The sequence below is a fragment of the Osmerus mordax genome, chromosome 15, assembly GCF_038355195.1.
Source record: "Osmerus mordax isolate fOsmMor3 chromosome 15, fOsmMor3.pri, whole genome shotgun sequence".
Classification (NCBI taxonomy): Eukaryota; Metazoa; Chordata; class Actinopteri; order Osmeriformes; family Osmeridae; genus Osmerus; species Osmerus mordax.
In genome coordinates this window covers 5132828-5277006 of record NC_090064.1, presented here as the reverse complement: position 1 = coordinate 5277006, position 144179 = coordinate 5132828, and the positions used below count along the sequence as shown (strand labels likewise).

Sequence of the window (144179 nt, the reverse complement as noted above, 5' to 3'; positions counted from 1 at the left end):
ATGATGCTGAGATGCCAGGGGTCTTATTTATACTGAAAAACATCAATTTGGTCAGAAATCATTCCCACACAGTTTTCATCTGAAAGCAAACACGTGTTGAAACGCCAGGGGGTACGTGAACGAACGTAGCCTCCAAACTTAATACACACAGCAACAGGGGCGTGGTCCGAGATGACTATCGACTCATATAAACACAAGCTCACTGAGGGGAGAATTCTGTTATCCATCAAAAAATAGTCTATATGAGTAAATGTGTGGTGTACGGGAGAGAAAAAGGAGTACACTTTGCCAGTAGGATTAAAAAAGCGCCAGGGATCCGAGATTGCGAACTCATTCATAAAAGTTCTGACTGTCTTTGCAGACCTGGAAGGAGGAGCAACCTTCGCGGAGGAACGGTCTAATTCTGGGCTAAGCCAACCATTAAGATCACCACCCAGTATGAGAAAGTGGGAGAACATATCAGGAAGGCTAGAAAAAAGCTGCCTAAAGAAATCAGCATTATCCCAATTAGGGGCATAGACACTCACTAATAAGACTGGGGAATCATACATTTTGCCAATAACAATAAGATACCTTCCATTCGGGTCAGAGATTATTAATCGATTATTTTAATAATCGATTAATCTGTCGATTATTTTTCGATTAATCGATGAATCGGATGAAATAAAAAAGCATTACTGTCCAACCCTTTATTCAGAAACAGAACTGACAGTGCAATTCACAGTGCAAAAAAGAAAAGTGCACAAACGGGTTGCTCCTTCAACATACCTGAGCTGTTAAAGTAATTATTAAAAATCAAAAAAACAAATGTAGGCTTTTTTGTGTTTAAAGGAACCTGAGCTGTCAGAACAATAAATAATTTATTAAAAAATAAAGAAAAATACAAATCAGACAGGATTTGTTTGAACGTCAGAACTTCAGAACGTCTCTACACTACACTCCCAGACGCACACACACTCAAACTCTCACTCCCAGATGCACACACTCAAACTCTCACACTCACAGACGCACACACTCAAACTCTCACACTCACAAACTCTTACACTCAGTCACAGACACACACACACTCACTCTTTCTCACTCCCTTTGTTCAGACACTTTGCATTGCAATGCAAAAATGTGAGCATGTCCACATGCTCCTGGCTCAGGCTCGCTCGTTTCTTGGAGGCTATGTTTCCTGCTGCAGAAAACAGCCGCTCAGATGGTGTTGAGGTGGCAGGGATACATAGGTAAGACTTGGCTACATTTACATTTACATTTAGTCATTTAGCAGACGCTCTTATCCAGAGCGACTTACATTAAGTACAGGGACATTCCCCCGAGGCAAGTAGGGTGAAGTGCCTTGCCCAAGGACACAACGTCATTTGGCTTGACCGGGAATCGAACTGGCAACCTTCAGATTACTAGCCCGACTCCCTCACCGCTCAGCCACCTGACTCCCCGGGTTAACATCCCACGTTGGCCAGGCTAGCCTGGCCAACGTGGGATATCTGTCATTGTTAGCCTTCCACCACAGTAATGGGGTTTCTTCCTTGGCAAGGCTCTTTTCTCCAAAGTATGTGAAGACTTCGTTCCTCTCTTGGGTGTGGACATCCTCAGCTTCACCTGCTCTATCCTCTTCATCAGAACCAAGGAGCGAGTCAAGTAGAGTGGCTTGAGGTGTTGATTCAGTAGCTGTAGTATCAGTGGAGGTAACACTGCAACTGCCATGCTGCCGCACATCCATCTTCCTTCTCTCTTCAAGTGCCATTGTTTGCACTTTAGTTTGAACATGTAGGACTTCGTCAGGTGAAAGAAACTTCAGCTTCCGAAACCTTGGGTCAAGGACCATTGCAAGAATCACTGTGTTTGGTGCTCCATCTGAGAAAGCAGTGTCCCTTCTCTCCTGCAACTGCTGCACAGCAGTGAGTTGGAAAGCCCGCAGCGGGGCTGACTCAAAGGCAGCTCTCGGTGGACTTCAACAGCCCCTTCACAAGTGGAGGTATTGCAGATATTGTTGCATATTTCTGTCCACTCATGAACACAGTGACACATTCAAAAGGCTTGAGGACTGTTGAAAGCTCTTCCAGCAGGCTCCACTGGTCTGGTTTCAGGTCCAGGTACCTTAAGCCTCTCTGTGTGACAGAGCTGTCGGACAGTGTTGCTGTTACAGGCCACCTTTGCTCAAGCAGTCGGCTTATCATATAGAATGTGCTATTCCACCTTGTGCTTATGTCTTGAACAAGGCTGTGCTCAGGTGTGGCCATTTGTTGTTGTTTCTCTCTGAGCTTACTGCTGGGGCCCGTTCTCCGTATGTCGCTTATTACATCCGAGATCAAATGACACATCCAAGATGACATCATCTTGCTTATCATGATCTGGCTAATTCGGTTCTTCGAACACACTTGTTGTTTATGATTAGTATAGCTGGATTGAGTTATACGTTGGTCTAAAAGGGGGTATGTATTGATAGTAGAAACCTTGATCAGCAACGCTGCTATTGGCTGCTCACATAAGTCTATGGCTGCTCACCGTGGCCAAAATGAGCGCCCTGTTTTTTCCGCAACAGAGCTAACAGAGCAACAGCTTGCTCGAAGGTTACTCCGAATTTGAAGATTTTATCAGAATGCCAGGGAACACCTCAAAGTCTGCAAAATCCAAGAAAGAGGGCTGGCAAAAAGTAGCAGACCAAATTAAATGTAGAGGAGTGACGCATTTTATCGCTTATTACAGTAAGCTATAGGCCTATGTTTTTTTTTTTTTCATACTTTCATATTTTCATTTATCATCTTTAATGTCATATGATGTGGTTTCAAAAAATGTATTATGTAAATGAAACCCTCACAAAAAAACGATAGGCTATCCTCTCAAAAAGTATAGGCTAGCATATCGCGCTGTGCTTACGGAGCCTCACGCAATGAGCAATTAATTCGGTTTCATGTTAAATTCTGCTAATTATTCTTGCACCTTCTGCAACAGGTTCCTGTAGTAAAAACGGACAAGACATGTCTGTGACAGACTTCCTGTATCACCTCTGCTTGTAAAGCCTCAATCTAATCGTGTTTACATAAAATAAACCTGCTCCCGAGCAGGTTTAAGCTTACGGACCTGTTGCTATGACAGCAAGTCCAGGATGAGCTTCGAAGAACCGAACAATCCAAGATAATGACAAATCGTCAACAATCAAATCCAGCTAACTGAGTTGGCGACGTACGGAGAACGGGCCCCCTGGAGTTGAGTCAGGAGATTTACAGACATGCTTGAAATATCTGCGCAATTACTGTATAATGTTGATTGGTAAAATGTATACATTTATAGTTGGCTATTTTTGCAAAAACTCCTGATACCAAAGTAGGGCTGTCAACTTTTATTGAAAAGCATTAAGAAAGATTTATTGTTCGCGGCTTTAACAGGCCATTTGATTCAAAATAGCTAGGTTGTAGTCTTGCACTGCCAAGCTGTAGTTAGCCCACGTGCTGAATTTAAAACTTATGTACTAAGCAAACAATTGGACTGTTTGCTAACAATTAACACGTTTCCTCGCCTCACTAAATAAACATTGAATATTTTTGATGGAGGCCCGACATGCTTTAAGTTTCTGACTTTTTTTTTCTTGACTTCCAGGTTGCTGGCTCCATTATGATCTGGCAGTGTAAGTTGTGCTCAGCTTCTTTTAATTACAGAATACAATTATTTAAACATTATAGACTACAGCACAGCCACTTTTCAAGCGTTAGCCCCCTTCCATGTCTACATAATGATTGCATGTGTAGATTTAAAACGCTTAATGCACTGAGAACTCATTTGTCACGGTATCATACTGCACAACTTAGCAGTATTGCAGAGCAGAGTCAGGACCCTGTGTTATTTAAATGTCCTATATGCACATTTCAGCAACCTTTTTCGGAATCTGTTGTTTTGTGTCATCTCAGAAAGCATTTAAAAAGTCATGAAAAAGTGGTGTGCCCATATAAGGATTGTGACTATAGCACAAATGTGTACTCTTCATTCAATTCCCATAAAAGTAGAGCACACCAATTAAGTCTTGCATCAAACCTTCTAAGTGAAATCATCATTGGTGATCCACAGAATCTCCAGGCCACTATTTCTGAGGTCTCTAATGATTTGCATGAAGAATGTCAAGGCCAGAGTACAGAGGTGGGGGATGATGATCAGTGTGACACTGACAATCTAAAAAATCAACTCAAAATGAATATATCTTCCTTATTCCTAAAGATGCAGGCTATCGTCCATGTCTCAAACACAGCTACACAGGAAATAGTAGACCACTTGAGTCAGATATTCTCCTTATCTCAGCCACTGATCAAGGAGGCAATTAGTGAGATATTGCAGAGAAATGGACACAATATAGAAGAACCTACACTGGATGAAATTGTTAGTGCTGTCATAGACTCCAATGTTCTGTTTACTGCTACCTCTAAAGGTGCAGAGTTGTCTTCATCCAAGCCCAGAAAAACCTTTATTGAGCGCAACTATCCATGTGTAATGCCAGTAGAGTATCTGTTGTAGCAACCTGGACATACCATCATGTATGTTCCTATTCTTCAAATGATTCAGGAGTTGTTTAAGAACACAGACATTCTCAACAAGATAACTGAACAGAATACTGAGCCTGGCCAATATGTGTCATGCTCTAATGGCTCTCATTTTCTAGAAAATTAGTTACTGTCAGCTGGGGATCTCATTCTACCACTCCAAATATACATTGATGACCTTGAAATTGCCAATTGGCACATCACGTAAAATCCACAAACTCTGTGCTGTTTACTGGGTCCTTGCCAATGTGCCACCAAAATACAGATCAGCATTACACACTATACAGCTAGCAATGCTAGTAAAAGTGACAGACCTCCATAAGTATGGATATGCAGCTGTATTCGCGCCATTGTTGCGTGATGTTCGTACTCTTGAACAGGATGGTGTGTTCATTGAAAAGGTTGGTCAGAATGTCAAAGGCACCATCTTTTGTGTTTCTGCGGATACTCTAGCTACCACAACAGAGCCTATGCAGGTCACGTGAAAAATGATTCAAAGACTCGTAGAAAGACCGAGTCGGGAAATGAACGAATCATTTCTGTTTACTTGGATGAGCCTATGCAACAGTCCCGATGCGCGGCCACGAGAAAATGAATGAATCATTCTTTGAGAGGACTCGTTACTCCCGAGTCCCAAAATGAACGAATCGTTCACGAACGACACATCACTATCATTTAGAGCTGGCTATGTTTGCAGATTCTGTATGGCCACAAGAGAACAGTTTCAAGCAACTGAAGTCAGAGAGAAAATGTTTTCTCAGAGAACCAAAGCCAACCATGACCTTCATGTACATCATGTTCAAGAAAGTGAAACTTTGAGCAGTCACTTTGGTGTTAAGCGTGGATGTGTCTTGCAAGAGTCCCTGAATTACTTCCATCCAATCACAGGATTTCCTCCAGATATCTTGCATGATCATCTGGAAGGCATCGTTCCTGTGGAGCTTTCTCTTTGCATTAAGGAGCTGATCCGGCTCAAGTACTTCACTCTGGAGTCTTTGAACCAAAAGATTGTATCATTCCCATATCAGCACACTGATAAGGTGGATAAACCTCACCCAATTCCAAAGACATTTACGTCTCGAGGAACAATAGGTGGCAATGGGCATGAAAATGCCACACTGCTCCGTGTGCTTCCATTTCTTGTAGGTGGTGTAGTACCAGAGGGTGAAGGTGCATGGGCAGTTTTGATGGAATTGAAAGAGTTGGTGGAGTTAGCTCTGCGTCCATCGTATACGAATGCAACCTTAGACTATTTTAAGTGCAAAATCAGTGATCATAGGCGGGTACTACTAGAGGTCTTCCCTGAGGTTAAGCTTCGTCCTAAACATCATTATGTTGATCATTATCCCACCCTAGTCAAGTGCTTTGGGCCCCTGCTGCATGTTTGGACCATGCGGTTTGAGGCCAAACACCGCTCAGGGCTCAACATTTAAAAAAATTGGCACTGGGCCAGACTGCTTAGTTGTGTTATTCTGTTAACATGTTTAACCATTTATTAAACACATCCTGGATATAAAAAGAACAAAAATGAAATCACATTTTTTGTGATAAAAAATAAAAAGGTAATAGTCAGCAAAATAATTGACTTTTAACCTCAAACATGACGTGCTCTCTTCCCCGCTGACAGCCATCTCTGCACAACTCTGTCAGGCTGAAACTGAAACCTCTGGTCTCTCAATGCTAATATATAAAAGCTTCCATAGCATTTCATCAGTATGATACTAAATACCCAAGTCGACACCATTCTTCTGCTGCGGTTCAATAGCCTGGGGGAACGAGGTGAACGGCTGGCCCGTCTTAATTACGTGATATGCCGTTGTTATAAGTCGTGCAATAACACGATGGGCATCTACATTTTAATTCCTGACCAGCATGGTCAACGGCCTGGAAGATGGATTGTCAACCATCCGCTTAGCTGTCACGCAAACCAGGTGCTGTCTGCTAGCATGGCTGGTCAGGGATTGTTTTCGAAAATTGTCGGTGCCTGTGTAAAAAGATCCACTTTTGTCTGCTTTAGACGGGAACATTCGACAGACGACACAGTGCATCTTCCATAAATAAAAATGCTTCCGTTTGAGCTCGTAGCTCTACTTTGCTGCAATCGTCACTTTATTGTCTCGCGCCAGTTGTAAAAAATGTATGGAGATTAGAGAATTACAATTTGACAACCACTCGTCACTCACTACTCAACTCTTGATTTGCCAACTGTGCGCCCCACAAGCTGAAGTTATTTATGCATTTAGCAAAACATATATGAAGGATGTTAACTTTTACAATGCAAATTTTTTTTTTCAATCAATAATTTGTAGTGGCCCGATCGGGCCAGTGAGTTGCTAGTTTAACTGTCCCGACGTTACTTTTTACTGGCCCCGGGCCATCGTTATTGTCGAGCCCTGCCGCTTTTTCAAAAGAGTAGTGCATGACACTCAAAACTTCAAAAATATTTTAAAGACAATGGCAGTTAGACACCAACACATGATGGCATATCATCTTGCTGCACCATCATTTTTCAAGCCAAGAACACAAGCATCCAGAGTTGACTCTGTTCTGGTTTCAGCTCTACCAGAAGTAGCTATGGCACACATTAAAACACAAACAACTAGTGACACAATCTACCAAACATCAAAGGTGACCGTTGATGGCACAGACTATGTCTGTGGAATGTTTCTGTCTGTTGGAGTCAGTAGTGGACTATCCAAAATTAGCAAAATAGAACAGATCTACCTTGTGAATCACAATGTTTCTTTTCTTTGTTCTGGTCTGTAGAACCTGGTATGTAGAACATCTTAGGTCCTATGAGCTGTCAGCCAAGACTGTCAATCCATCTTCAATCTGATCTCAATGATACTTTTCCACTCTCAGGATGTAAGATAGATGGCTTGCTGCTGTTGACTCCCAAGCGCTTCATACAAGTGAAAGAAAACTCAGACTAGCCAATGGTGAGTAGTTATTTATTAATAAATCATTGTATCTTTATTTATTACTCTAATCGAGCAGTTCATTATCATAACATCTTAATTGTCTTGTTTTGATAGCACAATGGCAGATGCGCCCCCACAATCCATGGTCCTTCGGGTTGTCCAGCCAGATCAAGCAAGAAAGATTAAACTGAGTACACGACCAGCCTCTGTTGATGCATTGATAAGGATTATAAAAGAACAGTTGCAAATAGACTTAGATTTTAGTTTACAATATGAAGATCCAGACTTTGATGGAAAACTTACATTCCTCCGATATCGAAGAGTTGCCACTAAAGGCTGTTGTGCATATCTCTGTTGATGAAGATACCAGCTCTCTTGCATCCACTGAAATACTTTCAAGTCTGTCATCTCCAGAACGTCTTAGCAGATGGCCTTCAGGTCCTTTTCCAATTCCCCTATTTTCATTTGACGTTGAGCTTAAAGTTAGAGAAGGAAATAACGAATTTGAGAAAAACAACAAACACCTGAAGTTGACTAGAGACTTAAAGCATGATATATTAGAAAAGCTTTCTACTTCCATGTATGGCTTCAAGGCTTATCCAAGTGATAGAGACATCACAATGGCAGCTGAGGCTCTTGTGGCCAAGCATCCTTGCCTTCAGGAAGTTGAATCAGAAACTGGATGCAATGGATGGAAGAACAGCATCAAGTTTAAAATGGGCAACTACAGGACCAACTACAGGACCAAGATGAAGAAGTAAAGAAGACTTGAGTTTTTGAGGTGATTTACATTTAGTCATTTAGCAGACGCTCTTATCCAGAGCGACTTAAAGTAAGTACAGGGACATTCCCCCCGAGGCAAGTAGGGTGAAGTGCCTTGCCCAAGGACACAACGTCAGTTGGCATGACCGGGAATCGGACTGGCAACCTTCGGATTACTAGCCCGACTCCCTCACCGCTCAGCCAACTGACTCTATGATGATGCTAGTTACGGATGTCCAAAATTAATGCGAGCGCTTTTTTTGTGCCTTTATTTGAGCGCAAAATAGTTTTTTGAGCTTTATGTAAAATAAACATTTTACAAGCCGTTTTTCAATTGGAAAAATCTTGGCAGACAGTAGTTAAGAAAGTAACAGCTAGCTGGCGCAGTTACTTGTAAAATGCATAGATAATGTTTAACAGTAAAATCTCAATCTAGCTTGCACCTAACTAAGTTAACATATTTGAGTGTGCTAACATTAGCAACTAGAGAGGGTACAATTTCTGGGGAAATTGTAGGGTGTGCTTGCTTGCGTCGGTTGCACAGGGGTCCGTTTTTTAATTACATTTTTACAACTGATATTTCTGTATATTTTATATAAAAATGCATACTTATTATTTATAAAGATTACATTTTTTTTGCTGCTCATTTACAACTGAAAATACGAGTGAAGTGTAGAATGAAATAGATGTCTTCTCATTTCCCCTGCAAGAGGCAGCCTCATCGTTGAATCAAAACGAATAAATTTGGCAGACCGGTGTACAAATTGACCTAATCTCTATGACTTAAACGTCATTTTAAGTTTTTCCCGTCTCATGATATTTTCAGGCATTTAGCCTACTCTTTGCATTCATTCATTAATAAAGAACCCCCTTTGAAGATTATTCTACGACGTTACCCGGCAATAGAAGATGGAATCGCGATTCAAACAGTACCATCTGCTAACTGAAAATATGCCCCCAAAAACGTAAATAAGCTTGACATTTATTCAGTGGAAAATCGCTCATTCATAAAAAGCTCACTGGTAGTGATCATTGTCAGTAACAACGCAAAATGCGATATAGCCCTGTGTGGAGAAGCTGCCCCGGTAAATTGTACTACTACGGTACAGTACTAGACTACTGCTGTGTTCGTCTTGGTAGCGATTGCGTTGGTTGAATTGGATTTAACGTTCCGTTGTAAGGTTTAAGCTGAAATTAATTATTTTCATGAACAGATTGACAACGTTTAGGCTGTGGCAATGAAGTTCAGGTTAGTAGTTAGATAGACTTTTTATTTAAGTAAGGGGAGTGCCGAACATGTTCTGTCGCCGTTTGACTTCTTAAACAGCTGTGTAGTGTAGATGTTTTTGTAGTGTCTCGCGTAAGCTACAGCGTTGCAGTGAGCTACACTGGTTTGAAACCACAGGTAATGGTAATTTCACCAACAAATCGTTTACCAATGTCAGAATAAATCCCACAACGAAAATGTATATGTGAGGAATGTTTATTTTAACGATTGAAAACAGATAACGCTACATCATAGACCACTGTAGTATGTGTTGCCCGGGCAACACAGGCTAATGTCATGATGCTAATACTTCAGTGAAATAGTAGACTACTGTTTCCGAAAGTAGATGTACTTCCTTAATAATATCAGCTTATATTGTACATTACACATCACAATTGTGTGTCATATCACAAAGTAAAATGAGTAAATAGTTATCACCCTGGCCTCTTTTCTTGTGGCGTTTCTGCAGCTGCCTTGCAGTAAAGCTATAGTTAGCCTAGCTATCCCCCAAGTTAACAGATGCGAAACGAATGTTCTGCCAAAGGTAGTCACGCGTGTTTTCGTGACGTTAGTGACGCAGTGACGTTAGTAACGTCAGTGACTGTGGCTAGCAAATTAGCCAGCGTTAGCTTCACTTTTCGCCACAAAAACTTAACTTAAGCCTAAACCATGCAACGGAACATAAATTCCAATAGAAGCAACTCAATCGCTACCAAGACGAAACTTTTGACACCTACGTTGTCTATGTAGGGCAAATATTGACTGAGTTTTAGGGGGGCAAAAAGAATAAAAATAATAATAATAATAACTAGAGAGGATACAATTTCTGGGGAAATTGTAGGGTGTGCTTGCTTGCGTCGGTTGCACAGGGGTCTGTATATTTTATATAAAAATGCATCGGGCCTACTTATTATTTATAAAGATTACATAGATTTAAAAGCATCTTTTTTTTGCTGCTCATTTACAACTCAAAATACGAGTGAAGTGTCGAATGAAATATGATGTCTTCTCATTTCCCCTGCAAGAGGCAGCTGACAGGCTGAATCAAAACGAATACATTTGGCAGACCGGTGTAAAAATTGACCTAATCTCTATGACTTAAACGTCCTTTTAAGTTGTCCCTTCTCGTGATATTTTCAGGCATTTAGCCTACTCATATTGCATTCATTCATTAATAAAGAACCCCCTTTGAAGATTATTCTACGACTTTACCGGCAGAAGATAGAATTGCGATTCAAACAGTACCATCTGCTAACTGAAAATATGCCCCCAAAAACGTAAATAAGCTTGACATTTATTTAGTCGAAAATCGCTCATTCATAAAAAGCTCACTGGTAGCGATCATTGTCAGTAACAACGCAAAATGCGATATAGCCCTGTGTGGAGAAGCTGCCCCGGTAAATTCTACTACTACAGTACAGTACTAGACTGCTGTGTTCGTCTTGGTAGCGATTGCGTTGGTTGAATTGGATTTAACGTTCCGTTGTACGGTTTAGGCTGAAATTAATTATTTTCATGAACAGATTGACAAAGTTTAGGCTGTGGCAATGAAGTTCAGGTTAGTAGTCAGATTGTTTCAACTATTGAAAGACTTTTGAGTAACGGGAGTGCCGAACATGTTCTGTCGCCGTTTGACTTGAACAGCTGAGGAGTTTTTGTTAGCTACTCACACTAGTGTCTCGGGTAGGCTACAGCGTTGCAGTGAGCTACACTGGTTTGAAACCACAGGTAATGGTAATTTCACCAACAAATCGTTTACTAATGTCAGAATAAATCCTACAACGAAAATGTATATGTGAGGAATGTTTATTTTAACGATTGAAAACAGATACATCATAGACCACTGTAGTATGTGTTGCCCGGGCAACACAGGCTAATGTCATGATGCTAATATTTCAGTGAAATAGTAGACTACTGTTTCCGAAAGTAGATGTACTTCCTTAATAATATCAGCTTATATTGTACATTACACATCACAATTGTGTGTCATATCACAAAGTAAAATGAGTAAATAGTTATCACCCTGGCCTCTTTGCTTGTGGCGTTTCTGCAGCTGCCTTGCAGTAAAGCTATAGTTAGCCTAGCTATCCCCCAAGTTAACAGATGCGAAACGAATGTTCTGCCAAAGGTAGTCACGCGTGTTTTCGTGACGTTAGTGACGCAGTGACGTTAGTAACGTCAGTGACTGTGGCTAGCAAATTAGCCACCGTTAGCTTCACTTTTCGCCACAAAAACTTACCTTAAGCCCAAACCATGCAACGGAACGTAAATTCCAATAGAAGCAACTCAATCGCTACCAAGACTAAACTTTTGACACCTACGTTGTCTATGTAGGCCAAAAATTGACTACGTTTTAGGGGGGCAAAAAGAATAAAAATAATAATAATAATAACTAGAGAGGATACAATTTCTGGGGAAATTGTAGGGTGTGCTTGCTTGCGTCGGTTGCACAGGGGTCTGTATATTTTATATAAAAATGCATCGGGCCTACTTATTATTTATAAAGATTACATAGATTTAAAAGCATCTTTTTTTTGCTGCTCATTTACAACTCAAAATACGAGTGAAGTGTCGAATGAAATATGATGTCTTCTCATTTCCCCTGCAAGAGGCAGCTGACAGGCTGAATCAAAACGAATACATTTGGCAGACCGGTGTAAAAATTGACCTAATCTCTATGACTTAAACGTCCTTTTAAGTTGTCCCTTCTCGTGATATTTTCAGGCATTTAGCCTACTCATATTGCATTCATTCATTAATAAAGAACCCCCTTTGAAGATTATTCTACGACTTTACCGGCAGAAGATAGAATTGCAATTCAAACAGTACCATCTGCTAACTGAAAATATGCCCCCAAAAATAAATAAGCTTGACATTTATTTAGTGGAAAATAGCTCATTCATAAAAAGCTCACTGGTAGCGATCATTGTCAGTAACAACTCAAAATGCGATATAGCCCTGTGTGGAGAAGCTGCCCCAGTAAATTCTACTACTACAGTACAGTACTAGACTACTGCTGTGTTTGTCTTGATAGCGATTGCGTTGGTTGAATTCGATTAAACGTTCCGTTGTACGGTTTAGGCTGAAATTAATTATTTTCATGAACAGATTGACAAAGTTTAGGCTGTGGCAATGAAGTTCAGGTTAGTAGTCAGATAGTTTCCCTACTGAAAGACTTTTGAGTAAGGGGAGTGCCGAACATGTTCTGTTGCCGTTTGACTTAAACAGCTGAGGAGTTGTTGTTAGCTACTCACACTAGTGTCTCGGGTACAGTAGGCTACAGCGTTGCAGTGAGCTACACTGGTTTGAAACCACAGGTAATGGTAATTTCACCAACAAATCGTTTACTAATGTCAGAATAAATCCTACAACGAAAATGTATATGTGAGGAATGTTTATTTTAACGATTGAAAACAGATACATCATAGACCACTGTAGTATGTGTTGCCCGGGCAACACAGGCTAATGTCATGATGCTAATATGTCAGTGAAATAGTAGACTACTGTTTCCGAAAGTAGATGTACTTCCTTAATAATATCAGCTTATATTGTACATTACACATCACAATTGTGTGTCATATCACAAAGTAAAATGAGTAAATATTTATCACCCTGGCCTCTTTGTTTGTGGCGTTTCTGCAGCTGCCTTGCAGTAAAGCTATAGTTAGCCTAGCTATCCCCAAAGTTAACAGATGCCAAACGAATGTTCTGCCAAAGGTAGTCACGCGTGTTTTCGTGACATTATTGCAGACCGGTGTAAAAATTGACCTAATCTCTATGATTTAAACGTCATTTTAAGTTTTTCTCTTCTCATGATATTTTCAGGCATTTAGCCTACTCATATTGCATTCATTCATGAATAAACAACCCCTTTGAAGATTATTCTACGACGTTACCCGGCAGTAGAAGATGGAATCGCAATTCAAACGGTACCATCTGCTAACTGAAAATATGCCCCCCAAAACGTAAATAAGCTTGACATTTATTTAGTGAAAAATTGCTCATTCATAAAAAGCTCACTGGTAGCGATCATTGTCAGTAACAACGCAAAATGCGATATAGCCCTGTGTTGAGAAGCTGCCCCGGTAAATTGTACTACTACGGTACAGTACTAGACTACTGCTGTGTTCGTCTTGGTAGCGATTGCGTTGGTTGAATTGGATTTAACGTTCCGTTGTACGGTTTAGGCTGAAATTAATTATTTTCATGAACAGATTGACAACGTTTAGGCTGTGGCAATGAAGTTCAGGTTAGTAGTTAGATAGACTTTTGATTTAAGTAAGGGGAGTGCCGAACATTTTCTGTCGCCGTTTGACTTCCTAAACAGCTGTGTACTGTAGCTAGATGTTTTTGTAGTGTGTCTCGCGTAAGCTACAGCGTTGCAGTGAGCTACACTGGTTTGAAACCACAGGTAATGGTAATTTCACCAACAAATCGTTTTCTAATGTCAGAATAAATCCTACAACGAAAATGTATATATGTGAGGAATGTTTATTTTAACGATTGAAAACAGATAACGCTACATCATAGACCACTGTAGTATGTGTTGCCCGGGAAACACAGGCTAATGTCATGATGCTAATACTTCAGTGAAATAGTAGACTACTGTTTCCGAAAGTAGATGTACTTCCTTAATAATATCAGCTTATATTGTACATTACACATCACAATTGTGTGTCATATCACAAAGTAAAATGAGTAAATAGTTATCACCCTGGCCCCTTTTCTTGTGGCGTTTCTGCAGCTGTCTTGCAGTAAAGCTATAGTTAGCCTAGCTATCCCCCAAGTTAACAGATGCTAAACGAATGTTCTGGCAAAGGTAGTCACGCGTGTTTTCGTGACGCAGTGACGTTAGTAACGTCAGTGACTGTGGCTAGCAAATTAGCCACCGTTAGCTTCACTTTTCGCCACAAAAACTTAATTTAAGCTTAAACCATGCAACGGAACGTAAATTCCAATAGAAGCAACTCAATCGCTACCAAGACGAAACTTTTGACACCTACGTTGTCTATGTAGGCCAAGTATTTACTGAGTTTTAGGGGGGCAAAAAAAAAAAAAAATCATAATAATAATAATAATAATATATATGTGAGAGAACAAAGGTTGTGCTCTCGCCGAAGGCTTGAGCACACCCAATAATATATATGTGAGAGAACAAAGGTTGTGCTCTCGCCGAAGGCTTGAGCACACCCAACTAGAGAGGGTACAATTTCTGGGGAAATTGTAGGGTGTGCTTGCTTGCGTCGGTTGCATAGGGGTCCGTTTTTGAATGACATTTTTACAACTGATTTATGTATATTTTATATGAAAATGCATACTTATTATTTATAAAGATTAAATAGATTTAACGGCATTTTTTTTTTGCTGCTCATTTACAACTGAAAATACGAGTGAAGTGTAGAATGAAATAGATGTCTTCTCATTTCCCCTGCAAGAGGCAGCCTCATCGTTGAATCAAAACGAATAAATTTGGCAGACCGGTGTAAAAATTGACCTAATCTCTATGACTTAAACGTCATTTTAAGTTTTTCCCTTCTCGTGATATTTTCAGGCATGTAGCCTACTCATTGCATTCATTCATTAATAAAGAACCCCCTTTGAAGATTATTCTACGACGTTACCCGGCAGTAGAAGATGGAATCGCGATTCAGACAGTCCCATCTGCTAACTGAAAATATGTCCCCCAAAACGTAAATAAGCTTGACATTTATTTAGAGGAAAATCGCTCATTCATAAAAAGCTCACTGGTAGCGATCATTGTCAGTAACAACGCAAAATGCGATATAGCCCTGTGTGGAGAAGCTGCCCCGGTAAATTGTACTACTACGGTACAGTACTAGTAGACTACTGCTGTGTTCGTCTTGGTAGCGATTGCGTTGGTTGAATTGGATTTAACGTTCCGTTGTACGGTTTAGGCTGAAATTAATTATTTTCATGAACAGATTGGCAACGTTTAGGCTGTGGCAATGAAGTTCAGGTTAGTAGTTAGATAGACTTTTGATTAAGTAAGGGGAGTGCCGAACATGTTCTGTCGCCGTTTGACTTCCTACAGCTGTGTAGATGTTTTTGTAGTGTCTCGCGTAGGCTACAGCATTGCAGTGAGCAACACTGATTTGAAACCACAGGTAATGATAATTTCACCCACAAATCGTTTACTTGTAATGTAATGTCATAATAAATCCTACAACGAAAATGTATTTGTGAGGAATGTTTATTTTAAAGATTGAAAACAGATGCATCATAGACCACTGTAGTATGTGTTGCCCGGGCAACAGAGGCTAATGTCATGATGCTAATGCTTCAGTGAAATAGTAGACTACCGTTTCCAAAAGTAGATGTGGGCCTACTTCCTTAATAATATCAGCTAATATTGTACATTACATTTCATAATTGTGTTTCACATCACAAAGTAAAATGAGTAAATAGTTATCACCCTGGCCTCTTTGCTTGTGGCGTTCCTGCAGCTGCCTTGCAGTAAAGCTATAGTTAGCCTAGCTATCCCCCAAGTTAACAGATGTGAAACGAATGTTCTGCTACAGGTAGTCACGCGTGTTTTCGTGACGTTAGTGACGTAGTGACGTTAGTAACGTCAGTGACTGTGGCTAGCAAATTAGCCACCGTTAGCTTCACTTTTCACCACAAAAACGCAATTTCTACTTAAACCATGCAACGGAACGTAAATAAAAATACAACCAACACAATCGCTACCAAGACGAACCTTTTGACACCGCCGTTGTGTATGTAGTCCAAATATTGACTGATCCTTAGAGGGGCGAAAATAAATAATAAATAAATAAATATATATGTGAGAGAACAAAGGTTGTGCTCTCGCCGAAGGCTTGAGCACACCCAATAATATATATGTGAGAGAACAAAGGTTGTGCTCTCGCCGAAGGCTTGAGCACACCCAATAACGTCAGCAAGTTTGAGGTGTATGCATAGGCTAACCATTAAATTAGCAGCACATTTCCCGTATTTAACAATGATTAAACATGGACTTACCTGAAAGTGATGCACGGGCACCATCTCGCAGTCTCTTTCTTTCTTTTTTCCTTCTCCTGACTCCTGTTATCGTTTTAAGCCCATTTTAGAAAAGTTGACCTAGTCTACTGTCAAAGTTCGTCAGCCCACTGAGGGAAGGGCACCCACAGCGTTTTGTTTTGGGGGGGGGGGGGGGGGCACCATCGTAACTTTTTGTGAGCATTTAAATAGGCTACATCTCTTGTTATGCCTGTTTTGTAATATACGTGTGTAATATTGCTATACTAAAATAATATCGGTATTATAAGTATTATAACTATGATGATTTTTCAGTTGGCAATTGTTTGGTGCCCCCTCAGGAGTTGGTGCCTTACGCACAGCGCGTAGTGGGCGTTATGGGAGCGGCGGCACTGGCTACTACTAGACTACACAAACACTGTTTTTGACGTGATTTTAACATAACATTTTGATCGAACGAGTTGTAATAAAGTACTCACATTAAGGAAAGTTAGGACTGCCTTCATAACGTGATGTAACATTTTAGTTGACATTGTCCAGGGCCCCTAAAGCTTAATTTACACTTCGGTCGTGGACACTTTTGAAATGGTCGCCGACGAAAAAAAAGTGTCGCTCAGGCTGCTGCATTTATACTTCGTAAAACAGTCGCCTGTGCTCAACGTTCGCGTGACGTAAACAGAATAATGTTACCGTTACATTCATAGCTATGGTTACATTGTTAAGGCTTTGTAGCGTAGGTGATCAATCGGAGAAACTGACAATTTTAATTTTTCACTATGTGACGACATCCGCGCCAGTAGAAATTTCTCCTGGTAGGCGACACTTCTAAGCGACGGTTAAAAGTGTCGACCGAGACGTCATTTCTGTCGGCGACCTTTTCAAAAGTGTCTGCGACCTAAGTATAAATTGGGCTTTAGATGTCATGTGCCCCTGGGCAAGTGCCCAGTTGCCCTAATGGTTAATCCGGCCCTGAGTCTGAGGTAATATGGATTACTCCTCTTTTTCCGGTTTTTCATTTGATGATAAAGTATGGCATATTCTGTGTAGTCTAAAGTGATAGTTGTGGTTCTTTCATATTGTGGCTATTAATGGACTCATCAGCTCCTTATGGAATGTATGGAGGAGCAAATAACAATTTGTGGGGAAGAAATTCACTTTCGTGAACTATAGCTAGGTCGAGGTCCTTTTTTAGACCTTTACTTCGTTGATTAAAAAACAGACATCCTTTTTTGACATTGTTTAATATAAATAGCCTACTATTAATCAATACATTATCCAGTAGCCTAACTTTTTAACATGGTTTTTGTGTTGGGAAAATGGAGGATAGATGTCCTATGGATTTTAGGTTTGTTTTGTAACAGGTTACTGTTAACAATTATATAGCTATGATAATTATACTAATTTAGATTGAGATATAGGCCTATGCCTGATGCCTAAACATTTGAAATCACAAACTACCATAGCCATACATTTAACGGCTATGGTGTGTATCAAATCATTGTTCATCATTGTTTAATGCATTAGGCTAAATGTTGTAGGCTATTTATTATTTAAGTTGAATTTCTATAAATGTAGCCTACATATTGAACTGATGAGAATAAGAAAATGAGAATGTCCGTGGTAAATAATCGTTTTCCCGTTGGGTCAGTGTTACAGGAACGTCTGGTTAAGCAAGAACACGGTCTAAGCCTGACAATTAGCCTGACCCGGACCAGACTAGTTTCGAAGCATAAGTTACCATAGTAACTGAGTTCGAACTACGTTGAGCTAGCTTTATGGAACCGAATGAACTCGAAATTAGTCAGACTAACTGACATAAGTCTGGCTTATTCGGTAAACTCGCTTTATGGAACAGGCCTCTGTGGTCTTTTCATAGTGCTTACTTCCTGATTGAAGAAGTAACAATTGACCATTGAGGTGTTTGGCCAGGTGGCACATGTATTGGCCAATTAGCTCATGTAGTGTCATTTTGAATGGCAGTGTTTTGAAATGGCAAACATGTGACTTTATGTCAGATTGTTGTGTCTTATGCAGAGAACCGTGTTCAATGCATTTACTGTAAGAAGTGCAATTTTGAATTGCAAAATGTGTGTAAAGCAGAAAATGTGTTTAGACTTAGAGAATTGATCTCTGTGTGTCAGTTTAAATAATTGTGCTGTGCATGTCATTTTAGTGCGTTAGCAATTGGAAAAAACTGTAAGCACAATTTTGAAAACAGGGCTCACTTTGTCACAACACACGATTCACACAACTAGACACAAAAGTAGCAGAACACCTCCAATCTTTTGCAAAATGAAACAATCATGTATAAAAACCCAGTCCAATAAAATTGGACTGTGTTTGAACCAGTTACACACTGTGTGTAAAACACTTTTACAGTAATTCTTTTCAAATGCTTACACACATTTTTTTATACTTGTCCTCTTTTTTTCAAAACTTAACACACAAATCCAACAACTGCACACACAAAATGCTAAATTATGCACTATTATGTGTAGAACAGGGGGTTTCAAAGTGTGAGGCCCGCCTCCCCTAGCCTGGCTCTGCCCTCCTACGTACTTCCGCTCAATTTGGATTTTGCTTCTGTACTAGGTCTGGGATTTCAGTGCATCAGTCGTTTTCAGAAACAAGTTTTTTGTAGGTCCAATCAGCGAACAGAGGGAGTGGCTGAGAACGATGACGTTGATGTTGTGCTCTAGTTTGAGTTGTAGTTCAGTAATGGCGGCGGAGAAAGATGCGAGCGAAGCTATTCTGCGGTTGTGGCAACGCTGCCGAATATCCATAAATTAAAGCCGTGATAATCACTCTCAGTCATGACAGCGGATGTGGGAAATTATTTTGAAAGGAAACATCTAGCGTTAGTTAGCTAGCAGTGAGAGCAACTTGACCCAGCACGAGAGAAAATAGGTGTGTGGCTGCGGCTGCATGAAACGAACGGCGAGAGTTGCCGCTTGCAGTCGGGAGGAGTTAAAAACAGCTCCGTAAAATCGGACATTCCTGCTTCTCGTGGTTTGCTGCGTTGACGTCAGTCCTGGGGGGTGTTCCATCAACGTCGCTAACGCAAGTCGCGCTAACACGAATAAGTCTCACTTGGGTAAACGTCAACTTAGATTTAAGCCTCAAGCCGTTCCACTAACGTTCCGTTCCACTAACGTTCCGTTCCACTAACGTTCCGTTCCACTAACAGGCAACGCTAATTCAAGCTAGACCTCAATAAGCTTAGACTGTGCAGCCCAGATCAGGCGATCGTCGAAAAGAGGAGTTATGTCGCAAAAAGTATAGTGTAAAGCAGCAGAGGTGTGTCGTTCCAGCAGCGTAAATTGATTGTTTGAGTTTTTTTGTTCCCAAAAAGGGCAATGTTGCCGCAATTAACATGGCAAGGGAGACAACTTGTCAAACCATTACGACCGTTAAAATGCGTAAATTGTAGACCTACCAAATCTACTTAACATATATATATATGCATTTAGGCCTACTGATAATTAGCGTAATTTGATGAGCTGTCTGAAACCGTTCTGACAGGCTAGCCTATGGTCGATATTCTCAACAGGAGATTGAGAATAATAGCCCAAAAAAGAACGTGGCAGCAATTGAAAATTGTAGGATAAAATTCAAAGCACTGAAGAAGGCCATGGTTAATTGCACTTGATTTGGGCTAATAATGTTTTTGTCTTCACATCTTGAACAAAATAAAAAATTACTTCAAAATAACTTTGCCACACACATTTATTAACTGATAGGCTATATGCTGAGCTTTAAGATAAAAGGGAAAGATAACCATGACTTAAATGGGGATTCACTGAAATGACTAGTATTGCACAGATCCAGCACTGACTTTTTAGATCAGAAGGTGACCCAAACTGCACACTTTGTTTGGCAGAACAGTCATTTAAAATTGCTCAGCATGACTATCATTATTATATTACGAGTATTTCCAATTAACATAGTCTGCCTCCACAGATCCAGAGGGGGCTTGGACAGTGACAGACTGGCTGTACCAAGTGTTGTCACAGCCTCACTTTGGGAAAGCATGCCCTACTGGGAACATTAGGGGAGACTGTTGGGCACAGAATCTAATTGTCTTCTTTGGAAAGGGCAACATTTGGGACACTGTCATGTAGGGGCAGCATAAAGGGCACTTCATAACAGCACCTTTTTCCATTGGAAGTAAGGGCATGGGAACAGTCCAATTTAGGCCATTGTAAGGGCACCTTATAGGGTACTGCATCACATTTTCTATACTATAAAGGAACTCTTTTTACATTTATAGAGGGCACACTGTTTATTGCATGGGGCATCCTGTGCACTCAAGCATATTTCACAATGTGATTGGCAGACAGTAGGGCACTTGGTCTAATTTTTGCCACTCTGGGCATTTTAGAAACACTTTCAACCATGGGGGCACCAGGCAGTCACCCCCTGAGTTTTCCAATGGGCCTGGATACACCCATGGGGACAGTATATTGCACCTATAATATTGGGGAAGCCAGAGGAGAGGTAATATACAGGCTTGTCAACATATGGGCTACTTTAAACAATGAAAATACTTTATACAATTGAATAAAAAGTCCTCCTTGATTCTTTGTGTTTCAAGATTACCTGAAAAACTGATGATAATATTCAGGTACTGCTTTGGAGCAAGGTATACCCTTCATATTTCCTGGCATAGTTGCCCGTTCAAGAATGTCCCACATGCAAAGACATAGACAGATGCAGACAGACTGAACAGTGTCAAGGCTTGGCTACAGTGGGTTTGCTTCCTTGTGTGTGATTCCAGCAGACTACATAGTCTAGGCCTACCTATATAGACTGCAGTCTACTACCCTCCTTTTTACTATTATAGTCTACTCTCCTTTCTATTACTTTTTACAAAGGATGGTAGGCTGCTCTTATGTGTTCATTGCCATCCTTAAGAGTTGCTAAAGTGTTATTTCATATATATATAGATATATTTATGTTTTTTTTTTTTTTTAAGAATGACAATTACATTTATCTAGATAAACTATGCTGGGCCTGCTGAACCTATACTTCTTCCACAGATACTGGTCAGGGAACCATTACTTCTGTCTCTGAAGACCCTTGGGGCGGGTGGGATAAACGCTCTTTGTATAATCTGAGCACCTTCATCCACCACAGGGTTGTCAAAGAACGGATACGCCATAATTGATTGTAACTTGTCTAGACGCTCTGCTTAGTTTCTAAGTCCTTATTTTATGTCAATTAACCAATGGCTTTTGAAAACAAAAGTGACATTATTTCTTAACTTGTTTATTTAAATTAATATATTTTTTGGAGATGAATCTAAATCTAAATGTAGCTAAATCATTAATGTCTGCACTTCAAAAAGTCTGAATTTACGTTTCCGAACACGGACTAAAGTGGTTTGCGCGCAGGAATTTACTCGACGGAACTGTCTTTTGAGATTCTGTTTCCGCCTGTTTGAAATAATTTGCAACACATTTTAGTTTAGCTTGACTTTTAGCCTGACACGGATCAGGCTAGTTCCGAAGTATAAGTTACCTTGGTTACGTAGCTAGAACTAAAATAAGCCACCTTAATGGAACGGAACTCTCGCTAAAGTAAGTGAGACTTGGCGAGATAAGTCTAGCTTTTCCTTAATCGACGTTGATGGAACACCCCCCTGGCCGATCAAGTCCTGTTTGCTTACTTTATCGTTGACAAACTGCATGGTAGCGAATTTCATTGTTTTCGCATTAGAACTTGCACAAACCAGTGTTTTGAAATGTGTCATTTTATGTATTGGGCTATGTTAAACTCTTTTTACAATCTGCATATTGATAGGCCTAATACAACCAGAACTCAATTAAACTTCCGTTACTGAAGAGTCGGACTAAAACCCTTTCTTTAACAATAGTAAGCTATTGCAGTCTGTCAATAAAGGCAACCGTGGCGGCTGCTGGTTTTTCAAAGAGGGGAAGCTCATTTTCGGCCTTCATCATAAAAATTGTCCATTTATTTATGTGGGAATTAGGTTAAACTGAAACAAGAAATGTGGTGTATAATTTTATGAAATGTATGATGAAAATTGGCTAGCAATTTCGCCAAGCAAATACCAAGAAATGGGTTGCACCAGTTTGTCTTTCGACTACACTTGCAAAATCCGCGATGGGTCTGAGCTCGAATAGCTTCGGCGACTTTTTATAGTACAAAAACGCTGTCAATCAAAAGGACATGCAGTCTTTCGACAGACGCCCCATCATCACGCAGAATCCCGACGTCCAGGCCAGCCCACTCCTCCATTCACCCTCTTTAACACCTCCCTTGAGACATGCCATGTGCCAGCCTGTCTCAAGTCCTCCACCATCATCCCTGTGCCCAAAAAGCCAAGGCCAACAGGACATAATGACTACAGACCCGTCGCCCTGACCTCTGTGGTAATGAAGTCTTTCGAGCGCCTAGTGCTGGCACACCTTAAATCCATCACTGACCCTCTACTGGACCCCCTGCAGTTTGCCTACAGAGCCAACAGGTCTGTGGACGATGCAGTTAACATGGCCCTCCACTTCACCCTACAGCACCTGGACTCCCCAGCATCCTATGCCAGGATCCTGTTTGTGGACTTCAGCTCTGCCTTCAACACCATCATCCCCGCCCTGCTTCAGGACAAGCTCTCCCAGCTGAACGTGCCTGATTCCACCTGCAGGTGGATCACAGACTTCCTGTCTGACAGGAAGCAGTGCGTTAAGCTGGGAACACAAGTCTCTGACTCCCGGTCCATCAGCACCGGATCACCTCAGGGCTGCGTCCTTTCTCCTCTGCTCTTCTCCCTGTACACCAACAGTTGCACCTCCAGTCATCCGTCCGTCAAACTCCTGAAGTTTGCGGACGACACCACCCTTATTGGGCTCATCTCTGGTGGAGACGAGTCTGATTATAGGTGGGAAGCGGCCAACCTGGTGACCTGGTGCAGCCAGAACAACTTAGAGCTCAATGCTCTTAAGACAGTGGAGATGGTTGTGGACTTCAGGAGGAACACAGCCCCACTCACCCCCATCACCCTGTGTGACTCCCCAGTCAACACTGTGGAGTCCTTCCGCTTCCTGGGCACTATCCTCTCCCAGGACCTCAAGTGGGAACTGAACATCAGCTCCCTCATCAAGAAAGCACAACAGAGGATGTACTTCCTTCGGCAGCTGAAGAAGTTCAACCTGCCAAAGACAATGATGGTGCACTTCTACTCAGCCATCATTGAGTCCATCCTCACCTCCTCCATCACCGTCTGGTACGCTGCTGCCACTGCCAAGGACAAGAGCAGACTGCAGCGTATCATCCGTACTGCTGAGAAGGTGATTGGCTGCAATCTGCCTACCCTCGAGGACCTGCACACCTCGAGGACCCTGAGGCGAGCGAGGAAGATTGTGGCCGACTCCTCCCACCCTGGACACTCCCTGTTTCAGTCACTCCCCTCCGGCAGAAGGCTGCGGTCTATCAGGACCAATACCTCACGCCACAAAAACAGTTTCTTCCCTTCCGCTGTTGGCCTCTTCAACAAGGCCAAGTGACCACACTGACTCAAATGACTTATTGCTTAAAACACACTGCTTTTGCACTGCACCACAACATGGTATCTTGTACATTTGTATTTTTTGTAATATTTGTATTTTTGTATTTTTATATTGTAATTTACGGCAACTTATATTTATCCCACTTAGTACTGCTAGTTTATGTACCCTTAGTATAGTTAGTCCACATATTTAAATTTTAGGTATATGTTTATTGTATGCACCTTCCTGCCAAAGCAAATTCCTTGTCTGTGCAAACTTTCATGGCGAATAAATCCCTTTCTGATTCTGATTCTGATTCTGATTCTGAAACACCAAGCGTCCGTGGACGGGACATAATCGCAGCATTTATAGTTTATTAGCATTTATAGCAGACCGTATAGTTTCGAAGCACTGAAAAAACTGTTCAAAGCAGACCCATTGAAGTCCATGGACGCTGGGCTTCAACAGGGAAGTGCACTGTGACGCTACAGGAAAGTATGAGAAGGAAATCGAGTGAGTCGACCTGCTAGCTGATTCTGAACGAACTCGTCTTTGAGATGAACCTGTTCTAACGCATTTAAAATGTTAACACAACAGTAAATATTTGACCATAATTTTTTTGACATTTAGGGGAAGCCGAGCTTCCCTTGCAGTCTTAAAAGAACTCGCCACTGATGACGATGTATATTTAAAGGTGACATGAAAACTTCACTTTAGGAGGTTATTTAACATTAATATGAGTTCCCCTAGCCTGCCTTTGGTCCCCCAGTGGCTAGAATTTTCGATAGGTGTAAACCAAGCCCTGGGTGTTCTTCTCCGCCTTTGAGAAAATGAAGGCTCTATTGCTCTGTTTGAAAATCTCCTCTTTGTGACGTCACAAGGAGGAGATTTTCAAACTGCTTTGCCCGCACAGAGAATCTGGCCCGCCCATAAGAAAATGAGCTACGACCGTGCAAGTGTTTTTATCCTCGAGAGACATCATGGCTTGCAAAGGAACGAAGCATTACATTTGCTCAGTTTGGATGTTCAAAGGAAAACAAAAATATTTTTAAAGTTCCTTCATCCGAGCCTCTGAAGACCCAGTGTCTTAATTTTATTTTCTCTGGAAATGCGCCTACACAACTTCTGTTGTAGGCGTATTTGTTTTGTATGTCTGCACCAAACACTTCAGCCACGACTGTTTCCTCAACTTGAGCTAATACAAAACTGGCCTTGCTGAAATTAAATTCTGGATCAGTACTAACTCTCCTTCGTCCAGCTACTAACCTCGGACAAGTAAGTTAACTAACGCTATATTTTGTAGCTTTACTGTATATGGTTACCTAGCCTGCTACCCTTAGAATGTGGCTGTAACATTAGCTCTACAGCTAACAGCTGAGTTACCGTCGCTAATGTAAAGGTTGATAGCATCAAGTATGTGTGTGAATACACATCCTGTAACGTGAGTGTTGTACACTTCTTTGTTATTTGGATAACGGTTCTGCTGTTGGTGTTATGGCGCCCGCGATATCCGCCTTTCCCCTCATTGAAATGACTGAGTGTGTACCTCTGCAAACCAGGGTTATCAGATGAGAATGGGCAAATTAGAGGCATCTTACAGCAACGGGGCTACAGCCATTGTAAACATTAGCGCATGGTGCTGCCCCTCCGCTCCTCATTAGCATTTAAAGCTACAAACACCAAAACAGTGCGTTCTGAGGAAAGCTCCTTGTGGGACAGCTAGTAGTGGCTGTAATTCTGCACCAAGGCTGAATTTCGGGAAAGAGACTTCTGATACAGTATTAGGGGACCACTAAGGTCTATATAAAAGCATCCAAAAACAGCATGCATGTCACCTTTAAAATGAGAGATCGTATTAGGACTTGTGTTCAAAATAAACTTTTTCAAACCCTTTATTGTTGCAACTATTTATTTTTAACACAGTGTTGTTGTTGTTATTATTATTACAGTTTTTCACAATTGTTAACACACATTTCTCAAAACAATAACGTCTTTCTCAAAACTGCACACACAAAACTGAAAACTTACCACACAAAATGCTAAACCTGACACTCCCTTTGCAAGATGACTCTTTGCCATCAAATCTCTTATCTCAAAAAATGCAACTTGTGATCTAATTTGGTACACACAGCCATATTTTCAAATGACACACACATACCATTCATAACAGTACACACAATAAGCATTTGCTGCACACTACCAAGCATTCACAGCACACAGTCGTGCAAAATGAAAACACAATTCTAGAAATGGAACACACCATATGAATGACAATGACTCTGGAGAATGAGCCATTTCAACTTTTGTAAAATGTCTCAGTGTAGGCCTAATTTTTTCATAGTCAAACATAAAACAGCACACATATGCGGCAAAAAAAGTTTTATTTCTGAACAGAACAGTACTGTCAACGGCCTGGTCAACCCATTGCAGCACACAAAGTGATGTTCCCATCACGCTGGCTGGGGACCTCAACAGTGGCGCGCTGGCCAATGACATTTCTGCCTCGGCGCCTCCTCTTCACCAGGTTGAATCCAACCTCATCAATGAATATGTATTCATATAGCTTGTTGAGGAGAGCTAAGGGGACTGTAAACCTTAAGGGTGTTGTCGGAGTGTGTTCGCCCTTGGGTGTCGGTTAGAACACAAATGGATCCAGAAACGATCAGACTTATGGAGTTTTAATGAGTAGTGAAAGTAAGGTGTGGTCTACAAGAAATAAGAGAAATACAATTACTAATGTATATCATACACAAAGGAATAATACACAAATCATCTTGTTAAAGAGACCAATTAAACATCAGAGCCTACTGCCTTCAGAGCTCCGCGTCTAAACTGTCGACTCGCGCACCTCAGTAAACAACGTAGCATCAATAGCTTCTGAACCAGCGCGTACGTTATAACATTTAACACTGGCGCTCTTCACGATTTATAACGAAACTCTGTAATAACAATCCTACTAACAATAGCACACACATACAGATACTTACAATTCGTTCATTGACGCACACCGCTTGGCTCATGCACAACATTAAACTCTAACTAGCAACGTAGCTCTCCTCTCGATGCTAGTCACGCTACTAACGAGTCGCACTGCACTCGCGTCACTAACGGGCGGAGCTACTGTTTAACAGGTAACCTACAACACACAAACACAGTAGCTCTATAGCCTTTTGTACAGCCGCTCCCAAACTGTCAGTTTGCTCCTGAAAAGGGCTACTGAAGGGTAACAGCAGCTGTATCCTCAGGATCATCTCCATCTGGGATGGCTGGGAGGACAACCAGTCGTGCCACTGGCCGTGTATACGTCTTGTCCTTAATCTTGATCTCTGCTGACCTCACGTGACCATCTGCACTTGTATGCACTTTAACTACCCGTCCAATCGACCATAAAGCTCTAGGAAGTTGTGGGTCGACTAACATAACTACTGTGTCTTCAGTGAGGTCGGCTGGTGTAGTATACCACTTCTGACGGGCCTGTAGGCTAGGCAAGTAGTTCCTAATGAAGCTAGACCAGAAGTGCTCTGTAAGGACCTGGCAGTGTCTCCATCTGCGTCGGCTGAGAAGTTCGGTCTCGGGGTAAATCACTTGAGGCAAGGAACTATCTAGCCGCCCCATCAACAGGAGATTCGGAGTGACTGGGTCTGGGTCCGAAATACTGGAGGATACATATCCCAAAGGCTTCGAGTTTAAGATGTTTTCCACTTCTATAAGGACAGTCTTCAGCACTTCCTCCGTCACAGGCTGACTCCCCACAGTGGTGTAGAGTGCGACCTTGACAGAGCGGACCTCTCTTTCCCAGGCTCCCCCAAAGTGAGGTGCACCAGGAGGGTTGAAACGGAAGGCGATCTTCTGTTTAGCCAGCTGCTGCTGCAGACCTGGCGACATAGCAGCGAAGGCTTCGCGCAGCTCCCTCTCTCCTCCTCTAAAGTTTGTTCCCTGGTCAGAAAACAACTCAGCAGGTATCCCACGACGGGCAGTAAATCTCCGAAGAGCCATTAGAAAGGAATCAGCATCCATATTGGTCAACAGATCCAAGTGAACACATCTAGTAGTGAGACACTTGAATATGATCCCCCATCTCTTCTCTGTCCGCCTCCCCAATTTAACGGGAAAGGGTCCAAAGCAGTCCATGCCTGTCGAATGGAAGGCTGGCTTGTTGAGTCGTAGGCGTGCGGTTGGACAGCCGGTCTGGCCTTCCACCTCCGGCAGTCTGTGCAGGTGAGCTGGAAGCGACGGATGGCTTCCCTTCCTCGCAGGATCCAAAATGTGCGTCGAATTTCAGCAAACACCCTCTCAGGGCCGGGATGGCACAGACGGTTGTCGTAGTCTTGAATCAGGAGTTTTGTAAACAGATGACTAGGGTCGAGAACAATGGGATGCACTGTGCACGGTTCCATACCTTCTGCTCGATGGAGTCGACCTCCAACTCTAATAAGCTCCCTGTTCTCGTCTAACTCGGGTGCCAGAGTAACTAGGCGGCTGCTGACAGGAACGGGTTTACCTGTCTTCAGGAGTCGTAGCTCGTCTGGGAAGCTGTCTTGCTGAACCTTCCGATAGATACAGTTCTCAGCTTCCAGATAATCCTCTGCGGTGTAGTCACCGACTTGGTTTGCCGCCCTGTGTTGCTCCTGCATTGTCACCTCCACTAGTTCTTTCCATGTCTTGCACTGAACCACCTTTGCTGTTTGGGAACTAGACAATGCAGAGGCGACACCGCAGAAGGTGGGCTTCCGGAGCTCGGATGCATCTTCCTCGGATTTGGTAGTAGGATTCCCTGGCCATTCAGCGGGACCGCGCAGGAGGAATGATGGTCCCTGGCTCCATCTGTTGGCTTTGGCAAGCTCCCTCAAGGTCTTGCCTCTGGTAATATTGTCTGCTGGATTCCTCGCCGAATCCACGTAGCGCCATACTTGAGCATCCGTGAGCTCTTGAATTTCTGCAACTCTTGTGCCAACAAAGATTTAAACCTGCATGACTCTGACTGGAGCCACGTCAGAACAGTGGTGGAGTCAGTCCAACAGATGGTTTTGTCTATCTTCAGGGTAAGCTCCTTCTCTAGTACCTTCGCCAGCTGAGCTCCAGTAAAAGCTGCACAGAGCTCTAACCTGGGCATAGAGTGTGTGCGCTTCGGGGCTACTCTAGACCTGCCCATAAGAAAGGATAGATGTATCACCCCTCTACTTCCTTCTGTCCTCAATATATGCAACCGACCCGTAGGCCTTCTCAGATGCATCACAGAACACGTGGATCTCTCTTCTGATGTCTGACTGATCCACCTCTTCTGGCTCGTAGCATCTGGGTAAACATATTTGTGGCAAGACCTGCAGCTCTTCTTCCCAGTCTTTCCAGGCTTGTAACAGGTCTTGCGGGAGCAGGGGGTCATCCCAATCTCTTTTCTTGTCCCAGAGACGTTGAACCAGTACCTTGGCCCTGGTCGTATAGGGTAAGATGAACCCGAGGGAGTCATATTGACTTGCAAGAACCTTGTATACATTCCTCATGGTTGGTAAGCCATAGTTCACAGGTCGATGCTTATACCCCAAGGTATCCGTTTGGAAGTGCCAACTGAGCCCAAGAGTGCATTCAGGGGCATCTGCCTTATCTTCAGCTAGCCAGAGCTCTGTACTTTCCGACTTTGCCTCCTTTGGTAGGTGGTTAACAACACTCTGCACATTGCTAGCCCACTGCCGTAACTCGAACCCTCCAGACGACAGGAGTTCCTTCAGCCTATCCACCAGCTGTCTCGCTACACCAGGGTTCGGCAAACTCTGTAAGCAGTTGTCGACGTAGAAACACCGTTCTATGGAGAATCGCACATCTTCTCCAGGCATGCTGTGCTCTGTTACGTGCTTCTGGACCGCGAAGGTTGCGCAGCATGGGCTACAGGTAGTACCGAAGGTAAGTACCTGCCATTCGAAGACATCAGGGGGGTCCTCTCTCCTCATGTCACGCCACACAAACCTCAGGAGGGCTCTGTCTTCAGGAAGAAGGCGGACCTGGTGAAACATTGCCTTGATGTTTCCACTGACTGCAACAGCATACTCCCTGAACCTCAGTAATACTCCCAAAAGAGATGCACCCAAGGTGGGCCCCGGCAGGAGTGACTCGTTCAGACTGAGGCCCTGGTTCTGGTGGGAACAGTTAAACACCAGGCGGTTCTTGCCATTATGACTCACCATATGATGGGGTATATACCACGACTCGTGATCTTGTGCAGGGATGTCAGGGCTGAGTTTAGCGACTGCCCCGGTCTGAACCAGCTTCTGGATCTCTGAACTGTAGATGGTGGCCCGCACCGGGTCTTTGGCTAGACGCTTCTCTTTGCTTCTCAAGCTGGGAAGGACTGCCTCTTTCTGGGCCTGGAAGTGAGGCATGTTCTTCTTACGAAGTAGCGGGGTAGCATATCTCAACACTCCATCCACCTCCACTCGTGTCGTCTTCGCTTCTAGCAGATCAACAGCTTCTTGGTCCTGCCTCAAACGAGTTACTAATTTTTCATTTCGGAATGGTAGGGTATCTACCTGCCAGAGTTTCTCGACGTGTCAGAGGAGCTCTGCCTCTGGTGGGGCTATGGACGTCAGCAGACATTGCTGTGGGCAAAGATGCTGCTCGGCCAACCTCGCTGGCCCCTGGAGAGTCCATCCTAGCCTGGTCAGGATGGCTGCTGGCCCACCAGGTGGACCAAACAGTACTGGTTCGATGGGAGTGATCAAGTGAGGATTATTGGCTCCAATAAGGATCAAGGGCTGGGCATTCTCGAACGACCGTAGCGGCAGACCAGCCAGGTGGTTGTACTTCTTCTGAAGGCTAGTTACAGGATAGGAGTGTTCGGCTAACCCCAGGCGTGTGGCTGTAAAGACGTCTTTAATGAGAAAACTAGTCTTGGGCTGTAAGACTGGGGAAATGCGGAATGTCACCGCTGCACCCCGGAGAGTCTGAATATCTTGCCTTATTGTTCTCAAGGCGAGATCCTCAGGAGTACCTTGTAGTCAGAGACTCCTCTGGGAGGAGCATTGTACGTTCCGACCCATCGTCCAGTATAGCGTACGTGTCAAGGGTACAGCTTCCGTGTTGAAGGTGCACTCTAATGACTTTGCGCAGGACACGGCTGGGGTCTGTTGGCCTCTCCAGATAGAGCACCTCAGCTGTTGTACTGACCAGATGACTCTCTTCTTGGTGTGCCTCCTTCGGGGCTCTGAAGTTTACCTCATGAAGAACTCATAGGTGTTTTCCTTTACAGATGGTACAGGGCTTCTTCAGTGTGCATTGGGCTGCCTGATGGGATCTCCCACAACGCCAGCACCCTTTGTTAGTCTTAATCCACTCAGTTATTTTGTCCTTAGACAACTGTTGAAAGGTTGTACACTGACTGAGGTAGTGGTCTACGGTGCCACAGTACGGGCAATAAGGCTTGGCTTTACCCTTTTTCTTTCCCGCATCTAGGGTAGCCTTGGAGGCAGCAGTGTGACTTTCAGGCTGATCTCTGGCTCCATGCAGAACTGTGGCGGATCTTTTCCATTGACGACCATCTGGTTTTCGGCATAGGCTGGTCCTTGTTCCTTTTGTGTAGTGACTGGCCATCAAAGTCTTGGCACCAGGATTCGTAACGAAGCCACTCTGAGAAGTCCAAGAGGGTATATATGGCGCCAGGCTGGTGAAACATGCGACGTCTGAAGTCTGACCTCATCTCTGGTGGGAGCTTGCTGAGCAGACGTGCAACGTGTGACCCACACCTCAGCTCCACGTCACCCTCGGGTCCCAGGGTCCTAAGCATACCAACCAAGGATCGTACCTGTAGGGCAAACTTTTCAAAGGCTGTTGTATCTCCCCGTCGTATATCCGCAGAGTCCATAACACTAGCAATCTTCTGTAAGGCCATCTGATGTGGCTGTCCAAACTTCTCCTTTAGAGCCAACATAGTGTCAGTGTATGGAGTGGGGGAGTAGAGGTACGAATCTGCCACTAAGCGGGCCTCTTCCAGCTTCAGGTGGTCGACCAAGATCTGATACATGAAGAGCTCGGTCCCATCCTCTGGCAAGAGGTTTTCCAGTGCTATTTTCAGACGGGCGAACTCACTTGGATCTCGATGGCTGAAATACGGGATGGTTGGGCGGGGCCCTCTGTACATGCGTTCTGCTACTGCAGCCGTGGTAGGATTAGCCTTTCGCGGCTCTGGCGGTTGACTATAGTCTGGCTTTGGTGTCCATGAAGAAACGTATTGTGGGGCAGTTGGTGGGTACCTCATCCTTCGGGACTCATCCACTGCAAGGGGGGATGTAGCTCTCTGTGGTAGAAGTTGCCTACTTGGCGCGCCTTCGTAGGTTGAAACTGTATGACAAACCTGGTGGGGGGTCTGACTATACCCTCCATGGTCGTAGTAGCTTGACCCTCTCACGCGCGTCGATGGTGGGGGCCCAGGAACCCTGGCAGTTTGTGACAATGGAACGGCTGTGGGCAGGGCTTGGCCCTTTATCACTTGGAGTTCACCCATCATTTTATTTAGACTCTTAACTAGCTGCTCTCTCCCGCTCTGTGACTCACCTACCTCCTCCTCCTGAGGCCATGGTGGGGGGTCTGGCCAACCCTCATCATCATCTTTCTCCTCACGAGGAAGGGGCGTGCTGTAGTCAGGTGGTGAGATAAGCACAGGCCATGGTGGGATGTGGAGAGGCTTTAAGGAGGATGAGATCACAGCGTTGGATTGCTGGAGGCTGGAAACGCTCACCAATACCCTCCTCAAATCGTCCTTCATGTCCTTCAATCTTTCTATGTCTTCAAGACATGATCTCTGGGATTGACGCAGTCTACTGTTTTCTTGATGTATCTCTTCCAACTCTTGATAGGTGGATGTCTGCTCCCGGTGATTGCTGTGGTAGTATGAGGAGGCTCCTTGGTTATACTCCTCATCACATCCATCTGTCGTCGGGTTGCGGGCTAGCTGGGTTTCTGACCTGTATCCGCTCAGATGATGGCTATGACTTCTTTCATCCCATCAGGCGCAGCATCCCGTCTAACCTGAGGAGCAGATGTGGCGCATGCTGAGGTGGGGGGTGTCATCCTGGCAAATCCCTCCATATTATACACTTCCTCCTCTTCCTGTTGATCATAACTGTGTTATGTGTAGCCCAAGTAGTCCACTTCATAGTCCTCTAGATGTTGTGGTGGGCGGACCTCGCGTCTCAGGCGGCCTGTATTGCTCCAATCGTCACTGGTACGCTGACACATCTCTTATCCAAAGGTAAACACCTTATCCGGCTCGAAGGACCACAATGTTGGGGAGAGCTAAGGGGACTGTAAACCTTAGGGGTGTTGTCGGAGTGTGTTCGCCCTTGGGTGTCGGTTAGAACACAAATGGATCCAGAAACAATCAGACTTATAGAGTTTTAATGAGTAGTGAAAGTAAGGTGTGGTCTACAAGAAATAAGAGAAATACAATTACTAATGTATATCATACACAAAGGAATAATACACAAATCATCTTGTTAAAGAGACCAATTAAACATCAGAGCCTACTGCCTTCAGAGCTCCGCGTCTAAACTGTCGACTCGCGCACCTCAGTAAACAACGTAGCATCAATAGCTTCTGAACCATTGACGCACACCGCTTGGCTCATGCACAACATTAAACTCTAACTAGCAACGTAACTCTCCTCTCGATGCTAGTCACGCTACTAACGAGTCGCACTGCACTCGTGTCACTAACGGGCGGAGCTACTGTTTAACAGGTAACCTACAACACACAAACACAGTAGCTCTATAGCCTTTTGTACATAGCTCTTTAGCTGTGTCATGCTCCTGGATCCGCTAGAACAGAGAGGTTGACGGTCTGGATGTTTATGAATGTGGCATGGTCAGACAGAATCCTGGTTTGTATCTGTCGGAGTGTGATAGCGTTCTCACGAACCATATTTATAATTTCAGTCTCCTGTTCGGCTGTGAAAGTGTGTGTTCTTCCTCCACGGTGTGGTTCCCTTCCAGTCCTGCAAAATACAAATACTGTGAGCACACTGTATTATATTGATATGCAGTATTACAGTACACAATGAAAATTGATTTTGTACCTGTTCTCCATCCTGAAGATTCTAATGATGGCAGCAACTGTGAAGCGGCTGAGATTTGGTTGGACCCTATGGCCAGCCTCCCTCATGCTCAAACCATGGTTGAGCACACGGTCTACCACAGTGGCCCAATTTCATTAGAGATGACCGTTCTCCTTATTCTCTCTGTCCTTCTACTCCTCTACCTATTACTCCTCCTCCCCCTTGTACCCCTCCTTCTTGTCCACCTCTTCCTCCTCTCTCTCTTACCCCTCTCCTTCTCTGGTTGTCAATATGTTCTAAGTTCTCCATTGTTCACCAAACAAAACAGAGGCCCAAGGCCCTTTTTACGCTGCAGTCCTGATTGCAAATTGCTCACCAGACCTGAATGTTTAGAGATTTGAATAGTTGTGTGTTGTAGGTTGATGCTTTCAGATTTTACTTGAGAAGTGTGAGTCTAATGCAGATAAGGGAGTGTGAAGTAGTGCCAAATTGGGTCGAGCAATTGGTACATAAGTGAAGGTTGTTAAAATAAAAAAATAAAAAAAACAACTGTAATGAATACTTTCATTTGTCTCATCAAATGTATTTGCTGTGTTTACAGTATGTGTCAGGGTTGGGGACAGGACTCAGGCGCAGAACCTGGAACTTTTGCAGAATTAGGTTTTTTAATAAACAAAAAAACAGACCGGGCTGGCATATGAGAAAAACAACAATCCGGCAGAGAGAGGAAGGTCGGGCTGGGTTTTGTAGGTGGTTGATGAGCTGATTGTTGACAGGTGCGCTGATGAGTGACTGGTGACTGGTGATTGGTGCGGGGAGAGAACAGGAGGGTGTGTCCACAACTGAGGAAAGTGAGGGTGACAAACAGAAAAACAAAACCAGATCACACCCACACCGGACTAACGCTGGGTGGGCGTGACAGTATGTAGCCTACTATACAGTATTCAATTTGAAATATGTTCAAATTTTCTACACAAAATGCACATTACATAGACACAGATGTGGAGAAATACAGTAAATATTTTCAGCAGTGTGCAGCACTGGTGTTGTGTGTTGTGTTTGGTCAACATGATTTTTGCCAAATTTTTGCTTTTTGTGTATTAACAATTGTGAAAAACTGTAATTGTATAGCCAACACAGATGGATGTTGTGCTAACGGACGTGTGTTGTGTTAGGTCAACATGTACTTTTACGTACTCTACTGTAACAATATCTCTGACAACATCAACCAGGTTATATCATTAAAAAAATTATAGTTAGTGTTAAAGTGTTTAAAATTTTGCACAACAGTGTGTAACTGGTTCAAACAGAGTCCAATTTTATGAACCATGTGTGTGGCATACCGTGACAGAAATGTTTTTTTATACATGATTGTATAGTTTTGAATGAAGTGTTTCATTTTGCAAAAGATTGGAGGTGTTCTGCTACTTGTGTGTCTAGTTGTGTGAATCGTGTGTTGTGTTTTGACAAAGTGAGCCCTGTTTTCAAAATTGTGCTTAAGCAATTGGAAAAAACTGTAAGCACTTTAGTGCTTGTACACCTGACGCCCGTGTTTGATCCATTCGTTCACATTTGGCATTTTACAAGGCAGTGTCTAAAAAAGGCAGTTAAGTTACATAATCTTAAAATTTGTGTCTAATATAGAAAGGTGTGTTTAGTGATTTGCAAAACACTGTGTGTAGTATTTTGCAAATAGTGTGAGGCTGAGAATGTTCTTATAGTTGTGCAGATCTGGGCTGCTGTTTTGCTCCCTGGGTGTCAGGTTTCACTAACTGTGTTATTTGACATTTTTGTGTCTAAGCAATTGGAAAAAAATTGGAAAAGGGACAAAAAGCAAAGGATGATCTATATGCTTCTTATTGTCTTTGGACTGGGTCAGGTCAGAGAACTTCGTCGACATCACAAGCAATATTTTCCCACTTACAACAACCAGTTTGTTCTCTCAACTGGCTAATATTGGTTTTGTCACATCATTTGAAACAAGTTAAATCAATTTTGAGTGGTTGTGTTTAATCAATGACATGTTTTCTCTATTTGTATTTGATGTTGCCACTTGTGTTTCGGGAGTCAGATGGCTGAGTGGTGAGGGAGTGGGGCTAGTAATCTGAAGGTTGCCAGTTCGATTCCCAGCCGTGCAAAATGATGTTGTGTCCTTGGGCAAGGCACTTCACCCCACTTGCTTCGGGGGGAATGTCCCTGTACTTACTGTAAGTCGCTCTGGATAAGAGCGTCTGCTAAAATGACTAAATGTAAAATGTAAATGTGTTTACCAGTATGGATGACATTTGCATTAGAGTGCAGAATGAGAATGTGTTTAGAGTTTTGCTGAAAAGTCTAAGTGAGATCTGCAAATTGTGTTTTACCATGTGAAATGGTTTAAGGTATTGACAACAGACTGCACAAGTAACTAAATGAGTTCAGGCAACTGAGAACTTTGTTCAGACAATGGGTTTGAGTGTTTTAGCTATTGAGAAAAAACTGTAATTGGTTCCCAAAAACTAGTGCTTACAGAAGTGCTTACAATACATTTCAATTTTTGTCAACATTTATGTCATCTGTGCACAGTAGCACCATGTTTGTGTAATTTTGACAGTGATTTGTTTATCTGGACAGTAACATTCCGACCTCCAGCACCATTTTCTCATGATTCACAGCCAAAACCAAAACAGTATGGGTGGTCAGCCCAGCTTGTGACCACACACACACGGAGACTACCAGAGAATGATCCAGATCAGTACCAATCAACACAAACGTCCGCAGATCAAAGTCACGTTGGACAGGCAGGGTACATAAACATGAGGACGTGCAGTTTCCCCCCTGTTGTTGACAGTTAACTTTGGAATTATCTGGAAGTGATATCAAAAACAGACATATCAGGTCCATCTGTTTGCTAATAGACAGCATCTCTCTCTCGTCTGTATCTGCAGCGTTGTTAGAGGCAGACCCATCTGACCCATCTTCAGTCTCTCTGTGTGGAGGACTCGATTAGCAAGCTCATTAGCCAACATTTGGCATAGATTCAAATGAGAACAGATGGGATCATGGGTAATTTGAATATGGGCCAAGGAGTGCTGTCCAGTTTTTTTCCCCTTCCTGTCACGTTGTAATTTTTGGCAAATGGTCTTAGAACCAAATCCAGTAACATTGTCTTACTAAACTAGCATTGATGCAGGCTATATCAATAGATATGTCAAACTGTGTCACAGTCAGACACACTGTTCCATGGTTGCAGAAATTCCACAGCTTAACAGAACTATTTAAAATACAGTCTTTAGAAATGTAATGTTTATATTAGTTGCATGAAACCACATAGAGGTTATGTGTAATTGAGCCAGTTATGTGTGATTGAGCCAGTGAGAATTCCCCCTCTAATGGCAGTGGGCCCAGTGCCGGTCTCTATACATCAATTGGGAGGACTGTTTGACATACAAACATGGTATGTCTGGACCAACAAGGCCATACACCTATCAGTGCCCCCCCCCCCCCCACACACACACACACACACAAACTACACACACAACTCTCTGTGTCTCATGTTGTACTCATACCTCATCACCCCCTGCTGAACCCATCAGTAACATTGTAAAAACCGCAATGCTTTTTCTTCTTTTCTTCCTCCCTTGGTCTGACAAGGTTGGACTGAATGAGGCACCAGACAGCATAACCTCACTAAAGTTTAAACAGCACCAGAAATAGCCCTCAGACATATTTCCATATTTCCTACTTTCTTCTTTCACTGGGGCTGTAAACTAGGCCATTGTGGGTTCAAAGAGAATGCCCCCCCCTCCCCAGTCATCCTCCTAACCCCCTCCCTCTTTCTCTCCATTTCTCTCCACTTCCACTTTTGTCTTTTCCATGAATCAATAAATGTCTGTCTGGCGTGTAGGGGCCACTGATTGTTTTCACAATGTTGCTGTGTAATTTGGCTAAATGGTGATTGCACATAGTTTACAGTGAGATGGTTAAACAGAATGCTTCACTGGCTGTCTGGTGGAAAAAGGAACATGCTGATTGGCCCTCAAAGCATACAATCAATTTTAATTGGTGTTTGGTGATGTGGAGACAAACCCATACCTGAGAAATAGTCTTCATGGCTGAGAGCTGGTGATTATACTCATTATTTTGTCTAAAAGATAAGGGCCATGTCTTCAGTATTCTGTGGTTTACTTTATATACTGTCCTAAATATTGTTTTCGCAACCTTTGATTCCCCCATATAATATTTACATTACAAGTCCCTAAATGGCAAAGCTAAATAAACAAGTGTGAACGGTGAAACACCATTTCAGGGAGTCAGGGAGTCAGGTGGCTGAGTGGTGAGGGAGTCGGGCTAGTAATCTGAAGGTTGCCAGTTTGATTCCCGGCTGTGTCAATTGACGTTGTGTCCTTGGGCAAGGCACTTCACCCTACTTGCCTCGGGGAGAATGTCCCTGTACTTACTGTAAGTCGCTCTGGATAAGAGCGTCTGCTAAATGTAAATGTAATTTCAATGTCACAAAGAAATGTGTCTGTACTCAACACATTCAGCAGTCTTCTCTAGGGCACACCGTAAAATGAAAATCTTTTATGAGGTGTTAGCTTGGCTACTGAAACCCAGGTGTCACAAGCTATTAAAACTCTTAACAAGAGTAAAACTTGTACCCAGCAGCATACATTGTTAGCTTTAACTTACACAAGCTTGTGCCTAGTCACCAGGAACAACTTGGATCATAGCATCCTACTCATTTAGAGAATGTGGGCACTTGGGAGCAAAGACAAAAGGCTCATAGAGCTCCCTGGAGAATACACATATAAATCACACTGGGAACTGTTTACTTTACACACACACGCACACACCACACACACACACCCTCCAAGGTATGCATCAGACACTAACATGCACACACCCATACACACACACACACACACACACACCAACCTAAACCACCCAGACGATTGAAAGTTTCCCTTTAGTACGTGTCTTCTTTCAGTCACCCACTCCAGTACTTTTCCGCAGACAGACGAATATTAAGTCCCTCTGCCTAGACAAAAATCTCTTCTGAAGAACTTTCTAAACATCAGAGCATTATTAACATTTACGCTTTTCAGCTCACTATAACCCCCATTTCCGCAGAAATATTTCATATTTCAGCATTCCATCATCTTGTAACAGTCATTACCCCATATATCAACAGCTGCACTGTGTTTCACCAGTGGAGGAGGACAGAGAGAGAGCAGGCCACCCTTTGCTCTGCCGGAAGCAATTCCGTGTTCCAAGATGGATTACCTTCGCTTCCAGCGATTCAAGACAAACTGGAGGCGAAATATGCAGTACAGTACGTCTTAAATAGTTGAGAAGATGAATGAACAAGGTAACAGAAACAGACAAGAACATTTTGTGAATGACACATGATGGGTGGATGCTGGTTTTACAAACTAGGCCTATCCACATCTATTTCAAGCTTTGGCTGGCAACAGCAGATACATACTGTGCGCTTCCTTTCATCCTCCCCCTCAGGGCTAGCAGACAGCCTGGCATCATTGGCACCATAAACAGGGTAGACACCGCCCAATAGTGGGTGCCCTGTGGTATGTACAGTCTCTTCCTACACTCCACCTCTAGACCTCACGCGTGCCCACACGCAGCCCGCGGCATCAGGCCTAAGGGCCTATGCGTCGTTGTAAACACTTGCACAGCCTGAATCCATTGTGCGGTCACGGACCAGAGTGTATGCCACACTCGGTGTAATCACTATCTGTCATGGGGCACCCTGCATTTAGAGGTACTCTTAGGTTTACTTAACCATGGGATTGCATTTCACCTCTCTTCATCGACAGCAAAGCTTCTCGGTCATTTGACAGAGAATGACGGTTCTTTTCGCTTTAAAATCCTACGAGTATGGAGTTTTGTGTGGGCTCCTGCTGAGAGAGGCTTAAGGTTTGCTTGTGGTATTTGAACACAACCATCTTCGTTTAATTCACATGGGGGGGTATAAAAGAGATATTAAACATCCCGTCCACTTGAACTTCCCTCAGCCAGCAGCAGACTTGGAAATATTTTCCTTTCGCTCCGGTCTTTGATAAGTCGTCCTGTGTGAGAACCAGGCAAGCTTATTAAGCATGCAGGTTTCCTGCGCCGCCTGGCCCTGATCAATGTCACCTTTCAGCAGCTGACTCTTGGGGGGGAACAGACACCCCACAAAGGCCTCTTTCACCAGAGATGGGAGGGCTTGAGCCCAGGTTCTGACTTAAATACCACCCCCTCTTTCCCTCCTCCTTCCCTCCACTGAGGACTTCACAAGGCCTCCTCAAATCATCCAGACTTTATACAGGAAGTAGGGCCTGGATGAGGTTAGAGTCCAGTCAGGAAGTCCATGTAATTCTTCTTGAGGGAAAATGCAGGCCTCCAGAGAGGAGCTCAGCTGAAATATCCCGAGGCTAAGGAGGCAAGGCAACTAGAGAAAATAGTTAATAGAGTAAGATTGGTGAAACATCTGATCATAAATTGTACAACGGCACTTAGGAATGATTGGCTGGACCTGATGTTAGTTTCCTCCAGGATCACAATGTCTCTTAATGAGAGACTTGTTGCTTTTGTTGGTTTGTTGTAACTGTCTTAAAATTATTGTACTCGCCGTGAAATATATTATTGTTGCTTGCTTTTTTCCACAGGTACACTCTTGCACTTTTGAGGATCTTGCTGTTTAATTGTAACTTGTCTAACTACATGCTCTTATTGTTCTTCCCTTGGGGACTTATTTGGTTTTCACAATGTATGCTTCATGTTTGGCTACCCGCAATGTTTGGGGCTATCTCGTTGTTATGATCAGTGACCTATGCACTTTTGTAAAACTCTCTCTTGGAAGTCGCTTTGGATAAAAGCGTCTGCTAAATGCATAAATGTAAATGTATAAATCATGATTGTTATTGACTTTTGACTGGTTTTAGTTTCAATGGGAATAGGATAAACTGATTGTACATCTGTTAAAGTGTTCCTTAGATTAAGGAGTGGAGTGCTAATTTGAAATGATATGGCTTGTAGTGCTTCATTCTTTTGGGAGGTCAATTAGAGGGCAGTTTGATTCATGAGGATGATCTCATCCTCCCTCACCATAAAATGGCGGCTTGGGGAGTTAAGATAAACATGGACGCCCACCTCCCAAACTGTGACCCATTCTAACCCTCTCCTAGTTCCATGCAAACTTTCTCTGCTCTCTCTTTCAAGTGTCATTCCAGAATGCTCGTTGGCTTGTAGCTACTCGTTGAGCTTGTAGCTGTAGCTACTCTGCTTGTATGCACACTAATACATCAACTCCAGTCACACGACTGTACATTCACATGACACCACACATCCTCCACACACACGTTCTCTGAAGCTAAGCACCATTTCTCAGCACACATAAGGTAATTTCTTCATTGGTGATCGGTCTGCTAAATGGCTAAATGTAAGTGTCTAACTGACAATTTCAAACGCATGTATATTAATGTCATTTTTTCAGTATTCTTTTTAATGTCCATACATTTCACAATAAATTAAGCATTTGAACAGGCAGAGAGGTTCAACGTTCAATCACAAATCACAACTTTCAGAGAAAGTAAACATCTCAGAAATGTTTTCAGCTCCCAAAATGTGTACTAAAAGTAGCACCTTGTTATGAATTTCAAGTAAAGCATTGACATTATCAAACTTCTTTTAAGCAGAACTCATTACAGATTCTGTTGTCATTTTCCTTTCTGGTGCTACAAAATGTGTTTATTGTTATTAAGTTACAAAAATAGACCTCTTTTTGGACACATAGTGACTCTAGTTGTATAAAGTAATTCATTGCAATTCAATGTTTTTTCTCTGATGGAAAATATATATATTTAAATATAAAATCCCCAATACCATCAACAAAAATCATTGATACCATTAGTTTAATGTAGGCAAATGTCATGTGAATAAAGTAACATGGGGGGTTTGAGAGTGTCCGAGAGCCATAGTTGAGTACAGTAATGATTTCTGATGAGTTTCTGTGGGGAAAAATAACATGTTTTCAGGTTTTCCCTGATAAGCTCTTTCAGTGAATGGTAGAAAAAAGCTTTCCCTAAAGGCACCACACTCTGTTTGACAGAGATGATCTGTGACATTCCTTTGTGGATGAATAAAGTAAAATAAAGCACAAAAAACGGGGGGGACGGGAAAAAGCACAGCATTACAACATAACTGACTGCAATCAGATAAAATAATACAACAAATTAAAAACAGACAAAAACCCTGATAAACGCCTAATCTATTCCAGGTTTTAAGGGTCGATGAAGGAGATTGCAATGTAGCGAGTGCCGTTGGTTGTTGGCAGGCCTTCGTGGAGATGCGTCAGTCTGCCTGGATGCATGAAGCTCCACCCCTTTCTGGGAGAATCTATAGAGCAGTTATACCTGTGGAAACGACAACCTCCACCCTGACAGTGATAAATAAAGGGAGGAGGAGGTAAAGAGATGGAAAAAGGATAAACAGTAAGACAAAGTTTGGCAAATGAAAAGACCTGTGTTACACAATTCTGCATATCATGAACAACTTACTGTTACTTCAGTTACATGTTGAATACAAATTGCAATTTACCTGGAAGTCTGTGCCTTTGTTATTGAGTGCAATGTTGATAGTGAAGGTGGAGGAGTCGTGATGCGGTCTCAGGTAGGCCTGTCTCCCAGGCGTGTATTTCACCACAAAGTTCATGATAGCATAGCCCTATGTTAAAACCAAGACCACATGTCAACTGACAGGATAGAGTAACTTCTCAATGTACCTTCAGTCAACCGTTACAAAAACACTCATGGAATGCCGGTTACAAGTAACTGCAAGTACCATGCTGTTTGGTGTAAGGATTATGAGACAAGATTGTGAGTTTTTGAGCTAAAAAGGTAGATTTGTTTTCTTGTTTAAGCTGTTGGTTAGTTGTTTGTAGAGGAAATCCCACACTCTGTACCTTCTTTTTAGCAGGAGAAATGAAATACCAGCAGGAGAGAGGAATTACAAGCAGGAGAGGAGAAATACCAGCATAGATACTGTGTCTATCTGGATTTGAACATCTGCTTCAACATGAGCGTTTGAGCCAGTTGTCTTACTACCAACGCTACTATCTTTTACTTTGTCATCTTTTTAGGATGCTAACCTTGGTGTAGTAGCCAGAGAAGACTTTCAAAGTTACGGGCGATATGAACTCGCGTATGAAGTGTAGCCACTCCTTATCGTAGCCTATCTGTTTCATGTGGATGTCGTCTGTGGGCACAGTCTCATAGCCACCGGTGATGCGCTTATCCTGAGGGGATGAGAAAACAGGGATGAGCAATGGTAGAAATGTCATAATATCCTACAGTACGTGTTTGTCTGAGAGTTCTGTTTCTTCAAGGGGGTGGTGGATGACGTGTGGTGTGTTGTCTCTGCCAAAACCACAGTATTTTAATGTTTGAATTAATGACCCTTTTGGCAAAGCCAACATTGTTACACAGCGTCTGTGTATGAAACAATGGTCTTTAGGTTACACACTTTTATAAGAATGAGTTGCTCTTTTGCTCTACCAGGTGCCTACTTCTAGTCACATGAATTATAGGCAATGATGTAACATTTTCGAAAGGCCTTTAATTTGTAAGAAATATGAGATTGGAGTCATGATGTAAACATTTTAGTGTTGGTGTGTTTGTGTGCGTGTGTTTTTGTGTGTGTGTGTGTGTGGCATCAGGAAGTCTACCTCGTGCTTCCCTCCAGACCAAGACCCATAGTGCTCCATCTCCTCCACAATCTCATCACATGCCCGTTCCGTCATTACAGGGAACCAGAATACATCTGGACAAGGCTGCAACACACCCAATGGAACAAATACACACATGCACACACACACACACACACATGCACACACGCATACACACAGTCAATCAATCAATCTCAGTGAAAGACTGATTATTCCATTAATATACAGCAATATGAACTGAATGTTATAAATCTCCAATTACACAATTACACACTAGGGATTTCTAGAACAGTCTTGGAATGATTCTGATGTCATCTCCAGACATTGAGACTCTCAAACCAATGTCCATACAGACTATGTAATATCATCTCAGCTACATACGTAAACACCCACACACACCTGTTCGAGGAAGTTCTCTGTAAAGATGCGTGTATAATTAGGGTGGATGTACTTTTCTTTCCAGTCCTGGGAAGAAAAAGAGAGAACATTGGAATCCAGAGATTAACCAGACGGACCATTCCCTGACCTGCATACCTAACCAGCTTATATTCTGTATTGCCTTTCACAGGCCCTAACACAATCCTCAGCAAACTGTGCTTTCGAGTCTAACAAACCTCTCAGAAAAATCATTCCACAACAACCTTCTCCAGAGTACTAACACAAACAGATATATACTGTCTCGAACTTCTGCAAAAAGATTAATTTACTTTTTTTTGCACTAGGAATGGAAAGGTAAACTGATGACTTACCACAGGGTTTTCAAATATTTGCCACAAATCACTGTTATAATGTGACGTGTTATAGTTAGCGGTGGAAATTAGTCTCCCAAACTCCTGACGATTTGTGATGTACATGAAGATTCCCTGAAACGGACAAGGAAAGTTAAATGAGGTCCCAAACAACACACATTACAGTTTACATTATAAACCATATCTTTCACTGTTTGACAAACGTATTATTTTACAACTCTTTTGAAGACATGCATATAACATAGCACAGATACTACACTTCATATCTGACATCAAGGGATTTACATTTGAACGTTCAACCATTCAAATGTTTCTGTCTGGAACTGGTACATTAAAAAAGAGGCACCAGTGGATCATTTTAAATAGGTTAATAATAAATAAATAATCTGAGATTATTTATGGCAAGGGGAGAGACTGAGGAATGTTGAGGATAGGGTGGTGAGTGCTGGGGGGGGGGGGGGGTTGTAGTTAAGACAGAGGCACAGGAGAACAGGGGAGGTAGGTTTGGAATATAGAGCAACTCCAGGAATTACACTCCCTCTATGATGAAGCAAAGGACGGGGCAACTGGCATTTAGGGGTGGTGTGGGGGAAGTCGGACTCACTTTCAGACTAGGCTTTTCCAGATATAGGATTTTTGTTGTTCTTTGGCCCTACTGTTTTCTTGTGTCCAATTAGTGAAATATCTCCACATTTTGATGTACAATAATGACTTCAGTTGTGTTGTTTTGGGAAGAATCTGGGACCAGATAGTGGTGGATGTGTTATCTGAGCCTAGTCTGAGATCAGTCAAGGTGTTTTTTGAGGAAGAAGCTTGTGCTGTTGTGCTGGGAGGGGGGCTCTAGGGGGTGAAAGCATCAGAACAGGGAACTTGCAGGTGGACATATCCGTTATCCTCCCTTCTTGTATGTTTCCTTCAGGGGGGCATTCCCAAAAGGGCTTTTCAGATTGATGATGAACGTGGAATCAAAACCGGTGTTTCCTCGAGATATTTTCAGAAATCTATACCTCAAACTTTTAATCATCAGACAGAGGGTCAACATCAATTTCCAATGGGTTTAGCAGGCTCTCTGGTTGCCTCAAAAAAGACCACTGTTTGTTCCTACTGATTCTATAAACGTTTATTACGTACATCCTTTTACAATGACATTCATGTCCATGTTTATCAACTAATATCTGCTAATTTAAGGATGGGCTTTTTGGAGAATTGTTCACACTAGAGCTCCTGAAAAGTGTATGTTTGTCCATTTTAAGACAGCATGTCAGAAAACAAAAAAAGATACACGACTATGGCACGATACAAATAAATATGGAATAGTTCTCTTAATCTCAACATTGTCATAAACCAAACAAAGGTAAATAATGTTAATTTCTACATAGCCAACCCACTGGAAATAAATACTTATACAGGTTAGAGTAATAAAACCAAAAAAACCTTTGGGGGTCTGAGCATATGGAATGATTCCGGAGAAGGGGAGTCTTTTTCTCTCTGATTTGTCTAAAATAAAGAAAAGCACCATGTAAATAGTGTTGCATTACTGCCTTTTTACCCAGAAGAAAGAGAGAGAACGCAACAGATGTGTGTAATGTCACATACAGTCCGAGCAACTCGGGAGGAGTGGAAAATGTGCCTGCACAAGAGTAAAGAGTAAGATTCCCTCTAAAGCTGATGTTTTGGGTGGTTATCCTGGAAGAAGGGCATGCTGAGATGAGGGGAAATGCATGTTAATTCAAACATTCACAGAGCCGTTGTTAGTATGAGGTAACATGGGAGAGTGACACATGAATGGCCATTGAGCACAAGCTGAATATACAGAAGTCACAGGTTTTAATGGTGTAACAACAACAGAACAACAAAATGGCAGCCAGTCTAACATTGCTTTAGTTGATGGACAGCACACAAATCCTATGAGTAAAAATAGAGTAAGTATAGAAAAGGAAGGGTGGGGATGATGGGGACAGGTGGAGCAGGAAGACCGTAACACACTATAGAGGCTGTCGTAAACAAAAGGGGAGATTTCATGCCTTGAGGACAGACAGCAGATATACGACAGACTGCTATTATACTTGCCAGTCCATCCTGTTTTGGACTCTGTGGGGCTGTAAGCTTTTTTTACACAATCAAATACAAAATGGCACTGACATACCAACAGTCTGAGTTATCTTTCTTTAGTCTACACAAGAAGAGAGAAAGGTAGAAAGCTCCTAAAATGTCTTTAATTGTTCTCATGATGACTGTATTACAATACAAGCTTTACTATACAGTGGACTACTCTACTACAGAAGGATAAGTCTGGTTAATACACATAAATAAGTTTTTGTACATTGTGTTCTAGTTTATGTACTTACCAGTTCTCTGGCATTTCTACACAGGGCCATATCAGGGTCCAGTTTCTCCAAAACAAAATAGTTCCTCTCCTTCATTTCATTCCTCAAGACCTCGCCCTTTACAAGGTATACATGGGCCATGTAAGGAATGTTCCATACACCACTGGGAGAGATGAGAAAAAGGGAAAGAGAAAACAGTCCTTCCTTATAATGCTCACCATAATTCATATTGTTGGACTGCTCATCGATTATTCATTATATGCAAAATGTCATTTGTGACCACTACAGGACTAGATTGACAAGGTATTGGTGGGAATCTTTGGCAGAGGATCCAATGCTGGGCACACATGTTGCCCATTCCGAACACTTTGGTCTCTGGTGAAATCCGATGAGATCATCACCAATTTGCGTCTTCCTGGCTTGTTTTTTCACTCAAAGCATTCACAGCCCAATAAGCCTCCAAACAGAGGCTTTTACGGATTTCTTATTCCGACACTAGTTCCACGTAACATTGTTTGGTAAATCAGCCATACTAATATATTTTCTAATAGTCCTTGTGATGGAAAAAAGACCGAGACACAAAAAAAAAAATTGAAGAGGAATTAGAGTACATTATTTGTTACATACAATCCAGACCTCACTGGTTGAGGGCTTGGAACTTACACACGCTTCCCCTGGACGATGTCAATGTAGTCTTCGGAGCGGGCATAATAACCATCCAGACTTAAGGCTCCCCAGAAGTTGGACCACAGTTTACCATGACGAGTGACAAGGGGAGCAATTATTTTTCTGTAAGGAAAAGAGAGAAAAGAGCAAGCCGAGTATGACACTGTCAACGTGGATAAAACAAAGTGACATTTCAGAGCAGGCCTGTCAGCCAATATAGTGGCTTTCTTTGCAGTGAAAATAAACATTCCACATCTCAGAACTCAGAACCCCACAGCTGAACTGGGATGTAACCAAGTTGGTGATGTCAGACCATAATCTCACAGTAAATTGATGTTAACATTGATCTTGTTTTGGTAATACAAGCTTCAACTTCTCCTCAACCTGTACACCTCTCCCTAATATTGTGTATTGTCACACTTTCGTACTAACCTACACCACTATTACTTCATCCCATTTATTTACACAACAAATCCTATGTAGTGTGTTTTGCTAGAAGCATTGGTACATTTCTACATATTTGCATGGTAGTTAAAGTAACCTTAATGTTAACTGCATTCAAACTTTGTCAAATATGTGTAAATCTGCATGTGACTGAGGCAGTCTGTCTGTCTATCCATTCTAATTGATAATTTCCTAAACCACATATATCAAAATGTTTGCAATTATGAGGAAAACAAATACTTGAAAACACATCACCAGAAATTACTGTCTTCATTCACAATACAGAAGGACTGGTGCAGAATAATAATTAAAAAAAAGCAGAGTTCAGAGTTTAAGATTTCTCCATGCAACCTCTAGGCCAGGAGAGAATTCCCATGGATTCTTTAAATATACCCAGAAGGGGTTCTCTTTTCTGTCCTCGGGTGTTAGTCACATGGCTTGCACCACAAAGACATCTGGTATAAGCGCATTTTAAAGATGGTGAGGTGGGGAAAAGAAAAAAGAAAAGCTGTGCATGTTTGTTTTCTGGATAATGCAAAGTGGCGTTTTAAGCTCAACCAATAGAGCCCAGTGCTGTTTCCATGTGCCCGGGGAAAAAAAACAGGAAGCCATGCCATGCTTATTTTTAAATGGTTGAGTTCGGCTTGACTGTAAAGTTTCTGTGGTATGGCTACTTGAGGAATACGAGTCTATGGTCTGTCTATGGACAAAACAACCAGTGTGGAAGGTTCTAGAAAGTGCACTCAAATGGGCTGTGGAGGTATTACAATGATCGTACCTGTTCTGCTCTATAAGGATCTTCAAGGTCTGTCGGTTGGTGAGCATCACATCTGTGTCGATGCTGAGGTAGAAGTCGCAGCCGGCATCCTTACGACACAGATCCCTGAGCCACAGGATCGAAAGAAGACACACACAGAGAGAAAATTATTATTTCTAGATCTGTATGTGTGTATGTTTGTGTGTGATTGTCTGAAAACAAAACCAATGTTTCCAGACACTAAATGTTTCCAGAGGGCTAAATAAACCTTAGTGCATGATTATGCAGTCTAACTTCTACAGCGATCTTTAACATAACTTCTCTCTCTCTCCCTCTCTCGTCGGCGGCCTCCTCCCTGAGGAGTGGATGTGTGTGTGTGTGTTTTGGGCAGTGTGTTTGGGTCTGCACCTGCAGGCATGTGGACTTGCACAGTTGACCTTCCTGCTGTGTGTGTGTGTCATGAGCATTCAAGTGGGTCTGCACCTGCAGGTATGTGGACTTTTGTGCAATTTACCCCGGCCACTGTGTATACCAGACGCACTGTTCTGTTCAACCTGACAGACCAAAGACAGGTTACAACACTACTCCTTGGTCAGAAGAAAACCTCATATCTAAGACACAGCAACCCAACGATCTTGTCTTTAAAACAAACCTATAATGAGTGTTGTTTTCCTTGTTCTGGCACAAACTATGAGAGTTCTGAGCAACGTAGCAATTAAAACAGCACTGGAATACATGATCAATTGGGGTTTATTGCTTTTTAACGTTTTTTTATCATTGTAAAAACCTTGTTAGGTTAGTTTAATAAAACAGAGTGTTATTAGTTAAAAAAGGTTAGTTAAAAAAAAACACAAAAGAGCAGTAGGACACAAACTGACAGACTGAAAGACAAACAAAGTACCCCCCCACACACACACATACATGCCCATGTTCCTGGCCTCTCCCTGGCTCAAGTTTTCCTCGGGCCCGACCACCTTGAAGCCGTTGAACACATTCCTGTGCTCCTCCCAAAACCTCTGGATGTGACGTTCATGGTAAACTTCCTAAAACAAGGGAAGAGAGGTTCATACATGAGATGAGAAAGGCTTATGGTGGCAAGTGGAATCATTATAGCGAGAGACTGAAACACACAGAGACAGAGAGAGAGACAGAGACAGAGAGAGAGAGAGAGAGAGAGAGAGAGAGAGAGAGAGAGAGAGAGAGAGAGAGAAAGAGAGAAGAGACAGAGAATTAAAGAACTAGAAGATGAGAGAGAGAGACCAGAGGAAGACAGAGTGGGGTGAAAGAAATATCACGTCTAGAGAGGAGAGCATTAGCAATGTCATTGAGCAGCTGTGTCGACTCACGTTGTTGTGCACAAAAACGCTGAGCTTGTGTTTGGGATAGTCAAGGGTCAGAAGCCGCTGGAAGAATTCAGAGAGGAATGGACTGGGCTGCTCAATGAACACACCAATCAGCACACTGGGATATTCCTGTTTAAACAAGACACAGGAAGGTTTAAACAAAATCATCTCAAAGCATTCCCTTAATAACACTGTTTATCTTAACCAAGTAAGTCTTAACATCATACATCATCACAATGCCTAGTATATACATGTCTGAAAGCCAAACACTGAATAAGAGAAAAGGGAACCGCTGGAAACAAAAACTGAAAGATGGGCCTTTTTCTAAGGAGGAGACTGGAGCGAGTGGAGAGAGGAGACAGAGAAAGCATTTTTCCCATGACAATCAACCCTAGCCCATACGGCTCAGTTTGGGCTGGCTCCTCCTCCCTTTGACCAGTCTGAAGCCACGGTCTGGAGCAGAGATGAAAGAGAGTCCAACCATCTCATTTGCGAGTTCCGCAATGACTCCATGTTCCTGAGAATGAAGGGGGGATCAAGCCAGCGGGGCCTCTCAACTTTTACCGCAAAGGAGAGAAGGAGGGTGGAAAGAAAAGAAAGGAGAGAGGGAATGAAAGAGAGGAAGGATGACGCCAACGTGCATGATCCCAAAGACAGACGTTTATGACAGAAAGGAAAGAGGAAGAAAGAGAGGTTTAGAATGGAGTCTGAATCATAAAGGGATGGCATACTGTAGGTTGTACTCAGGCCCAAAACCACAGAGAGCAACAGGCAAGACAGACTGTGACCCTACCTTATCCTTTTTCTCCCCCTTTTCACCATTTCAGGGCCTGGATACAGCAAGCACAGTGTTCTGGTTCTACCCACCCTGTTGGAAGCCTTCAATTGCGCACACACAAACACCCAAACTGCAACCCTTTCCCGAATTCAGAAAAACTACTTCTCAATGACATAGCAGTGTGAAATATTCCATCCCTGGTTTTTAATACCCCCGCTATTATCAAGCAGCTGAGATGCAGGCTCTTCTGGTATTCACTCCGTCCATAGAAGAGGGTCATTGAGGACAGCTCATGGACATTTCACACAGATGCCATTTATTTTGTGCAGTTTGTATTGAATGTGTTCCAGATAGACTACTGAATCACTTCCATTCATAAGACGCAGAGGGCAAAAAGAGGCAAAAGGGAACACCTCCTGAGTTTTTGGTGTGCTTTCTGAAAGATGAAAACGATTAGTCATCCCCTTGACTGTGAAGTCAAATGTTCCTCTTTCTACAGTACAGTGTTCAATTTCCATGTCCTATTCTAAGGGGAAAGAGAGAGAGCGAGAGAGAGATTGGTAGGTATTTTGGACTTGAATTAGATCAGAACTAATAAGTATATTGTTCTGCTCTACCATGCAACTTCATACATGTTCAGACGTTTGCAAAGCACAAAGTATCAAAGCCATAAAGAGGAGAGGGAGAACAACAGAACACACACAACTTCTGACAGGCAACCCCAGAGGCACAAATGCTGCATGCTGTTAGGCCTCTGAGCAACCGTCACCAGACTTGGCTGAACTCAATGACAAATTCAGGGGCAACCACTGTATCGTAACCCATGGTAGATACAGCCCACATTGAGAAGCCCACTAAAAAGCAGGCTGGTTGACAGAGACACCCCTTTAAGTGAACCTTACCAAAAACCCTAAAAGCCATATCCTGCACCACAGCATAGCACTGTTTCCTCTTCCATAGAAAGGCTCCCCGGGCACTTATGTTCTTTTAATAAGGGTCTGTAGGGACCAAGAGAGCCCTTGGCCTGTTATTGTTGGATAGGGAGTGCACAAGCACATGGGGTTCTGGCTTATCTCATTTGTTGAAACAGCACAGGCGGAGCTCGTCTAGCTCAGTCTGGCACTGCTGTGCCATGGAGAGATGGATGGGCTACCCCGGTGTTTGTTTGGAAATGTATGATGAGTGAGTGACAGACTTTTCCAAGCAAATAACACATTTCAAAGGGGAGGAAACGTGTAGGGGACTCACTTTGAGTTGAGACATGTCCACCATGCTGTGGTCACAGATACCACAGCCCTTTTCATAGTTCCAGGCATTGGGGATATAGTTGGCTAAATAGTTCAAATACATCTGCAAAAGAGAAAAAATAGGAAAGGATATGTCAAAGAAAAAACACTAAAAAGTTGATTAATAATTATTATTATTATTCAATCATGTTACACCCAGTAATTACTTTTTGTTGTGATTTGAGTTCACTGTACTAAAGTTTAGCATTAGATGACTGCACTGGACAGTCTGGCCATCTATTTCCACATACTGTGAAGAATCAGCGTGTCCATAACTGGGCATTATTTGGCAAGCAAGATTTTTAAACCCGGTTAAGAGTTCACCAATTTGGGATCTAGTCAAGAATTTTGAGTTTCTTCTGATCTTGGATTAGGTGTAATCTGACAGGATTTAAAGGTGACATGACATGCTGTTTTTGGATGCTTTTATATAGGCCTTAGTGGTCCCCTAATACTGTATCAGAAGTCTCTTTCCCGAAATTCAGCCTTGGTGCAGAATTACAGCCACTACTAGCAGTCCCACAAGGAGCTTTCCTCAGAACGCGCTGTTTTGGTGTCTGTAGCTTTAAATGCTAATGAGGAGCGGAGGGGCGGTACCATGCGCTAATGTTTACAATGGATGTATCGCAATGGCTGTAGCCCGTTGCTGTAAAATGCCTCGAATTTGCCCATTCTCATCTGATAACCTTGGTTTGCAGAGGTACACACTCAGTCATTTCAATGAGGGGAAAGGCGGATATCGCGCGCGCCATAACACCAACAGCAGAACCGTTATCCAAATGACAAAGAAGTGTACAACACTCACGTTACAGGAGATTTTCAAACAGAGCAATTGAGCCTTCATTTTCTCAAAGGCGGAGAAGAACACCCAGGGCTTGGTTTACACCTATCGAAAATTCTAGCCACTGGGGATACCAAAGGCAGGCTAGGGGAACTCATATTAATGTTAAATAACCTCCTAAAGTGAAGTTTTCATGTCATGTCACCTTTAATGACCTATGTTAAATTTCCACGCAATATTATCTGATCTATCTGTGTTTAGGTGATTAAAGTGAAAGACATTTTGTATTTATTTGTCAATGCTCATAAAATGCTGAAAATCCTGAGGACTCACACATAGGAGGGAGGCAAAGCGACATGATGGAACTATTCAACTACAGCACTACTTTTAAGACTTGTCTTGGAAGAACACCAAGCCCTCTGGCAGCTAATACACAACAGACACTCTTGAACGCTCTTTTTTCAATTTAGGCACACACCGCACCTCTCACTGTTTGTGGTTATGTGATTACTGGAATCCAAAACTAGGGGAGAGCGGGGGCTGGGGGGGTCCTCAGTCCAGTCCAGCACAGTCTGATGACATAAAGCCACATTACACATGGCTTCCATATACAACAAACCCCCTTAAATGTATTCCAAATTCAGGCTGTGAGACTGTTATTGTTATCCCAGATTAGGGGACCCTTGTCTAGGATGGTAATCCTCCAAAGGTGTGTGAAGGAGTGGTGATGGGGTGTGACATGACTACAGAGATTCCCTACACTCGCAATCCTTCCTATTGAAAAGAAGGAACCAAAGCAAAACTGTCTTCCTTCCAATCATAATATACTGTTTCTTCTCCGTTTATGGACAATATACATTACAATGCGATGTGTGAAAATGGATAGTGTATTGCAAAAGTATTGAGTCATTTTGTCATTTTTCCTATGTTGTTGCCTTACAACAGGGAATTTAAATGAATTTTTGGGGGGTTTGTATCATTTGATTTACACAACATGCCTACCACTTTGAAGATGGAAAAAAAAAGAAGACGTGAGTGTGCATAACCATTCAACCCCACAATGTCAATACGTTGTAGAGACTTGCAGCAATTACAGCTGAAAGTCTATTGGGGTATGTATCTATAAACTTTGCACATCTAGACACTTGGATTACTGTAAATTTTTCAAGGCAAAACTGCTGTAGCTCCTTCAAATTGTATGGGTTCCACTGGGGTACAGCAATATTTAGGTCATACCACAGATTCTCAATAAGATTGATGTTGGTCTGGGCTTTGACTAGGCCATTCGATTACATTTAAATGTTGACCATTCACGCTGTTCATTATTCTTATTTTTATATAGATTTTATTTTATATTTAAATTGCTGTATTCTTAGATTGTTTAGTTCTTAGAAATAGTTACAATTTTGTACTTTTACTTAATTTAAGATCTATATGTTTAGTGTTTTGCACCTCCCTGCCACAGTAAATTCCGTGTTTGTATAACATACATGGCGAATAAACTGAATTCTGATTTCCCTTTAAACCACTCAAGTGTTGCCTTAGCAGTATGCTTAAGGTCATTGTCCTGCTGGAAGGTGAACCTCTGTACCAATCTCTGGAAGACTGAAACAGGTTCCCTCAAGAATTTCCCTGTATCTAGTGCCATCTATCATTCCTTCAAATATGACCAGTTTCCCAGTCCCTGCTGATGAGAAACATATCCACAGCATTATACTGCCACCACATGCTATACTGTGTGGATGGTGTTCTCTGGGTGATGTGAGGTGTTGAGTTTGCGCCATACATAGGATTTTTCTTGATGGCAAAAAAACTGTATTTCTCATCCGACAAGAGTAACTTCCATATGTTTGGGGAGTCACTCACAAGCCTTGTGGAAAACACGAAACATGTTTGCATCGTTTTTTTCTTTAAGCAATGGATTTTTTCTGACCACTCAACCTTAGCCCAGCTCTGTGGAGTGTTCGGCTTAATGTGGTTTTATGGACAGACACCTTAATCTCCGCTGTGGAGTTTTGCAGATCCTTCAGGGTTATCTTTTGTCTCTTTGTTGCCTGTCTGATTAATGGCCTCCTTGCCAAGGGGGTTCATCTGCATGCAAATGTGTGAGAACATAAGTGTGTTGGGCATGGAAAGAGTAAAGCAGAGACGGGCACCAGTGAGGTTGGAGGACCAAGAAAGAAGGAGGGGGGAAAGAAAAACGTCTTTTTTTTGAAGTATGACTCTATCTCAAAAGCATCCTACTTGGCCTTGCTGGATGGTTCAGGGGGGGTGTAGAGGGAGGCAGGGAGTGTGGGAGTGAAAGTGATACAGCCCAGCCTCTCCACTGCATTCTTTCCCGGCACCCAGAGACAGCCCATAATGGATTCTAGTCAAATTACTTCAGAGTCCTCCCGAACTGCTTCCCAAAATCTAAAATCAACTAACTTCTAAGGAATTCTGGAACAGTCATATTCCATAGAATAGCATGCCTCTTCATACACTTCAACTATTTTAAAATGAAGGCTCTTGCTACCTGCAGAAACATGTATTTCTTCTTAAGTATGTGAGTGCTCTTCCTGATTTAATAACCAAGCAACAGTGAAAAATAATGAACAAGTGAATGTTGAGTAATGTTTTTCCGAAATCCTGAAGAGAAAGTTTTGAGAAAATGGACTGAAATGGAAATTGAAATTAAAACCATTCATTGCAAATGATGAAGGCATGATTGGTCTAATTCCTCAGATTTAAACATCTTCTATGTTAAGAACCTACAGTCTAATTTATATTTTCCAAAGTCAGGCTACAGCCGAGTTAGAGAGTTAGAGAGTCTACTGAGTTAGAAGGTCTACTGTTCAGCAATGCTAAAAGGTATGCATAAAGAGGACAATTTTCTACTCACTTTAGTATTCCCGTTGCCATGGACAATAACTGGTAGAGTGTCGTACACTGAGTTTCTCACACGCACTCTCTCAGTTCCAAACTTGAGAAGAACCTCATCTGCCAGAAAAAAAGAAGAGAGTTCATGTCAGGGCAACGCACTGCATTATAACCATGCAGTCCTAAGTTCACAGAGTTCATAAGACTTAGGAGAGTAAATTTAGAAACCTATAATCAACTTTGTACCCGTCATTCTACAAAATCTTCTTCTAGACATGTAGACTTAGGCGAATGCTGATGTATTTGTAGTTTGACATTTCTTTAAATGAAGCATTTGTCACTGACTCAATTGACTTCAAGTATCAAGTCATGGGAGATGTATATTACAGTATTTGAATTAAAGATCAGTTCATGTGTTAAGATTTTTTTTAAAGGCTCACCGATTGCTCCATTTAGGTTCTGGAAAATCTGACACTTGTGGTCCAAAGTCATATTCAAGCTATTCTGAAACACACAGAAGAAAGCAGAGAGATGGAATTGTGTGCCTTTCAGGATATTTTTTGCTGTTTGTTTGTTTTCGAGGGTGTGATGTGTTTTCAACCATTTTATGAGGACTTGTGGTTGGGGTTATGAGTTTAACTAGGCTGTCACACCGGATGGTGCCCATCAGGCACGTTTTAAACCAAATGTAATTATGCCTCTATGCAATTTCATCCACACTAACCCTTTGTGAGAGGTCCAGGTATATTTTGGTGTAGAACAGCTGGTCGTCATCGTTGTCATGAAGGTCCCACTGCTTGACAACTTTGTTCACATAGGGGGCATAGCCCATAATGCCTGCAGAGTCAAACCAGACGGGGTTAACACATTCAACTCTATAAAAGAAAGTATAGGGTGTAGCATAGGGCCATTTTGCTGGGGTACTTGGCTACAACTGTGATAGACCCTTAGTATCAATTACATTTGCAAGGAAAAAAAACGTAAGTACCCACCAACTTAAAATGTCAGTATAGCAATGGTCCAAGGACTGTCCACAAAGTGAGAATTCTGGCAGAAATCTCTATAAACAAGCACAGGCATAGAGCTCTCATGGCCACAAACCACAGGTAGCATGGAGAGAGGAACAAAGGAGAGCTAGTAGCCTCTAAAGATGGGGGCTTACTGTCACTGTGGCTAAAGGGTTTTCAGCTGTCAAAGACATATGTACTGTATGACATGTTCTTAGAGTACAGCATCTGGTGATGGAATTGTTGTCTTGTCAACTTTCACGCTCCTCAATCTCTCTTTCGGATTTCCTGTCTGAAGAGGTAAAAAATATGGCGCTAGTACTGTGCTCCTCTAGCTTTACTTGTAGCCATGGCAAACCCATCTTTTTCCAAACGTTTTTCTTTCTCTTGCTCAAGCGTATTGACCACAGTTGAAAATTGCAGGCTTTGGATATGTTGCTGGACTATACCGTTTTGGGTCCCATCATTAAGCAAGCCTCAGACACTGTAAACACAAGCTGAACAGATATGAAAGACCAAATGGCATTACAGAAAAAAGGTCTGGAAGTACCTTCTGGAAGTACCTTCACCTTCCTACTTTTGCCTTTCACCTTCCCACTTATATAATGATTATGTTGAAAACCAGTGTGTCATCATCATACAGGGGAGTGAATGGGACAGTATCTGAGTTCATTATGACTTTTAATCTGGATTCAGAATTTGTCATCATACAAAAAAATAGATTTAAATCAAGCAGTATATTGTTTATTTACTATTCCAAAGCAAACTACTGTATACAAGTTCACATACAAAAAGAAGAGGGAAATCAGTAATCTTTTTAAAGTAGACAGCAAATGGAGAACAATAGGCGGAAGGAACCTGTTTCAGCAGTCATTCATGCATACTGTGAGTTGAAACACTGAGAGTACCTTGAACATTGTGATTTGAGAATGGCTTGACTTTTCAAAGATGGAAGCACATTAGTCCATATGGTTCTCATTCACAAGATTTCTGCATGGCTTTCTTCTTGACCCCTTACCCTGTCATCCCACTGAGTAATGGACACACACACACACACACACACACACACACACACACACACTCAGACACACACTCCAACCCCTAAATGATGGGGTCAACTGTCCTCTCAATGTCCTCTTTAGCCCATGTCCAAATAAAACATACAGCAATGGTCCACTAGGTAATTTTGGTGGGAGTCTCACAGTGACATAAACAAAGCCCTAGTATTTTTGCAAACTGTGGAACACTAGAGAACCAAGACAAATAAACAGAGGGACTGTTGCTCAGTCGGTCGCTTGACAAGAGCAGAGCTGACTTTATGTACGCCTTGGGAGAGCACCACAGAGCAACTCAGGGAAGGCAGTAATTCACCCATTACAGAATAGCTGGTGGAATAACGACTGTACTGTTCTTACACCAGTTAAACAATGCAACCAACTTGAGTGGACTGCTGCGTGTAAATACACCATTCAGCTACTTTTCTTAAGGAAATGCCAAGGTGACTGTTCACACGGCCAATCTGTTTACTTAACACAATAGTTTTCGTGTTATAAGCTAAATCACTAAATACTGATATTGTCACACCTCATATGAGAAGGCATGTTTTATAGACAGCTGCATTTAAAGGCAATAGATTCAAGGGCCACGTTAAGTTATTTAGTGAATTTTGGCAATGCAAGTTCTCTATGGAGAATGGTTACAAAGAAACTAAACGTTCTTCCTTTGAGGCCTAAATGTTATAATGCTGTGGCTTGAGCAGTCACAAACTACCTTGTGAACCTTCATAAAATAAAATAAAAATGTTTTGTGTGACAGCTGGTCAAAACGAACCAAATAAACACAGTTTCCCCCAATCTAGATGTGACTACTGTATAGGACATCAGTAACCTACCTCCTGAATTGAGGAAACGTTTCCCACTGCGGACCGAGGGGTACTTGTCCACCAGACGCTTATCGGGCCAGACCAGCCCCTCGGCAGCAAACAGAACTTTGTGATTGGCCTGCTGGAACTTTCTGAGGATCTCATCAGGTCCCCCGGCGAAGATAAGATCATAGCTAAACACAAAGAGAGCCACACAGATAGATAGGGAATGAGAGAGAAATACATCCGTTTTTACTACCGTATTTTTCTGAAAATACGCCGCATTTTCTATAAACTGCACCCCACCAGAATAGGAGCTTTGTGTTTGTAAATCTGAGTATAAACCGCACTGGAATATATGCCGCACTTGATACGGGAACAATGATACCAAGCAATGCACGAGTATAGGCAGTAGCCTACAGCATGCCGTTGTGTAACACTTCAAAAACGAAAGTAAGTAGCTAGCTAACCTAAGTGCGTAATGTATGTTTTCTATTGCCCGTGAATGAACTAATATTTACCGTTAGACACGTGAGTTCTACATATTTCCGACGGTCCCCAAAGCGTAAATTATTTTTCAGAAACGGTAGCTAGCTAGCTTTAGTTAGCTTCAGGGCTAAGTTAGCTAGCATAATACTGGTAGCAATGCAACTAACATGCTAGCAGTAGGCCTATGGAAGCCCATTTCCGCCAGTAAAAAAAAAGATGACAAATTAAGTCATAATTATGAGATACTAAGTCGAAATTATGAGATACGTAAGTCATAATTATGAGATACTAAATCATAATTATGAGATACGTAGGGTAAGTCATAATTATGAGATACTAAGTCATAATTATGAGATACGTAAGTCATAATTATGAGATACTAACTACAGCGTTTTTTAACGCCCGGCACCGCTTGCCTTCCCACAGTTCACGCTCGGAGGCGTGTCCGACAGGTTAATACAGAGGTGTACTAGATCTCTAAGGTCACTATTGTTGCAGTCATGACCAAGCGTGCAGACTTGGGTTCATGTACTCACAATATCAATCAAAATACCACTTTTACACAACATTTGTGTAAAAATACACAATATTTTACTAGTGCAAGATTACAGTACATGTTACGCCACCGGTCACTCAACCAGTCGTGTGTCTGCTGAGCTAGCAGTGGCACAGAACGTAATGTCGTAATGTGACGAGACTGAATTTAAAGTATAAAAACACACCAGGGTACGTTGTTCATTTTACGACATCCTCAGATCTCAGACACAGTTCCCATTCTCAAACGAAAAGGCGTCAGGTCTCAGACCAAAAGTCGTCAGACTCAGGTGAAACTAACCTGGTCCTAACCAGACTCTCGTACATTGCATTTGCACAGAGAGTCTGGCCTCGCTCCATTGACAAGCGTTGACTTCCTTGTAGGCGGGTACTCTGTTGAAGTTTAAAACAATTGGATCTGCCCAGAGCCACTCTGATCTGCCATAACCAATCGCTAGTATTCGCCTTAGCCAATTCGTTCACCACTACTGTAACAGAGCTAGCTGCCGTAGCTGGAAAATCAAACTGTTCCCGAACCCCGTGGGGAGGAGGGCCACAACATTAAGGCCACCAACAAAACTCAGAAAAACTTGTTCTTGCTCCGGCTTTAGCTGTTGGATATTCGGCAGCGTTGCCACAACGGACCGAATGGCTTTGCTCGCATCTTTCTCCGCCGCCATTACGGAACTACAACACAAACTAGCGCACGACATCAACGTCATCGTTCTCAGCCACTCCCTCTGTTCGCTGATTCGCCGGTAGAAAATCAACCTGAAAAATCTGAATTACGTACCTCATGGCCAGACCTATGTACAGAAGCAAAAATAAAATTGAGCGGAAGTACTGGCAGAGCCAGGCTAAGGTGAAATGGCTTCAGTCTCAGAAAAACCTTTGTCATTCTCAGACAAAACGCCTTCAAACCAAACGGCATCAAAAAGTGTGTGACGAATATAGGCTACGTCATCATAATGCGACACATACTGCCTACCAAACTTCATACTGAGTGTGCGGCCTTCTAATAAGGTGAGTTTGCAGGTCATGATAAATTGTTCTTGTTGTCACATTATGTGCTTGATTGGGCTCCGCGCTGCCCACTCCGCTGTAGTGGACACGCACTGTATCTCATAATTATGACTTAGTATCTCATAATTATGGCTTAATTTGTCATCTTTTTTTTTTTTTTACTGGCGAAAATGGGCTTCCATATAGCAGACATCCCAACCTGCAAAAACTAATTTCAGGGAGGTGGCTTCACCGGCTGCGCATATATGCGACATTACGCTGTGAGACCCGCATTCGAACGATCATATATGTGCAACGCTAGGCTACTCCTTAACGGGTTAAATAGCATTCACGAAAAACTGTTTCTACTGTTGTTTTGTTATAAAAAAGTTCTATAAGCCGCTTCGAAATATAGAGCGCACCACCACCACAAGAAAAATTTAAAATCGGGTTATAAACCGCGGTTTTATTTCCGAAAAATACAGTATATATTTTTCAACAGGTATATCCTTCCTCTCCTCATCCACTTCTAGCTCATGTAATCTATCTAACATATGACAGCCACACTTAGGAACTAGGCCCTTACTGCCCTCAAAGGCAAGGTAGATAGAAATCTAAATGCAAACAGTGGACATTCTTCTTCATGTCAAAGCACATGCCAAAGCACATGCCAAACGTTTCAGGGAATGAATGAGAAGAATTCTGGAATTCTGTGTGAAAAACCACCCCAAAGGCCAATAAAATGTGTGTACGTGCTGATCTGGAGTCATTTTGGTAGGATTTGGGTATAAATAAATTATTAAAATATGGATTTCTATTTAAAGATATTCATTTAATAGCGGACCAAAAATTCAACCCGGCAACACTTTAAAAGTAGCCCAATTCCGTGGGAAAACCGTGGACCTGGCAACAATGGGTACAATTCCAACAGATTTAATCCACTGCATATTTAAGATTTGATAGTTTAGTAGACAGAAAGTTACTGCAGAGTTGATTACACAGAGAACATATTCATCAGCATAAAAATTCACAACTGAAAGTTATAACTTTGTTTTTGTTTGTATGTTTTCTATTTTAGATGCCCTGACTCGGCAAATGGGGACAGGGATATCAGAATTCGCATTTGCCCAGGCCGCACAAAATGGCTTCGCTATGCCCCAGACAGGATGGGTGGGGCTGGACGCCAAACAGAGCAGGAGTAAATATTTTTTTTGTTTGTTTTTAAACAAATAAATATTTGTTCTAATATACGTTGTCTTTTTTCATTTACATATCACATAAGCCTAATGTGTAGGATAGCCTTCATAACATCCTGGCTGTAAGCAGGACATTTTTACCTATTTTTAAGTAACGTTTCCTGTGGTTTAATATCGATTTAAATAACATTGAAGTCATGTTGATCTGTAGTTAGGTTATGACTACAACGTTGTTTCAATAGTAATATTGGTGGAAATACCATTAATATCGCGTTGATTTTGCGTTGTGATTTCAACGTTGATTCAATATTAAAGGTGACATGACATGAAAACGTCACTTTAGGAGGCTATTTAACATTAATATGAGTTCCCCTAGCCTGCCTTTGGTCCCCCAGTGGCTAGAATTTTCGATCAGTGTAAACCAAGCCCTGGGTGTTCTTCTCAGCCTTTCAGAAAATGAACGCTCAATTCCTCTTTGTTTACATTTACATTAGTCATTTAGCAGACGCTCTTATCCAGAGAGACTTACAGTAAGTACAGGGACATTCTCCCCGAGGCAAGTAGGGTGAAGTGCCTTGCCCAAGGACACAACGTCAATTGACACAGCCGGGAATCAAACTGGCAACCTTCAGATTACTAGCCCGACTCCCTCACCACTCATCCACCTGACTCCCTCCTTGTTACGTCACAAGGAGGAAGATTACCTCCCCTCTCTCTGCTTTGCCCACACAGAGAATCTGGCCGGCCCATAAGAAAATGAGCTACGACCGTGCAAGTGTTTTTATCCTCGAGAGACATCATGGCTTGCAAACGAACGAAGCATTACATTTGCTCAGTTTGGATGTACAAAGGAAAACAAAAATCTTTTTACAATTCCTTCATCCGAGCCTCTGAAGACCCAGTATCTTAATTTTATTTTCTCTGGAAATGCGCCTACACAACTTCTGTTGTAGGCACATTTGTTTTGTATGTCTGCGCCAAACACTTCCGCCACGACTGTTTCCTCAACTTGAGCTAATACAAAACTGGCCTTGCTGAAATAAAATTCTGGATCAGTACTAACTCTCCTTCGTCCAGCTATTAACTTCGGACAAGTAAGTTAACTAACGCTATATCATTTTGTAGCTTTACTGTATATGGTTACCTAGCTTGCTACCCTTAGAATGTGGCTGTAACATTATGGAGCTAAATCAGGGCCAAATGTTTTGTTAATTCGAAAACATGTATTCAAAGAAAAAATAAGTGTACCAATTTTTTTTTCAGGTTGAATAATATTTCGATGAAATTTTGGAATAATTTTGAATAAGTTATTAATTTTCAATTTTCACTTTCATATTTTCACATAGTTTCACATTTCATATTTTCAGATTCCAAACTTTTTTTTAACGGCTGAATTTTTTTTTTTTAGTTTCATTTTAGTTTTTTTGTTGAGTTTATGTTGTTTTTTTTCCAGGTTTTTTTTTCAGTTTATGTTTTTTTCGTTTTTTTTTTTACTTTTGTCCACGATTTTGCATAGGGACAGTTGTATTTGTCTATTCTATTCTAGGAACAAATGAAAAGAGACCTTCTTCAGACACTTTTAACAAAACTGTAAATAGTTCACATCCAGCGGGAGTCTCTGTGTGGCCTGGGACAGTTTTGTTAAAAGTGTTCCAGCTTTGTCCAGCTGTCCACCTATTTTCCCCTTTATGTGTTAATGACAAAAAAATGCCACTGCGGGGATGTCCCAAAGTATCTATTCAAAAAGGCTAATATCTTTCACATGTCTTACCTGTGCGCTGGCGCCAGCCTGTTGCCTTGGCGGAGCGGACGCCATGCCAACAGCCGAGTCTTCTGCCTCTTTGTTAGGCTGTCACTCATAATCATAGACATATGTCTATGCTCATAATTACCGCCTCTGAGTTGAAGCCACGCCCCCTACGCAAAATCGGGGCCAAAAGTCTGAAACTGAAAAAATAAAAATGAAAAAAAAAGAGGAAAAAATTGAACAAAATTAAGCCGTAAAAATTACGTTTTGAATCTGAAAACATGAAATGTGAAAATATGTGAAAATATGAAAGTGAATATTAATAACGTATTCAAAATTATTCCAAAATTTCATCGATATATTATTCAACCTGAAAAAAAAATTGGTACACTTATTTTTTCTTTGAATACATGGTTTTATTTTTCACGTTTTCGACCAAAACTTACATTTTCAATGTCAAGCTTTAGTTTTTCGACTAAAGATTTTTTTTTCGAATTAACAAAACATTTGGCCCTGATTTAGCTCCATATAACATTAGCTCTGCAGCTAACACTTGAGTTACTGTCGCTAATGGAAAGGTAGATAGCATCAAGTATGTGTGTGAATACACATGCTGTAACGTGAGTGTTGTACACTTCTTTGTTATTTGGATAAGGGTTGCTGCTGTTGGTGTTATGGCGCGCGTGATATCCGCCTTTCCCCTCATTGAAATGACTGAGTGTGTACCTCTGCAAACCAGGGTTATCAGATGAGAATGGGCAAATTCGAGGCATCTTACAGCAACGGGGCTACAGCCATTGCGATACATCCATTGTAAACGTTAGCGCATGTTGCCGCCCCTCCACTCCTCATTAGCATTTAAAGCTACAGACACCAAAACAGCGCGTTCTGAGGAAAGCTCCTTGTGGGACTGCTAGTAGTGGCTGTAATTCTGCACCAAGGCTGAATTTCGGGAAACAGACTTCTGGTACAGTATTAGGGGACCACGAAGGCCTATATAAAAGCATCCAAAAACAGCATGTCATGTCTCCTTTAAATAAGGGTGCAAAATGATGATGAATCAAAATCAGAGTCTGACGTTGGTTCAATGAAATTAGCGTTGACAGCGGAATGTTGATTCAATGTAGTTTCAATGAAGTGTGCTATCTGGTATCTACGTCATTTCGACCCATCTACGTCAGATCACTGAATGGCTCCTCCTGTTTTACTGTTATTGCCACATCAGCTACCTAGCTAGCTTCAGGATGTCTACCTCCACCCGCAACTGCATCTTCCCTGGATGCAAGAACTCCAACTGCGTTGAAAGGAAAAATAGGTGGATAGATTTTGTGAAGCGCCACGCTCATGGAAAGCTTCGGATAAACTCCAACAGTCGCCTCTGCACTGACCGTTTCACGGCGGATAGTTTTAACATGGACCAGAGACAGACGGGGTTCAGGGACACACGGCTTCTCTTGCAGCGCGGAGCCGTAACGAGCATCGCCCTCCCGGCCGTTCATCCTCCGGTCGCACGTGGACCATCCACCGCCACCAGCAGTTCAACACTCAGTTCTGTGTGCTTGTTATAATTATACTAGATAACTTAGTTCAAACCGCTAACTTGATATTAGTCTACTCGGTGTAGAATTATGGTATTTTGGTGAAATCAAATCAACATTTATTTGTATAGCCCTTTTTACACGCAAGCATGTCACAGAGGGCTTGAAATGGTTAATGTGCTAGAAGTAGTTGGAGAGCTCACTGTCTGCTGTTGTCTGGTGTCAATTTTTACTCCTGTGTTACAGCTCAGAATCAGAATCAGAAAGGGATTTATTCGCCATGAAAGTTTGCACAGACAAGGAATTTGCTTTGGCAGGAAGGTGCATACAATAAACATATACCTAAAATTTAAATATGTGGACTAACTATACTAAGGGTACATAAACTAGCAGTACTAAGTGGGATAAATATAAGTTGCCGTAAATTACAATATAAAAATACAAAAATACAAATATTACAAAAAATACAAATGTACAAGATACCATGTTGTGGTGCAGTGCAAAAGCAGTGTGTTTTAAGCAATAAGTCATTTGAGTCAGTGTGGTCCCTTGGCCTTGTTGAAGAGGCCAACAGCGGAAGGGAAGAAACTGTTTTTGTGGCGTGAGGTATTGGTCCTGATAGACCGCAGCCTTCTGCCGGAGGGGAGTGACTGAAACAGGGAGTGTCCAGGGTGGGAGGAGTCGGCCACAATCTTCCTCGCTCGCCTCAGGGTCCTCGAGGTGTGCAGGTCCTCGAGGGTAGGCAGATTGCAGCCAATCACCTTCTCAGCAGTACGGATGATACGCTGCAGTCTGCTCTTGTCCTTGGCAGTGGCAGCAGCGTACCAGACGGTGATGGAGGAGGTGAGGATGGACTCAATGATGGCTGAGTAGAAGTGCACCATCATTGTCTTTGGCAGGTTGAACTTCTTCAGCTGCCGGAGGAAGTACATCCTCTGTTGTGCTTTCTTGATGAGGGAGCTGATGTTCAGTTCCCACTTGAGGTCCTGGGAGAGGATAGTGCCCAGGAAGCGGAAGGACTCCACAGTGTTGACTGGGGAGTCACACAGGGTGATGGGGGTGAGTGGGGCTGTGTTCCTCCTGAAGTCCACAACCATCTCCACTGTCTTAAGAGCATTGAGCTCTAAGTTGTTCTGGCTGCACCAGGTCACCAGGTTGGCCGCTTCCCACCTATAATCAGACTCGTCTCCACCAGAGATGAGCCCAATAAGGGTGGTGTCGTCCGCAAACTTCAGGAGTTTGACGGACGGATGACTGGAGGTGCAACTGTTGGTGTACAGGGAGAAGAGCAGAGGAGAAAGGACGCAGCCCTGAGGTGATCCGGTGCTGATGGACCGGGAGTCAGAGACTTGTGTTCCCAGCTTAACGCACTGCTTCCTGTCAGACAGGAAGTCTGTGATCCACCTGCAGGTGGAATCAGGCACGTTCAGCTGGGAGAGCTTGTCCTGAAGCAGGGCGGGGATGATGGTGTTGAAGGCAGAGCTGAAGTCCACAAACAGGATCCTGGCATAGGATGCTGGGGAGTCCAGGTGCTGTAGGGTGAAGTGGAGGGCCATGTTAACTGCATCGTCCACAGACCTGTTGGCTCTGTAGGCAAACTGCAGGGGGTCCAGTAGAGGGTCAGTGATGGATTTAAGGTGTGCCAGCACCAGGCGCTCGAAAGACTTCATTACCACAGAGGTCAGGGCGACGGGTCTGTAGTCATTATGTCCTGTTGGCCTTGGCTTTTTGGGCACAGGGATGATGGTGGAGGACTTGAGACAGGCTGGCACATGGCATGTCTCAAGGGAGGTGTTAAAGATGTGGGTAAACACCGGAGACAGCTGGTCAGCGCAGTGCTTGAGGGAACATTGCTTGAGGGAAATGTTCAGGCGAACATTTTATTTATATGCATCTGTATGTTTCACTCATTGAACAAATAAATTCAAATTCTATACTGCTTTGTTCGGCTTGATGTAGCGTCCATTATCTGGGTCCGTAGGTAGCCTACTTGAAAGAGGTGGCGCCTTCCAGCGAGGGGCGGAGGTTCAGCTCCTTCATGCGACACGCCCCCCCAGTCTCAAGCAGAGAAAAGATTTTCTCACGATTTCAAAGCCCAATTTAACACTTGCCAGTGGGGGGTTTTTCATTCTAATTTGGATGGGTAGTTAATAACACATTCTTCTGTGGTGTGGTGAACTCAAAACTTGTTTTCAATTCCACTTTACAGGAACTTTAATTACTGCCAAAACATTTTGAAGCCCTATACTCTATAATAAAGCCCTATACTAATAATTATCAATTGGAGTATTAATGGAAAAAAACGAAAAAGCTACTTGAAAAAGAAGCAGACAGAAGGGTTGCATTATGCACGTGAAGGTTGTCAAAATGACTGAAGAACGAAATAACGAAAAATAAAGATAGCGTGGCTCATTGGCTGGTCAATTCTCATGATGCAAGGCGGTAAATAATGTTAAAATTTGCTGATAAGTTCATGCCGTTTGTTCGAAATACAAATGTAACTTCATGAATTTCGTTTTTTAAATGTGTCTGCTTAGAATGTAGTGTTTTGTTCCGTGATAATTGTCATTGGTGTGCTGGTTTACCATTGTAACCATAAGTTAAATGACTGTTAAGTTTGATCAGAAGAGCTGGATTTCTTCCATGGTATGAACCTGCAGAGCCGGATACCCGGAGAGCTGCAGTTTCAGGATATAACTGTCAGATTAAACGAGGGTCCTCGACCGGCGATCCTGACACTGCACTGGTTTTTTACATGAGTGCATACACAGTAATTAGCTTCTTTCAGCTAATAATCTGCAGTGTTACTTGGCGAAGACCCCCGTTCTCGTCAAGTGACGCAAAATTTGAGGGACACCTAAACATTTGAATATATTAGTAATTCATAGTAAATTGACATTTATTAAGTTTACTTCTTTAAGTACTTACATTATTTGAAAGTGCACTTGAAAGTATTCTTAAGTATACTTTGAGGTACTTTAGGAAGTATACTTCATGAACTGAAAGTGCACTACACAGGTTACTTCAGAGTATTCAAAGGTATACTTTGAAGTACTTTAGGTAGTATACTTCATAAACTAAAAGTGCACTACACAGGCTACATAACAGTATTCAAAATTAAACCTCAAATATCAAAAATCCGTGTACTTGAAAGTGTACTAAATGACCTAAAAAGTGGGCCAATTCAGTTTACTTATTACAAAAATTTACATTTACATTTAGTCATTTAGCAGACGCTCTTATCCAGAGCGACTTACAGTAAGTACAGGGACATTCCCCCCGAGGCAAGTAGGGTGAAGTGCCTTGCCCAAGGACACAACGTCATTTGACACGGCCAGGAATCGAACTGGCAACCTTCTGATTACTAGCCCGCTTCCCTAACCGCTCAGCCACCTGACTCCCTGAGATCGCGAATAATTGTATATAAATAGGTACACTGCTAGTATACTTTAAGTACCATGATAATAGTATACTGTTTATACTTAAGTATACTTACAAATTAAACTTGAAGTATACTTCTTTTTCGTAAGGGTCACCAAACTCGCGATCTCATTCCACATCACTGAATCTGTTGAACTCGTTGGTTCATGTCAGTCAGTATGAATTAACATTTAAAAACATGTTAAATTATATATATATTGATATATAAGTCGCACCTGACTACAAGTCGCAGGACCAGCAAAACTATGAAAAAAAGTGTGACTTATAGTCCGGAAAATACGGTAAATAATTTTGCTCTGAGGTCTGACCCAGAGCCATAGAAGACATTTTTCTATGGCTCTGGTCTGACCCATGATCATTCACTATTCACAAGACATGGCAAGAAGAATGTACTCTAAACTGTGAATACTGTATCCATTCAAGTGTTGGCTACATGTGGTTCCCTGCATGTCTTAAAACCCATTCACTATATTACTAAGGTTGTTATTATGCTTAACTCAATAAACTCACCAACCCTTTCCATAGGCCTCGAGAACTCATAATTCAGCTATACCTGCATTTCAAATAAGCAGTCTTGTCACTTCAGAGAGTTCTATAATAAGGACTTTTCATGAAAAGGAAGGGAGGGTAACTTCATGATATAAACAGTAACACCTTTCATTCTGCAGCATGACGCTTATCTCTAAAACACTTATTAGGTTGTGTAATTATGAAAATGATCTTCATTTCTCATTCACACATGTACACAGGGCTTAGAAGTGTTTTGCCACGCACACAAACATACACACCCATTATAAAAGCACTTACTTCAATTTAACAGCCCTACAATCAGATACCAAATCTAATGTTTAATTTACAAAATGACCCAAAAATATTTGGATAGCTGCAAACTTTTCAAATCGTATGCAAATCTGTGAACATTTTCTAACACATTATCTAGTTTTGGCACGTATCAAAAAATAACCAACTGCTATAGTGTAGGTTCTTCAGTTTTAGGGACCGCGCTACAAAATGTTTGTGGTAAAAAAAATTATTGTTGGAATGGTTTCAAAAAGTAAGGTGAACCAAAAGACACCTGTGGTCCAAAATTATTTTGAGTTAGGACCTTTTCTCTGAGAAAATGTGATGCTTCTGTAAATGACATACTTTACTAATATGTCACAGTTTGTTATTGTTCTTTGAGAACTTAGAGAGGATGATTGTGTGCCCATTTAATTAGTTGACCGGCAATTCACCTTTCAGCACAGACGTCTAGTGAGGCATACTGTAGATTACCAATTTCCTGGTAACTGAATGGGCAGTGTTTTGGATGAATGGAGTTCATTTGGCGGACATCTGGGTGCAATATGGATAAATTAGAGTTCTTACCCTTTTAGCTAAGTGCATACATCCCTAGAGAATAACAGTCATTGAACTGAATACATTTACTACTTTGTAGGGGTACGTTATGTAAGTGCACTATTCATTGAAGGCAGACATTGTATGAGAAATTTAAGGATTAATCAAAGTCATAATAGTTCTAATCGATAGAAGAAGTCTTACTTTATATTACTTTAATTAACAACTTACATTATAATATCCACTATTAATGCAATATTAATATAGGTTTATCTTAATATTATTGTATAGTTTTTTCCTCATTACTATATGGACCTTTTTCTTCCAGAACATATTTATAAAACATAACACAGCATTTGATGAAAAGAGAACCAGCTCATGGACTACAATATAAGTTGCCTTTTTGTGATATCCTCCCCTAAAGCGTTTTCTATCTATTTGATTGTAAGTGATTATCATACCTTTTGGTATCTTAATAATTAACATGCAACTATCAAATGTAATCAATAAGAGAGCTGTTCACTCATTTTCATCTTACCTGTCCACAGACAACACCACCAGATTCTCCTGGTCAGCCAAGGCCTCCATGGCTTCCTTCAGTAGTCTCACTTTCTGTCCCCCACCAATGGAACGACCCACGTCCCCGCCCTTCCATGGCTCTCCCATCCCAAGCACCTGTGATAAGAGTCACATGATGGACAGCCAATCAGAAACCAATCTGTAGGATCATACCACTTTTGCAGTTGGTGCTGTGTGATTATCCCTTTACAGAAAAACAGTCAAGTGTACTTATTAACCTTACAAATGTTATCCAGAGCTGAACACATCGTATTGCTTTGTCATTGACGTCTAGCCACAAAGGTATGGAATGCCATTTCAGTCAATATTAAATAAATACATACATGCATAACTACGGCTATGAATACATATCGCTATGAAAGAAATCCTGAAATAAATAAAAGAAGAAATAAACATATCAATACATAAATAATGTAAATACACATATAAATGAGTCGATATAGTTAAATAAGAAAATAAATAGGATTTTATTTCAAAATGATGTTTTACAAAGCACTACTTGCATGTATTTGAAGGGACTTATATGCCATAATGCCACTTTATTTTTTTCCTCTTATTAAAATGGGTGGGGTGTAGTTATCTCACAGATTCAGAACATAGCAGGTATAAGGTTGGTAGCTTTGTCTAGGTACCAATAATGCAATGTCAGTGTTCTCCAGATAAACATAGCTAACAAGCTGACTGCCCGCAAACACAATAAGTTTCCATATAAAGGAATGGAAAGATTGATTTATTTACCTTAACAGTGTAGTTGAAGTAATTTGCTGACTGCATAAAACGACGAAAGCCATCTGTCTCATGTGTGGCAACTGTTAGGACCAGCAGTTTTTCTGAAAATAAAAACACAACAAAATCAATACTATAAACTATTTCAAGAGACATATCAAATTATCATACGTTTAAGTATTTCAGTGGTTAACATGTGGACAGTGTACTAAATTGCAAGGAAGGTTTTCAACCTCGCCGTAGAGATGTTTAAAATGTCAAATATGGAGGAATTTTACTACCCAAATTCTGGCATCCGTTTAAAGAACAGCTCCACCAAAATATGTTTGTTGATGTATGCCTACGAAGTAGTAGGTATCCAATTTCTCCAACCAAAATCTCAACCAAACCTCAGACCAACGTAAAGATGTCTCTTTACACGCAGTGTCTCCATGTAAGGAACATCTATATATATAGGCAGGGTCGGACTGGCCGTCGGGAGATTTCCCAAACAGCCGGTCAAACGGGCGCGTCATAATGAAAACAAATATATATAATAACAATACACAGGGCCGGTCTCCCGGGACGTTTTTCAGTCCCAGTCCAGACCTGTATATAGGTATACATGACATAGCAGACTCTTGTCAGACCACATCAGAAATAAACAATCAACCTTCTCCCCACCATCCAGTATGTTACATTTACATTACATTTACATTTAGTCATTTAGCAGACGCTCTTATCCAGAGCGACTAACAGTATGTACAGGGACATTCTCCCGAGGCAAGTAGGGTGAAGTGCCTTGCCCAGGGACACAACGTCAGTTGGCATGACCGGGAATCGAACTGGCAACCTTCGGATTACTAGCCCGACTCCCTCACCGCTCAGCCAACTGACTCCCTATGTGGTGATTCTGATCAAATCACCACATAGCTATACAAAGGAAAGGATACAGGGGGGATCGTCCACTCCGCATTATATGGCCTTCTTGTCTCTCCCACAGAGCTTCAAAGGGTTTTCCTAGATGACCTGACCTTTGGCGGGACTTTTAAAGAAAGGAACAGACTATTCCATTGATTGAAATGAAGTGAACAGAGTTGTAAGGCAATTCCTTCAACACTTCACCTTTACCACAAGGTGTATATAGTGTAGAATTATGAGAGGAATATTTGTGTGATGATTGCTACTTTCTGTTTTGTTTACTTTACTCTTGATTTTAGTAACTACTTTTACATCCTGCAAGATAACCAATCATCTTTGGCATCTCCATGAACCTAAAGTTATAAAACAATCATTCAACTATATTTTTTAACTGTAGAAAGATGTCCAGAACAATAATATGAACATTGTTGTGAATCAGCCTAAGACTAGTTCACACCTACAGTACTTGTGAATGGAAAAGGGTGAGATTAGATTGCCCTTTCCTCTTTGACCTTCTGACCTGAGACATAGGACACCTCCTGCACTCTGAACTATAAAAACTATAGATGACAATCTATCTTTGAGTCCACCTATGCCATGATGACGGCGCAGTAAGCGACATCAGGATTAACATTAAGAAGGATCTCACCAAGATACACTTCTAACCTGAGTTTCTCAAACAACAGGAAGGATAGGCGACTGCAAGCATCATCATAACAATTTACTAAGACATTCCAAAACACAATTCTCATTGCAAACTCTGACTGAAATCAGGCAGACTCAGTCTCATGATTCCTGCAACGCAGGACTGTTAGAAATCATCCTTTGGTAAAATATTCTTCATATGAGCCGTTGGACACTCAACAGAGGCTGAGACCTCACATTTATCAACCCTGATCAAACGTAACTATAGTATCATGCTCTCTCTTCCCTGTAGCATTGGTGCGAGCTATGTTCATGATTTGTAAAGGAAGTTCATCATTGACTGCACATAATCTGAATTTAGATATATTACTAGACTCCGATATCTTCACCCAAGCCTATTTTCTGTCTTTCTGTATATTAAGACTCTTTCATTCCTTTCAAATCAAATCAAATGTATTTGTATAGCCCTTTTTACACGCAAGCATGTCACAGAGGGCTTCACATACGCCCATAGAACTGCCCCTCAACCAACCTAAACCCTCAAGGAAGACAAGGAAAAACTCCCAAAAAACTCTCAACAGGAGAAAAAAATGGAAGAAACCTTGGGAGGAGCAATTCAGAGAGGGATCCCCTCCTCCAGAGACGGTTGGTGAGAGAGAGGAGCAGAATACAGGCTAAACATAGTCATACAGTGTCGATGGGTTTTGAAACACCAAAATCCATTGTTCAACTTTATAGATGTAGGACAGGACCGGGAGACTTTCTTTGAAACCAAACCATTTCTCATATCAAATTCATAATCCAAATTCATTTTATTTCACATTGACTTTATTTAAATAAAATCTTTGTAAATATTTAAATGACGTGTGTTCTGTTCACCATTGTTACGATCTGCTCTTCTCTTAGAAGAAAATTCCTTACATTGTATTTATACATATGTATGTATGTTTGTGTTTGCTTGATTTGCCAGAAGGTAATATTAAGGTGGGTCCCATTAATTTGATACTTCATTTAAAATTAATTATCTCACTCCACTACAATTAGCATATACAAGTATATCTAGTTGGTTATTCTAAAGATAAACAGTTGGGGTTTCATCTTGAGGGTAAAGGAACTGAAGTTCTCAGACCTCGTCTACATTTCCGCTAGTGATGAGAGCTGAGGCAGAGGAAAGGCAGAGACCAAAGAGAAATCAACGCTACGGCCTCAAAAGAAAACAAATCTGAGAACTGGGGGACGAAAGGCTGTAGCAGGCGGTGGTCATTCATCATCTTTGGGGTTTTGTAGAAACGACCCCTGAGAAATCTTGGGAAAACACAACCTGGGTGGAGGGAGCGGTCATTCATCATCATAAAATACCAATGACGATATTAATAAAGTTTTACTTGAGGAAAAAATGTTAAAAAGGTCAAGATGATTCTGTAAGTGAGCACAACTTTCATAGATTTAATAATTTAACTTTGATTCATAAATTCTAACAGATCTTGTGCCACGCAATAATAAAAATAACTTTTTGAACCTCTTAAAAAGGTTATTTACAAAAGTTTACCTCTAACAGGCTTTTTTGTGTGGCCATTAGCTCAGAGGAAACAACATACCCTTCCCACTTCCCAAACAAGTATTCTCTCATTAGGCTTGCAGAAAGTAAACTCAAAAACAAAATTGAGTAAGAGTCTCTGGTCTACCATATTTGGGCTCTACGAAATCTCAACAAGCATACCACATATCCTTTTTTGCGCATTCTATCAAGCTTAAAGCATATGTTTTGAAGACCCAACACTTACAGTATTACACACATGCACGCGCTCACACAATCACGCACGTTTCCAGCTATCATCATTTGCCATGATTCCCAGCATATCCTGTCTGTCTGCTTTACTGTAGCCATTCTCTCATACTAGTCTAGCCTAGCGGGCGTGTCATTGTTCAGATGGCTATTCCAGCTTCGCTTTAGCACACGCAGGTCTATAATGGGGTGTAAATGTATCCCTGTCTGATCGTAACCCCCTCGTTGCTGAGTGACAGCCAGCAATCTGGCTGGAATGCCTTCAACAACCCGACAAAAAATCCTGAGTCACAATGAGATCATGAAGAGACAGGGAAGGAAAAGAGTGCTACTGCCTATCCAAAGAGTCAAATGTTCAGGTGTGGTGTGTTTGCTCAAGTCTTGGCTGTTGTGGAAGCAGGGAGGGAGAGAAGAAAAGAGGGTATTCTCCTCACATCTGGGCAACTCTTTTGCAATCAGCTCTGTACAGAACATCTGCTTTCATGGTATCATGGGAGAGGTCTTACAGTTACACACTGTACGCCTCCCACACCTGTAATACTACAGGAGCAGGCATGAAGTCTGCATCACAACCATGCTGTCTGTTATTTACTCTCCAGCCAGCATGGTTTTAATGACCTACGACCCCTTCCACACGTGAAGTCATAAATCATACCCCCAAAAATGTGGTATAGTCTATTCGTGCCTTAGTCATGGGAATGTGTTATGTTTGTACGTTGCCAGCTCTCATAAGCAGTACTGTACAAAAGGAAGACTGAACAAGGGTGCTTGGCAGTAAAATGACATTGTGTCCCTGTGCCGGAGGAATCCTTGGTCAGATTAGGACATTCCTGCACTCTTAACACAATGGCCTGGAGGGACGGAGTGGTGTGTGTGTGTTTGTGAATGTGTGTGTTGAGTAGTATTGGGGTGGGGCTGAGAGGGGGGGGAGCAGTGGGCAGTTAAGGACAGTATGGGGTGGAAATGGGTCACAGAGGTGCAGTCAGACACTTCTCCGTGTTCGAGAGTCAAATACATCTTTTTCACTTTCGACCTTAGTCTGACCTCCCCATAATCCTGCCTTTTCCCCTCACCATAAACTACAAACAAGAAAGCCGCAGAGTGCATCCCTGACATTCAAAGTTGCCAGATAAATATAACCCCCACACAAAACCACCTTGCTTCAAGAGAGCAGACACAACATTTTGTTGCCTGCACCACACAAGTGTGATTTACATCTGCTAAATTGTTTTACCTCATCTTGGTGCCATGTTTTGCCGGACTTGTAAACATTCAGCACAGCAGTGTCTCTGAATTACCACAACAGGAACCTCAGGCTATGTCATCTGCCACCTCTGAGGACAACTGTGTGTGTGTGTCAAGGAGTAAGGAGGTGGGGATCTGGGAGGATGGGGGAAGGGCAGTATGGAGGAAGTGGGTAACAAAGATCGTTTTTTGGACTAAAGTGGCACAGCAGGGTGAATTCCAGACATGTAACTCGCAGTTGTAGGATCAAAAACCCACAATACAGACTATGGTGACAGCTTCCCCAATGGCCAGACATGAATGAATTTGTGCATCCGTCTACCTACTACACAGATGGAAGATTGCGTTATCCTTCTGCTTATCTCCTTATTTCATAAACACTGTGAGTATGTTATGTGTTGTATGTATTTCAGTTCATTCCTTGGACCTTATTCAGACAGGTGGAATGCGAATGTTTTAGACAAGTAGACTAGTTAGAATGGCAAGAACATTTCCAAAACGGTAATATGAAGCACTATGGGCAATGCCACAAACTCGTACACGGTACGCCACAACCATTTTCCCAGCATGCATTTTTTGTTTCTAATTTTATAGCTACTTTAACAGTGTTTTCCTTTTCATGTGTATGAAGGTCGTAATCATGCCAGTGACAAGCCGTAGCTAGGAGACACACGAAAGGAAGAAAGAGGTGTTTTTTTTAGACAGCTGCAATTTTGGAAGATGACTGTCTAGTCGGAGCCAAAATCGAAGGATACAGTTCACGCTCTTCTACAGAACAAGCAGTCCACAGAAGGACAGGAATGTAGCTCAGACATATACTGCTATAACTTTACTGCCCCCGAATCCCTGGCCTTCTCACCCCCCACCACAAAGAAAAGCTTGGACAGCTTTTTTTCTTCTCCCAGAGCACCGTGGGCCAAGGGCTGTCTAGGTAAACTTTCACACTTCAATGAGCAAGTGCTGTAGCTCACTGGCTAAGTCTCTTCCTAATGTAAGCATACCAGGGAAAAAATGTAGTGACCTTGTCTCTTTCTCAGGGAATGCAATCCTCACCAGACAAGGAGTAAAGATAACAGTATTATTTACTATTTGATTAAGTATTCTAGGCAAACTCTTGTACTCCTGGTTTTCTAGCATCTATCATGTAAACACGATAATCTATCGAACCTCCAAACCCCTCTCAAATTGGCCAAAGGAAACAGTAAGCGGCAGCTGCTTCAAAGTCTATCTGACAGTTCTCAGGTCTTCCATCTGCTGGACTGAGATAACATAGGCTAGGTCCGATAGAAATCAGTCTGTGGGGCATGGCATGAGGTGATACAGCCTTACAGTGGAGGAGAAAGGTCCACTCCAAGCTGATTTGTGTGACGTGAAGTGTGGGGAAACTCTTTGTTTTTAATGTATTTTATTTTTTCCTTTTTGTAGACTAGAAAATCCAGCCAAATTTGAGATCTGTCCGCCTACATGTCTGCACTACTCCTTAGTGTACACCACAGCCACACATACCCAGACTTGCTCTTTCTCCTACTCTATCTCACACACAGTACACAGACACACACACTTACATGCACACAGTCCCAGTCAACCTCTAGATCTACCCCTCACACAGGCATGGCAAGCACGGACACACACATACAGACTCACACCAGACCGCTGCCCACCCTAGCATTACATTCAGAAAGTCTCACAGCTTTCCAATTACATTACAAAATTTTAATGCAGCCACAGGCAGCTTTCAACACACAAGCAACAGTTATGGTACCTTGAAGCCAAAAACCGGGAGACATGCAGACATTCCTTTTCCCCTAACAAACCCTCTAGTCTCTGCTGAAGCGACTGCTTATATGTTTTTACTAAGCCCTGGCAACTTAATTTGTGAGCCAGGTAGTGAATAGACAGGGGAAGCAGGGTTGCCGGGTGATCATTAGTCAGACATTATTTCAGCTGTCCCCAACAAAAATAGAACATTTCTTGTGGGCCTTGGAGTGGTCTAGGATCTGTAAAACACACCAGCGCACATAATCCAGCAGCCTGTTGTGAATCTGACTAAGAGGCTGTGTTCTCGATTACACATCCCTAAACTGTGCCCATAGAGACCTCAAACCCTAGAATGCCGAATGACATCATCAGCATCTGCCCGGGCTATAACTCCTCCCATGTAAAACAACCAACAACGGAAAAAAAATAATATGCTCTTATTTATTTTATTATTCCCCAAACGGAAAAACAATTACGAGGTGGAAAAGACCAGCTAACATCCAACTGGTATATATATCATGAGGTCTTGAGGGTAATGATGAGTTCAATTATGCTCATTTCCTGTGTCAGTCAAAGACTTGTATTGCCATAGCGATGGTCATTAACAGTTCACTGAAATACCTAAGACGCACACATTGTGTTCATTTCTCAACATAAATCAGACGATTGACACTCCAGCAACCAGAACAACGTTTAAACTTGCTATGATCCGAGTAAATATACGATGTTAAGATAGTACATTTTATGTAATTTTTCGTAGTGATTTGATAAGGAATTTCTCTATTGAGGCTTCCAGCCCCAAACCTTCCTAGCAACACATTTACACATCCATGAGAGTGATTGGCTCGTGAATTTTATTTGCTGTCAATTGAGATGTCACAGCAAATCACAGAGAAACCACTCAAAATCAGAGTAATAGTTGTCATTAATTGCTGATATATTAATTTGGCTATCAGAGACACTCAGGTGGGCCAAGCCATAAGTCTGAAAAGAAAGGAACACACATGCAGAACAAGTCAAATAAACCATGATCATCTCTACTGCCGAAAAACTGAACAACTGTTCAACCGTTTCCTTTTTTATGAAAGGTCTGAAACTGAGGATGAAGGGATGGACAAGAAGTATTTTAAAGCACCAAGCTATGACAGCATCACTGAAACGTGTTGTTTGCAACTCTTGGCATTAGTATGGGAACGGCTCTGTTGTTACTGTGCCGATTGCTATCTTTGTGATGGCTGACAGCAAATGCCACAAGCACAACAAACACCAAACAAAACCAGAAGGCCAACACACATGTTTACTGAAAAGAAGACATTGAATCGAAGTTGCGGTGATATGTGACAATGTTCCAAAAGGACAATTGTAGGTTGGGCCTGCCAGCTAGGTTTGTTTGCACTGAAGACAGGATTACAGAGTCCAGTCATTATAGAGTATAGAGTGCATGAGGGATTTTAGGTGGAGTTTCCTTTTCAGAGTGTGAATTTTTCCTGCGAGCAACTATTATGTGACCCTGAGAAACTGTGCTTGACCTAACAATAACACAGCCTGTCGGTGTGACTGTTGAGGATACCCAGATTATAGGAGGATAGTTTCCATCCCAACTTCCCAACAGCATCTACATGTTCAACAGTTCCAACCGTTGCCTGGAATGCTAGAACTGCTTTCTAACAATTCACTTCACATCCTGTTGATGTAATGCAGTACATAATTCTTTTGTTCTTCTTTTCATTTTACAGCTCCATTGTAGATTTTACAGTCTTGGGTATGTTTTGTACCACTCATTCATTTGCATTCATTTGTATAATTCATTCATTTAACTGTATACAGCTCACCATGATCTGCAGAGCTAATAGATGTATTTAGGATAGAAAAAAACACGATCATGTGATAATTGTATTTCAAAAGACCCGCAAAAGAGGATGACTGAAGTTACTGTAAGTACACAAAAAGGCTGTACTTACTCTCTTCACTTTCTACACCCAATCCAATAATGTAATCTTCAAGGACAGATGACAGGTTGGAGGGTAGGCACTGGTTCAATGTCTATGGTTCACTAGTTTAGTGGGACATTTTACTTGCCGTGAAATAACCTACTAAATATTATGCCAAAGAACATTGAGAACAGCTGGATTTCGATTTATCCAATAATATGCACAACATTTTGGATGAAAAGTCAAATGATGAGTAATGATGACCAATTTAGCTGACAATGTCTATAAAGTTTTAATTCATGAGAAAATCAATCTGTCACAATGATATGAATCAGAAGAGTGTGACCAATGCTGTACTTATAATAGTGTGAAGACTTTATAAAGTTTGAATTAGACTGCTGTAGTGTTTCTTTGACATCAAAGAACAGGCATATTAGTCTGTAAAAAGCATGGGTTGTTTAATGTGTACGTCTTGCAGAGAAATAAAGGATCGAAGAACTGGATCTAATCAAAAAATCTTTTTTGATCAAAAAATCTTTTTTGATTACCAACTTTTTAGAGCATAAGAATCGTTTTTTTAGCTTAATGTAGGCTACTATAGACATTACGTCAGACTCATATTGTTATATATGCCGAAAATGACACCCATTCTATTTGATAGATTCTCCCGCTCCCTCCTCGGGCTTCCAGTGGGGAGACCTGATACAATTTTCACCCCGTCCCCCTCCCCATCTCGTGCTTCTGAGTGGGAGACCAGCCCAGGCAGTAGTCTGCCCAGCTCACAAACTAGAATCAGGACGCCCACTCTGTCAAGGTGAATAGTCCCGCATGGTGACATTATATAGGCTATCATTTACGTGACCTGCAAATGTGCGATAGAGACTGATCGAGCGATCAGATTTTTTTGGTGTGTGTGTGGTCGCCCTGTGCCGCCCACGCCCATGTTTCCCAGTCCCAGCCACAAGTTTTGACAACATCACGGTCAAGATACTTAAACAATGTATATGGTTACACATAGGGCTACAGGTTTGACACAGACCCTTTGCTCTAACATTTTTTCATGTTAGAGCAATAGCCTGATAGTTTTTATTTGACCAATAGCTACAGTATTTCTACCTATTAATATGCCGTTGATGTTGTATTGGACATGCCCTAATTAAAATACATGGAGTGCATCGGCTGCAGTCCTCGGATTATTATATTTTATTATTATTATTATCTTTTATTATTATTATTATTATTATTTTGTAACGTACGTTACATGTAAGCAAGTTAAACATAGTGTACCTTAAAAGTTTGCTGTAGTCAGTCAGAAGTAAACCTTAAATCTTATATTTGGTTCTTGTTTTAGGGGATACATCTGTGTAGCTAAGCAAATGTGCGTCGTCAAATGAACTGCAGATTGTATTCTTAAACATTCGTATTCCCCCTACTCTGAGCCTTAGTTTAGCGCAGTTTTGTACATTTGCCATCACTATGTCCGTCCGACAACTCAGAGGACATCATTTTCCCACACTGTGTGTACCGCAGGGAGGATGAACCTGTGCTCCCACTGAAACATCATGTAGCAGCCGAATAACCAGACATCATTTGTTGAAAGTTCAGTTATTTGGTTCACAATAGCCTATGTGAAATTAATTAACTTTCGTTAAATATCACAGGTAATTCCATACGTACACAAAACAATGCATGTGCTTCACGCGGATATTCGACCAAAAGTTTTACAATAAACTGCTTACCTGATGAAATAGGCTCCTGTTTTGTTTCAGAGGACTCGACATAAGTACCTAACTGTATCCAGCATAAAAATAAGACCATGAACTCGCTATACTCCATTTCTGTAGCCTTATGGTTTAGGAGAGGACAGTCCCGTGTTCCTTCTCTCAGCTGAGGACCACTGGATCATTTGCTTCTGTCCGCTCTAGTGGTCAAGACCCCTACCCTGGAGGTCGGCGGCTCTCGCGATAAGGAAATAATGAATAGAGACAAATACCGTCACAGTCCCTGTGAGAGTAAGTTTTTCAGCCGCTTATTTGCCCTGGGGCATGGTATAAATACTGTAATTCAGAAGGAACCGAGAGCGAAAGGCGTGGTTCCTTAATTGCAACTGTAGTCACTTGCTGCTTCCAGCACAGGGAGTGAGATGGCGATGCAATCGCTGTGCACACTTGGTTTCTACGCCTGGCTCGAAAGTGTGATTGAACAAGTACAGCTGTGTTTGACAAACCCCCTACCGTCTGCAAGGTACCCCACCCTGGTCCCCTCCCCATATGCGAAGTGTGCTTGTGTGGTCAACATCACTTTTCGAAATTCGTTTCAATGGACTCAATGGGTGTACGTTTTCCGTTGAAAGAAAATATTGTCTACCACTTCAGTGGTAGTGATCTGTTTCTTTATACATGGCACCATTTTTGAGCTATCACATTTATTGAGTTCTCGTCATCTTACAATAAAAGTTGTATGTGTATATGTTTACTTCACAATAAATCACATACTGGTGATTTTGATACATCCTATTAAGACTAAGACATAATTTTATTTTGTAATTAGCTTTTTATTTTTTTTCTTGACTAGTTTTTTATCTGCCCTAAAGGGAGTCTTCAGCCGTCTTAAGTGTAGGAAAATATGTCAATATCAGTCATAACCTTCACTTCAGCACCCTGACTTCCCAGACACATGGGGGTTCTGGAGAGTGTCAGGGGGTGGTGAGCTTGGTGAAAATACAGACAGTGCATTTTGGGAAAAAGACCAGCAGAGTTAGTTTTGGGAGAAAAGGCAACATCATTCTTCCCTATTTATCTCCATGGCTCTCTAAGTCAAACTTTCCCATTTGTGCTTTCTCTCATTTGTGCCTCTCATTTTGTTATTATGTGTCTTAAACGTAATGGCCTAGGCGTGGGGCTGGCTGTGTCTGTGTACCATAAACGTGACTGGCAGCTATGATGACTTCCAGGGGCTCGTTCTGATGACATCATCTGTCTCTGTGTCTGAAAATGACTAAGGAAGAGGGACTGCACATTTTAGAGTGAAATTATTTAGTTGCAGAGGTATCTGTTAAAACCGGAGAACAGTGTAATACCATGAAATCCATATGTTTGACTTGGACTGTGACCAACATTTTATGCACTTTATTGTAAACATCTGAATGTCTTGTAAGTCTATTACGAGCAGGCATTGTGCTTTCCCAATCAAAAGTCAAAGATATAAATAACTTGTCATGGCTGGATAAGCTAAAGTAAACGTTGTGTTTCAGATAGGCAGACTCACACACACACACACTTTCACAGAGTCATGTATTTAGTGTGTTCAGAACTCATTATTGGAGTGTATCGTACCCTGGAGAACTATAAACGTTTTGACAAGGTATGTAACGACAAAAATAAGAGAATAAAGACTCTAATAGAACTCATATGCCAGTACGTTTTTGGTATCTGAGTGAACTGAAATCAAACATAATAAAAAAAAATGTGCTGCAAATGGCCTGCAATGGGATTATGTGAAAGTGTTTAACAACATTTGTGCCCCAGAAGGGTACAGTACAGTAGAACGGCAAAGTTCCCAAAAAATGTAGGTGGTCAGTCAAGGAATGGTCTATATTTACCAGCCATAGTGCTCTATTATATAGTACAGTGCAACAAAAAACACCTCAAATGTAAGTGAAACACTTAAGCAACACTTTAATGCAACATTAAACAGTGAGTTAAATAACTCTACTGCATACTAGGGTAAGCACATTAGGTGCCCTGTTTTTGACTTTCAGTATTTCTGTATCAAGTTCACACATTAGCCAAGTTCATTGTGTGTGGGTGAAAAATAGTCCTCTTTATGCCACTTTTATGCAAGCAAGCCTTATGGAGACTGAGATCCAAAATGTGTCCAGTTAGCTCCTGTAATGTAAGAAGCAGACTCTATTTCCAGGACTGTTGTGGCGACAGTGGTTTTATGAAGACTTTTAAAGCTCCCGATTGAAGTTTAATGAAGCTGAGGGCTTGGTTGTTGTGATGAATCTACGTAAATCCTTCAAGACAAAGAGTTAATTAGTCATGTATTAAACTTTAGAATAAGCACATGCCCTGAAATAAAACATCATTATCAGACATGAGGCTCGAGATTGTTTAAAGATCAGACACAGTAATGATGGCCTCACTGGTAAAAATTCTGAGCTGAGTTGAATACAATCGACCAAAGTTGATCTGAATCCTGAGTCCCTCCAAGCTACAAAATAATAGATAATAAAACATAAATGACAGTAATAGAATACAAAAAATATATACATTCAAAATTGTGATTTGATGAGAATACTTTGGGAACAGAACAAAATTAAATAGATTTGAAAGACCATATGTATTCCATTTAAGCATTTATCACTTGGTAAGATTTTGGTCAAAGGAAAAACCATGACCCACTCATTTACTTGCTACAACCAGACTATGAACTCCTATGGTTACAAGTCAAATGACAAAAAGATGTTGAGCCGTATTGGCACACCAATGTCTCCCCTGTACTCTGGCTACTCTCTATATCTGGATTGGTGCCTCTCAAAGATATAAGTAGTTGATTTCTCAATTACAATGGTGAGTAATCTAACCTAGACACTGGAATCCCCAAACCCTAACTGAGACTTAACCATAATTACCTTATGGCTCCATAAGAAGGATTTGATTTGGTTACTTTGATCAGCCTACTATGAGTTTAATTACTAGTGCAGGTCAATGGAAAGCAAATCACTCCTTTCCTGCAGTCAGCCTGCCTTCCAGAATCCTGTCAGTTCATCTTGCCATCATCTGACCAAGCTTTGTCAACGTGGGTACCCTCTTATGAGGCCACAGGCCAGCCATTAGTTCAGGGTGTAGCCTGGGGAGTTTTGGTTGGGAAGACCGGGGACCGGAGAAATATAGGCCTCGTATGATCGAGCAGAGTTGATCATAGCGCACTTAAAGAAGAAGTACCCTTTTCATGTCACCCTGCAGTTTGTCCTTGAATATTAAAAGATCAACATTTGCAACTTTGACCAGGTGTCTTTTTTATTCTGTTATCAAGAGTAATCAAGAGTTGTGTCATAATATTGTATTGAAAGATGTGTAGGTCACTTTAATGGGAGGTTCCATTTGTCACAGCCTGGTAAAAATCCAACTTCTGAGCAAATTAAAGATATTAAGATTGATCGCCATGCTGGACCCAGTGATTTGGGGTTGAGAGTTTACTGGACAGTCTAAGAGGGACATGGGAGTATCCCTCAGCCCTAAATTACACAGGATGAGCTTTTAGAATGTCCTTTCATTTGCGTAATGCCAAAAGTTATCATTAAGTAGATTGTGCTAAAACCAGAGACTTGAGAAAAACAAATCTATTTATACCTACGTCCCCCTTTTGTACTGTCCATCATCCACCCAGGGGGAATGTGCATTGTAAGCAGGATACTAATATTCAGTGGGTTTTGCAGTCCAAAGATGTGCCAGAATGGGAGGAATAAACAACAGACAAAATTGCCTTTTTTCATGCAGCAGCTTTCAAATCTGAAAGTTGATGATGTTGGATATACATTGAAGTAACACGAAGTGCGATTGTCAAATGTGCAGCCCCCTTTAGAGCCTGAAACTGCCCTTTCCACTTTCATTGTGGACCCACAGTGTTTTCTTAGGCTGCGTTTGTACAGATGTCGGTTAGGCCTTTTGTTTAAAGATGTGGACTTAACACAGACACAGGAAATTCCAGATGTCCTGGTTGGGACCATTGCAATCCCCCCCCTAACAAATAACATTGCTTGTTCTAATTTTGGCACAGATTGTGAAGTTGAAAGTTGGATCTTGCAGTAATTCAACATCAGATGTAAATAGTGTAACCCTTGTTTCTGCTTTATTAGTTAAAGATCCTGTAAAGTAGACATGGAAACGAGTTTTAAATTCGCCACACCACAGAATAATGTGTTATTAACTACCCATCCAAATTCGAATGAAAAAATAACACCGACAAGTATGTTAAATTAGGCTTTGAAATCGTGAACAAATCAGCACTCTTCTCTGCTTAAGACTGGGGGGGCGTGTCACCTGAAGCAGCTGAAGCTCCGCCCCTCGCTGCCTAGTGCCTACCTCCGACCCAGATAATGGACGCTATGTCAAGCCGAACAAAACCATATAGAATTAGAATTTATTTGTTCAATGAGTGAAACATACAGATGCATATAAATGAAATGTTCCCCTGAGCTGTAACAGTAAAAATGGACACCAGAGACAGCAGCTCTCCAACTAGGCTACTTCTAACACATTAGCTACCATTTCACCAAAATACCATAATTCGAGTAGCCTAATATCAATTTAGCGGTTTGCACTAACTCATAGCAGAGATACCTCTGGAAAAGTTATCTAGTATAATTATAACTAGAGAGGGTACAATTTCTGGGGAAATTGTAGGGTGTGCTTGCTTGCGTCGGTTGCACAGGGGTCTGTTTTTGAATGACATTTTTACAACTGATATTTCTGTATATTTTATATAAAAATGCATACTTATTATTTATAAAGATTACATAGATTTAAAAGCATTTTTTTTTGCTGCTCATTTACAACTGAAAATACGAGTGAAGTGTAGAATGAAATAGATGTCTTCTCATTTCCCCTGCAAGAGGCAGCCTCATCGTTGAATCAACGAATAAAATTGCCAGACCGGTGTAAAGATTGACCTAATCTCTATGATTTAAACGTCATTTTAAGTTTTTCCCTTCTCATGATATTTTCAGGCATTTAGCCTACTCATTGCATTCATTCATTAATAAAGAACCCCCTTTGAAGATTATTCTACTACGTTACCCGGCAGTAGAAGATGGAATCGCGATTCAAACAGTACCATCTGCTAACTGAAAATATGCCCCCCAAAACGTAAATAAGCTTGACATTTATTTAGTGGAATATCGCTCATTCATAAAAAGCTCACTGGTAGCGATCATTGTCAGTAACAACGCAAAATGCGATATAGCCCTGTGTGGAGAAGCTGCTCCGGTAAATTGTACTACTACGGTACAGTACTAGACTACTGCTGTGTTCGTCTTGGTAGCGATTGCGTTGGTTGAATTAGATTTAACGTCCCGTTGTACGGTTTAGGCTGAAATTAATTATTTTCATGAACAGATTGACAACGTTTAGGCTGTGGCAATGAAGTTCAGTTTAGTAGTTAGATAGATTTTTGATTTAAGTAAGGGGAGTGCCGAACATGTTCTGTCGCCGTTTGACTTCCTACAGCTGTGTAGATGTTTTTGTAGCGTCTCGCGTAGGCTACAGCGTTTCAGTGAGCAACACTGGTTTGAAACCACAGGTAATGGTAATTTCACCAACAAATCGTTTACTTGTAATGTAATGTCATAATAAATCCTACAACGAAAATGTATATGTGAGGAATGTTTATTTTAACGATTGAAAACAGATGCATCATAGACCAATGTAGTATGTGTTGCCCGGGCAACAGAGGCTAATGTCATGATGCTAATACTTCAGTGAAATAGTAGACTACTGTTTCCGAAAGTAGATGTACTTCCTTAATAAAATCAGCTTATATTGTACATTACACGTCACAATTGTGTGTCATATCACAAAGTAAAATGAGTAAATAGTTATCACCCTGACCTCTTTGCTTGTGGCGTTTCTGCAGCTGCCTTGCAGTAAAGCAGTTAGCTTAGCTATCTCCCAGAAGTTAACGAGCTGCTAAACTAATGTTCTGCTAGAGGTAGTCACGCGAGTTTTCGTGACGTTAGTGACGTAAGTAGCGTCATTGACTGTGGCTAGCAAGTTAGCCACCGTTAGCTTCACTTTTCGCTACAAAAACTTAATTTCCACTTAAACCATGCAACGGAACGTAAATCCCAATAGAGGCAACTCAATCGCTACCAAGACGAAACTTTTGACACCTAGGTTGTCTATGTAGGCCAAATATTGACTGAGTTTTAGGGGGGCAAAAAGAATAATAAAAATAATAATATATATGTGAGAGAACAAAGGTTGTGCCCTTGCCGAAGGCAAAGCACACCCAACAAGCACACAGAACTGAGTGATGAACTGCCGGCGGTGGTGGATGGTCCAGGTGCGACAGGAGGATGAACGGCCAGAGGGGCAATGCTCGGTACGGCTCCGCGCTGCAAGAGAAGCCGTGTGTTGGTGAACCCCGTCTGTCTCTGCTCCATGTTAAAACTGTCCGCCGTGAAATGGTCAGTGCAGAGGCGGCTGTTGGAGTTTATCCGAAGCTTTCCAGGAGCGTGGCTCTTCACAAAATCTATCCACCTATTTTTCCTTTCATTATCAATAGGGATAGGCGTTGCAGCGCAGCTGGAGTTCTTGCATCCAGGGAAGATGCAGTTGCGGGTGGTGGGAGACATCCTGAAGCTAGCTAGCTAGCTGATGTAGGCTACAGTACAGCAGGAGGAGCCATTCAGTGATCTGACGTAGATAGGGCGAAATGACTAGATAGGGCATTTTTTGGCTCCGTCCATTAAAACCTGATCTGAAAACGGAAGAGAAACTGTTCTTCGGTTTAACTCCACATTTCAGTGTGACAAAGTTTTAGCGCTTTGCACATGTTTTCAGGAACTCATTTCACACATATATAATGTACTTAGAAGCAAAACATGGAATTTACTTTACAGGATCTTTAATGTAGTCTTGAGGAAACAGCTATAACGTTACCTTTATCAGATTCAATAGTGAGGTATGTTTTCCAAACCCACTGGCTCCTGAAATACTCCAATAGGTTCAATGCAGTAATGCTGCTTTAATTCCAATGTAATGTGCAGTTCGGAAGCCCCAGCATGCATTACATCTGTAATGTAAACACATCGCATAACAGGCGTTGTTGGGTTTCTGCACTTACACGGCTGCTTCAGAAAGTTTGTGAGGCAAAGCACATAAAAACTTTAGCTTGTGTTTAGCATGCACTTGTCACCCCTTGACCCTTCAGTCACACGCATTTCTATGGACACCCTGCTGTCTTAGGTGGCAAACAAAAAGATCTTAGGCTGTTTACGAGTTGTTCAGCTTTTGAGAATGCTTGATTACAAGGAAAGTCTATAGATGTGGTTGTTTTACACAAACCCCACATTCATAAGCTTTTAACGACAAAATGTGCACTGTGTCTGTGCTAGGTCTGCTTTGTTTATCTCTGTGCCGAGGGTTGTGCTAGAAATGTTGGTGTGGTAGTATTGCTCCAATCGCTCTACCCAAACTGCAGTTATGTCTCCCAATTTCCCAACCATACTTTTTGGAACATTCTAATGAAAATTTGAAATCGGATACAAGAAACCGTCTGAAAGGACTTGAGCACACAAAAATCAAGAGAGCACTTCCAGGGTCAAAGAGCATTAAAGGTCAAAAGCCTAACCCTAACCCTAATGAAACATTAACCCTTAACTGATCTTAAAGGTCAACTCCATTGTAACTAAGTTAGACCACTTTATTTGAGTAAACTAATAAACACATTCATAACTCGAACATAGCAAATTAGTCAATCATTTAAACAGTTTGTGTGCAACAGACATTGAAATATGGGATGATTACAAGTAAGTCGTAACCATCCCCATCCAACTCCCGTTCCGGGAGTACAACGGCACTTAGGAATGATTGGCTGGACCTGATGTTTCAGGATCACAATGACTCTTATTGAGAGTCTTGTTGCTCTTATTGGTTAGTTGTAACTGACTTAAAACTATTGTACTTGCTGTGTCATATTTTTGCTGCTTGCTTTTCTTTTTTTTCACAGGTACACCCTTGCATGTTTGAGGTTCATGTTGTAAAATTGTTTAATTGTAACTTGTTCAACTACATGCTCTTATGGTTCTTCCCTTTGGAACTTATTTCGTTTAGTTTTCACAATGTATGCTTCATGTTTTGGCGCCCGCGATGTTGGGGGTATCTCGTTGTTATGATCAGTGACCTTTTGCACTTTTGTAAAACTCTCTTTTGGAAGTCGCTTTGGATAAAAGCGTCTGCTAAATGCATAAATGTAAATATGATATAGGCAGAACAAATAAAAGATTCATGGAGAAACTCAACCTCTCCCAGAAATCACTATGTCTAGAACAGCGTGCGAGAATTTAGCAACGGCTGCTGTCAGTGTATGTTACATTTACATTTTAGTCATTTAGCAGACGCTCTTATCCAGAGCGACTTACAGTAAGTACAGGGACATTCTCCCCGAGGCAAGTAGGGTGAAGTGCCTTGCCCAAGGACACAACGTCATTTGGCACAGCCGGGAATCGAACTGGCAACCTTCTGATTACTAGCCCGCTTCCCTAACCGCTCAGCCACCTGACTCCCTGGTCTGGAGTCTCAAGAACACCAGTGCAATGCAAAGCCAGGTCAATGACCTCCAATGACCTTGGAGGGATAGAGGCAGGAACATCTAGTTTCTCAGCTGTGTACTATATGCACTATTAATTTCCTATATTTCAAAACATCTGTTGATGTGAAACTTATATGCAAAACCAGCAATAATTGTGTATAAGGTCTTAACTGATTAGATGTATTGGATTTGCCTGAATAATTATTACACTTCAAATTCATGCTGTTCCTCACCAGTGATAGCCAGATTGCCTTCTAGCGGCACAAAGTCAAAATTACAGTGTGATGAACTAATGCACTAGAACAAACACAGGGAGACCGTTTGCGTAATTTTAGTTTCCTATAAACAGGGCTCTCAAGTTTTATCAAACGTTTGGCGTGAGATTACCATACCAGTCGACGGAGGGGGTATACACCTACTGATGATTTTGATTAGCATTACTGTAACTCTGTACAACTCAAAACAACTATCATCAACTACAATCTCGGCAGACATCTTCCCTCAGACCTGTATATATCTTGAAGTCAATGTTATTTCCGAGAGAACAAGCCTACTTCCTTTTCCCATTCTTGAAATAGTAATGTGATAAACACTCCAGTTGGCTTTGATAAGAGAATGTTGTTGTTACAGGAATCCATATCCTGTTGCCATGGAAAAAAAGTGATATTCCCAATTATGTTCTCAGAGCGCAAGCCAGCTAAAGGATAATTTATTGAATTTGCAAAGCTTGTGAGTCATTTTTCCTCAAGCTGACATGACGTGTCAGCACATTGCATTAAATATTCTGATGAAAATGTGTTTTAATACATAACAAATCATTATCAAACAGTGCATCCCTACAATTAGTGTATCATCAATTGCAACAGGCTTGGACTACAGTGTTTTGAGGTTGAAATGGCATGTTTATAAAGCATTTACAGTGAAACCTGAGTCTATGACCAAATACACAACAGAGACACTGATATTGAGATGTCATCATATGTACTGTGTGTTCATTTAGCCTACAATTTAGCAAATGGGATAGAAATATAGATAGCACGATACAAGGTGGCTAGCTCATGCCCTCTTGTGTAAGGTAAAAGAAACATTGACAACATTACACACTGTTATAAAACATGCTCCTATTTGAATATAAATAACAAAGACTTTTCAGGTAAAAGAAAAAAAATCATCCCATATCTAACCAGTTAAATTAACCTTAATATTAAACAGTTTGGTCAGTTTATTAAATATGAAAAAATAAATAAATAAACAACATCAAGCCTAAAAACCAAATTGTTCAACAAAACACCATACAAATGATTTTTAATACCAACAAAAAATAAAGTTACTGTAAACATCTATTTTCTCAACCAAAAATATATCATGTTTGTTTCTTAACTCTTTACATATAATTTTGGTAGTAAAAATCCTCACCACACCCATTTCTGTTTACCTTTCCAGTTTTGTTTATGGGAGGCAGTTTTGACACATTATGCGGTATAGGGTTAGTACAATTTAACCTTTTATAGGACTGAGTGCTCTTGGTTCTAAGAGGCAACACAACCACAATATACACACATATAAACACATACAAACGTGGGCATACCCCCCCACCCCCCCAACACACACTCACGCAAAGATAACCACACATTCCGCATCTAGATCCCCTCATTGTGTACCCCCACTCTTGAACTCATATTGTGTGATTCAACCTGAGATGCTATCACTATTATTAGTTAACTAGAAGTTACATTCAGCTGTGCTCTCTTAAAGTTACAATACATACTCCGTCTGAGGTACGTATAAGTAAAAATGTTCATGTCACGTCACAGAGAATCCTATGTCCTGGTGCTGATCAATCGGATGGTGTGACTTCTGGTAGTGTTGATACGGTGGCTGTGGATCTTCAAACGCCCCTAGTTGTTGTTAGAGCTTTCAAAGAACATGAAATCCTAGAGACAAGTTGTGAACAAAAAATCATTATTGAAAAAAATATATAGTATTTTAGCCCAACAGCTATTTTGCAATCCAAGCTTGTGAAATTTACCACAAAAAAAGACAAAGGCCTGGATTATGATGATTCACAAACACAGATTTTCATGAGCTAAGAAATGACAATGAGTGAAATTAATGAAAAGCGAAGTAAAGTTGTGTTTGTCTTCGTTAGTATAGGGTAGTCTTATTTATGGACATTGCATGTAAGCAATGTCACAAAGAGGCTTACAGATGTAAACCTCTAGGGTTGCACTAATTTGATTGAATGTAAAATACTTACGATAAGGAAACAGGCTCCAATCATCACAGCCTTCATCTTCACGTCCAGGTCCATGGGAAACTGGATTCCAAAGTTATCAGTGTCAGTAAACATCTCACGGAGAAGACCTGTCCACTGTTTACTGATCTTCCCAATCTTACTGACCTCATCCATGGTCAAAATCTGCAAGAAATAAACCAAACTTCATAGAAAATTGTAGAATGTACTCGCTGTGAAATATATTATTGTTGCTTGCTTTTTCCACAGGTACACTCTTGCACTTTTGAGGTTCATGCTGTTTAATTGTCTTCCCTTTGGGACTTATTTGGTTTTCACAATGTATGCTTCATGTTTGGTTACCCACAATGTTTGGGGCTATCTCGTTGTTATGTTCAGTGACCTATGCACTGTTGTAAAGCTCTCTCTTGGAAGTCGCTTTGGATAAAAGTGTCTGCTAAATGCATAAATGTAATGTAAATGTAGTAACAATAAATGCAAATCAAAGCTTCACCTGTCAAAGCTACTTGGGAGGAGTTTACTACTGTCATATACTGTTTCAGCTGTCCACCTACCTCAGTTACTGGGGCCCTGTATCCCTGACCCAACCAACCTTCATAGCGAACTCAATAAAAACTGATGAACGATGCACAGTGTACCACACAGACACATACCCCAAAGGATGACCTTTCAAACAGTATAGCCACCATCCCCTTAAATGTGGAGCATATTTCCTTTTCCAAAATGAGAACTGGGAGGGTCCTACCTTGTAAAAATATCCAGAGGGCCGGATCGTAGAAACCTAACATACTTTGTTTTCACAAATATCATTAGGGGTTTGCCATGTTTGGATAGAGTTTACCTCAAAGTCAACATCTGGGAGGCAGCTCCAGCCACAGAAAGGCCCATGGATCTTCAGTACGGGCTCTCTGTGTTCATTCTCCACAATGAACTTGGGAGAGAAGGGATGCCACTGTTGGAGGATGTAGCCCACTGTGTTTCCTGGTGGAGCCTGCACCTCCAACTGAGAGTGGGATTGGGGGGTTGGTTTATGGTGGCAGTGGGGTTAGTGGGGTTTGGGTGTAGAAATAAATAAGTGAGGAAAAAAGTTGTAAAATAACAATTAGAAATAAACAAAGACAGGATAGAATATAGACAAAACTTGGGTTATAGGGTAATATCAGCCCAATGACTGAGCTATTGTATAGTGTGAAGTCTTGTAAATAAATGTGGGTCGGTTTTCTGTAAACCCATGATGCATAGCCTTGGTCTAATGAAGATTTAAATCTTCATTCTAGTGCTTCTTAGGTCTGGACTTGTGTTTAGGGTCACTTCCATAAATGGAAACAATATAAACTGGGAAAAATATTTGAAGCACTGTAAGTATCATATCAAGAGGAGAAAATATGGCAAGAAAACCTTGGTGTGATCTCAGAACTCCATTTTTGTATTCCCAGCTCACCTCTTGTAGACAGCAGGGGAAAAAGCAGGACATGCACTTGAGGGGCCTGCTGACCGTGATGATTTCCTCTCCAAAGTTGTCGAGGACACGGATGGTAAAGGAGCGCAGGGGTCCGCAGCACTGGCGACTCAGACAGTCGTTTTCCTCAACGGCGTAGAACACGTTCTGGCCCATGGCGTTACGGACCTCGTACTTGTTGTTGCTCTCGAAGCCGACTAGGGCTGTGTAGATAAACACACGTTGAACACATCAGCCATACATGGATAAGCAGGTGGGCAGTGTAAGTACACACATATACACAGGGCTCTCAAGTCTCACACATTCACCGTGAGACACGCATTTCAACCAGTTCACACGCTCACATGTCACACCTTGAATTTCATACAGTGAGAAGTAAGGGATCATTTGTCCCGCTATGTACCATTTATGGACGATGTGCAGGCATGTGGAGGGAAGTTTTCTGCAGAGTTGAGAGCTGTCTCGTTAAATGACACCTACCAGCCAATCAGAAGCACCAGCAAATCCACCAGGGCTGGTGGATTTTTTAACAACTAAATGAAGAACTCACCTTCAATAATTTCCACTTTCTGTTTTATGAGTAGCTGGTCGACCTAGATAATACATGAAAAGAGAACAGAGAACATTACAAAATAACAAGAGTTGTTGTCTTGTAATTGATAGTAAGAATATGATAAAATTATAAAACTGAATTTACTTGTGTGAGATATTCCAATCCTGGCGGACAGTTTGGCATGCTGTGGTTGGGCACTTCGTACATATTCATTATTCCTCTGAGAGTGTGACGTTACCTTAGGTCAATGATTCATTACAGCATCATTATAATTGACCCAAAAAATCGTAAAGAGCGATTCAGCGCCATCTTCTGCTAACTTGACCCTATTACTCTCAAAAATAAATAAATAAATCAATATGAACGAGCTAAAGAGTAGTCCATATCTGCTCTCTTATGAAGGTAACTCGGTGGTTATTTTCCATGTATATTTCTAAATATAATTTAACTACGTTCAATAGGCTATTCAGGCTACATTTGAAAGGGAAGCTATGCAGCGTTAGCTATAGCAAATACAAATTCTATCTCACTTCATGTAGCTAAGTCCTACTTTGTTAGAACGGAGGTACTGAGCTTCAAATGGAAGCAAACAACAAATCGCAATCCTCTTAGGGCGCCAGCATTATTTCCCACCCACAAAGGCCCATGTAGGTATGGCTTATGTCAAGGAACTATATAGCACAAGATAGTTTTCCAGGTTTTAGGATGGCACTATTGGAGCGTTACACAATCATGAAGTACCACTGCTTCTGTCATTTTTATTATGACTCAATTAATTCTGGAGTTCTCAGCTTGTCTTAGTCTCAAGCAATGACTGATGCGTCTGCAATAGGAGTTGTTTATAACATGAATAACATTTTAACTTCATGAACCAGTGCATCACAGAAATACTTAATTTAGGCCTAATACGCAGCTAATATTGATCGAGTCGATTACTCACCAATATACTGTATCCGCGTGTAAAATATAGCGGTCCACCTCGAGAGCTCTGTAATGAATCTTCAATTTCATTGGTCGACGTTGTGTTTCCCACCTCTCTCAGCCAGTGGCTAAGCTAGGCTATGAATATCAGGAAGTACTTGTCTTTACATCACAGCGCATGCCCTGCACTGCCGTAGAAGGTGACTATTTGAGTCGTGTGACCGTGCTCTCCACCCTCTTGACTGCGAAATGTTTTGCTGGAATCCCATAAATCCCATTCAAATAATACACTTTATTCCTTTGCCCATTGTTTGGTCAAACTTACGGGGAACGTCCTACTTTATAGTATCTCCATTCCCTGAATCCAGATCCGCTTGCCTTAAATAGCTGAGGTGGGACAACACAGAAGTGACATCTAATGAGAATGTGAACAGCTAAATGAGTGATCTGGTAGACATCGATTGCATTCTAATTGCAATTTTATTGTCCAGTACCCAAATATAACCCAAACTCAACGCAATTAGAAAGGCCAATATAGAAACATATTTCATTTTAAAGCCTACAGTTTATTGTTGAGCTTCAGGTCCGAGACCATCACCAGATAATTGCAGGAAGCAGAAGACAGTGTGTAAAAGCCACAGAGTGCAGACTGTATAGAATGCACATGTTTTAAACAGTGCAATCCCTTAAGTGGTAGTGAATTAAGTGTTTGTGTTGTTATTGCATATGTAGGCTATATATAGTTTGTTCTATTTCCAAATACTTTCTTGTAAGTCGCTTTGGATAAAAGCGTCTGCTAAATGAATAAATGTAAGTAGATCTTAACATGTTATTTTGCATACACTGCATGATACTGTACACTATTAGGAGCACATTGTCATTTAGACAAATACTAGACATTGTTTTGTACTAAGTTGTGTATAACAGTCTGACTCTAATAGTTTTGGCTTTCTTTAGCAGGTAACAGGTTTACACTGATCAGTGCAATACAGAGGCCAAATCCTTTAAAATCTATATAATTGACTTGGATGGATGTAACTGTTCGAGGAAAGGGCACCTATTTTCCAAGCATTTTGTACCATGCAGTTCAACAGTTTTACAACAAGGGTGCAGTGTTGAGCTATATTTTAGTACTGGACCAATTCAGGACTCAATAGTTCAATATTTCAGCAAACAATTTCTTAATAAGTCCTTGACTAAGACACAGAATTGGGCACATGAATGCATAAATAGACAGAGATATGAGCAGACAATCACACATACTTTCTCACTACTTCTCTTTCTCTTCAATATCTTACTTACATTTTCCTTAACCTTCATATATAAGTATAGCCATATCACTGTCAGTGTGTGTGTGTGAAAAGAAAGTTGATGTATTGAAATAAAACACTAATCGACACAGATCTACTTACTCCTCAAGTAAGGACATTTTCAGGCATATGTCAGATTTCATATAGGTTTTAGAGGATCATGTAATGCTATTTATTTATGATATATTGTTAATAATAATATTTGTTAAGAAAATGTTTGAAGCAATTATATAGCTTTAGATTAAGATTTAGAACCATGTAAAGGCGCTTGGAAAAATTATTGAGGACCAAAAACGCCAATGTACTGTGATTGTACTTGTTACAATAAACCCCTTCAGATTGTCTTTCTTGTCTTGTCTTATGTGTGTGTGTGTGTGTCTGTGTATGCACAGTGTTTGTAATATGCACTTACAAAGACACTGTATTGTAAAATTTTTGTGAGCATTTTTGTGTTTTTGTATGCACGGTATGACTATACTACTGTACTTGTACATGAGTTTGTCTGTGTATGTGTGTTTTACATGAAGGTACTGCTCTTTACCCGCATGGGTAATCTTTCGTGCACTCCTAACGAGGTTGTCATGCCCGGCACATAATGAGGAGCTCAAAGATAAATGTAAAAATGCCTCCATTACCCTGCTTTCACCCTCCTGTTCATTAGCTTAGCATAGGCTTACAATACATTACTCCGTCCAACATTGCTCTTGCCCTTCTCTGAGGGCTTGGGTGTTACCTATCCAATCTAATGTTCATGAGATGAGCGTGCACATACACACACACACAAAAGCTTCCTCACACACTGACCCTAACTCACACTGTAGCCAGAAATAGACATCCCTACAGTAGTGTATTTATAGTGTAGATGTTGTTTGCCTGAGAAAATATTACAGGCCTTGCTTTTTAAACACATATGCAGTGTGAAGTTGTGATCTCTTTCTTTCTCTCTGGTTTCATCTCTTTCTTTTCTCTCTTTCTTCTTTCCGCAATTTTTCTCTCTGTCTCAATTTTTTTCTTGCTCTCTTTCTGTAATTTGGCTCCCCTGTCATGCGCTTTGTTTGGTGTGACTTTCCATGCGGTTATCTGAGCGGAGACAGTATGCCTCACCCTGGCACCGGGCCTCAGATTTCCGTTTCCACGGCAACTTTATAATTGTTTTGGATGTCGTCCAAACGCCACTGGATACCGAGGCATTATTGATGTCAAGAGAAACATGTATGCAATGAGGAGACTGAGATACATCCATATGGTTCCATACACAGGCGCATGCAAAGAGCCCATTTAACCATTTTCAATGCGAGTTTTGTAATATCGCTGAATAGATACCACATGTGATGGGTAATATTTCATTTATTTGATCTTTCTATATATCACAAAGGGATAATGATGTGGAATACACTCTTTGCAAGCCTCTGAACTGCACATTATTCTTCTCTATTCATGTCATTAAGTCATTGTCACAGTACATGCTGCTGTGTCCGGGATGGGAGCCCTACTGAATTGCCTTGTGTCCATCACAATATGATTTTTGATGACTGAATAGGAGAATACGAATGAGATATCAGTCTTGCTGATATCTAAACACAGGGGGAAAAGAAATCGATGGTGCATGACATGAGAATGTTCCTGGTTATCTAATCACATGGAAACCCATCATATACAGGGTACTCCTGTACTTGTTTCCATTAAGTGGAGCAGTCTTTGCTTTTGACAAGTTTACAGTACCAAGGGTGCGGATGAGACGTCCAAGTGCAGCTGGAACAGCTATATTGTCATCACCTCCTCCACGCCCCCCCCCCCCCCCACACACACACACACACACACACACAGCCACCCCCCCACACACACCCCTCCACACACACTCGCACACACCTTAAGCCCGGAGCAGTGCCACATTAACCACTGTTGGCAGTGACACTCATTAAAATAACATATATAGTATCAACAGCCACCTCGAGCCCCCCAGTGAATAAGCCTGTGAACGCTTCATTGTAAAACATCACCTTGGTACAACTCTAGTTTGGTTCCTTCGCTCCGCCCGACTGCAACGCTCCCCAGTCTCCTCTCCTAGCATTGTCATAGCGAAATATGTGTTAATGCAGGCTGAAAATTAGGTCCTGAGTGATGTTTTTCTCTCGCCAACCCCCACCCCCTTTAATCCCCCCCCCCCCCCCCCCCCTAATCACCTCCGGTTAATTTATGGCCTGTGAGAAGGAACACTGGGAGTGAGAAGTGAGTGAGATGTGATGAGAAAGCCCTGAATAGACCAGGGGCCAACAGGCCCTTGGAAAAACACAAAAGGTCTACCACAGCTGTTTTGGGAAGCGAGACAGGCCTTCCACGAGTCACCATATTTTGTTCCCCCGGAGCCAAGCTGAAAATGTTTCAGCTGTTTCTGAGTACAGCAGTAGTCATTGCAAAAACTGCTAACCAGGTATTTTTTTAAATAATTTTTTAATTGAGTGTAATTTGTGATCTTAAGTTGTTCATTTGGAGAATGACCATCAGAATTTTAAATAAGGTAAAATTATGTTAGGTGGTACATGTTTTATAATCTTGATTCTCCTTCACTACCGCAACCATTTACCAGATTAGCGGGTACGTCAATAAACTCATGAAGACTAGGACCATACATTACCAGTACCATATGGCAGAAGCCAGACCGGTTCAGCTTGATAGCATGCAGACAACCCGAAACAGCACAAAGTAAAAAAAGGAGGGGCCAGCAGTAAATGAGGTGGAAAATATCAAAATTCCCTTCAAACTTCTCAGCAACTGCCAAATAGTTTGTGGGGGGTAGTATGAAGATAAAAAGGGAAGAGAGGGGTAAAGAAAGAGGACAACAGCCGATCACCTTCGCAGAGTGGGCTGAATTATTGGGGGTGGGGGGAAACCCCGCAGTGCCACAGGAAGGTGTCACCAGGCATCAGGAGTTTGCTGTCAAGCGCCGGTTACCAACTGTCAACTGCAGCTAAAAATGATTTTCAGAATCCGGGGTTAGAAGTTCAGCACTGTTTTCTTCTTCCAGACGAAGAGGAAAAACTCTGTCACCATCGCTGGGCCAGTAATGATTTATTCTCTCCCTTGTACAAACACAATGTAGGCTCTCTGGCTATTCATTTCTTAGTCTGCATCTTGGTTTTCCCTCATGACCATTAGTTAGGCTACATGCAAGGCACATGTGATCGTTATAAAGGGTGGTGGTTTTGAATATAACTCTGCCTCTTATGTAAAATAGTCGATTCAAACTGATTGAGTGTTGGTTTTAATGTACAGTGAGGTGGATAATTGGATAATGTAGTCTGTCTGGTTTGTAAGGAACTCTGCATATTGTACTTGTTTGACATTCTGTGTCTGACTTGAGATATTGCATTAGCAAGAAATAAATTAGGTAAGATAAATCTTACTTTTTTGCTGGGTCCATTGGTTTAAGAGGAATTCTGCAATACTGTTGGGCCATTATCTCCGATATGGATATGTTTGTATCTTGTGATGAAAACACGTGTTTTTGTGAATGTTGAATGGTACAAATGTACCACCCCTATACAAGCAGGCTATGTACACCTTTGCTGAACTGTAGCCTAATCGAACACAATCAGAATTTTTTATATATCACTTGACATAAAACAGCAGCAAGTTTGAACCTACAGGACAATGATGGAGGATGATCCAAAGCATTATTAAGTCCCCTTTCTCTCGCTCTCACTCGTCCTAGACTTTTTCTCTCTCCATGTGTTCTTAGCAAGGGACTGCCTCCTTGCCATCTAAAGAGAGAGAAAGAGAGAGTGTCCGGATGAGCCATCTGCAGACCACACTCCATCCCCAAACACTGGGGGAATCACAAAGGTGTTATTTTTCAAAGCTGGCCCTGTCCACCTCCCGCCGAGGGTGCACGGACGTGGTTCAAGGGAAGGTGGGAACTTCTGAAGGCCTGAGTCCACCCCCATCCCCTCTTACCCCCCTTACCCCCCAGCCCCCACCCCCTCCCAGTCGCCTGCCTCCTCGTGGGGCAACCCTTTGAGGGTGTCATAACTGTGGCCTGTATAACATGGGTTACTGCTGACGGTGGTTGGTCACAGTTGATGAAGCCTTTAAAGAAGCCTTCCCTTTCATGGCTTCTGTAAAACATTCTGGAGGGCTTGGGCAAGGCCTGGCTCCCAGATGATCACAGAGAAGAAGAGGGGTGGGGGGTAGGGAGGCCGACATGCAGTTCACCCTCTGGCAGGTAGAGGGTGCTGCAAGCTCATGTTTGAGGAGAAAGTCAATTCTGCTCACAGCCCTACTCCTTACCCTTCCCCTCCTCCTTCTGCCCAAAAATGAAATCCCTTCTCCATTTTAGTTTGAGGCCTCTGCGCCAGAGAGAGGGCTTGGCTATAGCTGCCGCAACACAAAATGACTCCTCCATGTTTTGTGGTGCACGAGGAGGAGGCAGTCTCCACATTGATAGTAAGGATGAAGCCTGGGAAACACGTTTGTGTGAAACAATCTGCGGCACATGCACATCGTAAGATGAAGCTGTTACCGTGCCACTCGACGGCGGGTCTTTAAGATGAGCATGTGTGTGCAAGGGGTAAAATAGAACTTTAAAACCTCAACGGCGGGGCGATAATAGCATGAGGGGTCTACAGCACCTGGGGCTCACCTCTCTCCAGAGCGTCCCGCTGGACTCGGTGTCCCGTCGCTCCACCATAAAACTTGATTGTGGAAAACACTAACATGCTGAGACTGATAAAAGAAAAGACAAAAGAAGATAAAATATGACTTTTCACAATGTGGTTTTACATGATTATAGAGTGATTATGGGGGAATTGGTTGAAAAACTAAAAAGAGTATTTCAGCAACAATAAAAAGCTTCATAATTGTACTTTTGAAATTAATGTGCATTTTGGATTTGCATTCATATTTCGAAACTGTACTGTGCACATACAGATTATTTACTGATTGCATTATAGTTTATCTAAATAACACATGAACACACATTTACTAGAATTTGAGTGGTTTTGTTATTTCCTTCCACAATTTCTCTAGCTGTACAGAATGTACTGTATTCATTTATTTTGAATAAAATTCTCATTTTGCTGAATTGTGTTTTTTGTGTGTTGGTGTCTTCTCCAGGCTAAAGAAAATAGATTGGAATTCTGAAATGTGTAATGACGATTTAGTTTTTTGAGATGTCACAGAAATATGTAAAAGTTTGCAACATAAATTCAGATAATTCATGGATAGGTTTTTGTTTGTGTGCAATGACATTATGCAGTTATGTGGGTTTATTATTATAGATTAAAAACATTGAAGACATTTTTATTGTAAAATAAAAAAATGGGAACAATTTAACAATTGGAAAAGGAATAGAAAAGTTTACAAAATTAGACGGAGAAAAACACAATACTTTTTGTTTCTAATTATTTTACCATTGAGTATTTGCTGAAACCTCACAATAAGTACAGTTTGTATACAAAATTAAGCAAAATAAATGTGTTTCTAAATCATTTTATTATTCAAAAAATATCCTTAGCTTGCTTGGTCAAAACATGTATTTTATATATGTTTACATTTTATATACATTTTATTACAAACAAAATTGATTGGTCCTCTAATTTAGTGTTTTCATTATTTCTTTGTGTTGTTTCTTTGTGTTGTTTTGTCAACACAAAATAGACATAGAAAATTAAATATTTGAGGAAAAAAACTACAAAGAATTGTAGAAAAAAATACTTACTCTTAAAATGAATTATTGTTTATCTTTGATGAGGAATTAGCAAGGTAACTTTAACTACAGGCCAAATCTCATGCTTGTGCTCTCCACTGGCCCATAGCTCTGTGGTAGATATGTTGAACTCTGAGTGGTAGGACAGCCACAGTGAGGCTACAACCTTGCCCTGTGTGTGTCTGTGTCGGAGCAAAGGCCGGTGCGGTTTGGGGCTTCCCCTCAGGGCATGCTACGTGAGCAAGAGCATGTCTCCACTGTGCTCCGAGTGTGGACCTGGGGCACTAACAGACAGAGAGAGAAAGCTGGGTCTGGCACAATGCTCCTCTGTTCGCTGTGTGTTGTGCTTCCCTCTCACACACACTGAAGACTCCTCTCCACACAGTTGGAAAGACAGGGGTCACTGACTGGATGCTCCCAACTGAGTACTTCAGAGCACCTCTTCTCCTAAACACACACACACCACACACTACACACAGAGGGTGTAGTGTTAATGTCTTTTTCCACTCTGGCGCCTGGTACAAAGCCTTTAGTGGAGCTCTCAAGCTGATCTGGCAGATTCCCCTTTATTATCTTTATGGTGCAATAAGTTGTTGTTCACATTGGATTAGGATGACAAACCAGGAATGGCTGTAAAAATACAACAAAGACATTTGAAATGAGTTCAACAAATCGAATGAGCGTCCCTTTTTTAAAAGTTGATTGGAAAACTAGGCTATATGATGTACCAGTCAGAGAAACAAAAGTTGTCTATACAAACACAACTCTATTTTGGACCCCGGCCAAACTTTGATGGACAGTCCATTAGTAAGAGTGAAGTTTGATTCAATCGACACACTCTCAATGCTCCGGTGCATTAGTTACGTTAACGCTGTGCTATCGACCCCAAAACACGAATAATCCAGGAGCCATTCGGAGAGGCTAAACATGAACTCATCAAGCAGTGGAGGGGGGGAGGAGGAAGCAGAACGCAGGAAGAACGACGGAGGAGAGGAGGTTGATCCCTCTGCCGCTTGACGTCAGGCATCCATCTAACCGCTGTTATTCCTTAATCTGATTCGCTTGGCTGCGGTGTTGGACCGCTCCAGCCCGTTGGAAACGTTTCATGTGCGTGATTGATGCCATTGTCAGAAATGCCAAGGTCAATATGCGACGCGGCACCGAAAAAAAGAGAACTTATTTTCAAAAATCGCCTCCCATGTATCATCGTCTTTGCAATCTGACCTTGCCTCCCTCTGTAATAACATTCAGCGAGAGGACAACTGCTGGGTTCAGACTTGCGGCTTGGCGTCCATCTTTCAAACGGGTCATGGCGCTCTCCATAAGAACCCATGTCACTCGTAACAGAATGCAGGCATATTATTTACACTGAGACAGATTTGGGTCTGACTAAACCAATTTAGTAAGACTTGTGTACATGTAGGGCCACAGTCCAATGAGGGTCCCTGTTGCTGTGTACAGTAATGCACGTATTAGTGTAACAAATTGACAGCATACGTTGACGTTCTTTCATTGCGGGTTGACATGAGAAAGGATTATACAGTGCCCATACAATTTAGCATAACACTTTGAAAGTGTTGCGCAATCTTAATTTGTTTTGAAGTTGCAACATGTTGTCATCCCAAAACATTCACTGTTTTAGTGCTAGTCTGTAGCCCAAGCATCTCAACGCTTAAGGAATGTTACAGGGCTCGAAGTCTTATGCGGAGGAGGGGTGGTTATGTCCTGGTAATACACTCTCTGTCAGTCTGACACTGTAGTGCAGTATTGAGGGGGGGTGACCTGAGAACATGCAACTCGAGATAGACTAGAGGCTCAGCATGGTTAAGGTAAGCAGGGTTAAGGTCCAAAAAGACGAAATGCACCAACATTTTGTCGTTTAAACAAAAAAACTCTGTCACTTCAGTTACCTACAGTAAACACCTTTTCCACTCACTCAGAATCTAATTTCTAACCAAATTCGACTGAAATACTGGCAGTTCACAATTACAATCTGATGAGAGTCACATACCAAAGTTCCTGTGAAATTGATTTCAATATGCTGCCCTGTGCGCTTGTCATGTTCTTGCCTAAAGACCTGAAATTTTGTTTTGTTTAACAATTCCTTTCTTTAAAATGAAGCACACTAAGAAGCATTAAAGCCAAAAACTGCAATTATATTACAATCACTGGCACAGGATAATTGTCGTATATTTACATATTATGGCTTGGTCAACACTGGCTTTTTAATAGCCTACCTACAAGGGACAGTTGGTTACTGATGAATACGGAGGAAGAAAAAAAGAAGGCATGTGGAGATTAAACGAGATAACAACTGGAAATCAGCCAACCCTGAAGCCAGTGTCTGGACATTCTCTCTTTCTCTGTGTGACTCGAGGAAGTGGATGCTAACCTATGTTCTGCACCCTACCCATACCCCCCACCATGTTGCTGTCTCCTGACTGTCCACTGGCCCCCTGACTCTAGCAAGGCACTGAGACCCAGTCCTCAGACACCTGGGGGAAACACCAGCGCAGACAATTAAATACAGTCACTGGGAGAATCCAAAGGAGAAAAACAGCCATTAGGATTCAAGACTCACTCAAGACAGCCTATGACCAAAGAAGGAGATCTACCCCAAGACTCAGGGAAATGACTTCAATTAACTATAATGTTAATCACTATAGCTCGGAACAAAAGTCAAGCTGAGAAATCCCTTGATGGAAATTGTTATAATTGCCCCTAACTACAGGGATGAATATTTCTCCCCGCTTAATTACATGTGACTTAATATTTAAATATACCATTTGCCGTTTTTAAAGTATCTTAATCATGGCCATTCATTTTTAATATCTAACATTTAGAGTGGCAGGGGTGCAGACAAACACCTTTTACAGTGTGACTGGTTACAAGCGTCAGGTAACGGTAACAGAATGTCAGGTATGTATTATGCATGAGAGGTTGCTGACAGGAACTAGAGTGCTTCGACAAGAAAAGGTAATTGTGCTTTCCTCATTGGAGGGTCGAAACAATTGGTGGCACTCCGAGCAAGATTTCTGACACCAAGCAGAGATCCACGTAGACTGACTTCCTTCTAAACAATGGCGCCAACTACTTTGTGGTTTCTTTTACAAAAGAGAAGAAAAAAAAAGCTACATTTTCCACTTTTAATGCTTGACAGGCAAGCCTACCGTATTTTGGGGAAATAAAGCCGTGGTTTATACCCCGATTTAAAATAGTTCTTGTGGTGGTGCAGCTTATATTTCGATGCAGCTTATAACACGTTTTTATAACAAAACAACAGTAGAAACACTTTTTTCGTGAATGCTATTTAAATATTAGTCAATTCCCGGGCAATAGAAAACATACATTACGCACTTACTTTCGTTTTCGAAGTGTGTTACACAATGACATGCTGTAAAATCGCCTTTACTTGTGCATTGCTTGGTATCATTGTTCCCGCATCAAGTGCGGCATATATTCCAGTGCGGTTTATACTCAGATTTACAAACACAAAGCTCCCATTCTGGTGGGGTACGGCTTATAGAAACTGCGGCTTATTTTCCGAAAAATAGGTAGTCTTGGCCCAAGTCGAGCCTGTGGCACAAACTGGACTGACAGTTTGTGCCACATGATTCATGTTAATGACTCAAGTGGCATGACTGAAACATAAACTATAGCACTACATAACACTGAGTGGAACTGAAAGTTTTGTTCCAACTGTACAACTATTGGAAATCAAAGAAAATCCACAGTGAATACACACATTTCATATCCACGCTGTGTGCAAGCTGACTTATCAAAATGGGCAAGAGATACTGTGAAGAACCCCTCTCTCCTCTCTGTCTCTCTCTCTCTGTGGTCATTAACGATCCCATGGCAAGGCTTGCAGAGGTTCAGGGGTGGTAACCCCAGTGTCCTGGCCTGCAGCCAATGGTGGCTCTCCCAATCTGGACACCTAAATCATCGTCTCGTCTAATTGGCTGAATCACCCGCTGGTTACGGACCCCAGCTGATGCATGGGCAAAAGCCTTGCAGCATTCAGACGATGTTTGCAAACTGCCAATGTTGTGTTTCCTCAATGTTTTCAAATGGTTCTGACATTGAGCGTTACAATATAAACTGAAAACACACTAGCATCTTGGGAATGGACATTTAAATCCGACCTGTATGATACAGCCCTAAAGTACCAGCCCTCAACTGTGAAGAAATCAAGAATTTCACTGTGAAATGAAATCTCAACTTGAGAGCAATTATTCCAATATACACAAATCAACCAGACTCTAGGTTGCAGCATTTCCACCACGCTGTCACTTATCTACTGAGTTGACAGTAAGCTGAGCTGCTGCAGGGATGCACACACACACATACACACACGCAAACACACAGTCACACACAGCAGTGTTAAGCAGGCCTGCAGGTCACGCAGTGTGAGTGAAAAACGGAGAGTGGGAGCCTGAGCGAGCAGCTGCAGGAGCCATGGGGCGGGCCTTACGGTGAGCAGCGAGGGGTTGAGGGGGATGAGGGGGCTGGGGACGGACGCTGCGGGGCTGGGGGAGGAAGGGGGAGGCTGAGGGGGGGCTGGGGGGAGACCCGGAGCCAGGGGCCGCCTGTTTAATTGGAGCTCATTTACACAGCAGTGGAGCAGGAGACACCTGAAGGGCCTTGCTGCCTTATCTGCAGTCCCTTCTCCTTTCCTTGCATTTACTACAATTTAATTGTAAATTCAAAAGATGTTTATGGTCAGCTAAGAGTTATAATATTTTTATGTCAGGAAGTTGTTAGAGTTAGAGTTGCACCAACCCTACATTGGTAAAGTTAGGAAATTGGAAAGCATGTATTATACATTAACACCTCTCCCACCCTCAACACAGTCACAAATCTGTCCTGCAGTATGACATAATTGCAATGATTTGCATAGATTACATAGATAGCATTTACAGGCATTTATCTGACATATTCATCTACCATTATCAGACGTCTGCTAAATCAGAATACAAAAAAATGGCTCCTAAGTTCAAATAAAAAACTCACAAATAGCAGTAGGGTTGATGGGGATGGTGAGGAGGAAGAGGAGGACAAAGAGAGGAGGAGGAAGAGAAGGAACAACTTACTGTAATCTTACTGTAATCATAGTCATGTTCAATCAGACACCTGCTATTAAGTAGATAAATACACTTTTCCCAGTGTGGTGCCGGATACACTGAGTCCCCATAAGGCACTGCGCTGCTCTTTATCAAACCCTCTCCACCAGCCTTTACCAATGCACAAAAACCTGCCCTTGCGACTATTATCTCACATTTCAACCATGTCTGGGAAGATGTCCCCCAAACTCCCCCCAAAAAGCCCTCGTCCCTATCATAAAGGACACCATATCATTGACCGTACACTATTGCCCCTGAGTAGTGCGCCAGGGAGCAGATTTTTGGTGAGTGCTTTCTTTTTTTACTGGGCTTTGTGGTGAGGATGGAGAGGAAGATGAGGAGGGGAAGAGGGGTGGTTGGTCCAGTCCATTAGTATGTACCACTATGTTATTTTTTTGTTTTGTATGTCTCTTTTCCATGCTCACTCGTAGTAATAAGGAAAAATTGGGGAATGGGTCTTTATTGGGTGCGGTGGGGGTTGGTGGGGTGGAGGGATGGGGGTGGGGTGGGAAGATGGGGGGGGGGCTGTGGGAAGGGGGCATGCAGACGCGCGGGGGCTTCTTGCCTCCTTAATCTCTCGTCTCGGCTTTTCAGCTCCCGCCAGTGCCCACACGCTGGCAGTAGGGGCCAAGAGGATACCCCCCGCGGGGATTCTTACTCAGCGCCGGTGTCATGGCCACCGTAGCGCCTGATAAACACTAAGTAGAGACTGTCACAGGAAAGGCAGGTTTTTTTCTCTCCCTCTCTTTCTCATACACCCATCTCAGCTTAAAGTGCTTCAGACTCTGTCTCGGTGTAAAATGCCATTGTTGGACAACTGATAATGGAGACTTGGGCCAGTGGTTGGCCTTGTAATGTGTCTACACAAAGTCTCCTCAGCACTAGAGCTGTTGAGGTGGAGTGAAGAGTGGAGATATTTATGTGTTGAGGTTTCAGCTGCAAACCCCTTTGGGCCTCTAGGTGTCTAGGTTCCCTTGCATCTCTGCCCACAGACAACACACTGAACACGGTCCCGACACATGCCTACTTCTGTTTATCATACTGAACATATTGAGCAAGGTAGGCATCTCCCATTGCTGCTTAGCCTTATCGCTTATGCAAGGATGGGGTGGGAGTCTACTATGCACAGCCCACCTTATCAGATCAATGAGAAAGCTTATGGAGGTTTCTAATTTTCTAATGCTGCTCTCCTCAGAGACAAACAGATACCTCGAGATACCTTTTTATGATACTGTATGGTCAGGGAATGTAAGAGGATTTAAGGAATAGGAAAAAAGACATACGGAAAAATCAGTTTGATGCTCTTTTTTAATTAAGAAAGTGTAGTGGGTAGAGAGGGTCATCCAATAATCGCAAGGTTGGTGGTTCAATCCGCAACTCCTACTGTCCATGTGTCGAAGTGCCCCTTAGCAAGACACTGAACCCCAAGTTGATGGGCAGGCCAGCTTTGTCGCCATCAGTGTGTGTGAATGGGTGAATAAGAGGCAAATATGTAAAATGCTTTGGGTGCCGCTAAGGAACAAAAAAGCGCAATTTAAATTGTAGTCCATTTACCATTTTATTCTCTCTTTTATTCTCTATTCTACTCACTGAGCTTTTAGGGAAATTAAGCTCTTGTATTTGAGTGGTACTTGAAGTTTAAAATCAAGTTAGATATTAGGCAAGAATATGTGTGCAACCTTCTCAGTCTCATAGCCAAATTATTCCATTCAACTATCTTTGACTTCCATGAACCACTGTTAACTCCATGTCAACATTACTTTTTTAAGTTATTTTAACTCTGGTATAACGTTATTCAGTACTGTGTTTTTTTTAAATTCTGCAATCATTTTAAACTGAAGTAGAAATGAACGGTAGCGCTATGTTCATGTAAGTTACACCAATACTACTTCATGTTTAGGAAAGTTCTCTGTTAATACATTGTGCCAATATTATCTTGATGTGTTCTCTGTAACAAAGAAAACAACTACTGGAAACAGCGGGGTTAAAAGTATCTCTCCTCAATACAAAAAAAACACCTTGAAACCAGGATATGCGGTGTGTACCGACAGACACTAACCCTAACCCCATCCCGAGTTCCTCTGTGTTTCGAAGGAAATTCATAACTTTGTGGACAAAGTTCAAAGCCATCCCTGAGAATATCTTTGGATGGGAAAGAAAGAAAAAAACACTAGAACCTCTCTTAAAATCACACATGTCACCGATTGAGTTGCAAAGCGACTTGAGATGAGATGCGTCTGGAAGCATTGGAGGGGGTCTCGGTATCCCTCTCTCTGTCAAGGTCTCTCTCTCGTTCCCACTCTCTCTTTATCTCTAACACACACAAACAGACACAGAAACACACACGCAAACTTCCCCTATCTATCGGCTGGGTGGAATTCATCATCTGTTGCGAGGGCGCAGCCTCCCGATAAGCAGGCTGCAGCCAAGCTGAGCCACTATATCACTGGGAATGAATGAACGACCCCACTCTGACCCAACAAGGGGAGGAAAAACACATGTTCTGCTGGTCTGGGCTGGCCGACTACCTGCAGAGAGGGTTGGGAATTCCTACAGCGGGAGGGATGGAGCGATGGAGAGATGGAGGAGGAGAGAGAGGGGGGAGAGGGGCTCCATGTGTCCACGCGGTCTGCCATTAGTGCAGAGTAGCCCTGCGCCAACATGCTGTTCATTTTCCAGACAACACCGTTGTGTTGGTTGACCGCAATGGGTTAATTGATATTTGCTGTAAACTGGTGAAAATGAATTTGGGCAACAACAAAAAAGCAGGGGGTGGGAGGATCATTGGAGGTGTAGAGTACACCCCAGTTGCTATTTGGTCAACGTGGCAGACCACTGACGAACTGGAACCATTCGGAGATTGTTGGTGGAACACATTGTAAGCCCTGAAACAAGCTTAGTCTGGAGGGGAGAGTTAAAAAAAAAATTTTATTATGTTGCTTGTCTCTCTCATCACCTTGCAAATCATGTGGTTCTTGTTCTGAGCCCAGCAAGGTCCATTGCTACCCATTGTGTTTTTATTGTCCGTAACATTTTTGCCACCTTCCAAACCAGAGGGGAAATTTGAGCACCTTTGTCCAGGACAACTCGTTATTTCATAACAGCTCATACATTTCTGCCCTGCCCATGTCTTCAGTGAAATACAGCTCTGGCTTTCATTACCACTGTGTGTGTGTTTGTGAATGTGTTTTTTTCCTCCAAATTATTTGTGTGGGCTCAAGCCTGCACATACGTATTTGTGCATTTGGAGATCTACTCCCCTAACTAGCGAACAAACTGCATCTCCTGTATGGACGTCACACAGTACATCACTCATTTTGTGTTCATTTTCAGTTATAAAGTTGTGAGGGAGGGAACTGACACCTCATGTCTGGACATGGGCCAGGACAAACTAGGAATGGTGTAAAGTGGATGGGGCGTGAGGGCGTGGCCACTTGGCTACAGACAGGATGAGCCCCGTGACTGGGCTGTAGAGTCTATGGGGCGGGGTGGGGGAGCGGTCGACTTCGCCCCTTTATTTACTTTGACCCCAGGTCCACAGGAGGCCCAGGGAGGGCACATGCCAAACTCCCCAGGCGGGCAGAACTGCCCTGCCCTCTCGCTCACCTCGCTACCCGCCCCACTGTCTCCACCGAGATATATGAGGGTTTGGGTCTGGCCTGCTTCTGCTCTGATGATACTCTTTCTGTCTCTGTCGCTGCCCTCTGTCACTCTCTCATTATCTGGGTCATGACTGCTGACCTATGATCCAAAACATACTTCAAATTTATTTTACTATTCAACAGTATCTTGGCAACAATGAAATTATTTCGTGAAAGAGACAACTATTCTATTCTATTTGATTGATCCAATACAAACCATGCAAAATACATACCATTTCCACATCCAGAACCGAGTTCTTTATATTTCCTTGATTGGTTTATTTCTCTTATTTAACCAGCATGAACTGCAGGCTGGGGTCAATCATTGTTGTTCGGCAAGCTCATTACTGAGACTTCTCTAGTACTGTGTTAACATCGGCGTCGGTGTGAACGTAAGAGTGGCAGCTACAACTCAGTGTCCTCTGCCCTCACTGAATTCCATTCCCGCTCAATATCTGGGGGAACACAGTTAGGCAAATCAATTTCCTCAAACAGTCTCGGAGCACTGGCAAGACGCATTCAAATTTACACCTAAATAAATAACATTTGTTATCTGATTACACAATTTCATAAACGCTCGTAGAACGAACCGGTCAATTATGCATGGCCTCGACTATGCTTCATAAATAAACTCGCAATTAAGTGCGGTAATGGAAGATAGAAGAAAGAAAAGGAACAGGAGGAGAAGAAACAGCAGTGATATTTAAAATGTTGATTATTCAATTGAGCTGATTTTTCTTTGAATTTGCAAGCTGTACTTGCCCGATTCTTGATGTCCTTACCGTGATAAATATTGTAGTAGGCTAGCTACCATTGTAATGTGATCGCCATGGTGAATGCGGCCTGCTACTTAATCGTGTGATTAGAAATGCTAAACATAATTGCAGTTCTAAGACCTGTAGACTTGTAATAACCGCAACAATAAGTCACGGACTGATCATATTTTAAAGTGACATGTTACAGGGGTGTCGGTAACAGTTTAACCTCGGGTTATGACGTTTTAGAGCTGACTTGGGTCGCGTAGGGACTTTGGGATCAGGAGGTCTTGTTTGGTGAAAGAGGGTTAATTGATTGTCGAATCGTGTAGGGCTGTCAGATAATGTCAGCTGCGCGGTGTGTTTGCAAGGATGACTCCAGGGCAAATGTGACTCAAGGAACACGGCGCCCTCTCGTCCGACAAGCCTGGCGACGTCGGCAGTGGCATAGTGGTGGCGCAGAAAATGCCACCCCGAGTTGACAAACGTATTTCATTTCAGAAAGCACTCGATATTGTCATGCCGTGCAAATTACTGTACGTTTCAGTCGGTCGTAGAACACTAAGGCAAATATTGCCTCTAGAATATAAAATGTTGCTCTGAAAGCATGTTTACTCCGGAAAGCGAATGTCTTCCTTAATTCATATGGCTTGTTATTAATGTTATATATGAGGCAACATCTTGGTCTTTGCAAAGACAAGTTCAAGTGTGAAAGAAAAATCTATTGAAAATAGACATCTTGTGTTGAGATGTTTTGTGTTGAGAGTGACATGCTGTGCCTTATTGAATGACCAATTACTCTACAGTAAACCCTTTTTGCCATTGAAAACTGAAGCCAATGGCAAAATCTATCCAATTCCAGTGGTTGTAAGTACCCAGAGTGTTTTGGACTTCTATGGGGACGCCAATGAAGCTGCTGGGCATCCACTGAATTTCAGCCCCCATCTTGTTCCTCTCCGAAAAGCTCTGGCGTGGGCCCGTGGTTGCCAGGCACCTCCTGAGGTGACTCTATCAGAGGCAGTCAAGCCTGAAATCAATCACTCACACCCATCAAAGGCTGCCCTGCACTGCCATTGTGACTGGGCCATCTGGGCCTCAGCACACTGTCTACATTTATCTCTATGTTCTATATGAGTGTGTGTGTATGTGTTTTTGTCGTGTGTTTGTGTGTGTGATTGAGTGTGTGTACATTTGTGTATGCGCGGCAAATCTGTGCTCTTTTGTGTTTTGACGGTTTATGTGTGACTGTAAAATGTGTTTATAAATTCAGCTGGTGACCTTGTTGTCATCAAAGGTGACCTTGTGTGTGCGCGTTTCAAACTGCAAGTGACACACACAGTGTTTAAAATGTTCCCTACCTGTGTGTCTCTGTCCAGATCTAGTTGTCCACGGAGGGGTGTTGGAGTGTGAGCGATGTGTTGGGAGAGTTCAGCATGCTGGTGCACATCTCTACATCTGTTCCAGACCTCCGCCACATGCATCTCCTGCATGGCATCATCTGGTCTAATGAGTGCTCCCGTGTGGAGACCTTTTCTCCTTTTGGCCCTGCTCTGGTCAGTCCACTCTCCACTCTCCAGTTGACTCGGTGCTGTGTGCTCAACAGCTCTGCGCTGACAGGGAGTGGAACGGCGCTGCGTTCGTGGCAGTCGCCATCGGAGGGCAGTAGAACACAGAACATTCATCTCCAGCTGACTCCCTTCAGCTCCAACCCTACCAACCCTTCCAGGCTCCCCCAGAGTAGAGCACTACTTAGAGGGATGTTCCGAGTACTGGGGAAGCTGTGGACAGGTCAGGCACGGGGTCTGGCCCTGAGGTTTTGGCCAAGACTGGACTCCATTGATGGTTGTGAGTGGGTAAGCTGTGGTATGTTTGATAAGTGTAAAACATGGATAGTTAACTGACATGATTAAGGACACATGGACTGTTTCAATAGTGAAAATCAAGAGGCATTTATACAGTATAGGATAAATATGCTTGACAAACAAACATGCAATCCAAAGGAGATGTTTTTTGGAAAATACAGTGCTCTGAGTAAATTGATTGAACATGAGTATGATTTTAATACATGTACAGAAAATATGATGTAATGCTTCAGCCCTAATGCATAATTTTTATACACTGAGGAATGGGTAACTACATTATGGCCAAATTAAGTTGAAATTTTGCAGAAATGTAATAAACTTAAATTGGATTACATTCTGATAATCAAAAATTTGAATATGATTTTCTGTAGATAAAAAGAGAGTTCCATATTCATGGAATGGATTAATTATGTTTCAGTGAACTGCATTATCCTTCTCTATCTGGAAAAGTCTTATATCAAACATTGATCTCTAGCAGTTTAACATAAATCACAATGAAATACATGTTCTTTGTGTTATTGCAGGAATATAAAATCTGTATAAGGTTTTTGCATTCTTTGTACTTCTTTGTGCCATAGCATTTAAGTAAAATAATAAAATATCTTAATCAAGTTGAGCTTAGCAATTAAATGAGACGTGTTAATGAAAAACATTAAAAGCACTATTAATACACACTTTTCCGTTTGGACATACTGGCCCTAATCCTTTTTTTCAAATAATGGTTTAATACAATAGAAGAATATAGTTCCAATTTTCACCAGACCCATTTTTTACTGATTCTATAGATCCCTTCATGTACATTGGGACAATAATCTATCATAATTTTAAATAAGCCTTAAACCCCATTTTATCCCCAGTCGAATATATCACGGCTGAGACGTACTGCTGCCCATCTTATTTTTGCTCCCAGGTTGAATATAATCTTCTAGGCAAATCAAGTTCTAAGAATGGAGCACAGAGATGGAATGAGAACTTTGACTCTTCTTCAAAGTGTAATGTGACGTCTGATCATTCTTTTCAATTGCACACTGGCTTTGTGAAGGTTACTGGGAAAGTGAAAGACTGAAGTGACATTGATTAGTTTGGTCTGTTATGGTTTTGTTATATGTTAAAGTTTGGAAAGACAATTCTATCTGTGTCCAAATATTGATACCCAAATAATTGCAATACTAGATGCCATAAATTAGGCATATTGATATATTGATCAATGAACCAAAAATCGATATTAATTTAACAAAATACATTCGTTAAAATGTGGGAATGTATCTACATAAATGTAAATATTGTTGATTTGTTATGACTATCAGTTCAACTGCATATATTGCTTTGCAAGATAATACAGGTATGTATGTATGCATGTTTTTTTGTACGTACATTATATTTGTGTATATATTTGTGCACGTGGATATATTATTTTACGTAAAAATATATTTCATTACAAAATAAGAAATGTATACCCTCTCTAAATCTCCACATCTTAAAACTGTGTGAGAATATGTGAAACATGTACAATCAAAGCAACAGGGAATAAAACAGACGAGCATGCAATAAGAGAGGGCAAAAACTAGACCTTTAAAGATACTAGACCCAACACATCTCCACCCTCTCAAACTACTGTCAGATGTCTCTGCTCCTCCCTGTTACAAACCCAACACACCTCCACCCTCACAAACTACTGTCAGACATCTCTGCTCCTCCCTATTACAAACCAGCGTGCAAACGTTCATGCCAGAGAGCAATGCATGTTTCTGTATATCTTTGCTTTTGCATTAGCGTGCGTCTATGTTTTTTTGACTCGCCATTTCAACAGTGAACTGGGATGCCCTGGTCCCGGGTGCAAAGTCCCAGACCAAGGCCTGCTCTTTTATGTACACAGAAACGCCTTGCTGTGAAGGGGTCCCATAGTTAAGAATTCCACTTAAAGTGCACGTAGCTGAGCTACAGTACACCAGAACATGGGAGACTGATGTACTCTGCACTTTAGAGCTACTCCATGTTGCCTCAATACCCTGTTGGCAAGGAATATGCTGCATACATATTTGTTGCCCTTGTCAAGACGATGTTTGTTGTGTACTCTGCTATTCATTTATGAGTGTATTTGAAGTTGAAGAAGTTCTTATTTGTCTTACAGAAACACATTCTGTCTAATATCCCTGCACGTGTGCTTGAATAATCAATGCACTACTCAGTTGTTGATTTATGTTGGTATGTTACCTTAAAATGCACAGTCCCAGATTCATGAAAGGACCAGTGTAATGTAAAAGTATAACAGACCACTACCACTACTGTCTAATGGTAAACATAGTAAAATAATCAAATAGAACGTTTGCTAGAACATCCAACACTTCCTAAATGCATTTTGTAGTGGTCAACATATTCCAACAATATCTCTATAGAAGTTGTACGGTATGGGACTATTCCCCTGAGGTGCTTCATTGCTTTGTATCTGTTGCTATTTTGTTGTTCTTTATTGTTTTAATAGTGTGTCTTTGTTTTGCCTTTGTTTGTTTAGTGAGAATACTGCTGTTGTTAACAGTGCCAGATACAGCAGGAAACGGAACTTGGGCATGACAACGGCAGCATTTTCCAAACTGTTGCCATGTTTACAAGTGCCAGAGGGCGAAACAAGACCTTTTATATCCCTCCTGCTAATTGTTTGATTTCCTGTTGCCACTGGAGAGCCAGGCATGGGGGGAGCAAGAGAGAGAAGCCCAAAAGAAGGCCCAGGTTGGCAGAGGAGCTAGTGCGCTTGCCTCCCCTTCATTTGTCTCAAACGTCACTATAGCTCGAGGCTAGCTCCTCTCTGGAGCTTTGTGAAAAATACCAAAGTGTTATCTCACTAAAGCTGCATCATTCTCTTTCTTTTTTTCTTTCTTTCTTTTTTTCACAATATGTTTTACTCCAATAATTGAAAAACACACAGTTGCTGTGACTACCAGTGTTTAGTCAGTGGTGGTGATCACTTAGCCAACGATGACCTTATGTACTGATAATGCACAAATAAGAGTAAGTCATGACTCCAATTGTTGGGTAGAGGCCGTGGAACACTAAGTCATAAATCCTGACGTCATACACTGCAGGTTTGTACAGACAGGGGAACCGGCCCTGGTCGGGGTTCTAGTTTATACCCTGTACTATTCTGGTGCCTATATGGAGCCTGTCATCGGCTGGTGGTTTGTGTGGAGATATGACCCTCTCATCCCACACTGATCCTAGACCTCACTTCAGCAGGTGGTGGGGCTTTAAAACTTCTTGTTTGTAAGCTACCGTGGGAGAGATGACACATTTACGATGATCAGTGCCGGCCAAGCAGGCTGGATCCAGACAGGCCAGGCAAGAAAGAGTCGACAGAGCTTGTGGCACACCGGCTCAGGGCTTGGTGGGGGCCTCCCTCTGAGGGGCCAGAGCACCACATAGAGAGCTGGACTCACCTACCGCTGTTTATACACCCTGGGCTATTCTTATGTTAATGTATGTTAATCAGGACACAAGGAGATTGTTTTAATCGGATTGCTGGTTTCTGTTTTCCTTTGCCTTTAGAACTCGGGAATGCGTCGGCAAACAAAAAGTACTGTTGTCAGGCGGCAATAAGCCAGTAATTCCTCGCACGGCTTTTTGACGTTCGCACAATCCTGCAGGCAGACAGAGGCGCTGCAGGGACCTCCGTGGCGACTGGCCCCTCCGTGCAGTGGAGGCCCCCAAACCGGGACCCTGTCTTTTTGAATGAGCTCAAAGGAGGGACTTTTCTAAAGCCAATCAGTGTGTCACAGACCCCCACCTCTCATTCAGTGTCAGTGCTGGCACTGAGATGAAAAAGAATCTTGAATGTTGACTGTAACCTCTACAAAAGGATATGTAAAGACTGCAGGATTTTATATTTTCTCCAACCATTGTCTGTAAATTTGGAGAGTATGTAGATTTTGTAGAACAGGATAGATAAATAGATGACATCATAGTAAAAGTGACACCTTAGTTGAGTGACTGTGATGAGCAGGAAGACAACAGAGGCAACAGAGTGACTGACTTGTGCCACATCGCCTTGGGTCCTGTGTGACGGATGCCCCTGCCAGTGCCAGTGCAGTTCTGCCTGCCAGCGGGCCCCTAATCCCTCCTAATGGGGGTTGTCATCTCACCGCTAATTTAAACCCTCCAACCACGAGGCTCCCCCACCTGGCTAAGATAATCCCAGCGCGAGGGGCCCCTCCTTCCCCACTGCTCATCTCCCCGTCCTGGGGCCTAGGGGCCCCCACCACCCTCTTCCGCAACAACAGCATCTTTCAATCATCCCTCCCCGATTGTATTAATCTTATCTGTGTTTAATTACATTTTTTAAGACTCTTGCTGTATGCCATCTTTGCACGCTGTGGGGGCCACGGAGGGCTGCTCATTTCGGATGCATTTTCATTTGGGCACAAATCCCCATCAAAGAGGGCCAAAAACTGTGAGGGAGCAATCTATTTCCACAGATGAGGGGGTTTGCAAACTTATTGTGGTGAAGGCATGGCCTAAAGTTACATGGCCTGCGTGAATCCTTTTTGCATGCATATTTCCTTGGATTCAAAGAGCTGTAGGCCCACAGTGTTATCTTTGGTTCAATATTTAGTAACTTATGGAGAATATGGAGCATGGCAACATCACTTCTTGATGCCTTCCATTTCAACAAAAATATGTAACTTTGAAGGGGATATACGTAAACATGTGGAGGGTTTAAAGACGGTAGGAGTCAAACAGACAGGAAACCATTTTTTGTTAAATCAAGGACATACGTGAGAGAGTGGGTTCAACTGCAGGTGCATTTAATTAAGCATGGTCTAATTCGAGAGCAGTAGGACGACGCAAGGGGCACAGACTCGTTTTGATGTTCTGGAAAGACGCATATGGTATGTGGTTTAGATGAACGCGGTAAACATAGTAACAGGTGTCTGCTTGGCATCGTCGTGATTTACATCAGTGTTTAATGAACCCATTCGGGACGAGAGTGATTGCGATGTAATCAGAAATACACTCTCTCTCCCTCTCTCTTTACCGCTCTCTCACTCTCCCTTTCTCTTCACTCTCTCTAACAAATAAACAATCAGCCATCTGGTCAGATGAGGAGCAAGGTTGTCTTTGTTTGATTGCAAACTCTTACAATAATTTTACAAGCATTTAAAAAAAAATCTCTGTGTAGATTTAGTTCATGTCTGTATGCACAGACATAAGTCTGTATACAGAATAACTGTTAGGCTGGATTCAAGATTTTCACAACTGGACCAAAAAAAGGACGTACCCAACCTGCATTGAGTGTGACAGCATATCTATCTTTATCCATGTGTTGAATATCATTGAAATTACTAATGTGTATGCTTCTTGTAGCTACAACATAGTTTCAACTTGTATTGTCAGACATGGGAAATTGTAACGTATGCGCTTTACTGTTCATCAAACACTTGCTAATTCAGTGCTTATGTTGTGTTTCGTTGACAACAAAATGTGCTATGGCGAAGGCAAATGTGTCAGAAATTGTGTGCCAAAATATTTACATAGCTATCAACCTTAGCCGAGACCCAGCGCACACATCTGTAATGGTGTAAGAATCTGTGACGCTCAGACTTGTAGCTAGCAGCAGGGTGCTATGTACCTCTTTAATTTGGGAATGGTAGATAGTGGAGGGAGCCCACCAAGCCTGTCCGTGCCATTTTCTATGCATATTTGGGGTCTAAATCTGAAGTTGAAACACCCCTGTTCTTCCATCCTCGGGTGCGAGTTAAATGCACGTGTGAGGGCTGTCAGACGAGGAAGGCCCCGGAGGCCATCTGTCTGGTGGCTCCCCTCTGTACCTGGTGTATGTGTGTGTATGTGTGTGTGTGTGTGTGTCTGTGTGTTCTTCATGGGTGGCCGTCGAGGGGGGACGCTGATTATCAAAGCATTAAAAAACACACATTTGATGTTCTGAGGTTCTCCACCTGAAAAGGAAGAGGAAGAATCGTCTGCGTGGAACATCACACGGAATTTCATGCACTCGTTACTCCTTGACGCGTGAAGTGGAGCTCAAAAATGGAAGTGTCGGTGATCTTAGCTTATTTAAATAATTTCTTTCAAGGGGTGAGAAGCAATATGGGACCAAAAGAACCTAAAAAAGAGCAATAGATAAAGGAAAGAAGGAGGCTGCAGTTGAGAAGAGGGACCAAGGATTATGGGAAAGGCCTTGGCTATATTTGTTTGACATCATTTTACGTACAATGCAAGTGCAATGGTTGGTGTTATGCTTGCAAACCCAGCATCTCTCTGTAAAGCCTCCTTGTTTCTAATTTTACCCAAATTCAACAGCAATGTACATGCTTGAAAACCAAACCAAAAAGAATCACTATAAAAACTGTGCTGTAGCCTTTCTGGTAAACAAACCAAAAAAAAAATATATATATATGGATAGTAGGTCAGGAAATTCTAACACCTTTTCATTTCTCCTGTCTTCAACTCTTCAAAAATCCAGCAATTAATATCATAAGCCCCCCCAACACACACATGCCACAAAGACAGAAAGAAGAGACTAAAAAGGTGTGACAGTTCAAGAGAGGAGCCTGAGTAATGACCTCTACAACCAACGATTGCTGACAATAGGATTACCTAATTCAATTAACAGAGGTGAAAGTACATTTTAACAGTTAATTACATGGCACCCTCAGCTACGGGTGAGCCTGTGACTGTTCTGTTTCGTTGGTGACTGTTTCATCTTTTCCTAATTGACCTCAGGGGAAAGCTTCTGGTATGTGTGTGTGTGTGATAGTGTTTATGTGTCTAAGTGTGTAAAGTGTGTGTTCAGCTGGGTGGGAGGCAGCCTTGCATGATGCTCCAAAATCTCTATTATTTAACTATAATTTCAGGCATCTGTGTGTCTTTGTGTCCTGGGTGTCGCAGTTATCTCGGGAGCACTGTATGAAGAGCATTGTATGAAGTTACAAGTCTTCTGGTGTCTTGCTCAGGACCCAAGGATGTGCAGAGCCACGTGTGACATTGCTTGGAAGAGCTCCTTGTGTTTGCGAAAAGTAAATAGAACTTAAAATGTACATGTGTTGCATTACAGCACTTAAACCAAAAACGCGCCCCTTTCATGCCGGCACATCCTCCAATTGAGTTGGGAATTCTATGAAGTTATATGTTGCCAGGTTTCTTGCTCAGGATTCAAGGATGTGCAACTGTATATCTATTACCACATAGTGTTAGCTACATAGCTACATTATAGTCTGGCTTTCAGAAGCTCACGTTAGCTAGCTAGCTTGCAAACCACATGACTACTGAGTTGTTTAGACAGCTAACTGTAGTAATGGCTAACTGACAAGGTTATTCAGCTAAATGTTATTTGATTGAAAATAGGGAAATGTTCCAGAGAAAGCACATTATATCTGTTTAGATTGAAGAACCAGCAACTCAGACTGTGACTGCAACCAGTCACAGTCTGAAATTAATACTACAAGCATTGAGCCTGTAAACAAACTGACAGCTAATTTTGGGAGTGTGTAGACTGCCACAATCGGTGGACGATTGGGGTAGACACAAGCTCTGAAGCTATACATGACCTTCAATATCTCACCAGAGAATAGCCACAGTCTCTCTCTCTTTTTTCTCAATCTTTCTGAAGGGGGGAAGTGTTCCTAAAGCTGAGATGTGATGGACCATACCCTTTTGTGTTTTTTTGTTTGGGGAAGAGGAGGGGGGCGGTCCGGAGATCAGAAATCTATTCATCCTTTACAACGTGGGGTGATTATGAGAGAGTAGTCTATCTTCTTGTTACGCCGGCTTCCCAATGGCCCTCTCATCCCGTACTTGACCCTGCACCTGTTCAGTCTTATATTCAGCCTAAAGGATACAGAAACAAACTACACAACATTGCATTGAAGGAAATTGAGATTTAAATTTGTTTTAAAATTGTAGTTATCAAATTAATTGCAAAAATAAAACAAAACCTATTAATAATACGGTTGGATTAGGGTCAGGTTTAGTGATGGGATTAGAGTATTTGCCTATTCTCAGGGAATGTCTGAGCAAAAGAGAAGTTTGTACTGACTGTGTTATTCCCTCTTTGACAGTCACCCTCATCACCCAGTGAGAGAATAGGCTATCAATCCTGGCCAAGGTTTTTCTAATTTTTTAATGCTCTGTTCTATCCCTATACTCCTTCTCTGACGAAAGACTGCGGTAACTACGGTCCTAATGACCTGCTTGACAAGGGATCCATCAGTGGCCAATTACAACATCTGTCCCCATGACAAAAGCCTGGCCCAAACAAAGATGGCTGAGGCGCGCTCCTCCTCCACTTCAGGCGCTGCTCTTCTTCTGCCCGCCTTGCATCCACCCCCCCCGGAGGTCCGGAGGTCCTGGACGAAGATGGGGTGGAGTTGGGGTTCAAAGAAAAGGGGGGAAAAGGGGGGCATGGCAGTTAAAAGAGGGGGGACGCCCCTGTGACACAGACAGACATGTTGACAGCAAACACAAACATGGCAAAACAAATGGTTCACGCCTACCTCTTTAGATTTCCATTCAGATACACTCTGCAAACTCTGGTGAAAGTGCTCTATCTTCTATAGAGAGAAGAACCTACCAGCTGCCATCGTCGCTCTTCGCTATAAAGAGGACCTTTCACTGGGGAACAATGAGAGGGCTTCTTTCTTTTCCTTAAGAGCCTTGCTCCACCATATTCAGTTTCAATAGCCATGGATCAACACTTCACTTCAGAAGAGATGAGCCATTTGAAATCGGAGGGAACAAGAGTTTAGTTACACCAAGCAACACTGGTCAACAAATGTGTTTATTGGAGGTTGTGTCTCCCATCATATCACACACACACCTACTCATTTACACAGTGAGGATATAGACATTTTGCAAAAGGGTGGAAACAGACGGGATTAAATCCCTTGTTCCAGGTAGGTGCTTTGGCAGACGCCGATTTTTCTACACACCGTCCTTTCTGCAGGCTCAGTCGGGAGATGGTGTGAGACTCGATGTCACTTTCCCTCTCGCCCCCTTTTAGTAGAGCACCAGATAGATGGCATGACATCACGGGCCGAGTCGGCGGCACAATGCAAAGGTCAGCCGGCCCATTGATCTAGGGAGCCCTTGTTAGAACCCTCCCCCCACCCCTTCTCCTGGTATTGTGACTTTTCGCACGCGGGGTCTTACACACACTGAGTCATAGAAACAGACCACAAATGGAGCCTTGTTGCCTCTTCATTCAGGGCCGGCAATCAGAGGATTTACACTTTTTTTCTGGCCATGTGGAATAAAGCCTTTTCGGAGCACTGACCTTTATTGACTGATGGATTAAAATCCATAGCCTCTCTGTCTATCACTCGCTCTCGCTCTCGCTCTCTCTCTCTCTCTCTCTCTCTCTCTCTCTCTCTCTCTCTCTCTCTCTCTCTCTCTCTCTCTCTCTCTCTCTCTCTCTCTGTCTCTCCCTCCTCTCTGTCTACATCCTTGTTTTTCTCTCCCCCAAGCGACATATCTAAGTTACAGTCAAGTCCCACTTGCCCTGGTGCCAACCATTTTACACCCAGTGCTTTATTCTTTTCTTCTCTTTCTCGCCTTCTTTTTCCATAGCATGCAGTTAATGTGGAGCATTTAGTGTGAGTTAGTTTTTTGTCCAGGAAGGAAACGAGGGGTTGAACGTTTCTTGGATTAGCTTCCCTGTTTGACAGGTTTTTTTATTAAGAAATTGGATAGAACAAACAGGCTTGTCCACCACCTACTAATCTCTGCCAGAGTGGAGAGAAACCACTGTTGCTTCTGGCTCCTTTAGTAACATCAGAAAAACACGTACAAAAGTACAAACTGCTTGCAACAAGGCACGCGCTTTATTAGCTAAATATGTGTGATATAATTATCATACGGAAGTACATTAAATGTCACCAATAGCTAGACAACATTTACGCTGGGACAATCATTTATCTAGTATATCCCCAGGCCATACATATTAACAGATGCCGTTAAATGGCGACACTTTACATTCAGTTTACATTGATTACCATGTAACTACATAGCGATAACTAAAGGTACATAAGAAATGACGTAGACATTGGAAATCCTTGAATTTAATAGTATTATAAAGCCCTGAAGGAAAAGCTGAATAAAAGTAAGAGCAAAATAAAGTAACTTACTATCATGTTTGAACCAAATATAATATATATAAGTCGTTCTAATAAATAATCAATTTTCACCTGTGCAAGCTGGCTTTCAAATGTAAGCAACTAATGCCTCAAATACATGTTTTGGTTTGGGTTAGCAATGCAACAATAATACAACAAAATAACAATGTTTTGCCATATGGTTAATCTAATTCAACGTTTAAAAATGTGCAGTGCCAGGCAGAGAGAGCACTGAGGCCTGCCGAACCCACTTCTCACAGGGGCTGGGGAGTAGTCCAAGGGGGGCATGCCTAAACCATCAGTCCCTCTCTATCTGGACTGATGCTGGAACAGCTCCTCCCTACTCTGCCTGTGTTCTTAAAAAGATTACACTGCAAGACATGGATTTGACCATGCCAATTGATCACGTAGTTAACACTGAAATGATTTCAAGGTTACATCAGTCTACACAGGAGAGACTGGGTTTTGTTGAAGAATTGCGATTTCCTGTGTGCTTACATTATTCACTAATAAATAGAATTGGATACTAGTTAGTATGTTCTCATGTAAGCTTGCTATTAATAAGAGTAGATTGTGTCTATGTGTCAGGGTTAATAGATGTTCGGGATCAGGAGAAAGTACTGGGTAAACGTCCTTTGTCATGACTACAAGGAGAGCGCCAATTATGATCTCTCTAGTCTGAGTGGTCATGTGTTGGGAGCTGTGAATCTCTTTCTCTGAGACTGTTGTGACGTCATTACTGCCTGACTGTCACAATCTATGTTTACATTCCTGTGCCCTATAAAAGATGGTCCTCCGGCCTCCAGAGCTGAGAGAGACATGATTGAGACCTAAGCCTGGTGTTGTGTTGTCATTTATTGTCAGAGGTCTGGATTTCTCTCTCAATCTGCAGATTGATAAATACTTAATAAAATCCAAAACTCAACTGAACTTAGTCACTCCGTTTATGAAGAGACGGACAAAGCACTTTCTTCATCAGTTGCATAGGTGCAAACTGAACTGGAGCAGTTGGAGGCGGTGTTGCTTTCATATCCTAAAATGTGCTATGACTTCTTTGTTCTGCTCACACATGGACTGTCAACCCCAGTGCTGAAACAAATGAACTGGAGCGAGTGAGGCAAACTTGAAAAGTATTGAAGAGCTCTGTTTGATCATTTGACACGAACGTTTGAATACTAGATCCACAGGTGAATTTCTTTTGTCATTTTCAAGTAATTGACTAAGTCGTTAGAAGGATTTATTATCTTGTTCGAACTGGATAAGTTGTCTGAACGAGATAATAAAGCGTCCAAACGCATTACTAAAACATTTAACTAAGTACCACTTGACTGTAATGAAGTGTAACAACATAGCAATTCCTGTGTAACTACAATGTTGTTACTATAGGTATTGATATGTAGCTCCAAGGTAGGTAATGTAACCTTAATGTAAAGTGTTACCAATTAAATTGATGTGAACTTTAAGCGCAAGACTGGAGCGTAAAATCATTGCAAGGTGGGTAGCAGATTCACAAACTTGTTGTCTTATGCATCCAATAACAAACTGTTAAACGTAACAAACAGTTCTGTCCTATCTATGTGGTCCACGTGAGCCCTCCTGTACATCGAAATTACTTTTTTAAGTGATAAATAGAGGGTGCTGTGAATACACTTTGAATTTTTTGGGGAACTGGAGGCTTTAGGTCAAACAAAATGGGATTACTTCCACAGACTTCTAAAGAAAAAGGGGAGAATCTTTATATATATCTTCCAATCTAAACTAAGCGCTGATGTTGCGTCACCCCTCAATTGCTTTTTAAACCCTCCCAGAACCCTAGGTGAACATGTCCCTCTGTACTTCTCCCAGCCGCTGGCTTTCTTCAGAGCACCGACAGCACAATCCGTCCTACTTTGGGTGCCAAAAAACCACTGATGCGCGCTGGTTTAGATGGCCCATTTCTCCTTTGTCAGAAACACTCGCAGAAGCACGTTGCAATCGGCTAAAGAACACTTATAAGCAAGTATTGTCATGCTACACTGGGAGCCTAGTTGCAGTGACGCACTTTGAAAACCTCAGAGGACGCACCCACTTAATTCATCTCGTACCTTAGAGAGGGACCTTCCTGGGAATTGTGGGACTGCCTGTGGAGAGTCAGCCATCAGCATTAGAGAGCATTACAACGCTGCAAAAGATAGAAAACACTCAAGCTATTTCCCTGCAGAAAACACAGATTCTACAAGGCCCTTTCCTGATGCTCTCTTAAGTGCACAATAGAGACAGGGACTTGGTTAACTGTGTAAATGTGTAACATTAAAGGCCCTCAACAGCAATATAACCACCTTGGTAAGCAAGACATGCTGAAGCAATTACTGTTTTGTTTCTGTGAGGTTCTGTTGGTTTGTCATTAATGTTTTGGTAAAGTACTGAGGGCACAACTCAAGCCTTCTGCTGAGTAGAAATAGAGATGTTGTTGAGTTGTAGACTTGTTAATTTGTGTATGGAAATCTGACTTTGCTGATTTAAACAAGGCATAATAGATTAAATAAATAAACAAATGGGTCTAGACCAAACATTTCATATAAGTAACAAAGTACAGGGAGGAAAATAATTTTTCCTAATTATATTGTCCATATTATTTATACAAATTGAGGTAGGACAAACACAATTGTGTATTGTGTAAGGGTTCTTGTTCCAAACTATGAAAAAAGGATTGTGCTCTCAGGTAGAAAATCTTTTATGGGTAAAAAATGTTTGGTTAGAGGATAGTTTCTGGTTGATGAACTGAAAGGCCCATTCAGACAAATGGAGGGAAAACAAGATGTTACAGGAAGAGAAAGCCTGACAAAGAACCATTGTATGAAATATTAATGGGATATTTACTGACAAGCAACTGTGTACTAACACTCTTATGGGAAATTAGATAGAGCATGCGCTTGACAGACAGGCAGTAGCTGCACAAACATACACCCACACATGTACACACATACACATGAACGCACACATGCACAGCCACACAAGTGGATTTCTGCATAGTCTATGAAGAGGACAACCCAAACCATTACTGAAGCTGATATCACCAAAAGACAATACAAGGAAGGCTTTTCTTTGAGTAATCCAATCACGTCACATGAGTAAATCTCAAAGATGGGTCTGTGTGAATTTGTATGCCTTAATATTTATCCATACTGGCTCTACCACTTGTGAAAAACAGCCCAGCAATTAATACCATGTCATATGGGTCATGTTATTATTTTCCCTGAGCTGCCATATAAAATAATACTGGGAACTGCAGGGGAGAGACTATAATTTCACACCATCTCCCCCCTTATTGTCTCTTTCCTTCTTTCTTTCTTTCTTTCTATCTTTCTTTCTTTGTTCCACTCTCTTTCTTGCTCTCATTGTATCATCCTCACTCTCTTTCGGCTCTGAATTTTTTAGTCCGTTTTACCTCATTTCTACGGCATATTTCTCTGCCACAGGAGGTGGTTATGACAAATTAGAAGTCTACAAATGTTCTGATGGTGCGAAGGCTCCAGCTGTCACCAGGGAGATGGTGATCGGGTTTCCGAGCTGCGTGGTCTCTTGGCGCCACAAAGAGTTCCATATGGTCATCCCAAATGCTCCACCTAAATCTGCTACCCAATCTCCACCCCGGAGATCCACTTCCAGGGAATTAGCCGCACGCTTTTCACACCTACTGATGGAGGATCGGTGCTAGAATCGTGTTGAGCCAGTCGGAAATGTGATCACTAAAAGCCTGAATGAAATGGGTGGATTGCATTATTGATATTTTCAAACACTCTAGATTCAAAATGTGTTATGTTTATTATATTACAGTTTTATGCTACAGTTGTAGGACCCCTTTCATCAATAGTTATTTGTATTATTGTTTTATAAAGGGTGTACATTTTGCTCTGAGGACTGAGTTTTGTTCTCCATCCCATTCTGTGGGGGCTTGCATGTTAAGGTGGACTAGACACTGTAACTGCTGGCAGGGCTCCCATTCTGCACGGGACCGGTAATGGAGAGTGCAGAGATAATTATCGGCCTTGCCACAGCCCTGAGCTCTGTCTAGAACTCCATGGCATATTGGAGGGTACACACGTACACACATGCAGATGTATACAAAAACATCCACACACACAATACACTGATGTAGGCACACATATGTGCACCCCCCCCCCCCCCCCACACACACACACACACACACACACACATAATCACCATGTCTCAGCCATGGATGACTGACCAAGGGTACTCTTTACATTGCATTCCATTCTACATTTTATTAATTTGACAGACACTTTTATCCAAAGCGACAGATGAATAGTGCATATAGAAAGTACAAGTGCATATAAAAAGTATAGTGCATATAAAGTCCTTCTATAGATCACTTATTAAATACAAATACGCTATATCTAAATGACTGCATTGTGCACATAATTCCTGAGGGTTACATACTGTAAATCCCCATAGACAGAATCATTCTAAAATAAAGCCACATGCACCATTTGAAATCCAACAAAATCTATGGTGGAGTGTGTTCAAATGTATTTACAGAAAGCTAACATGCTTTACTGTTTTGATGTGTTTGTTCCGTTCTGGTCTCAGGTTAACATGACGGAGGAGCAGAGCGTATAGCACTGGGGACTGCTGGTCTATAATTAACCGGGGGTGTGTGCTGATGTCATTGACGCAGCGTGGAGGTGGAGGGCAGCCATGCCAAGGCACCTGTTGTTGTGGAGCGTGGCATCTGATATCATTACCCACCCAGCCGGATCGCCAACATGCCCGCTGGGTAGCGAACCATCCAAAAACACACACAGGACACAAAGATACACTCACCGGTGCTTGGACGGACACAGTTTCTCTTTTTCCATCTCTCTATCTTAAACACACAACCACTTGGAAAAAATCAGCCCTAAACTAAAGACACAAACCCATGCCCTCCTTTACATAACTGACTCCAATGCCCTGACGCCAAGGGGCCGAAACACACACAGAGACATCCGCAGTGTTCCATTTGCTAAGATGAACCCTGAATAACTGACATAATGACAAGAGAAAAACAAACACCCTCACACCACTATGAAAGTAAATAAATCAGCACAGGGATTCTTTCGGAGGGGGTAGGGGTTGGTATTCGGCTCCAGTCTGAAACCAGAGAAAACAAATATTTCTGGGAACATTAATGTACAGTAAAGGAATGTGACCGTTCCATGTTATAGGCTTTTGTTACTTTCCCATCAGATCTGGAGAAGCCCAGGGCGCTGACAGTGATTTCACAGTCCAAACTGATTTGCAGACTGGAAGGATTCTTTCAATTGGTTAAATCCAACAACGTTTGTTTACCATACGTCAAAGTCACACATGTTACATCACATCAGAAATTACTACACATCAACCAGCTCAGACATACAAACAGTGTATGTTTGTCTGTTGCGGGTTCACATATATCACACAAATGACATATAGTAAATGTGTGGGTGTTTGAGTTTAAGTGTGTGTGTACATGGATCGCAAGTGTGTGACTGTGATAATGATATCTTATATCTACCATCAGCGGGCAAATCATATAATCCCTCTTCCTGGGATCACAGAGAGGAAATGGGAAAGTGCTTTCATGTCCCAGACCTGACTACTCTCCAAAACGCTTTGTGGCATAAATTGACACGTAACACATGCAGAATTGGTGAGGCCCAGGCCTTAATCACTCTGCCACGAGGGGAGTTTCTTATCTTAAACATCAGAACAGTTTAACCCTGGTGTTTGAAAGTAATTGCTATAATTAAAATCGTGTTTACCAACAATGGTAGAAGTATAACGTTGTTTGATGTTATTGCACCGCCTAATTAATACTATAAAATGTATGGATAGTATTTCAAAGGTTATAATGATAGAGTTTCCTTGTGGAAATATGCACACTTTAAGCAACCACCATTTAGAAACACATCAGTCTCCCCTAGAGTCCTCTAATAAAAACACAGCAGTGCATTATTAATTGGCTTCAATTATGTTTTAAATGACTCCAAACTGTCTTTATTCATCCAAATCAGATGAAATTGTCTCGTACTGGCTTGTTTATGAAATCATTAAAGAAGTGTAATAATTTTGTGTCAGTTGCCAAAGTTTTTTTGTTTTGTTTTCGTCAACTACAAGTCCCAAGAGACCACTTTCTTTTGGAAGTGAAGAGTTGTTGCCCCACAGTGGTGTGGCTTAGGGCTGATTTGAAATCACTTCTGAACAGTCAGAAGACCCCCCCCCCCCCCCCCACAAGACACACGCAAACAAACAATAGCCGTCGATATGAAATCATTAAAGCTAAATTTCAAGGCTATAATGCTGACAGGTTGAAGAGCACTGGTTTACTGTCAGGACTGCTGGTCAACGTAAAAACAAAATAGGAGATGCTGGCTAGCAGTGCTTTGCTTCAGCCTTGTTTATCGCGAGTTCAGGAGGTTAGAGGATTAAGAGGATGCTTCTGTTCTGAAGTGCTGATCCTCTGGTACGAACCCTCCATAAAAAAGTACGACTGACTCCCTCAGCCAAGATGTCCATATAAGACAAGACAAGACTAGCAACTCAGCAACTCAAACTTAATGGTTTGTCCAACTTTGTTTATTTACTGGGTACGAGACTCCCAGAGCCATTGTCTACTACATTAATGGTGGTATTTCTGCTGGGACTTGGCTGCTTGTTCCTTAATGTTCCTCAGAGCTCCGTGGCCGAAGCACAACTCCACCGGGATCGCTTTCCCTAGTAAGGGGCTGAAGCATGTTGCTGCCTGACAAGGTTAAAGGATTTAAGCGAGTTTCGGTGCCATAATGGAAATATCACAGGCCCTAGAGACAAACAGACAGGGGACTGTGGGAAATATCATAATCTGCTTTCGGCCCCTGTGCCGACCCTGTGGTGAAAACTGGCACACTCCCATGCCCTTAGAGCACGCAAGTATGTACGTACACACAAACACACACACAATGTACATCTGGATTGTGTTGAGGTGACCAACAGCCCCCTGAGTGTGCGGCCCCAGTGGCAGTTCGTGGGTGAGAGCCAGGGTCCGGTGCACCATGGTGAGGGCTCTCCATCACTCCAGCTCCTGGCTTGACAGGCCTTGGCTTTGGGGCCCGTCAAGGTCTTACTGAGCACGCTCCAACTGTGAGCCGCTGAGGAAGGGATTCTGTATCAGTCTAATGGATTACTCACCCACATCACCTGTCTTAGTGTATTCTCCTGACCGACAGGCCTACACACACAGACACATTCACACACACCCACAAACACACCCACATTGTGTATTTATACATATACATACATTCATACTGTACAGGCATAAATACACAAAGGTTTGTACAACAAGCACAAACTTTCATACAGAAATAAACACAAAAACACAAATGTACAAATGGCCCATTGTTTTGCAAAACAGGATGGATTACATGCAACAATGTGAGGTAAAAAAGCTAACCTCTCAACATCTTCACAATGTGCATAACAGTAATTTCAAGAATCGTACCAAGCTAGTTAAACCTTGAGGGGGGATCCTGTTTGTCGAAACTCAAGTTCAGGCTATGAAAACAGACATTCCTCATCGTGTCAGAAGGAAAATAGCGCAACTCAGCATGCCTTAGCATCAGGCCTTTCCTGTGACCGCACGGCTTGTAAAGTCATTTTCTGTGCCGTCTAAAAAGGTCACTTGGTTGCTTTCGTCATTCACTCCTAATTCGGACAGACCTTTCAGGGAGTCCGGTGTCACGCTGTGGGACACCCGGAGACCAACGGTCACTGGCAGGGTCTTAATCAGCCTTATTCATGAGTGTCACATCAAATTACCCATTTGCTCCTTGAAAAATAAAGGTCACTTTGTGAGATATACCGCGTCCTCTTGAGATCTCGCTAATAAGGACCTGGGGACCCCAAACGGAGGGTGGAGATAGGAGCTAACCTGGTGGTGGTTTTCTGTGTGCTAAGGACAATGATGATTTTTGATGAGATTTCTCATCACTTGACTCTGATGGCCAACTACGGCCACTGGGTTATGTTGGTCTATTGTCATTTTAAAGAGATTAAGTTGTTATTAGCCAGGGACAGGTATCTTTAATGAAGTTCTTGTTGCCTGCAGATTTATTTTGTTTTAACGGATGCAAACTATGTAGGAAATTATACTTAATACAACATATCATTTTGTATGTAATCATTGCAAATAGATGAATATCACAAGTCATCATTTTAAACCTAAAAAGAATCTTCAGAACAAGTTTTGGCTGGAGGAGGTTCAAAACTGTAACACCAATGGAGAACACAGATAGATAGGTTAAATGTGCTTTGTAAAGTTCAATGCTCATGCTTAATCTAGCTAGGCTGGGAAGACACATTCACAAGACAATCGTTGTAGAGGACCAAGTTATATTGTTATAACCTTTACGTTGGAGGCGATATTTCATGTGCTTTAAGATTACCCTTAGAGTAACCTGCTTGCTACAGTCTATACTGTATACTCTTAAGCCTCCTCCATCAAAGTGTTTCTGTAGAGAAGACAACAACATACATGTCCAAGACTAAATAGGACACAAGGACACATCCATCTCACCGTAACCTTTCCCAGGTTGATATTTATGACAAAGTCCATTAGGATTGCTTGTGAGCTGCTTGCACAAGGGGTTGGAGGGTAATAACAAAGCTGAGTCATGATTCAATATTTTACCTGGTTGTCTGTGTCATAATTCTGCGACACAGGAACCAGTGGTGGCTCGTGTCCTGTTGGGTGTTGAAGTGATGATGAAGCTGCATCTCAACAAGAATCATCATATAAATGGATACAAAATTGGTGACATGATGGATTCTTCTCTCTCTGTTTCTCTAACTGGGTCTCTGTCTCGCTCTCTCTTTCTCTTACTCTCTTTCTCTCTCATCTCACACACATAGTAGATGGCTTGCTGCATTGCACTTTTCTGTTCTTTTGAGAGAGCTGAATGACGGTAGGTGTAGTTCCAAAGATTCCAAACAGCCCAGGACTCACCTTGCTGTGCCACTGGAGGACTTTCTAAAAGTAACTAACTGCACAGGACAAGGTGACTGGGCCTTTCAGGACCTGTTGTTTCACTTGCACATACACATGTCAACACTCAACATGCAACATGCCTCAAATGCTATTTGCAAAGGCTGTAAGGCCACAAATGACAAATTACTTATTTTTAATCTCTAAGAAATACAATTAGTTTGAGAAACAAATTCACACTGTTGTTACTTTAAAAGTAATATTTTTACTGTTTTAACTGTGCTTTAAACTGTGTTTTAAAGCCTTTCTCCGGTGGAATTATAGTTAATACATTGGGTTCAGGACTGGGTTGAGGGTAGCCAGATGGCTGAGTGTTGAGGAAGTCGGGCTAGTAATCTGAAGGTTGCCAGTTCGATTCCCGGCCGTGTCAATTGACGTTGTGTCCTTGGGCAAGGCACTTCACCCTACTTGCCTCTGGGAGAATGTCCCTGTACTTACTGTAAGTCGCTCTGGATAAGAGCGTCTGCTAAAATGACTAAATGTAGATAACGGTATAACATTTTAATGAAGATAACTGTGTTTACCAATGCAGTGTGCACTATCTGTGAGCTATAATTGAAAAAATGGAAGACAGGGGAAATGTTTGCTCATAATAACAAGAGACTGGAGACATAACATAAACAGCTTGTCAAAGACTTAATCAGAGGCAGCAAGAGACTCAATGTGTCATTTCTCAGGTTCCCATGATTGCCCTTCAAAAGAGCAACATATTAATGCCAATATCATTGTACTTTGATACCAGACAAGAAAATTGTATTCTATTTCATTCCACAGCTTTACTAGTCAAACCAAGGTTGTGTATTAACACTGATTTTAAATGGGCTGGGGGTTTGTGGGGGGGTTAATTCTAATTTATCATTTTTCGGGGCCTAAGGCACAACTCTTTCCAGCCTGGAGCTGTTTCAAAAGCAGTTGGACACAAAGAAGCGACCCTGGGAACTTTGCCCATGTAGTCAATCAGTCAGACACCCCAGAGAGCTCCAGCTCCACCAGCTTGTTCTCTGCCACGGATATCAAACAACTCTCTCTTCCCATGTACATAATAAAAAAACATGTAAATATGACTCGGTTCTCTGTCCTTCTCTCTAGCTTTTTTTTGGTGTCTGCGTGTGTCAGTCTGTGTGTGTGTGTCTGGATGCGATCAGTGGTAGGGGTGCAGGAGGAACATCAAAGGTTGGAGGGAGGGTTGTGTGACGTTTGATGCAGCTGGTGTCTGTGTGGCAGAACTGGACCGAGCGTCCCAGACAGACAGACAGTGTCTCAGCTGTCCTCCGAATAAAGACACAGAGGGGAAGGAAGGCGAGGGCCCGGGAAGAATGGGGGCCAAAGCAGCCCTGACACAGAACATCAAAGACCAAATGCACACGGTTACACACTCACACATGCATGCACACAGACATTCAGAGATACACACACAGATACAAATTCGCACACAGACGCACACACACACACACAAGCTGCAGTCTTGCTCACTCACAGACTCACTAACTCATGTCCAAAATATGCATTTTTATTTGCATTTTCAATTGTTCAATTATCTTCATCCTGCATAGCAATGGGAACTTTGTTGGAAGTACATAAATAAATACACTTTTTATCTGGAAACATGTAGAAGTGAATCTAGGTTTGAACAACAAATCTGAAAAGACGTAATGTCATTGTCGCACCGTTCCCCTTTATTGCAGTGGATGTCATATGTGTGCAAGTTGGAGCCCTGACACATACCAGTCCTCAGTGACGAGAGGAGCATCTGAAGGACAATGACCGAGATCCTCCTGGCATGCTGTAGACAGCTTCATGCCTAATGTGGTCTCGGACTTCACAGTGGGACTCAATGGGGCCATGCCCGCTACAGTTATTCTCTCTGCTTGTCTCTGTGTTTTGTCATGCTGCTTCGTGCCTGTATGTCAACAGTGAAAGGCAGCGCTGGTAACGGTTGGGCCACTGTCACCATACATATTGTAGCGGGAGGCTGAGAGGAGGCGCCAACTGGGTCTAATGACAACAATGTTGAAATTTAGAAAATGACGTCGGATTCAATCATCTGGATGTGTAGGCAGTACTTTGAGAGTTTCGAATTTGCATTACAATTTGATATATCATATTCTACATACATCAGTCATCAATCACATTTCTGTGTATTCTATCAATATTTTAATCCTTCATTCTCTGGTGTTTACATGTAACTAATTGCAGAGTCCCTGGATTTGCGATTGTGCCGGTGGTGTTCAGTTCCAGCATTGACCAATAGAGAGCGCGCTAGAACAGCAATGTGGTCAAGCCCAGCAGGAAGCTTTCAGGCCTGCTTTATCTTCGCTGGAGACAACCACGTGGAAACACAGCATCTCTCACCGAAAGAAAAAACTAATTTTGAGCACAATATTAACACCACGGTCAAACATGACATTAGAGAGACACTAGGTATGTATGTATAGTGGATAAACAGGTTTTTTATGGAAAGGGTAAAGAAGGAGGAATGTTGACGCCTGATACGTATACATGAATACTCATCTGTAGACTGATAAACCATCCATTCTTGTAAAAAGCCTCTAATCTCAATGAGGCTAACCCAAATAAATAGAGGTTAAATTCATTCTTGGCCTGGACTATTTGAAGTGCACCGTATTGGATTGCCTGAATTAATCATGACTCATCCGTTGAGATCGCGTTAGCCGACCCATTACTCATTTAACCCTTTATTTATTACTCCATTCATCTACATAAATATTTAACTATGTCTTGGCATCTTTATGGACTGCTTGCTCTGCTGTTCAATTAGAGAGAGCAGTGTCCTACCATGACCATATGCCTTCTATCTTGAGATAGTATATCTCTGCAATTTATGGGTGCCAGCGAGGGTTATGTCGTTCTGTTGATTTTTACATCTATTTATGTAAGTATTAATTGTGGTGTACTGACTTCAGACAATATGTTCAGCTATGTATGCACAATATGGCTTCCTTGGCAGGGTAACTGTATATGATGGCATACCACAATGAGTGGATTTCCCTTTCATTATTTGTGATGTAGTGTATAAAATGCGCCCTTCAAACTCTTATTGTGGAGAACACCTGCAACAAATATCACAGTCAACATCAGTGAAAACTGCGGCTAGTAAATATAGACTGTTCCTCGACTCGGACCACTAAAACCCTATAGAACCATGCACTTTGAACACTGTACATTCTACATGCACTGTATGAAAGCGTCTACTCTAATAAAATGTAGATGCAGTGTCAAATTTATGTTACGTGGATTTCATTATAATGGGTAAACTAAATCAATTTGTATTTGCTCTAGGGTTGGACCAAGGTTGTCCCACTATACAGTAGCAAGGAGGAGTTTTGTCCACTATCAAGGTATAGAACATTAGTGAGATATTCCATGCATCATCGGTTGTTCCATGTCACCACTTCCTCTGCCATCATCAAAACCTTCAGCTCAGCTTCTTGCCACTTGGATGACGTAACCGCAGAACCATGGAAGCATGGAACCATAAACACCCACCATGTGTCCTCCTTCACAAGTGACGGAACGCAACAAAAGAACCACCAGTCTTCCACTGAGCAACAAAAAGAGATATTTGACCACCTGGGCGCACCATCATTTCCTCATCTTGTTTCTCAAGCATGACAACCCAGAGACCCGTCCACTTCGACACGGGTCTAACTTGCTGCAATCCCCCCTTGATACTGCCTGTAACATTCATCAGGGTCACATTATTTTCTCTGCCATTTTCCCCTCTGCCAGACCTTGATAGAGTGACAAGCATGTCAGAGAGAGAGAAATATAAAGAAAGAGAGAGATAGAAAGAAAGAGAAATTTGTTGCGGCACAGTGACCTCTAAGCCTCAGGACACTTCCTTATGTCAGCTTGCAAGCAGGTCACCGTCAGACAGAGCTGCAATTTGATCAATTGAGCTTCCCATCAGCGGCAGGAAACTGGGGGGGGGGGACATCAGGAGCCGGAATGACTTCCTAAGACGGCCCAGTGACTCTGTTAGAGCCGGATTAGACCGCGGATCAACCGACCGCGGATCAGCCTGTAATCACCAGTCAGATCGTTTGAGCTCCACCATCCTGTATGTCCTTCAAACGTGCTGGTTCACTACGGACCTGAAGACATTCGGTGAGGCAGGTTGAGAGATTGGGAAGAAATTCTAAAGGACACCGTTGTTTTTTTAAGACCTCTTTATTTTTGGCACTAGTGAGTGAACTGAATGGAAAGCCTCCTCTTCTCTGCTTCCCAATCTTCTCTCTAAAAGGAAGAAATCACCGACACCCTCATAGAAACCGTTTTAAGTTCATATTGCCCCCCCCCATTGAAATCACTGGTTAATCAACGGCAAATCAGAGTTCCCCCCTCCACCCTCCCAGCCTCTTTAATGGGTTTCTTGTCAATTACAATCAACGTCTTTTTTGCAGACATCTTGCCCTACCTCCTCCCTCACCCCATCTTTCTCTTTTGTGCAATTCCCCCATAAAGGAATTTATGTATGAGTCTTCAGAAGAGATATGAAGTGTATGTTTGGGTGTGTGTGCGTATGTGGTGTGTATGTGCTGTATGCATTTGTATGCATACTGTGCATTTGGGCCTGTGTGTGTGTGTGTCCTTCCTTCACAGTAAGCGCTGTGTTGATGAAACAGAGAATCACAGCCAGAGCTCTATCCTGTGATCTCCTTTGTCCTGTTTCTTTGATGAAAGAATCAGCTCACTTTCTTTGATACACAGTACACTTACAAATGGATCTCTCCTTCTCAGTCTTTCAGGGGAGAAAGACAGTCAGTGCTTCCTGCAGAATAGGCAAGTGTTTTTCAGCCTTACTGAATTAGGGAGAAAATAATTTTTAATGCTCATGTTTCAGTCTTCAAGACATTTTTGTGATAATGGGATCAGTAACAACTGGCTCTGATAGGTGTCTTTATGTGTGATAACATAAGAATGTGTTTTTGGAGTCTCAAACTGTAGAGGAGTGTCACACAGACAAAACACACAAAGTGTTTGCAGGCTTTGTGGGGATTCAGATTTGTGGTGCCCTGGAGGTAGGTGGTTTGAGGACAGTGTGTTTGTCTTTTATTTAGTTCAATTAAGGCAAAGTGAAGGACATTATCAATTACATAAGCACTGTCATATTTTGGTGGGTACTGGGTACATGCACAACACAAACGACTCTCGTTTCCAGGTAAAGACGCAAGCGGAAGCACAGAGCATAAGTTCACGTGGCAAATCGATCTCTGGCTGGTGGCCAGTACTTTTTTGTCAAGGACAGTAATCATTGGTTCAATATTCATGAAATAGTCTAATACAACATACAAAAAAGAGGTGTGTTTTTTTGTTTAAGTCTGTGCTCAGTGCAGCTTTGCCCAAAGCCCGGAAAGTACCACACAACAACTGCATCTGCCCTGAGACATGGTCTGACCAAGGAAGAGACATTATCATAATATTTGGTTTTATTTGACACCAATCTAGACTGCGCCCAACAGTCAGATTGCTTGTGGGTAGGCCACATGTGCTTCTTACCATGTGACAAATCGCGTTGGTGCTACCACCAACCTTGTATGCCGTCCAGAAACTTAGAGCCTTAGATCTGTTCAGGGCACACCAGGCAAAGAGTTAGCAAGCCACGGTCTCTTGGTCAGGCTTTGTTGTCCAATGGGGACATGAGGATCTCTGTGATCTACTTACTCAGTGTGGTGTGCAACAATAAATACTCACAGATTGCTTGATTGTACAGTAAAGAGATGAGGGACATCACCCCAACCCCGTGGCAGGACACTTTAAGCCACGCCATCTTTGCTCGCTGAGGGAAAAGATAGCGGCCTTTCAAAAATCCCCCCAAAAAAGAGTTCTTTCAAGTTCTCCTTCTACAATGTTCAAGATGTTCTTTGGCCTTCCTAAGTTGTTGCGTGGTATGTCTACCATGTGATGTATCCCCCCCTCGAGAATCCCGAGGTGTTGATAAGGGATTCCCCCACTACTTCCAGGTCACATGGCAAAAACAAATTTTGTCTTACAGTGTCAGTATCATTTTGCATTGCATATCATGCATTTATGAACCCACTATATCTAAAAGTGGTATTTAGTTCTCAAAAACTGGGATCTTAATGAAATAACTAATCACTTCCAATCTGCTTATTCAGGAGTTACGTAGTGATTTCTTAAAAGGAAATTGCATGTCCGCAATAGTAGACAGAAACATGTACACTTAACATACATTTGATTAATGACTTTGTTTATTAGAGAGCTTACCTGTCATACTTACACATCAATCCTTTAAATTACAGTGACAGAGGTCAGTCATGCACAGGCGGAAATCCTGGGGAGGGGACAACCCCCCCATCCTGGGGAAAATATGATTTGTCCCTCCCAATAAATCAGGGTAAACATAAATATGTAATTTCAATCATATTAATAATACGCAATGAAAACGCTTTGCTGATTATGGACACAATGGCGCGTTTTTAATGTGCTATGTGTTACAGCAGTAATTTTGGTGTCCCCCTCAGGAATTGCTCTTGAGAAAATGTAATATCACTGTCCCCCCCAAAGTTGATAGCAGATTTTCGCCACTGCGGTCATGTTGCAGTAATAGGTTTGTGCTGACTAGCTTGTCTGTTAACAAGCCAGACTTGTGTTACTAGCTGAACTCTTGATGAACTCCTTTTGATGGCCTCAACCTAAAAACAGAAGTCCTTACAGGCACACACACAACACTCTCAAAAAAACTGCCCCTTGGTACCTTTGGCGACATTGTGACCTTGTATACAAATAATTAAGGCACTTACATTCCTAAATCCTACTCCAACATAATGTCTACTAGTATATAACTTCTGGACTTGAAAGTAGTTTAGATTTTTAACAAGAGTGTACTTTCCATTGGTTCCAGTGTGCCAGGTAAACAAAATACAATCTAACTTATGCTGGATATTTTTTTAATCTTTTAAGATTTTCAAAATGTGAGACACCACAAATATGAGGACAAAAAAATCCTAGATTTAACCGTTTTGCTCCTATAGTATGTGGTGTTTGTCCTCGGGGTTCCCCCCACACATCAGGATTTCTGATGATATTCACAATATTTAAGATTCGCGATCGGGGTGGCTCCGACGTTCTTCTGAGCAAGTCACACCAAGTCACACCTCACACCAAGGGAAAATCTGATAAAATAATCTGTAGATAATCGGGAAATTACCTAGGATCGTCGGGACATTACCTAGGATTGTCAGAAGGGGGAAATCGGCTTAAAATCTGCCTGATTATCTTGTGGTGTGTACCCAGCATTAGTTTCAAGAGATGACTCCCCCTCAACTCTCATCTTACCCAATCACACCTAATGCCCACCTGCACCTAATGCCCACCAACGCAATCAAATCATACACCTGATTCCCATCTTCTAAAATACACCTATAACAACACAATCATCCTGTCACTGGTGTGTTTCTAGTATTGGGTTCCACCCCTTCCCCACTTCCTTCTCCCTGCTCACACGCCTGTTTGTCCTAATCCAGGCAACTTCTTGGGATCTTCTGAGCTCCAGGAATATTGGCTCAGACCCCAATTATTTGCGCTTATTCATTCGTTCATTTAAACTAAGCGGAATAAGTTCTTTTTTTCTTTAAACTCTTGAATTTACCCATCTGTTTTACAGAATTAGCAAATAGTAAAGTGATATTGTGACTTTATTGTGCTGTACAGTTCATGAGTTAGTGACTCAGTTAGTGTGCTGAGACAGGAGTGACAGGATACCTGCTGGCTGGTCAGTCGGTCAGCTGGTCAGCAGAAGGGATGTGTCTGCTCTTCTCTCTGATCTCTGCTAGAAACATGGGAAAGGCTTGTCAGACATTCCTAAAGTCTCCTTTGATACTGGTGGAGTGTGACCAAAACTAGGCAGACAAGGCTGTGTCACATTCCCTCTCATGCAAGTCTCCAGTCCGGATAACCCCATCACCCCTCCCTTTTTTTAATTTCCACTTCACATGCACACACATCCACACACACACATACACACATTTTCTCATCAATTTCCAGGAGGCCAACCAGGCCAGTTTGGCTTTCCTGCTCTGCAGAATGTGTCTAACACATCTCTTCTTGTGTGTAAACCTATTTTAAGACTAATTACTTTTTATCTAAATTAAACAAATTATTTTCTATGTAATTAAACCTAATACATTTCAAATTTTCTTTGAATTGTAGTTAGGATGCTTTTAGGGATGCTTTTACAGAGTCGAGCAATGAATGTGTAGACATTTTACTAAAACAATTTACGTAAACAAGAGTTGGTTTTGGGCTTCATATTTGTATTACATAATCTCAATTAAAATCTTCAGAGTCAATGTTTTGCATATACTTTAACTTCAAAATGACTTGCTCTGGTTCAAGAATAGAAAAGGTGGAGCAACATATCCATCATTCTCCCATATAGGCCCATGTAAATAAACACACATTTGTCACTTCATCATCTCAAACATACACATCCAGCTGCATGTCAAGATGTTGAGAGGGCAACTTGTTAAATGAGTTTTTGTGAGTTTGCCAGAACTTGGAGGAGTTTGAGAAGTGCACACAGACACACACCTTTGTTGTCTCATGGACTAACATGTATCACACACAAATCCAAGCACACACACACACCTACAGTACAAACACATTCATTCTTTCACACAGACACAGCCCACAGATTTCCACACATAATTTCTTTCACACACACACACACACACACACACACACACACACACACACACGCACACACGCATAGACACATTCAAACACATTCACACACACACAACTTAACACAAACCTAACCCTCCAACGAACACACACCTACACACTCACACACTCTCACACCCTGGTGTTGTTTTAGTGGGGGGCAGCAATGGTGTGGAACAGGCCTGGCTTTTTAGTACAGGTCAACCAGGGGCCAGGCCTGAGGCCAGCTATCCGATCCCTGGCTAGCCCTCCCTGGGTGCCTCTGAGCTGGGGTAGGGGCCAGCTCCAACCTCCACCTGCTGGGAGGACTTCACTTAGATACATTGTTCAGGCCTCATGGAACACTTGAGAGGGAGCCGTGGCAGTAAAGTCAACACGGCGGGATCAGACTTCTCTTTGTACTGGGCTTTGAGGGTGACCTCCAAGCCAAGACCATGAAGAGAGGAGCCTCCATCCCAGCAGCCCATGTGGTCAAGACCATGGATGGAGTGTTTGCCCTACTTGTTTTAGATGGACGCCTTTGAAGACAGCAGTGCTTGGGGAGATTCTAGACAGGTCTTGTACAAGGATAGAGATAAGAGAATCTTACTGATGTATTAGTAAAAACCCTACTACTACCCTAGCCAACTATTATTTCAAACTACTATCCATTACTTACGAGATCTTTAACCATGGTAACTAAGTCAAAAGTGAAAACTTTGAATACTTTCAAATACTTTAGCTATGTATTTGAACTCTACCTCTTCTTTACGTAAATTACGAGTTATTATGTTACACTATGCTTTTCTGTCCTAGGCAGACTGTTTTTGTTATATCACAAGAACAAGTATGTATATGTCAACTCCTCAAGTCGTAATGCTATTGCAGCATTTATTATTAACAATATTTATATTGTTAATCCAGGCTTTTAGCCTATATGAAATATGTGGATGTGGCTTCTACAATCAGCAAATCAGCATGTATTGCAACTAGTTGTTTGTTAGTTTATGTACAGTTCCATGAATCAACAAATTTACTGTGCAAGTAGTTGTGTTGCAAGTGCAGGGTGTGATGTGCGTTTAGTGCTTAAATGTAGTCTTTCCTTTCAAAGTCCACTGAGGTTTATCCTGCTAGCTGTACATTAAAATGTAGAGGACTACCCTTGGTATTAGGATTGGGTTAGAAAGCCCACACATCCATACAGACACACAGACTTGTGCCTAACTGGCTATTTTTGTCTTTTATCCCTCCATATTTATTATTATTCTCCTCCCTGCTACTCCCTTTCTCCTACATTCACCATGCTTCTCCTCACTTCCCTTTTTATCTTCCTGTTTCCCTCCATCTGTCAATCTCCTTCTCTCCTCCTGCCACTTACCCTCCACCTTTCCTCCTCCCATTCCCTCCTCTGTCCTGTCAGTGCAGTGTACTGTGGCTTGTGTTTTCCCCTAGGCATGACTTGGCTCAGAGTATCCCCACAAGGTCTGAGTCCTCGTCAATCCGTAATGTCTCTGGCCACACTCTGTCCATCTGTCTAATGACTCTCCAAGCCCCCTGTGAGTGCTGGTATGGAGGGTGTTTAGCACCTCACTGTTTCTAGTCTGACAGAGGAGAGAGGGAAAAGGGACTTTCACATTTCCTCGGCTGTGTGTAGCACTGGTTCCGAGCCTTAGGTGAGCCAAAGACCACCATCAGCTGCTGTGCCCTGGACCCTCGTTTTGGAATTTTCCTGCAGGGCTCTGAATGACACAGATGTAGCAGCTGTGTGTGGGTTTTTTATATGTATGGGTTGTGTTGTGTTTGGTTTGGGAGAGGTAGGGGTTTCTAAAAAGTATATGTATGGTTGGTTTTCTGTGTGTGTGTAAGTTTGTGTGTGTACGATTGATTTCAGGGGGTGTTTTCGTCTTACACCAACCAGACAACATTTTAAATTTTAGGTGACACTGAGGTGAATAGCGCAGTGTGCGTATTTGTATATGTTTGAGCCAGACACATACTATATGATAGAGCAATGAGGGTTGACTGTGGGCCATTAAAGACATAGAACTGCCCATTCAGAGCGAGATGACAGTGGAAGCAAATGTTGGAAATGAGAAAAGCATTCTCTCACAGGCCATGCGTTGTGAATACATCCACGGACGCAATGGAGAGATGGAAAGGGAGATGGAGCGATGAACGGGCAGTTAGGTCAAGAAATGAACGAAAATGGAGTCAATCAAGTTTAGGCAGAATTACTTTTAAACAATAAAATTGACTACCCTTTACCAGCGGAGGTAATACACAGGGCTTGCGAGCCATGACCAAAAAGATCATGTTGGCTAATGTAGAAAATTTACTCTTTATCATTGACCCATGGTGGCATGAGAAAAAAAGAAAAAGGAAACCACTCTGAGAAACCGAATTATCGATACAGATATGACTTCCAAGTCAAGGAAAGTCAAATGAACTCAAGAGTTTTTCACATACTGCAGACATTTTAATGATAGTATTTAAACTCCTGACTTTACCCATATGTGTTTCATAGAATTTGAAAGAATTCTTTCAAAGAGTGACATTTTAGATTTTACAAAGGAAGTGTACAGTAAAACCATGGTTGGTTATATTTGGAAGCTGTCCACAATGGCAGCATAGTCTGGTGGCAGACTGCAAAGGTCACAATTATTTGCGGTAATCCTTCTCTTCAATTCACAGATTCACAGATGGAGACAACCTGAGTTGACATTTTTCAATTAAATAGGAAAAAAACTGGGAACACAAACAAAGCGTGGGGAAGAAAACACATATGCTCGCATGTAGATACACATGTACACACACACACTCACACACCCACAAACACAAGCTGTGTAGAATGGAAACGACCTTGAAGATCTGATTTCTCATTAAAAGTAATGCCCCAACCGATCCAGCAAACGACTTTAATTAGAACTCACACATTGGGTTAGTACGCATGGTATGGGGTACAGAAGAGATTTCATCACGTTTGTGTGGGG

At 41.9% G+C, this 144179-nt stretch overlaps 2 protein-coding genes across 3 annotated transcripts; both read right to left on the bottom strand.

Annotated features, from left to right (window-relative positions):
* Nucleotides 1-41500: 41500 nt before the first annotated feature.
* Nucleotides 41501-81455, bottom strand: plod2 (procollagen-lysine, 2-oxoglutarate 5-dioxygenase 2). Of its 2 annotated transcripts, XM_067251220.1 has the most exons (20): nucleotides 81187-81455; nucleotides 71195-71286; nucleotides 70416-70552; nucleotides 58623-58786; nucleotides 56449-56561; nucleotides 56165-56228; nucleotides 55747-55844; nucleotides 52047-52148; nucleotides 50024-50149; nucleotides 49599-49720; nucleotides 48699-48803; nucleotides 47474-47599; nucleotides 46832-46973; nucleotides 45918-45980; nucleotides 44484-44597; nucleotides 44134-44199; nucleotides 43735-43839; nucleotides 43159-43305; nucleotides 42609-42734; nucleotides 41501-42447 (listed from the first exon to the last, which is right to left on the bottom strand). In XM_067251220.1, the coding sequence occupies exons 1-20, from the start codon at nucleotides 81281-81283 to the stop codon at nucleotides 42292-42294; spliced, it is 2265 nt and encodes a 754-aa protein (XP_067107321.1). In that variant the 5' UTR covers nucleotides 81284-81455; the 3' UTR covers nucleotides 41501-42291. The 2 variants fall into 2 exon arrangements, with proteins under 2 accessions (XP_067107321.1, XP_067107322.1); XM_067251221.1 differs by lacking the exon at nucleotides 45918-45980.
* Nucleotides 81456-91385: 9930 nt separating this feature from the next.
* si:ch73-206p6.1 (phospholipid scramblase 2) lies at nucleotides 91386-110991 on the bottom strand. The gene is made up of 7 exons (XM_067251865.1): nucleotides 110963-110991; nucleotides 94175-94268; nucleotides 94028-94070; nucleotides 93460-93680; nucleotides 92860-93021; nucleotides 92022-92183; nucleotides 91386-91698 (listed from the first exon to the last, which is right to left on the bottom strand). Exons 2-7 carry the CDS (start codon nucleotides 94241-94243, stop codon nucleotides 91663-91665), a joined length of 693 nt encoding a protein of 230 aa, XP_067107966.1. The 5' UTR covers nucleotides 94244-94268; nucleotides 110963-110991; the 3' UTR covers nucleotides 91386-91662.
* Between the last annotated feature and the right edge of the window lie 33188 nt (nucleotides 110992-144179).

Coding starts and splice junctions, on each gene's coding strand:
- si:ch73-206p6.1 (XM_067251865.1), bottom strand. CDS start 94,243: ATGAATATGTACGAAGTGCCCAACCACAGCATGCCAAACTGTCCGCCA. Junction 93,681..94,027: donor GAAAGTGGAAATTATTGAAG/GTGAGTTCTTCA, acceptor TTATCTACACAG/CCCTAGTCGGCTTCGAGAGC. Junction 91,699..92,021: donor TTGGAGCCTGTTTCCTTATC/GTAAGTATTTTA, acceptor ACTTGTCTCTAG/GATTTCATGTTCTTTGAAAG.
- plod2 (XM_067251220.1), bottom strand. CDS start 81,283: ATGGAGTATAGCGAGTTCATGGTCTTATTTTTATGCTGGATACAGTTA. Junction 55,845..56,164: donor GAACCTAAATGGAGCAATCG/GTGAGCCTTTAA, acceptor TTTTTCTGGCAG/ATGAGGTTCTTCTCAAGTTT. Junction 50,150..52,046: donor TGGACATGTCTCAACTCAAA/GTGAGTCCCCTA, acceptor TTGTTTAAACAG/GAATATCCCAGTGTGCTGAT.